Here is a 144,179-nt window from a genome sequence, read left to right as displayed (position 1 = left end):
GTTTCTCGCGGAACCCCACGCGACCTCTTGTGGAACCCTAGGGTTCCGGGGAACCCCGGTTGAGAAACACTGGAGTAGATAGTGACAGAACCAGGAGCTATAGCCTGAGAGTAGAGGAGAGTTGAGTTAAGACGTTAGTTAGTAAGGTAGGGGACTTTCACTCAGAGAGTAGTTAATGCATGGAATGGTCTCCCTGGAAAGGTAGTGGCAGCAGAACCAGCAGATAAGTTTAAATGAGACTGAGATAGGAACCTGGGAGTTATGGAGATAGAGGGGGATGGGGATGTTGATAAGACTTGTTGGTAGTTTGAGTATTGATGGGTCATTGTGCACCGAGTGCTGTTGGTGGGTGTCTTGTTCAGGGGGGTTGTGTGGTTTGAGCGTGTTTTTAACCAAGCCCATGCCCCCTTCCCTGAGGGGAAGAAAAGAATAATAATAATAATAATGATAATAATAATAATAATAATAATACAAAACTACAAAAACCAAAAAAAATACAAAAATGTTTTTTTTCTTTCATTAATTAAAAACATTGCTTTTTTGTATTTTCTTTCTTGGATCTTGTGTTGGTGTGGTGTTCGCGCAGGCATGATGGGCTGAATGGCCTCCACCTGTGTTGGATTACCTTGTTGTTGTGATTGTTGTTGTGTAGCGCTACCCCCAGGTGGTGGAGGGTACAACAAGCATCCACCATTTACAGCACAGTGTTCCTGTCCCTACGTTTTCCTGCACAGTGAGGAGTTTTGAATCTCCATGTTTGCGTAAATGAGCCAAAATAAACGTCCAAAAATTGGTTAAATGTTATTTAATGAATTAAATGGGGGGGGGTGCAGCAGTAGGATGGAGTTTTAATCTGTTTTTCCGACCGTATCTAACATTAGAAACTGTTCGCTCATACTTGTTTAATGTTATATTTTTGGAGATAGCAGGGATAAAGTAGTATGGTTCACCGTGTCATGCCGTGGGAATTGCGTGCCAAAAGCGATTTTATTGTTTTAATGCCATCGATAGGGTGTTAATAAACAGAAAAACTTGGGTGGCAATTTTACTTTTTGGAATTTGGGTTTCTGTGGGGGCTTAAACGGGAGTACCGTCATTTCGCAGTTTATCGCCCGAAATGAAAGCGCTAGTATTGTTATAACTATTTTTATCTTTTAAAATATTAATAGATAAATTATGAAAAAAATCAGGTGTCTTCCTCATATCATCATTCATTTATATACAAAATATTTAGTTGATATCCTGAATAATTATTGATGTATTAACAAATATATTATTTGTACATGCAGAGTATGTGAACCACGATATCCACCTTCTCTGAACCAGGTAAAGATTTTGTCCATTTCAGCACCTTTGATTGTCTCCTACTAGAAAACAATTCTAACTTAATATATGTACAATAAATGAATGCTTGGCCTAATCGATGAGAGTAACGTAGCAATATTTTATGAAGTATGTTCTTCCCAGATAAGTATCCAATGCAGAAATAAGTCATCCGTGACGAGAAGATTTTAACAACCTCAGCACCAGTTAGTGTCAGGAATTGCCTTTCCTTTGCGACATTATTTAGGCATATACTATGATATTTACACGATATGATTGTGTATGTTTATACATATATATATATATATATATATATATATATATATATATATATATGAAAAAAACGACAAATGTATTATATGATAAAACATGTAATATTCATGACATGACTTCATCGCACTGATACAAATAAAGGAAATAAAAATATACTTTCCTGTAACCTTCACACATTCATACCACCTTTAACCACCAGAAATTACTCCACTCAACATCTCGATGAATACGAACAAGAGACTAAATGAATGCAGAATCTCAAATGAATCTTCTTGAGTCATTTGCTGATCTAAATTCATTGGCTAACTGATTGGCTGCATGTCATCTTCGTCACAAATACTGCAGTCATTCACGTTTCCACAGTCGGTGCATTTGCATAATTCTGTGCATGGCAAGCGATTTTTATGGCATGAACAGTTCACTTACTCTTTGCACGCACCTTTGCATCCACATCTAACTCGTTCAAGTACTACACGTGGTGCTGGCTTTTCGAGACATTGTACTGGTATCAGGTTTTTGTTGTCATTTAGTTTCCATCCATTGCCCTCTGGGAGCAGGTTCTTTGGCCTTGGTACTTGGTAGGTTTTGTCTCTTTTGGACATCAGGTTGGCACGCTGTGTGGTCGTCAAAGCTTGTGTTGGCGTTGATGGTGACATCTTCACTGTTACATTGGACAGTGTTGTTGCCTCGATGCCAAGCAAGCATCCAAGAGCGGTCCATTGTGGCGTATCTCTTCAGAAGTCCAGAGTTCGCGTTCACCTTGTAGGTATCAAACTTGGTAGCTTTGGGGATGATCCGTGGGTCTTCAAGGTACACTACATCCTGCCTTACTGGTGTTACTTTGTCCGGTATTATGAGTGGCTGGCTCACCACTTCACCTTCATCTGTGTCTTCTTGATTCATGACGACCACTGTTCCGTGCAATGTATTCTGTCCATCGCACGTGTCTTCCAGGAAGTCGATTTTGTCGATGGCAAAGAAGACGGATTTGCCCTTCTTGACAAATGTCGGTATGCAATAGCCACCAGTGGATTTCATTCTCTCGACCGCTCCACACTCCACTCTCTTCTCGATGTTGAGGACACTGCTGACAAGTCAATGTTCAGCGGTGTCTCTGTGTGTGACACAAATCCAACATCTGACTTCCGCTTATGGCGAACTTACTTGACGCTCTTTACATTTTGCACAAGTACTTGTGATACAATGCTGACGGTGTTCTTTATGGCTCCATCCCGCTTAGCAGAAACAGAGTGTGCGTTTGTGCCAAAGAGTAGCTGCTTCAGAAAGAAAGCTCCCATTGGTGGATTTTCAAACGACATGTTACCAGTGAAGTGCCACTTATCTTTGCAATTCAACAACTCATCACGAAGCAACTTCATAACTCTAACAATGTCGCTAAGTGTTTCCCCCGAATCTTGGGGTACTACTTTACCAACAGCAACTGAAAGGGTTTTACTTTCATTGAGTCGATGGGGCCTGACAAATTCAGCAGAACTGATATTTTCTGTTATCAAACTTTTTAGGTGGGGTTTGAAGTCGGAGCTATGCACACTAACACCATGTTCAGTCAAAGTTGACAGATACTCATAATTAACATCATTCATACTTAGAACAGCACCAGACGAGAGCGAACATTTGACTGCATTTACAATTTCAATGTCACACATATGCTTGGTGATATTATCATCGACCCCAGGACAATCAAATCTGAAAGAATAGCATTTGCGTTCAACATTTCGTAAACAATCTCTGTGACACCACATTTAATTTGCAGCGGCATCACCAACTTCAAGCAACAGTGACAGGTTTGCTCGGACTTTGTCATCACGTGTCTTCGTTTTCATGTCCAGAAAGCGGGTCCCCATCGTATCTGTCAGGACAAGATGAAACTCTCCATCTGTCGGATTATCACAGAGAAACGCACAGGACTTGGTCTTTGGCTCCATTGGGCGACACCTACGAACACGTCTGACAGAATCCTCATCATGTGCCAAGGATGGACGTCCGAGTTTAGCTGGTCGCATTTGTGATTCACCAGATGATGTTTCACAAAATCTCTTTTCGGCTCTCTCCAGCATACCTTTGTGCACTTCGAGTTTGTAACATTCTTTGTGGTAATGGATGTTTTCCGTATCAGATGCAGACAACTTTGACAGATTTTCAGCCAGAGGTGCATCCTGCGTTTCTCCATACTGTGCTCGCTTCTCGGCAAAGTTACCAATTAATCTGATGTAACATTCTGTACAAAGGTGTAGCCCTTCCGCTTGCCTTGATCGCAAATGATGCAGGTGAGTGAGTTCATTGTCACGTACGTCATAGTTGAATATCAACAGGCCTTGCTTGCTTCGAAACGGGTGAACTTCTTCATAAGTGCATATCTGGAAATACATAAACATCAATAATTATTTCACATATCAACTAAATATTTGGTACATAAATTGATGATGATATGAGGAAGACATCTGATTTTTTTCATAATTTTCCTATTGATATTTTAAGAGATAAAAATAGTTATAACAATATTAGCGCTTTCATTTCGGGCGATAATCTGCAAAATGACGGTACCCCCGTTTAAGCCCCCACAAAAACCCAAATTCCAAAAAGTAAAATTGCCACCCAAGTTTTTCTGTCTACTAAGACCCTATAGATGCCATTTAAACAATAAAATCGCTTTTGGCACGCAATTCCCACGGGACCACGTTTCAGGTACACCGTGAACCTGACTAAAGTGTCCATCACACGTGTCTGAATGTCATCTTTGTTGGACACGCCCCCACGCCGAAACCCCTCCCACGTGAGTTTGTTGGACACGCCCCCACGCCGAAACCCCTCCTACGTGAGTTTGTTGGACACGCCCCCATGCCGAAACCCCTCCCACATGAGTTTGTTGGACACGCCCCCACGCCGAAACCCCTCCCACGTGAGTTTGTTTGACACGCCCCCACGCCGAAACCCCTCCCACGTGAGTTTGTTGGACACGCCCCCACGCCGAAACCCCTCCCACGTGAGTTTGTTGGATACGCCCCACGCCGAAACCCCTCCCACGTGAGTTTGTTGGACACGCCCCCACGCCGAAACCCCTCCCACGTGAGTTTGTTGGACACGCCCCCACGCCGAAACCCCTCCTACGTGAGTTTGTTGGACACGCCCCCATGCCGAAACCCCTCCCACGTGAGTTTGTTGGACACGCCCCCACGCTGAAATCCCTCCCACGTGAGTTTGTTTGACACGCCCCCACGCCGAAACCCCTCCCACGTGAGTTTGTTGGACACGCCCCCACGCCGAAACCCCTCCCACGTGAGTTTGTTGGATACGCCCCACGCCGAAACCCCTCCCACGTGAGTTTGTTGGACACGCCCCCACGCCGAAACCCCTCCCACGTGAGTTTGTTGGACACGCCCCCACGCCGAAACCCCTCCCATGTGAGTTTGTTGGACACGCCCCCACGCCGAAACCCCTCCCACGTGAGTTTGTTGGACACGCCCCCACGCCGAAACCCCTCCTACATGAGTTTGTTGGACACGCCCCCATGCCGAAACCCCTCCCACGTGAGTTTGTTGGACACGCCCCCACGCCGAAACCCCTCCCACGTGAGTTTGTTTGACACGCCCCCACGCCGAAACCCCTCCCACGTGAGTTTGTTGGACATGCCCCCACGCCGAAACCCCTCCCACGTGAGTTTGTTGGATACGCCCCACGCCGAAACCCCTCCCACGTGAGTTTGTTGGACACGCCCCCACGCCGAAACCCCTCCCACGTGAGTTTGTTGGACATGCCCCCACGACGAAACCCCTCCCACGTGAGTTTGTTGGATACGCCCCCACGCCGAAACCCCTCCCACGTGAGTTTGTTGGACACGCCCCCACGCCGAAACCCCTCCCACGTGAGTTTGTTGGACACGCCCCCACGCCGAAACCCCTCCCACGTGAGTTTGTTGGACACGCCCCACGCCGAAACCCCTCCCACGTGAGTTTGTTGGACACGCCCCACGCCGAAACCCCTCCCACGTGACGTCAGCTCTCCCCTCTCCACCCACGTGGCCTCCATTATCGGATCGGCAGTGTGAAGCAGCCATGTCCGGAGAGAAGGGAAACCTGCCGTCGTTGGCTGACGAGGAATTCCTCAAGGTTCTTGTCGTTCTCTGTCCCATTCACCTCATCACATCACCTTCGTTCACTTCCATGTCTGTACAGCGCGCCGTGCTTCTGGTTTGCTGCTGCCTAGTCGAGGTTGGGCCTACTAGGCCTGAGGGAGACGATCGGGCCTGGACTAGGCAGTTCGGGGGGGGGGGTGGTGCCTCGTTCCCGGGAATCCTTGTTAACTGATCTTGTTTGCACGTCGTCCATACAGATCCAGGAACGGGCAGACGAGGAAAAGCTGAAGGGGAAATACCCCAACCTTCCTCGTCGAGCTGGTCTCCAGAAAAAGCTGCAGAAAGGCGTGAGTTCCAAACGAGCTCGGCTGTATCGTTCGTTCGCCCCAAGGATGTTCTCACATAACTACAAGCTTCGTTGTGTGGTTGGATACATTTGTTTGTCTATGACGTCACAGCCTGATGCATCCTGGAATGAGAAACGATCTTCCTTCCAAGTAGAAAAGAAACATTTAAACATACCTGGGCATCATTTTCCAACAGGGTAGTGCTGTGCAGGTACCGCACTTATCTTCGAGTTGTTTTGTTCGATTCCCCTACCTGACTACAAACTGTAGTCGGTGCTTCGCGTGCAGGGTGCTGCATCGCGAAGTACACCGTCCCTCCAACGCACCTTAAGACAGGTGTCTGTCCGACGTCCCCTCGCATGAGGTGATGGATGTTATTGATCCCACGGTGTCTCGAGGCGAGTTATTGCCAGCACCCTGAACATCGTCCCAATGTCTACCTGCTCCAGTTCCTGTTGAACGGCAGACCTTTCCAGCCATTTCATGAAAGGCTTCGGACAAAAACGTTCCCCAGCCCACCCCACAAGGTGGGATCAATTAGGACCGTTGAAGTAGTAGTAGTAGTAGTAGTAGTTGTAGTAGTCGTCGTAGTAGTGCTGGAATGATGGCCTAGGCTTTAGAGGTACGCACACTCACCTCTTAGTAGTCTCACCTGGGTTCGAATCCTGACCCAGCTATAAACTGCCATCCTGGTGTTTCACAGACAGGGCGAGGCATCAATGTGTGTGCCGTCCCTCGGATGGACTGTTGAAAAGACCTCAGCTGTTCACTTCACAAAGTTGGCTTCTCCTGACTCAGAGTGTTTTCTTCAGGTACTTGTATTTCTCACAACGTCATATTAAACAATCCAGTCACAGTCTCACCCCGTCGCTCCAGAAGGATCGTGAATGCAAACCCACCTGTCTATTTCCACGGTCAGCCGCTGGAATGCTCAGTCTTTTGAACATCTGGGCCTCACCATCAACCACTACTTCCTCTAAGCACTAAGCCACTAAGCACGAGACTGGGCATCCTCCACCATTCCAAATCTTTCCTTAAAAACCAGAGCTACTCACAGCCTACAAGGCCTTTGTCCAGAGCTTGATTGACTGCTGTTGTCCCCCTATGGGTTGGGTATCTGGCATCAGATCTGTCTCTCCTTGCTCTTATGGAATCTAAAGTTTCAACATCAACATCATCATTTCTTATGACGAGGCCGAAGCACAAGGTCGGTCTGTTGTTCTCACGTCACAGACAGGTCAGTGGCCTCTCTTCTAGTTTAGTTCACCCTACTCTCTCAGCGTTCCGACTCTGCCAAGCTCATCGGAGACACGTGTTGTTCCAGTAACCGATCCTGGTGAATCTCCCAAGATCCAGACTTGCAGATCCACTGTTTTAATCCACTTTGTGGAACTGCCTGCCAAAGACTGTTCAATCCCTCTCTTCGCTCCATGGTTTCAAGTAAGTGGTGCACTGGCATCTCGCGTCATCCCACATCTCCACGCGACTCACAATCTTTTCTACCCCCACCTACCCGACTCTACTCAACCTCAGAGTGTACAAAAAGACCACGATGTCAATATAATCTTAACTGTTCTTCAAGGAGAAGGAATAAGCATCACACCAGGACGACATGCTTTCCCAGGTACTCGTACTTACCTTCACTTTTACCACCCAGGAATATTATCATGCTTGGAAATAGCAATCGAAGCCCCCTCGATGGTGTGTGCTCATATTGATAGAAATTTTTACTATTCGTCCTTGTTACCCCCACCCTCCCTGCCCCCCACACCACAAATAGAGACAGAAATACTTTGATTCTGCAGACTACTTCATGGCTCAATACAAGCTGAAAAAAGAGCAGTCTCAAGGACTTGTTTCAGAGGCGACTGGAGACCACGTCCTGACACCCCAGAACCTTCCTCACGCCAAGTCCTCCACTGGAGAGAACAAGTGTGCCCAATAGAAATGGATACCTGTACCAGCATTCATACACACAATCCTTTGTTCATCGATGCACAAACTGCTGTTGATAATTTGTGTACATTGGTATGCTAATTTATGCGCTTTGATATGCTAATTTATGCACACCTGCAGAAAAGTGAGCAGGCAGGAGGATTAAGACCGATAATGAACCAATAAAACGTTTTATTCCTTCATTGAATAATGAACATGCTTTTCATTTGTCCAACAAGCCTGGTGTTGGCTCCACAATTCACGTGGCCGGCTTCAGATCTTAGGGTCTCGAGGTCGAGCCCCTGTCTTCCAGAAAATGATGCAGCCAAGCAGCCACGGGCTGTTAGTGCGGCTGATTAAAAAAATATATTTTGAAATAAATTATATCACCGAGTGCGGCTGATTGCGGTGAATTCGGGAAGTGGTCGCTTGTTTGAATCCGGCCAAAAAATAAACCAATTAGAGCCAAAAATTGGTTAAATGTTATTTAATGAATTAAATGGGTGTAGCAGTCGAATGGAGTTTTAATCTGTTTTTCCGACCGTATCCAACATCAGAAACTGTTCACTCATACTTGTTTAATGCTATATTTTTGGAGATAGCAGGGACAAAGTGTCCATTTTTGGTGTATGAAAACATGTTTTTTCCACGTTTATGGAAGGACGTGTTAAAAAGGACAATGTCCATCTCCATCGGCTCTTCATGTGGATCACGATTGTCCACATCATTCGGCTCAACATCTATCGGTTGTTCCCTTTTCTTGGTCCACTCCTCATGGAAGTCCCGGTCAACATCCATGGGCTCCACAGTGAAGTCGACATCAACATCCATCCGTTCTTCAACACCGACAGGGATCTGCGTGACAATATCATGATAATTAATTGTTTTTGCTCTTTCGTTGGATTGTGGGAGAAGTTGTTCCTGTATGGGAATAATGGGAGAAATCTGGAAGTTACTTTCTTGTTCCACATCAGAACATGAACAAACTTCAACATTAATATAACAGAGAGACACAATCTTATATCAAGAGGACTTCCTTGGATGTTTTAAAGGAAATTAAAGATTTTTGGACACACTTGTGAATCCTCATCGGTGGGAATCTTGATGCCATCAGCCTGTACTGTGTCAGCAGGTCTTGGGACTTCCCAACATCAGGTTCTGCTTTCTCTGTTACCAGATCTGAAATATAATGTTCATTCAAAGGTTAAAACGTCCTGACCAGGTGTGCTGCATCACTGTTTCATTTATTTATTTATTGCACTGACACGTCTCAACTCCGAAAATGGACTGGCAGGTGAGTTTGGAGGTGAAACCTCCTCAGCTTTGGGCCGTCCGTTGCGGGTTCGATTCCTGACACGAATATAAACTCATCCAGGTCATATCAACGACTACAACGTGGAGGGACATGAACCTGTGGATCATTCGGCAAGCACGAGTCCGTGGACATTGAAGATCACATCCCATTGTGTCTTGAAATAAAGAGGTGAGTCATTGTCATCACCTGATACCCCCCAACAAATTCACAATCCACTCCCTACCCTGACTACATGGAGCACTGCATCAGTGGCACAGCTACCTCATGGAGAAATGATGCAACCAGTAGCCTCGTGCTGCCTCAGCCCCGAAGGTGAGGGAAGCAGGTGTGTGTTTGGAGGGAAGGGTACCTGTTTGCTCCATTTACCTGTGGTTTGTCTCTCCTTGTCATCAATCAGACCCATCCCAGACCTCTGCAATGTGAGGTCTTCAACATCCATGGAGTCAAGATGGTGATTCTGTTCTGCAAGGATCTCTCTGCGATTGGATCTGAAAAATGTTTGTAAACAGGTACATTACCTGTGAGTGCTGTTGTTCGGAGTGCTGCTGTTTCGCTGTGTTATTTAATTAATAAATTTACAATTAGGATGCATCTCAGCACTGGGGATACACAGCACGTCTTGCTTGTACACAGCACGGCTCACTGGTACACAGCACGACTCACTCGTACACCCCATGACTTGTGCACATCACAGCTGACTCGTGCACCGCACGACCCCCTTTTTGCCGGGTTTACCTGCTCGGCGCGGCCATGTCCTCGCGGGGCCCAGCGATGCCTTTGGTGCTCCTGTCGTTATTAAGAAATGTTTATTGAAGCAAACAAACTCGGGCGAGATGCTCGTGTCTACGAACGAAACACGTCCACTGCTGTGGGAACGTGACGTCACAAACGTGTCGCCCTTGACAACAGAGCTTCTTTGGAGTGCGTCCATGGTTACAATGTTTGTTTCTTGTTGCTATGAGAGAACATCGAATATAGAATGACATGAGTGCACGTCGGTTTTTCTCATTAAAAGGAAACTTTCACACTTTGTATTCATTTTAAATCATGAACACGATTTTAACCCAAAAACTCACTTTTAAATATGAAATATTTAATGATTTAAAAACCCATCATGCTTCGAGTTTGTCGTGTCATTTTGACACCTGTGGAGGAGATTACAGGTGTCAGTGTTGGGGTTTCTGTTCAAAGAATAGCTCATGATGGAAACATTTTAATTTTATTCACAGGAATGTTGGAAGTATTCACGTTGGGAGGGGGGGTCATGTGGGCACGATGGGCATGGCTGGCTTTGGTAGTCGTGGCACTAAACAGACGGCACACAGGCCAGTGGTCGTGGCAGGTAAAGCAGGCAGGTGATGGTGGTAGAGACTGTCATCAGCTGGCAGGTCGGTGATGCAGGCCGGCAGGTACATGATACAGGTGGAGACCAGCAAGCAAGCAAGACAGCCGGCTTTCACATGTGCCGTACTTCTTTATTCCAAAAGACACGCCACTCAAGCGTGTAACAAACACTCGGTTACAGGTCCACAGCTCCGTACATCGCAGGTTTAACAAACCCAGAGTTCGTTACTGAAACGTTAAATACTCTTCTTCTCTCCAGCGGCGGCCAATGACGTCACTGAGCCTCGCGCCTTTTAGCCAATGACGTCACTGAGCCTCGCGCCTTTTAGCCAATGACGTCACTGAGCCTCGCGCCTTTTTCAACGGACGTTAATGCGCGAGGAAGAAGAACCGTCGGTGAGAAGCGAAGGCCCGTTCGTGTCGGTGAGGGTTTTCTTGAATCCACTGAACACATCATGGTGAACACAAAACGATTCAGCACAAAAAACCTCGCTCTTCCGCATTAACTCCGCCCACAATCCACTCGGTAATCTCCGCCCACAATCCACCCGGCAATCTCCTCCCACGTGACACCCGGCAATCTCCGCCCACAATCCACCCGGCAATCTCCGCCCACAATCCACCCGGCAATCTCCTCCCACATTACACCCGGCAATCTCCGCCCACAATCCACCCGGCAATCTCCGCCCACAATCCACCCGGCAATCTCCTCCCACATTACACCCGGCAATCTCCGCCCACAATCCACCCGGCAATCTCCTCCCACATTACACCCGGCAATCTCCGCCCACAATCCACCCGGCAATCTCCTCCCACATTACACCCGGCAATCTCCGCCCACAATCCACCCGGCAATCTCCTCCCACAATCCACCCGGCAATCTCTGCCCACAATCCATCCGGCAATCTACGCCCACAATCCATCCGGAAATCTCCGCCCACATTACACCCGGCAATCTCCTCCCACATGACACCCGGCAATCTCCGCCCACAATCCACCCGGCAATCTCCGCCCACAATCCATCCGGCAATCTCCTCCCACATTACACCCGGCAATCTCCGCCCACAATCCACCCGGCAATCTCCTCCCACATTACACCCGGCAATCTCCGCCCACAATCCACCCGGCAATCTCCTCCCACAATCCACCCGGCAATCTCTGCCCACAATCCATCCGGCAATCTACGCCCACAATCCATCCGGAAATCTCCGCCCACATTACACTCGGCAATCTCCTCCCACATGACACCCGGCAATCTCCGCCCACAATCCACCCGGCAATCTCCTCCCACAATCCACCCGGCAATCTCTGCCCACAATCCATCCGGCAATCTACGCCCACAATCCATCCGGAAATCTCCGCCCACATTACACCCGGCAATCTCCTCCCACATGACACCCGGCAATCTCCGCCCACAATCCACCCGGCAATCTCCTCCCACAATCCACCCGGCAATCTCCTCCCACATTACACCCGGCAATCTCCGCCCACAATCCACCCGGCAATCTCCTCCCACATTACACCCGGCAATCTCCGCCCACAATCCACCCGGCAATCTCCTCCCACATTACACCCGGCAATCTCCGCCCACAATCCACCCGGCAATCTCCTCCCACAATCCACCCGGCAATCTCCGCCCACAATCCATCCGGCAATCTATGCCCACAATCCATCCGGAAATCTCCGCCCACATTACACCCGGCAATCTCCTCCCACATGACACCCGGCAATCTCCGCCCACAATCCACCCGGCAATCTCCTCCCACAATCCACCCGGCAATCTCCTCCCACATTACACCCGGCAATCTCCGCCCACAATCCACCCGGCAATCTCCTCCCACATTACACCCGGCAATCTCCGCCCACAATCCACCCGGCAATCTCCTCCCACATTACACCCGGCAATCTCCGCCCACAATCCACCCGGCAATCTCCTCCCACAATCCACCCGGCAATCTCCGCCCACAATCCACCCGGAAATCTCCGCCCACAATCCACCCGGCAATCTCCTCCCACATTACACCCGGCAATCTCCGCCCACAATCCACCCGGCAATCTCCTCACACAAACCACCCGGCAAACTCCGCCCCCAATCCACCCGGCAATCTCCTCCCACAATCCACCCGGCAATCTACGCCCACAATCCACCCGGAAATCTCCACCCACAATCCACCCGGCAATCTCCGCCCACAATCCACCCGGCAATCTCCTCCCACATGACACCCGGCAATCTCTGCCCACAATCCACCCGGCAATCTCCTCCCACATTACACCCGGCAATCTCCTCCCACATTTCACCCGGCAATCTCCGCCCACAATCCACCCGGCAATCTCCTCCCACATTACACCCGGCAATCTCCGCCCACATCCACCCGGCAATCTCCTCCCACAATCCACCCGGCAATCTCCGCCCACAATCCACCCGGAAATCTCCGCCCACAATCCACCCGGCAATCTCCACCCACAATCCACCCGGCAATCTCCGCCCACAATCCACCCGGCAATCTCCACCCACAATCCACCCGGCAATCTCCGCCCACAATCCACCCGGCAATCTCCGCCCACAATCCACCCGGCAATCTCCGCCCACAATCCAGCTGGCAATCTCCTCCCACATTACACCCGGCAATCTCCGCCCACAATCCACCCGGCATTCTCTGTCCACATTACACCCGGCAATCTCCGCCCACAATCCACCCGGCAATCTCCGCCCACAATCCACCCGGCAATCTCCTCCCACATTACACCCGGCAATCTCCGCCCACAATCCACCCGGCAATCTCCTCACACAATCCACCCGGCAATCTCCGCCCACAATCCACCCGGCAATCTCCTCCCACAATCCACCCGGCAATCTCCGCCCACAATCCACCCGGAAATCTCCACCCACAATCCACCCGGCAATCTCCGCCCACAATCCACCCGGCAATCTCCTCCCACATGACACCCGGCAATCTCTGCCCACAATCCACCCGGCAATCTCCTCCCACATTACACCCGGCAATCTCCTCCCACATTTCACCCGGCAATCTCCGCCCACAATCCACCCGGCAATCTCCTCCCACATTACACCCGGCAATCTCCGCCCACATCCACCCGGCAATCTCCTCCCACAATCCACCCGGCAATCTCCGCCCACAATCCACCCGGAAATCTCCGCCCACAATCCACCCGGCAATCTCCACCCACAATCCACCCGGCAATCTCCGCCCACAATCCACCCGGCAATCTCCACCCACAATCCACCCGGCAATCTCCGCCCACAATCCACCCGGCAATCTCCGCCCACAATCCACCCGGCAATCTCCGCCCACAATCCAGCTGGCAATCTCCTCCCACATTACACCCGGCAATCTCCGCCCACAATCCACCCGGCATTCTCTGTCCACATTACACCCGGCAATCTCCGCCCACAATCCACCCGGCAATCTCCACCCACAATCCACCCGGCAATCTCCGCCCACAATCCACCCGGCAATCTCCGCCCACAATCCAGCTGGCAATCTCCGCCCACAATCCACCCGGCAATCTCCTCCCACATTACACCTGGCAATCTCCGCCCACAATCCACCCGCAATCTCTGTCCACATTACACCCAACAATAAGTGTGACAGAAGACACAGGACAATAGCCAATTGTATAACAGCGCGATGTCGCCGCGCTGTAATAATTCTGATTTCAAGATAATTATAATTTGTTTCGGTAAATCATAAAAACAAATGACCTTCACACTTTCACCAGGCGCAGAACATGACCCACAAGTCGGTGTAAATAATCGGGGGTGTTAATGAGGTAGTCGTGGGAGTGGAGAGTGACCGTGGAGAGCATAGGTTCGTTTCTCAGTGGATTTGTCTTCTATGAGGGTTAAATAAAAAATTTAGCCCCCATGTCCCTCGCAAAAACGCGGGCTTACTCCGTGAGAGCCCCAAATCCAAGATGGCCACTGTCGGCCATGTTGGAAATTATCTTTCCAATGGTTTGGCCTACAATGCTGCACAGTATATGTATTCTGGGAGTTTTTGGGTCAAGGAATTAATATTTGATGTTGGTTTGATGATTTGACCTACTTTTGACCTTCAAATCCAAGATGGCTGCTGATTTTCAGCTGGGAAAGGTCAATTTTTCAATGTTGTCCGAGAGCCTTCATAATAGGCTTTAATGAAAGCTCTTTTCATGTTGAGTTGAGGTATGGACAGCAGAACTACAAGTAAATGCACCGAGGTCATCTTTATGGTCAAAAAGGCAAACATTTGTGGTTGATGAGGAACAAACCATTGCTCTCCATAGTCACGGAATTGCTGTAAATGACCCTACTACATGCAAAAGAAGAATATTCCATTTTCCTTTCTCATTGGTGACATTCCCACCTACTAGTTGATCGTGCAGCTCAAGATGGAGAATCAAGAACTGTTCAAGGACATCATCCCGATTCTTGGCGCCTTCCACCAGCAGATGTCCTACATCTATGCTATCTTTAAAAGATTCAAGGGCTCTGGCATGGCAGACACTCTGGTTACAGCAGGTGTAGTAGTGGAGGGGTCTGTTGACCAAGCACGACGAGGGAAGCACTACAGGCGGGGTATGCGCTGCATCCTGCTCTGGAGAGAGGCTCTTATCCATAAACGACTGAGAGAGATTCTTGAGCATGAGGAACTATCAGAGGATATCAAGCAGAATCTTGACACTCTACGCAATGCACTCACCGAGACACAGGAGGCTCTACAGCAGGGGCTCCCAAACCCAGGGTCGTGACCCAAACTTGAACCCCCCCTCAAAATCTCAATTTTCAAGTCAAAAGCATTTTCTCTGACAATTTTTATCATAGGTACACTAGGTACCAGTATCATTTGGGTTGCGAGGCAAATGTGATTTCAAATTTTGGGTCATGGACAAAAAGGTTTGGGAACCACTGCTCTACAGGAAGCTCACAGTCATCTTGAGGATGATGATGACATGAAGGAGCTGATCAACAGAGTTTATGAGAAACCTGGCACAGACATGGGCAACTTCTGGGTCTCATTCATAGAGATGTCAGACCCTCTTGTCCAAAGTATTGATGCATGTCATGCAAGAAATGGCTCAGAGTACCTATCATCAACATACAACATGTTGCCTGGACTGATGGCATATAACAACCATGACTATGGAAGGTGGTTGAACAGATTATTGGGCGATGCTCTCTTCACTGTCAGATGAGAAAATGGCCTTCTTCAACGATCACTTCACCCAGCCCATGACAGGGCTACCATACTCCTGCCAGCCACTGGACCTTTGGATAGAAACGACTATGAATCTGAACTCGAAGCTGAAGCAAGGATGGCTTCAGCTTTTGCAGAATGAGAAGCAACTGTTCTCAATAACAAGGAATGCAAACAATGTCGTAAGGGTGAAGGCAACTGTGAATCGGAACCTCAAGTGCCACCGTTCCCAAAAGGAAACATGTTGAGTGTCAGCTAGCGAGGATGAAGAAGGATGAGCAGGCAGTTCACGACCTGCAGGCATGCATGAAGGATTTTGATGCTGAGCCCTTTGACATCTCACCTACACTGAGGTCACTACAGTCTGGCCTGGTCGCATCACTGGAGTTAGTGTATGACCTCAAGACCGCACTACAAGATAGCCAAGCACAGGTTGAAACAATCCTGCAAGAGCGAGTGTTCACCGAGATGAAGCCTCTCACTGCAACCATCCACAGGAATAAGAGGAAGAATTTTGCTAGTGTACAGATCTGTGCACCATCTGGTGTGCCCATGAAGGTGGCCAAGGTGGAGAGGTCAGGGCTGGCAGCCTTAGTAGAACTTGTGGAGGGATCAGGTATGATACAGCTTGAGTCAGCCCTTGAGGGGAGAGTGACTGAGGAGTGCCTCTCACTCTACAATGTCGATGGATCAATGCGCAAGACTGCGAAGAGCAAGTTGCTATAACTGTTCAACCTAGACCCAGTTGCTGAGAAACCACGGGACCACATCAGCCTCATGGACATGGGGCTGATCTGGCGGCTAGCCACCCAAATGCCCGAGGACCGAGAGGCTAGGAAGCGGGATGGCTCAGAGTACTGCGGGAGTGACTACCTGGATAAGATCTGCGCTATCATCCTCTCACGCCATGCTGATGCACGCCTCATCATCCTCATCAATGACAAGTATGACCTTCCCTTTTGCATCAAGGATGATGAGCATGATCGACGGGCAGCAAAACATCTCCACATCCCAAATAGTTTCCCTAAGCCCGAAGACATGTTCCCAGGAGCCGCTGAGTTCAACAAACTCATGGTCAATTTAGGAAACAAGGTCAGACTGCAAAAGCTTGTGAAGGGACAGTTGAAAAAACAAGTTGGTCGGGTGCAGAGTAGCATCATATACTGTGAGGGTGAGATGTCAACTAACCTGAGCACTGGTGTGGCAAATGGAGACGATGTCTTCAAGCATCCAGAGGCAGATACAATGCTGCTCTCGGCCTATGCCAAGCTGAGGACCGGAAACTACACTGGAGCAGTTGTACGAGACAGCGAGGACACCGACGTGTATGTCCAGGCGGCTTATGTCTCGCAACAACTCCGAGTTAATTCGAGTTAAGAATGTGTTAATCAACTGCCGTGCCATGCTTTCGGAACAGGTTGCAGATATCATCATACCTGTCCATGTCATCAGTGGCAGTGATCACACATCAGGGTTCTATGGGCATGGGAAAAAGCCAGTGTTGGAGAAGGTGATCTCTGGTCCTGAGGCGAGAGAGCTCCTAGGACGAGTGGGTGAGAGTCTGGAGTTAGAGGACGAAGTCAGAGCTGATATGAAGGCTTTTGTCCTCTACAAAGTTTATGCTGAGAATGTTGATGTTACCTGTGGGCAGGCCAGAGCTTCTAAGTGGCACAAACTGAAGAAGAAGAGTATGATCCGCCTCCCACCTGATGATGACTCGTTGGATCACCATGTGGAGAGGACGAACTACATCACATATTGCCAGCTCCATTACAACCTGTTAGAGGATCTGTTCCCCATTGACCATGGCTGGGAAATTCTGAATGGGAAGTGCCGACCAGTGCGCCACACCCTTTCCCCTTTACCCCAGCAGCTCATACCTTGTGACTGTTCAGATGAGAATAGTGATGAGAGTACGAGCAATGATGAGAGGAGTGAGGCCGGAGAATCCACAGATTCGGATGAAGACTAGCGGTCCATTAGTTACATTGGAAAGTTGTAAATTCAGGTTAAAGACATTGACCTTCCCGAAAATAGGGGGATATTGATGTACAAATGCATGCCAATGTATTAGAATATACACATTTCGTTGGTCCACCTCCAGTAATTCCATGACCATGGAGAGCAAAGGTTTGTTCCTCATCAACCACAAATGTTTACCTTTTTGAACATCAAGATGACCTCGGTGCATTTACTTGTAGTTCTACTGTCCATACCTCAACTCAACATGAAAAGAGCTTTCATTAGAGCCTATTATGAAGGCTCTCGGACAACATTGAAAAATTGACCTTTCCCAGCTGAAAATCAGCAGCCATCTTGGATTTGAAGGTCAAAAGTAGGTCAAACCATCAAACCAACATCAAATATGAATTCCTTGATCCAAAAAGTCCCAGAATACATATACTGTGTAGCATTGTAGGCCAAACCATTGGAAAGATAATTTCCAACATGGCCGACAGTGGCCATCTTGGATTTGGGGCTCTCACGGAGTTAGCCCGCATTTTATTGAGAGCATGGGGGCTAAAAATTTTATTTAACCCTCATAGAAGATAAATCCACTGAGAAACGAACCTATGCTCTCCACGGTCACGGAATTGCTGTAAATGACTCAACTATAACCCTCAATTCGTCACGTCAGTCACGATGGATTTGCCCATTTATACACATACACACACACATCACACAAACGCACAGCCAAACACACATACACACATACACACACACACACACACACACTCACACACACTCACACATGCAAACACACATACACACATGTACACATACACTCGTAACGTCAGTCACGATGGATTCGCCCATTTATACACATACACACACATACACACATACACACACATACACACACACACACATATGCACACACACAATTTTTAACACTTTCCTCAATTATAAGAAGTTTTAATTAACTATAAATTATTTAATTAGAGAGGTGCTCATGAGAGTTCAAGTCCCTGACCCTCAGTGATGGGTAATGGTGTGAAACGTGTCCTTCATGATATTTTACCAAAACAGATAAACACAGTCGGTTCAAACACACCGATCACGTGACAATGGTTTCATAACACTTCTTGCAGCAGGTCAAAGGTCGAGGTCACAGCTTCAGGTTAAAATTTCGTGTAAAATAATTTTGGGGTAAAACTTTCACCTTGAACTTGTGACTTCCATCCATCGAGCAGAATTAATTAGTTTCCTGGTAAACTCTCACCAACTCTGCTTTACAAATAGCCGACTGGTTTAGCGGTAACCAAGTTCACCCTTCACACATTTAAATATAATATTGAACATAATTTGGCCTTCAGGTTGTTCCAGGCCGAGCGAAAACTGCCAACCTGGTGATGTACAGGTAAATTGCTGGGACCCCTTACCCACGGGTGAACCGACCATGGACCCTCGATCTGCCGGAGAACCTCCCGGACCGACCACGTTTCCTCCATTGGAGCCTGTCGTGGATCCCGGGGTGTTCTCTCTGAGATCTCGGGTCATGGTGGACCGCACGTCGTGTCAGGTGAAGGACGGTACGCTGTGGTAACCGAGTGAAGAGCGCGAGCTGTTTGGGGAAAAAACAAACCGCGAGATCGCGGTGTCTGATTGGTTCCGCCACATCAGGTGTCCATGATTAAAAATAAACAGGAAGAATGGAAGTTTCGTTTTAACGGATTGTTTGTGTTTCAGATTGTGTTGTGAAAGGTGAAAATCGAGTCCGAGTTCGTCGATGATCATTTCCTCGACACAAAACATCGTTCTTTATTTTCTGTTTTTGTATTTATGGACCATCTTCGATGTATCACGGAGCTCTTTGTGGGTATGTGGGAATGTATTATCTATTCCTCCGGGAGGATTTGCCCGAAAATTATCTTCAGTAAACGTATAGCTTCACCAGAAGGTCCCAAAAGTGAAAACAGAAATCAACTAGAACTTAAGATAGCCTCCTTATATGGCATGGAAACGGATGGAAGCCCATGGAAGCTCCCCTCGCTACAATGCATTCCACACAGACCGAGGATATAAACATTCAATTGTCACAAAACTTGACGCAACCGAGTGTTAATCAATCGGCCATTCGACCAGTCGGTCATTTTGCACTTGATGACCCTCTAACCTTGACCCCGAGGCGAAAATTCGAAAAAGGGCTCAGACGATGTATAGAGAACAACTGGTATTATCATCGTGTCAAGTTAGGAGGAGGAGAGGAGGAGATAGAAAAATAAATACTGTAGACAGACGGACGGACGGACAGACTGACTGACAGACAGACAGACGGACGGATCAGAGGACATCGAACGGTTTTATCCGGTCAGCGAGCTGATCTAATGAGTGACAGGAAACATTCCCCTTCCCTCCACTGTCTTCTCCCCCCTCACGCTGCCTCCCCTCCCTCATGATTTACCAGATCAAGGCAGGATAGCCGAGAGGTTCGCATGCTCGCTCTCAGCTGTCTCGCCTGGGTTTGAATCCCGACCAAGCTATAAACTGTCATCCCGGTGTTTCACAGGCAGGGTGATTCATAAATGTGTGTGTTATCTCCAGGATGGGTGTTAAACTGGGCGTCACATTCTAACACTGACACATCACCATCACTGACACGATGACACGAGAGAGGCATCACATTTACCAGGACCTCCTCTCCATCTCCACACTTTCTCCCCGACCTTCTCTCCCTTTTTCCTCTGTCTCTCTCTTCCCAACCCCTCTCTCTCCTACCCTTCTCCCACTCACCTTCCTCCTCTCTTGCTCGCTCCTCTCCCTCCTCCCTTGAATATTCCCATCAGGGAAGCGAGAGGTTGAATTGGCTTGTAAACAAGTAAACAAACACGAATTAAGTTTTATATATTGTTACGGATTCGCGCCCGCCGGCGTGCTGACGGCCACGTAACTCGAATCGCGGCACGTCGCCCACCGGACGGACAATCCAGTCGTGACCCTCTCGGACTAACGCCGGGAACCAGTCACGGGTGGACCTTTCGGTCTCACCGCGATCGAGCCAATCAGCCCCCGCGTGGGATAGGGTTGCTCGCCAAATTCGACCTACCTAAGTACCCACACGGAGGGTAGACCGGGCGATCGCACCTCGCCGCAGGTCGACTTCGGACACGGGCCACTTAAGCGACCCGTTCCGTACTATCGGGATAACCGAGCGGTGTTATCGTCGACCTCGACGGTTCGATTAATTATCGGGCGTATTCAGCCCACTACCAACCCTTTACGTGAAGCAAGATGAGGATTCAATGAAAGAAATGACGAAGCGAAGCGGGAAACAGTTCAACACAAAAGCACATTTATTCGCGATGAACGGAAAGCACACATATTCAATTCCACCAAAAGCACACAGAAAAGAAAAACACAATTCAATTTACACAAAAAGCAAATATAAAAGAGAAACACAATGCAGAGCTATCCGACTACTGAGCACACGGCAACACTTATACAATTTTACTTCACAGACGGCGCCGACAACACATACCCAAAACCAAGGAAAGAATACCCTCAAGGATGAGGCGGGCCTGAGGCCGAGACCGGGTCGGGCCTACCCGTCTGGTGATGAGACGCGGAGCGGCGATGGTGCCTCAACTCCGCGGGCCTCGCGGACAGTGTCTGGTAGGGGGTGGGAAAGGGGCCCCCTTGGTCACACTATCTCAGCGCGGGGGGAAACAGGAGGGGGTTGCTGATGCTCGGGGTATAGAGGATTCTTATTGTCCCGCGACGAGCGTCTCCACCTCGGCCAGGTCGCGCTGTCGGCCTCCCTGGGTGCAGCTCCCTGCACGACGCGAGCACCCCCTCGTCTGCCCTCGCCGCCTCTCCACAGCTCCGTCCCCTCCGCTCCGACTCCAACGCACACGACGACCAGCTCCTTCTTGCCAACTCCACCGCCCGCGAAGTCTTAACTCTCTGTTCTCTCCCGACTCTCCTACTCACTGGACTGACGAACACGGTCACTTATATCAGCCCCGTGGCTTCGCCCTCTCATCTTTGACCCCCTCCCTTCGACCTTTCACCTCGCTCCCCATTGGCCCGAGAAAAAGTGGGCGTGAATGCTTTTTGATCCATAAATTTGCATATATCGATCGCCCTCCAACGCCCTGGGGGCGGGGCCAATTCGCCCCTCGCTCACCGATTGGACGGCAAAAAGTGGGCGTGTGTCGTTTTTGATCCGTTTTTGAAGCACAAAATCCGTGATTTTGTACACGCTGTTCGGCGCGCGCCCTGCACGAGTCCAACACCGGTACCCCCAAGCGGCGCAAGAACGGTGGCGATGCGACGGTTGCGAGGTGTGACGGGAAGGTCGTGGCGGTTGTGGTGAAGCGGCGTTGTGGTTGGTGGTTGATGTTGTGACTGGTGGTGGTAATCATGGCGGTTGGTCCAAAATAAAGATAGCAAAAGAAAAACGGCTATCCTGAAGAGTCGCAGCACGCATAAATGACATGTATTCCCACTAGACAACGGGTTTGGGCCTAACTACACATGTACTTACCGAGATACCTCACCTAAGGGACCTGAATGGTGGTTTGCGAATTTGGTAACCACAACAATATATATATATATATATATATATTACATTTTCACACTTTCCTCAATTATATGAACTTATAATTAACTATAAATTATTTAATTAGTAAGGTGCTCATGAGAGTTCAAGTCTCTGACCCTTAGTGATGGGTGATGTTGTTAAACGTGTCGTTGATGATCCATCCACGAAGACCACACTCTGTACAGAGAGAGCATGATCAGTGGTCCTTCGGCAATCTCCTGGGTTGTTGGACACAATCCTGGACAGGTGACCACTCTGACACAGCATACTCAAACGGCTCAATCATCTCAGCAAGCTGGTATCCCGCTTCGGTGCAAAGGTCAGTGTCGGATGCTTTGGTTTGAACCTCCGCTTCAAATGAGTGAAATCATTCTCATTCATATTTCAACATCACTGGAATGCACATTATCAAGCTTTTAAACTTTTTTTTAATGTAAGAAGAAGTTGATTTGGAATACGGCTACCACCGGGAGTGCTGTACGATACACATTTCCGGAGGGAAAATTGGAGCCTTCCCCCCACCTTGAACCCCCTCCCCCACATATGCTCCCCTGTCACAAACTACATTTGGGGTCCCCTTTGTCAACATGCAAAATTTGGTTGGGAACATCCACGGGTAGGTGTTTCGGTCTTGTTGGCCCTCACCTTATGAAGGAGGCCTTTTCATATAAAAAAAAAATGTAAACAAAATCAAAACATTTAAACAGCTTGGGACGCATACCGTGACCTCACGGCCAAAGTACCTCTCGGCTATCCTGCCTTGACCTCACGGCCAAAGTCCAACAAGACTGTCCCATGAGCGTGCAAGTGCACCTCAGCACGAAGGCCGCAGTACGTGGTCAAAGCAAACACACACACACACACACACACACACACACACACACACACACACACACACACACACACACACACACACACACACACACACACACACACACACACACACACACACACACACACACACACACACACACACACACACACACTCATCCGCAACATGACAATTTATACCAGCACTCAAAAACATGCAGCAATTGTATAAAAAAGAGGATATTAAGGGTGGATTGGCGTTCAGCATTTCCTACACCAGAAATAACAATGTCATCAATGAAGAAGAATTAAACAATATGAGCATTGTTATCCCTCTGAACAAAGAATAAGCAGAAAACAAAGACATGAACTATGACCTCTTCGGTACCATAGCCCCCCCCCCACCTGCCCACGAGGCCTTCTCCTTGGACGAAGTTCACCGGACATAGATTGGACGAAGGCACATCGAAATTTCACTCCGGAAAATGACGACGACGACAGCGGGGTCCCACTCGTGCTTTCCTAACACCGCAAGACACCTGTACTCCCACAGGGCCATTTTCGTCGTACTCTGGATCTTTAAAACAAATGAAAAACACCTGAAAAAAGGAACTGGACCCACACACCCTAAGTGTGATAAAATCACATATCAGAGGAATACTCGGTTTCAGGTGAACAAGCCATCATCCCCCTTTGCCTTCTGAGCAAATATGCATGAGCACATAATATAGTGAGTGACAGATTCTGGGACCTGGGACTCGACCTGGGACCTTGCATCCCCTCTGCGGACAAATCACTGTGTTTCCCAGGCCATGCGTTAAACTAGCATCACTCGAATGCTTCAGGTCGATTCGCATAACAAGAAGCTTCAACAAACAATAAAAGGATAAGGAGGAAACCAATGATATGGTATGGCCATTACTGCCTGAACTCGAACAAACTCCAACTCCTGTGCTCCATCCCCCATCAACTTCAGATTACGTGCTGCTGAGGCCACTTGAAGCAAAAGGGAAGATCCGGACAAACCCTCCCTCCCATCGCTTCACTCTTACACACCTGTTCCCATTTGGGTTAAAAGAATCACTCTGTCCAAAACAAACCACAAATCAAGCCCCTCAATCCCAAACGACCAAAGATGGAGGAGGTAGCACTTCCACAAGGGTCCTCAAGAAAGGAAAAATCTGCCCGTTGACTGCAAGGGATTTCTCTCTCTCCACGAAAGCTTCCGCTCCTTCCATTCACAAAAACAACTTTTAACATCGGACAACTTTTCACGCCAATTATTTACATTATTGGTCTGGCCTCCCGCTCCACACTGCGCCTGGACTGGATAACGCTCGGACGGCTCGCCCCCCCAGCGTTCCTCTCACCAGCAACCAGCTCACCAGCAGCAAACTCACTGACCAGCGAACACCCTTCTTAACCACCTCAACCAGCGTTGCTATTGAAGCATCTCTGGAGGGGTGAAGCTTGGCGGGGTCAAAGTGGATTCCCCGCCTCTTGGAGGATGCTTGTAACCATGACAACCTGTGACTGATACACTCGAACACTCACAGGTTCTCATCATCACAAGCCAAGACCCCATGAGTGCACCATCGTTAAACAATGAACCAAACGAGAGTAACACGAACACACACTCTTACTTTCTGGGTTGCGGTTGAAATCGAGGCGGCTGGGTGGGCTTGCTTCGTTCAAACATTGGAGTGGTTTTGTCTGTGCATGTTGTGCTTCGTCATTTGTAGTTGTTAAGTCTTCGTGCGTCCATGACGACACCCGTGAGTCCTTCTTTGTGAATCTGCTGTTTTGTTAATCCTTCACCAACTGCATAAGGATGGTATAAACACGTGGGGTGGGTGCTGAGTCTGGGTTCGATTCCAACACCACGGAAGTATAAACACGTGGGGTGGGTGCTGAGTCTGGGTTCGATTCCAATACCACGGAAGTATAATCACGTGGGGTGGGTGCTGAGTCTGGGTTCGATTCCAACACCACGGAAGTATAATCACGTGGGGTGGGTGCTGAGTCTGGGTTCGATTCCAACACCACGGAAGTATAATCACGTGGGGTGGGTGCTGAGTCTGGGTTCGATTCCAACACCACGGAAGTATAATCACGTGGGGTGGGTGCTGAGTCTGGGTTCGATTCCAACACCACGGAAGTATAATCACGTGGGGTGGGTGCTGAGTCTGGGTTCGATTCCAACACCACGGAAGTATAATCACGTGGGGTGGGTGCTGAGTCTGGGTTCGATTCCAACACGACTTGGATCTTCATTCGGAACGTTTCAAACGCGTGACGTCACCAAGCGATCTCCTTCCTTTTTTAAGCCACGCCCATCCGCAAGCTTCACGTATTTAACAATAAAACAATTTTATTCACATTTAATACCACACAACATGAGGTTTACAAAATTGTTTGTGTGTTTAAACCTCCTTCCGAGAACCTAACGGTCCAAAAACAACAACAACAACAACATTCAGAAGAAGAAGAAGAAGAAGAAGATCCGGTTTTTGAATCGAAGAAAGACGTTGAACGAGAGTGACTTGTGCGACGCGTCCAGTCCCTCTTGGTTCGGAGTGCGCGATGTCCGAGGAGGTCACGTGGAAGAAAGCGCGGCATCTGGTGAACACCGGTTATCATTGTGCGGGGGTGAGGTCGGGCCGACATGTCGGGGTTAAAGGCAGGGCCGGATTTAGGGCAGGGCCCACAGGGCCACGGCCCGGGGCCCCGCGCCTCCCAGGGGCCACATGGCCACGGCCCGGGGCCCCGCCCCTCCCAGGGCCCACAGGGCCACGGCCCGGGGCCCCGCGCCTCCCAGGGGCCCCGCGCAAACGCAGAGATTACAAGAAATTCTGCTATTTTCCCCCTTTTGTTTGTTTGTGAAAAAAATCTAGTTCGTTTGTGTAAATGGTCAGTGAATCACGAAACAAATACTCAATATCCCTGTTAATTTGGCATCTGTTTGGTTTTGTTTATCATTTATTTTACATCTTTTAACTTACTTGTTTTCCTTTCCACTGATGTTAAGAGCGCAATCTTAAGGTCGACCACAGAAATAGGTCACACGAAAGAAGTGAGGGTTTTCCCAATCCCAGCAAGCTATGGCCGTCTCGATTTCATTTTTACAAAGTTACACGCCCGCCCTGAATCTATGTTCGCTATGTACCGCACAGGCGTACTGGCGTGGTTATACTATAATGGTGTAATTCAAGTTTACACACCGGATGATATTTTATGATATTTATAAGATGTGTTGTGCCGCCACACTGTGCCGGTTGACTCGTCATGCATGTTGATTGTTGTTGTTTCCCTGTGGCTTCGCCGAGCGTGAGCCAGGAGACGCTGTGTTAAAAATGTCGCCTTGCCATGTGGTTTTTTTCTCGCTGCGATGAAAAATGCGTTTTGTGCCAGACTGTGGCCAACAACAGTGTGAGTGACCAACAACAGTTGGTCGTGCCAACATGGGGTTAAAGGTCGTTGTGCAGACTGTGGCCAACAAAGGTCGTCGTGTGAGGTCGTGCCACCAACAACAGTTGGTCGTGCCAACATGTTGGGGTTAAAGGTCGTGCGGGGGGTGAAGTCGTGCCGACATGTCGGGGTTAAAGGTCGTTGTGCGGGGCGTGAGGTCGTGCCGACATGTCGGGGTTAATGATCGTCGGTTACTGCGAACACTTGATTGGCCAAATCGTCTCCTTCTGTGAAATAGTTCCTTGTGTGTTGTGGAACTGTGAACACACGGGAGGGAGGAGGGAGGGGAGGTTAAATGATGATATAAAAAGAGAGAGTGCTCGGAGGGGAGAGGGGGGTTGGAGAGGTGAGGATAATGTGGGGGGAGGTGTCGATTGGAACGTGGAGGGGGGCGAGGGGAGGGTGAAAGGAGCATTGATAGTCGGGGGATAAGTGGGTAATATAAGGGAGTATCGGGAGTGGGATGGGAGGTGAGAGGAGTATCCCATGGTGGGGGAGATGTTTGAGGAGGGAGGGGAGTTGAAGGAAGGAGAGGAACTCTGTGAAGAGTGGGAGTGGAGAAATGGGGAGGGGGTGATGTGGATGAGTGAGGAGAGGGGGTGGCGTTGTGGAGACATGATGAGGGACGGACAGTTAGTGATGATTCCTTTCGTACAATGAAACTTTTGAACAAGAAAACATCTCAAAATGACCACAACCATCATCACCCATCATGTACCAAAGTGTATCAAAATCTGTCCTCATTAAGAGGGTCTACAGGGGGGTTTGACCCCACAAAATAGGTATTTTCTCTCTTCTCTGAAACGACACACACTATTTCGATGAAACTGGACCACAACCTTCATCAGCATTAAAAAAACCATCAGGGTCTCAGGAGGTCTAGGAGGGGGGGGCAGAGGTTGAGTGACTTTTGCTCCTGATCCAGGTGAGCTTCAGGACGTGTGGTCCTATTTTTGATTCCTCGGGTCCGTAAATAAAATTTGTGTTGTCAAAGAGAGTGACCAATTACAAAGTATAAGTAGGAGGACCATGATGTGTCGTTGTTGTTACCTCCACCACCGAAGGTGAAGCAGATGATGTTTTCATCCCCTTGCTGTCTGTCTGTCTGTCTGTCTGTTTGTCTGTCTGTGTGTGTGTCCAGGATATCTCAAAAAGTCGTGAACGGATTCAGACGAAATTTTGTGGACAGGTTCGTTGTGTGACGAGGAAGAATTGATGAGATTTTGGTGAAGATCCGGATCCGGATCCGGCTACTAGAATTATTTAATTTTGCGAAGTGATTCTTCACCGTTGATCGGGCCAACAACGATATACAGCACGATATCTCAAAAAGTTGCAGACGGATTCGGATGAAACGTGGTGGACTGGTTGGGTGTGTGACAAGGACGAATTGATTCATTTTTGGTGAAAATCCGAATCTGGATCTGGATACGAGAATTATTTAATTTCTCTCAGTGATTCTTCACCGTTGAGAGATCGGCCCAAAAACGATGGACAGCGTGACATTTCAAACATGTCATGGGCTCGTTATGTTCTCGTGGATCAAGCATTGTGTGGCGGAGGTGTGCGCTCCAACGAGTGTCCTCGTGTTTGGTATCATTGCTATGAGAGCCCTTTTGGTACCAATGCCAGATTTTTGGGTCCGATGCCGATACCGATTTTGGAGAGTCCGAGTCCACCGATTCCCGACGGACATTTTGTCAAAATAAAAATAAAAAAATTTCAAATTGATTTTTAAAACTTCTATTTCATGAAACTTTCAATATTTGAGAACATTCAACAGAAATTGTACGATGAACGAGCAAATAAATAAATAAAAATAGACATCAATAACTTTTTAATGGATTCACCATAAAAACATGTGAGAAACGAGAAGGGCACTCGGAAGAGCACGTACCTCCTCCACACAATGCCTGATCCACGAGAACATGACGAGAACATTACATGTTTGAAATGTCATGTGACACAGTAGGAAATCTCTCAATGGGTGAAGAATCACTTAGATAAATTAAATAATTCGCTTATCCAGATCCGGGTTCGGATCTTCACCAAAATCGAATCAATTCGTCCTTGTCACACACCCAACGTGTCCACCGAGTTTCATCTGAATCCGTCCACAACTTTTTGAGATATCCTCTTCACAGACAGACAGACGGGGATGAAAACATGACGTCCATCTCCCTTCGGGTGGTGGAGGGAACAAGTTTCACTGCAATGATTAACAGTGATGAACTCGAGGGGGAGCACTCGGTAGAGTGCAAAAGCTCCGCCGCCAATACTGCTGGGTCACTCAAGTGAACCTGATATCCTATTCATTCAATTTGACGTCAACAGTGCTCACAGAGTTATAGTTTGCAACTTTCCCTTTTACTTTTAACTTTTACATACTCAATTCATTCATCATAACTAGATTCCTTGAGACAGAAATTGATTTTACGTGGGCATATCCACCTGAAGTTCCAAAATCAGCCGCAATTATAATTTTGGCATGTTTTTTGTTGGAAATCACTTATAACATGTAGAAATGCAAAAAAAAAAAAATCGAAATTTTGTTGAAAAAAAAGTTGCAAAATTTTTTTTTCTCTAATAATTATTTTGGGGGGGGGGGGGTTGGAAATCACTTAAAACATGGAGAAATGCAAAAAAAAATTTCAAATATTTTTTCAAAATGGCCGCCGTTAGCGGCCATATATATTGGATTTTGGACGAAGTCCAAAATCTAATGGCATGATCCGTGGACCATACCTAATCCCCCCACCCAGTTTCGTCGAAATCCGTCGAGGAGTTTTTCCGTAATTCTGTTCACAAACAAACAAACAAACAAATAAACTAATGTCACCCGCAGGGTGACCCGTATCTTGCCAAAAGGTGACCACGTGTGACTTCTTTAAGGTCACACTGAGGTGAACAGAGCTGCTATCCACCAGGAGCGAATCCTTGAGGAATTTCTGCCGACGAGAGATTCCGATGAGAATCGTTCTACAGAGGAACCATGAAAAATATGCTTTTGCCACATAATGTCACCAAATGACGTCATAATGTCTCAAGCTTGACATATCTAGAAAGCACTCATCGAGGTGTTCAATTTGAGGTACGACACGATATGGTTCCTAAAACTTGAAAATTTGACCTTGGGGTCAAATATGTTTGACCTGAGGCGCTAACCATGAAGGTCAAGGCCAATCGCCACCAAAAATTAATCAGCTGAGCGCCAGACCATGAACTATATTCCCATGAAGTTTGAAGACGATCCGATCAAAATTACTCAAAAAAATAAGGGTTTCGTCGACTCCCCTGATTTGCGCCAAAGTGACCTTGACCTTCAAAATTTTGTGCACTGAAAGGGACCTCTATCGGCCTCTGATATGCGAAGTTACAAAAATTTCCAATGATAACTGTGCTCTGCAGAATGATTTATACGTGATTACAGACAAACAAACAAAAAAAAACAAAACAAAAAAAAAAACATACAAGCTGACTGACAAACATATCTTGCAAAAACTTCGTTTTGGCAAGAAAACAAACAAACAAACAAATAGAAACGGAAGTCATCAATATACTTACGAAATCTTTAGATTAGACTTTAGATTTCGTAAGTAACAAACAGAAAGGGGTGAAAACAGTAACCTCCGCTCTTCGATGGCGGAGGTTAACAAGATGTCTGTTATGGAAATGCCGACGAACCTTGTGTCTGCACGGAACACCTAGATTGACAGAGATATGGTGTGTGTGTGTGTGTGTGTGTGTGTGTGTGTGTGTGTGTGTGTGTGTGTGTGTGTGTGTGTGTGTGTGTGTGTGTGTGTGTGTGTGTGTGTGTGTGTGTGTGTGTGTGTGTGTGTGTGTGTGTGTGTGTGTGTGTGTGTTAGATCGGTGGCCAAGGAAGTACAGACCAAGCTGCTGACATGGATGATCGAATAATAGAACTTGATCAGCACAAGCTGCGTGAATTGCTGATAAAACAGGAGCAGGACCAGATCCGAGGGAGACTTGAGAGCCAGGTGAGTGCTGCCAGCTGCACACACCAGTGAAGTAGTTGCCGACTATCAACACATATATCATGAAAATTACCCTTTAACTTGGTTCCTTTGTTTTTGCGACCACAAGAGGACACCTGAGGAAGCAGTCAGCGTGACGCCAAATTTATGCAGCAACTGCAGGGAAACCCAACAGATCCCGGACCAAGCTGCTGACATGGATCAAAAAAAGGAACTTGAACAGAGCAATCCCAAGCTGCAAGAATGGATGCTCAAACAGAAACAGGACCGGCTCCGAGGGAGACTTGAGAGCCAGGTGAGTGCTGCCAGCTGCACACATAGGATGAAGTAGATGCCGACTATCAACACATATATCATGATAATTACCCTGTAACTTGGTTCCTTTGTTTTTGCGACCACAAGAGGACACCTGAGGGAGCAGTCAGTGTGACACCATCTTTCTGCAGCAACTGCAGGGAAACCCAAGAGGTCCTGAAATTATCCATGAAGTTTGGCGAGGAACTTCATCACAATGTACGTCCATGCAACTTCTGGTGACCTTGTTTCGCTTTTAAAAGCTTCCAACTGGGTGAACAGTGGGAGAGGGAGACCACTGATTTTATTTATTTATTAACGGTGTCTACAATTGTGCTATCAGCCGAAGTGTGTCAGGGAAGGAGACTGCATTTGTTTATGCCGTTGTCAGAATGATGCAACACAAGGCAAGGGATCACCACATCACTCTATCCTTCCATGCTTTCCTAACCTATGCACAATGCAACGATGGTCGCTCTTCCATCCACTAGATCTTGTGGAGATGTTTTGTTTACTATTGCAGATTACACATGGGACGAAGACCTAAAATGACGTTGATGTCGTCCTTCGGGAATTGCAAGGACAAGAAGACCGGACTAATCGACGCAGTACATGGGATTTGAACCTGGAACCACCAGATTTACATGCAAAGATTCCAAAAAAACTATTAAATAATGAAAATCGTGATGAACAAAGATCTTCGGTCCTGGCAGACAAAGGGGTTGTGGATGGAAAGAGTGTTGCCTATCGTGGGGAGGGTATGTACTGCAGGCTTGTGCGGATGTTGTTACCTTGTGTGGTGTATTGCCTTTCACACAGCTGAACCGAGTCGAGCTGATTCTCCATAAAGAGCAGACTCTTCGAGAGGAAGCTTTGGCGGAGAAAATGAAGCTGATGCGCCGTAACCTGGAATTGGAGTTTGAGCTGGAGTCGCGTCCCATCAAGAAGGATATCCCGCGTCAACAGAAGCAGCTTGAGGTGTGCACGCCCAATGGTCTTGCAACGGTCTCGTACTTTTCATCACGTGGTATTGATTCATTCAATGTAACTGTTCCTTCATTGTTCAAGAACTCAAAGTGCCGTTCGTCCATCTTTCTCACTCAATCCATCTCTTTCCTGTTGAACAAGCAGCAGGTTCCTTTGTTTTTTTTTTCTCACGTTGATGTGGCATGCTTGTTGTTTTGCTCTTGTAGAACCGAATCCTGGAACTGGAGGCCGAGCTCGAGGAAGAACGCAATAATGTTCAAATGCTCACTGCAAACGCTGAGAGAAGGAAAGAACAGGTGAGGAACTTCAGTTTAATTATTAAATATTTTTTTATTTTACACTCAGTGACTCACCTGAGGGAGTTGGAGATCGCATGCTTGCCCAGAGGGGGCATGGGGACCGGAGTGATGGAGTACATGGGGACCGGAGTGAGAGGGTACATGGGGATCGGAGTGAGAGGGTACATGGGGACCGGAGTGATAGAGGCCATGGGAACCAGAGTGAGAGGGTACATGGGGACCGGAGTGAGGGGAGCCATGGGGACCGGAGTGATAGGGTACATGGGGACCAGAGTGATTGGGTACATGGGGACCGGAGTGATAGGGTACATGGGGACCAGAATGATAGGGTATATGGGGACCAGAGTGATTGGGTACATGGGGGCCAGAGTGATAGGGTACATGGGGATCAGAGTGATAGGGTACATGGGGACCAGAGTGATTGGGTACATGGGGACCGGAGTGATAGGGTACATGGGGACCGGAGTGATAGGGTACATGGGGACCGGAGTGATAGGGTACATGGGGACCGGAGTGATAGGGTACATGGGGACCGGAGTGATTGGGTACATGGGGACCGGAGTGATAGGGTACATGGGGACCGGAGTGATAGGGTACATGGGGACCAGAGTGATAGGGTACATGGGGACCGGAGTAATAGGGGCCATGGGGACCGGAGTGATTGGGTACATGGGGACCGGAGTGATAGGGTACATGGGGACCGGAGTGATAGGGTACATGGGGACCGGAGTGATAGGGTACATGGGGACCGGAGTGATAGGGTACATGGGGACCGGAGTGATAGGGTACATGGGGACCGGAGTGATAGGGTACATGGGGACCGGAGTGATAGGGTACATGGGGACTGGAGTGATAGGGTACATGGGGACCGGAGTGATAGGGTACAGGGAAACCAGTATGTCAGGATCCAGAACTTCAAATAAATCATTTTTACACATTTAACAAACTACTTTGTGGACGAACACAGTGAGGTTACATAGTGTTATGAGGAACGACACTGGCTGTGGGACAACACTCGGATGGGAAGGTGATGAATGAATCAGGCGATGAGAGTGAAGAGGGAAGGAAACATAGCAACCTGAAACAATATGGAGAGGGTCGAAAAGATCACGCAATGGGACTGATGATGGCCTGTCAACTCAGAGCCCGAGAGGGAAGGACTTGCGATCTTTTGGTGGACCCCGTTGGTAGGTGAGTTCTAGGTTATCCTGCCAGGCCATAAAATGATGAAGTTATATGTATTAAATTGTACGTCTGCTGGTCAACCGGCTGTGCATGGAGCTCCTGCAAGAAAAAGGTGAGCGGAAGAACCCTGACCGTAACAAGATGTCATTGGAGCAACAGATGAGGGCCTCAATCCGTGTGTGTGTGTGTGTGTGTGTGTGTGTGTGTGTGTGTGTGTGTGTGTGTGTGTGTGTGTGTGTATGCTGGGCCTCGGGGAGATAGCATCTTACTCATGCGGAGTATGATAATGAAGCGTGGTAGAATTTTAATTAATTATTTTTGTATTCACAATTGAAGCTCGTGGAAGAGATCGCAGTGCTCTGAGCAGATCAAGACGCAACAGATAAAACCAGGATGCAAAAAAGCAGGCTTTGGGTGGACAAAATGGATACAGAAGGAAACGCCAACGAGGGAAAACTGGAAATTTGGAATGAGGAGGGATTTGGGTAGAGTTTACGAGGGTAGTTGTAGTTGGCCTTTCCAAACTGTTGCAGTTCTTAAGGTTGAAATTCCTCCACGTGAGGCAGCACAAACATTTGTCTCAACAGGTTGCTGAGTGACCTCAGGCCCGAGTCCCCTTAACCCTCAAAGTTTTCATCACAAATGTCAGTTTGCTAAAACTAATGAGGCTTTGTCAGTAACTACCTCCACATTTGCTGAACAGATGGGTTTTCAGTTCGAAAGCAGTACAGTATAACCAACCAATCAACGAAGAGTTTATATTTGAGAGAACGTTTATTTTAAAATTAATTTATTAATTAAAATAAATAATATTTATTTTACGAAACAATAAATAAATGGAAAATCACTCATGGAGCGACATACACTTGGCTAAAGATAACAAAGTAGAACGACACTCAGTAGAGCGCATACCTCCACCAGGCTGAACAGTTTACGTTCTGTCGCCACTGATGGGCTGGATCTGAACCAAAATCGAATCCGCTTGTTCTTGTCACCAAACCATCTCATCCACCTTGTTTTGTCATTACTTGTCCACAACTTTTTGAGATATAATGATGTATATATATATATAAATTTATATCCATAGTTTTTTGGCCCCATCTATCAGTTTTAGAAATTAGGCCTGTGTTCACAATTGACCTTAAAATAATTGGTGGTTGAATTGATGAACCTGAAATGCAAATCCTGTTCAAATTTCAAGTCAATTGGATGAAAATTGACAATTTTAGAAACTCAGCCAATGTTGACCTTTTCACCGACGTCGGCCTCAAAAATAGTTGGTGCTTGAATTCAATAACCGGATTTGCAAATGGTCTTCAAATTTTAAATCAATCGGATGAAAATTGACAATTCTCAAAACTGTTTTAGGAATTTGTCCTTTGTTGACCTTTTGGCCGACGTTGACCTAAAATTAATTGGTGGTTGAATGCAGTGACCTGATGTGTAAATCTTCTGCAAATTTCAAGTCAATTGGATAAAAATTGACAATTTTAGAAATTTGGCCGATGTTGACCTTTTGGACTCTGATGACCTTTTGACCGACGTTGACCTCAAAAATAATGGTTGAATTCATTGACCTGATATGCAAATAGTCTTCGAATTTTAAATAAATCGAATGAAAATTAAAGATTTTAGAAATTTGAAAAAGTTGTTGACCTTTGGCCTATAATGACCTTTTGACTTAAAAAAAAAAAAAAATATATATATATATATATATATATATATATATATATATATATATATATATATATATATATATATATATATATATATATATATATATTGAATTCTGTCGGACCACCAACTCATCCATTTGGTGAAGTTTTGTGAAGATCGGTTTGAAATTGTGACCTGTAGGCCATTAAAGGTGAGCGGACAAACAAACAAACAAACGGAAGTGATCAACAGACTTGTCAAAAAAAAAAATTGCCAAGGAATTAAAAATATTTATTTATTTATTTGCAAATACAGCGAGAACCGCAGAGTGGGAAATGCAAAAGCACAACCAACCCGAGGTTTGTTTGAAAGGACGTGCCTCATGAGGTCCAACGCTCCGGTCACAGAGGTGTCTGCATGAGGAACCTGTGTGCTCATATTGAGTTGGCGGTAGAGGGCGCAGGGGAAACTCACACAATGAGACACAGACCAACCGTACGTGGCCTCTCAATGCATGAAGAAGAAGAGTAGAGATTTGAACGTGCTATTTTAGATGACCACTACAAATTAAAAATACTAATTTGATCCCGAGTGGGTTTTTTTATTGTAAATCAGCCAATTTTCTGACGTGTTGTTTCATTTTCCTCCCTCCGCCAATACGGACCTGCAGATCAAGAAGATGCGCGTACTGGTGGCGGGGATCGAGGACTTTCGGAGACCCAACTTTGAGGTTGCCCTCGCCCAGCTGCAAGGACAGGCCGACAAACTCGAGCTCCGATTGAAAGCCGATGATTGGTACCTTCGGTACGTGAATGCGACATTTAAACAAAGCTGGAAACCTCACCTGTGTGGAGACACGAAAATGTGGTGGAACTGCCGGGTCTCGGCGGGTCTCGGGGTACCCCATTTCTTTCGCATAAAGATGTGTGGGAACATGCTGTCTCACGCAAACGGGTCTTGTTCCGGTGTCCCTACGATAATTCATGGACCGGTGTTTGTGGGTTTGTTTGTTGGGATATACTCCTGTAGTTCGAGCCCAGTTTCATCCAGACTCGTTCTGGAGGATCAGCATGACCCCAATTAATGTACAGGGGTGTTTTATCTTTGCTGGTGGTCTTGGGGGGATTAAGGAGTGATGCAAATCCTCCATGTAAATGTGTATCATGTTGCGCCGCCTCCAGGTGGGGAAGGGTATTACAAGTCTCCACCAGTTACAGTGATTCCTGTCCCCACGTTTTCCATTGGTCGTCAGGTGTTTTGAATTATAATGAATAATAGGGATGAATTTTCATGACATTTTGATGAATAATAACAAAGTCAAAGCATCGTGTCCATGTTTCCATGCACAGCGAACAAGTGAAGCTGCGAGCAGCGAACCACCGCCTGGCCAAGCAGGTGGAGCAACTTTCAACACAGATTGATAGTGAACGTCAGGAGGTGGACAAACAGAAGGAAAAGGTAAGCACAGTGTCACCTGTAGCTCCTGTGGACAAACTTAACAGCAGGTTCATTGCTGGATGGATGGGCCTCCAGTGGTAGGGTTTATAGTGTGAACAGCAGCAGGTGTGTGCACCACGTGATGCCCTCGATACACAGGTAAATTTGTCTTCCTTTCCTTGTCCTTCTCGCTCAAAATGGAGCGACGGGTAGACTCTGTTAGTAATGAAATAACTATGCTTTACTAAGCATCTACTAACTAGTAGTCATCATTTCCGTAACACTACCCCCCAATTTCCTCCTTCAGACCATCCTTGTTCTCAGAGGACGGAGGGAGGAGGGGCACTGCCGGGAATGATTCCGTTCATTAATTCTTACTGTTTGTCGCGTTCTGACGTTTTTTTTGTTGCCTCCGTGTTTTCTGTGTTTCGTTTTGTTTCAAAACTTGTGCTCTTTGGTGAATTTTCATCGGTTTTGTCATATCAGGTTTCCCTGAGGCCGACCCGTCTTCGCGTCTCAATCACGTGATCGTGTTTATTTGTATTTTCTCCTTCTTACCATCAGTTTCTATTTTCCCCACTTTTTCCTCCACCCTCCTTCTAACCCTCCCAACTATACCCTCTTCCCTGCCAATCCCACTCTGATCGTGAAGGTATTCACCACACACCTTCACAACCTTTTCTTCAAACATTTCCTTTCCTCTTCCCTCTTCTTAAAAGCAACTTCACTCTTTTCCCCCCAAGCTTCCCCCAAACCGTTCTCAAAAGCTCCCCCCACCCACACCTTTCTCCCTCAATTCTCCCCCCTCACGCTTGATCTATTCTTCTTTTCGCTGTTCCTCTCGCTCTTCCACTCTATTCACCCTCTCATTTGCTCAAGGTCATCTTCCATCTGCTTGGAAATCAGCAAACATTACTGCCCTGCATAAAAAAGGTGCGAAAACAGATCCCTGCAACTCCATAACCAATCAGCCTTCTCCGAATCATCAGCAAGGTTACGGAATCCGTCATCGCTTCCTATCAAGGTCTTCTGGTTGAGGTCTTGGGGTTGGAATGGGGGTTGATTTCATGAAGTCACTATTTTTTGCATAATATTGCGAGTTACCATTTGCATAACGAGGAATTTCTGTGGGTACTTGGTAGTTCTAACAATGTCGTTCTTGAGTTTCTCAATATTGTGGAGCACAGTACAGGAAGGACGCCATCTCACTCCAGTCGAAGGTTTCACTCTTGAGAAACGACACACCTTGGTTTCGGAATAGTATCTGTTTCTCCACATTTGATTGTTCGTGGCTCTCCATGACATCTGAGGCTGATTGTTAATGGTTGGGGTTGTGGGGGCTGTTTATGTTTGTGCAGGTGAACCTCACTTTGAAGATGACCAAGCAACAACTGGTGGATTCTGAGCTGGACCTTGATTGGTTGGACATGCAGCTTCAAAATGTTCAAAGAAAGCTGGAAGAGCGAGAAGACACCAACGCTATTTTGCAGACTGGATTGTCAAATGTTCTGAATGAACTTTGGTGAGTCAAGAGGGGGTAGTGGGGGTGTGCGGTGGTGGAGGGAGTCATCCGAGTCAAGTCGAGCAAGGGTCGTACCACTCTCATGGTTGGACTATTTGGTTGTGGTTAAAGGACTCGCTTGACACTGCTCCTAATGGCTTCCTGCGAGGGGAAAGTTTGTTCATCCTCCAAACAAATCCAGCGAACGCTCTTTCGCGATACCTTGATCCCACAATTGATTTGGAGGAAGCGAGAGGCTTTATAATTAGCCCCGCGCCCTTGCAACAAAAAGTGGGGTTAAGCACTCAGTCCCGTGCGTGCGTACGTAGAATGTACGTTCCTGTCTGCGTATTGTTATTCCCTTTTCTCGGCAACCACTTGTCGGATTGACACAAAATTATCACCATGGGAACGACAACTCATGGAGAAGGTTTTAGTTTTAATAATGAGGTCATAGTTCATCGTGATGTGGCAGCCATGTTGAAAAAAAAGAAGAAACGTTGGATCTCTGTATCTCTAAAACTGCTCCGTGGAAAAAATTGAAACTTGGCACATGTCAAGTACTCCCCATGGGGAATAAGGTGATTTTTTTTTGTGATGTCATAGGTGTGTTCGTTATGATGTGTGCATCGCGTTCTACGTATGCATCATTACATACATAGAACGCTACATCCGATAAGTATGAACATCTTTGAGGGTCATCTGAGGATAAACTGGTCCACAGAAAGAAAGAAAAAATTAATGATGTCATGGGTCACGTGGTTCGGCAGCCATTTTGTTTTAAAAAGAAAAACCTTCAAAAATCTTAATCTCTGCAACGGCTGAATAGATAGAAGAGAAACTTCACACAAATGTTCCTCAAGCCTTGGTGATACCAAGGTATTCACGCATAATTGATCGGTCACGTGGTCTGACAGCCATATTGGATTGAGAGGAAAATGTTTAAAAAATATTATTTCTCTTGAACCGCTTCATCGATCGAAGTGAAACTTCACAATTATGATCTCGTCGTGAAGGGGAATACACGTTTTAAATTTCAACTTGATCGGATACAAGGTCTGGCAGTCAGAATTGTTTAATTTTTTTAAATCTGGGTTTATTTATTTATATATTTTTTGAATAAGGTTCACTTGGCTGTTCCTGGTTGGGTTTGAGGGTCGAGGAGCAGCAGCTGTAATGAGAATCATATCCAGGATCCTCCTGATGACTTCTTCTTTGTTTTTTTCCTTGTTTTGGTTCCTTCTGATTCCTCCAATGCAGGACTGTTCCGATTTGGTCTTACATTTGATTTTTGATTTTTGTTTTTTTTAAATCCCATCCTGAATTTTATTGAATAAAGAGGATGTAATGGATCAGGCGTCGCATCAAAGCGGGACGTCTTGGTAACCGGTCATCACTGCCGGCAGTTATGAAGCGGCAGTTCGAATGTGAAGAGCGCACGTCGAAAACCGTTCAACGGAGGAAGTTTAAACTTTACCACATGTCACATGACCATTTGATTATAGCACATATTACTTGGATAACGTCCGCCTCCTCAGACCTGACACGGTGAATTAAAGAAATCCTAATGCCGAGAGACAATGTCACTTCCTCGTATGAGAAATTGGAATCATTGTAATCGATTAAGTCTTTATTGTGCTCGCCTGGTGAAAAAAGTTAAGATGAAGAAGACAGGAGAACAGGGAAGGGCGATGGATGAACAATGAAAATGGGGAAAGAGGGAAAACACCCGGACAACAATGTACGGAGACACCAGACACAAGGAGAGGATCAGCAGGACGTGGGTGGGAGCACAGTGTCAGCAGTCAACAGGTGTAGTGAAGGTCGGTCTTGTAATTGGGGGAGATCACGAGGTGGTGGCAAGCCCGGCTGACCCGAAACCCCGCAGGGAAAACCTCAAGACAGCGGACTCGGAAAGGCGGTTTCACAGGCGGAAGAGACGAGAATTAAATAAATATGCCCAGGTGGAGTCGAGCAAAAGCCTTTTGGGAAATGAACAAGCGCTGGAGTTTTTGTCATGTTTAGTATGTGTTGTTGTTTGTTGTCCTCATCACGTGACCCAATGATTTTGTGTTCGGTTTGCAGGCAACAACCGATGCCCTCCTTGGATTTCCCGCCAACCGAGGATGAGAATGAAGATGAAGATGACCAACTCGAGTCAGCTGGAGCCGAGGAAGTTGCTCAATGGTCGCGCGTGGGGAGCCTCATGTGAGCAGCTGTTGATGTGGAATAGAACTGTGGCCTCAGGATGGGTGTGGTGGTGCGAAGGGGAGGAAGAAGAGGGAGGCGCTCATGCTTTGTTGGTGTTTCTACTGTTTATCGATTTACCTTTGTGTTTGTTTGTCGAAAGGCCCAGGTGGAGGCTTCGGGCAAGCTTGTGCCCTCAGGTGTTTCACGTCCCGTTTTTTTCTCTCCATTTGTCTCGTCACCCTGTAGGAGTGGTGTCTTGTACTCAATAAACAGGGACGAAGACTCTGAAGTGGGAACAATAGGTTTAATCCAGGCACGGGGACAACGCAGCACAGCATCGGAACACGGGCGGGTCACATGACCCTCCTTAACCACCTCATCCCCTCACCCCCGCCCCCTTTATTTATTTATTTTACAAATCAAGATTCTCAGGAGGTTTACAGACACGAGCTGACCTTCTAAGGGCGAGTGGATGTCTGTCCTTGCTTACGACTGCTGTGGGTTTCTCAATAAGGGGTACAGGGTCGGGATGGAGTTCAGGTACATTGATGGGTGAAAAGCTTGCATGAGGAAACACCTCATGGAGTGGACAAGATGGGCACAGAGGGTACATGGAGTGGACAAGATGGGCACAGAGGGTACCTGGAGTGGACAAGATGGGCACAGAGGGTACATGGAGTGGACAAGATGGGCACAGAGGGTACATGGAGTGGACAAGATGGGAACAGAGGGTACATGGAGTGGACAAGATGGACACAGAGGGTACATGGAGTGGACAAGATGGACACAGAGGGTACATGGAGTGGATAAGATATGCAAAGAGGGTACATGGAGTGGATAAGATGGGCACAGACGGTACATGGAGTGGATAAGATGGGCACAGACGGTACATGGAGTGGATAAGATATGCACAGAGGGTACATGGAGTGGACAAGATGGACACAGAGGGTACATGGAGTGGACAAGATGGGCACAGAGGGTACATGGAGAGGACAAGATGGGCACAGAGGGTACATGGAGTGGACAAGATGGGCACAGAGGGTACATGGAGTGGACAAGATGGGCACAGAGGATACATGGAGTGGACAAGATGGGCACAGAGGGTACATGGAGTGGACAAGATGGGCACAGAGGGTACATGGAGTGGATAAGATGGGCACAGCGGGTGCATGCGGTGGACAAGATGGGCACAGAGGGTACATGGAGTGGACAAGATGGGCACAGAGGGTACATGGGATGGGCACAGATGGTACATGGAGTGGACAAGATGGGCACAGAGGGTACATGGAGTGGACAAGATAGGCACAGACGGTACATGGAGTGGATAAGATATGCACAGAGGGTACATGGAGTGGACAAGATGAACACAGAGGGTACATGGAGTGGACAAGATGGACACAGAGGGTACATGGAGTGGATAAGATGGGCACAGAGGGTACATGGAGTGGACAAGATGGACACAGAGGGTGCATGGATTGGAGGTGATTTAATTTACTACTGGGTTTTTTGAAACTATATTTTATCCTCAGTTCAGGTTTAATTTTAAGATAATCCATTATTTTATCTCTGTAATTTCTTGTGTTGATATTTCCCTGAAAATCACATCCATGAATAATATATAACAACAATCCTTTGAACATTTCTCTCATTCGTTCAGTTTCTTCCCTTGTAAGGAAAGGTGTGTTATCACCCTCATACTTTACATTCATTTCTCTAATCAATCTTGTAAAGTAATTCATTTTTGGTGTAAATCTAAAAGAATTATTTTCCTTTTTATACTTTTTATTATCATTAATTCGAAGATAATCACAGAATATACATTGTTTATAGGCTTTTGACTCTGTGTTTAATCCCACTCCATCACACGCAGGACAATTCTCAAATTTGTCATATGGAGAATCAGGGAAGTCTAGCATATTTATAAAGTAAAACTTTAAACGAAAGTTCATCTTCAGAATCATCTATAAAACGATCATAATCTTCAAAATCTTTAGTTGAATATTGACTCATATTTAATAAGTAGAAACAACTAAACATTACCATTGATATCTAGATACTTTTTTTGATTACCAGATTCAACAACAACATTTTTTACATTAAAGGTAATTTTAAAATGATCCTGAACTACTTTTGAACGAAATGTCATTTCACCTGATATATTAACATCCTTTATTAGGTCATCTCTTCGAGCATGACCTAATAATATGGGTGTCGATGTCCTTCGATCCGTCCGTTCACAATGAAGTTGAAGCGGGAGATCTGGTCATGAGTGATCCTGATAGAGGTCGATGAGACGTACACGATGGTATGACTTTCAAGGTCACCGAAGGTCAAGGTCAAGGTCACGAGGCCTTTGAAGTTGTGAAAATGACGATGTTAAAATTCTATCTCCTCCGCCATTTCTCAAGCGTTCTTGAATTTGATTGTAGCAAATGAATCTATGGGACAATATCTAAATTTTGGTCTGGCCGGATTTTCGATATTCGCTTTCGTTTACGTGTCACGTGACTTCAAAGTTGGCAAAAAATGCGAAAATGCCGATTTTCAAAATCTATCTCCTACATTTCTCAAGCGATCTTGAATTCGATTGTGGCATATGAATGTATGGGACAATATCTAAATTTCGTCTTGACGGATTTTCAAATTTCTCTTTCGTTTTCGCGTCAAGTGACTTCAAAATTTGCAAAAACTGCCCTACCTTCAGGAGGCTATATATTCTCCACTGGGCATGGTAAAAGTTAGTGAATGGTGTCACTGCATAGCAGCTGACCTTGTCTTTCATGTCCATTCGAAAGAATACCGATATCTTCGAATACGTACACGTCACGTGACTTTAAATTTTGCGAAAACTGCTTCATGTAGTTGCAAAATGACGATTTTCCGTGTGGGTCACTGGACGTCACCAGTTTTGTGAAGTGTGAGGAGCTGCCCGTGTCGCAGCACCAGGGTCTAAACCCACGACAGACAATCTCGGTGCCCTCCAAGACGTCGACTGGCATTCAACGCTGTTCTCGAGAGGGTGCAAGACTGGGTGCTGGCGACGGATGTGACACGCACGCACACATTTCAGGACGTTTTCACTTCACGGACAACTACTCTCTGGTGAGCGAGACGACTCTTCTCCCCCCCTCCCAAACAGAATGATCTGCTGGGTACCCATGTCTGTGTTTAGCTGTAAGTAAGTCAATCCCCGATAAGCATCTGCTCCCTTTCTCTTTCCTGGCATCCCAACCTGTCCGTATTTGTCTTTTCCTTCCATTAGTCTCGCATTGTCCAAACTTAGATAGACTGGGAGGTAATTACCACAGATTTCACCAAAAATAGGCGGCACATACCAGCGGTTAAAACGCTCGGCCGCCCTAATTAAAATCTAATCGAGATAACATTGGTGCTTTGCCGAGGGCGTGCTCCCCGCTCAGGTAACCACGTGACCTGCAGTTAAACGGCATAATTAGACGGTGGACACTGGAACTCGTGGTTAAGTGGGTGGCGTTAGTGGTTCTAAAACAACCGACTGTACCACAACGTTAATTGTGAACGGTGGTCCCAGGTCTGGCTCCACTGAGGACAACTGGGGATTAATCCCCCTGAGTGACAAGCTGGTGTCTTGGTATCCGTGGCTGCAACAATACCAATGTCTATCCAAGTTGTTTCCCCCTCACTTTGATTTGGGGAATCCATACAAAGGGAAATTTCACTCGAACCAAGCTTGCATTTCCAGGGTTAAAAACAAATAATCCAATTACCTCCACCTTTCGACCCAAGTCTTTCCATGAACCGGCTGACCACTCCGTCCCGTAATGCCTGACTGAATGAACTTAGAAAGGGATTTGTAATCTCTTTATAAAGCCGGCAATAACTCGTGTGCTCTTCACAGAAGACACCACCTTCCATACTCTCTTCAATCTCATTCCTCCCTGTAGGTCTTCGAGACAGCTGTTCACTAACATATCAAGTCATCCCCCATCCAAAACCATGATCTTTTCTCCCCCCATGAAACCACCTCACACCCCTCTCCCAAAATCTTGTTTCTCTCTCCATGTTGTCCACCCTGTGCACTCTCCCCAACCCCTCATCTTGATCTACATCTCTTGTTTGTCCGTCTCCGTCGACCTTCTCCCTCCGTCCTGCTGTTGGTTCCCTTTGTTATGTTTGTCCTCATCTGTTTTGGGCCCGAGCCCTTCCACGAGCCTCGACCGAGTACTGGAGTCTTCAAAAGATAAAATTTCCTTCGATACCGAATGTATTTGTGTTCCCGCCATTTTCTGCTGACAGTCCCTTTCAACTGATTAATATTATTGTAGTTCAGATTGGTTTCTGAGTTTTAATATTAATGACGTCATTATTCAGAATTTTAACGGTTTGGTAGTTTTCCCTGGAACACGATCAATTGATGAGTTTTCCTGTTTCGTCGGTCACGTGACCGGGCGGCGCGAATCTGCCGCTGAGAAACCGTGAATCTATCGTGATCACGTGATTTGTTTTTCCCCGAATACTTCAGGTTCTCCCCTCGTATTGAGAACTAGTAAGGCCGTTCCGGCCGTAAATTGTTCATTTGGTCCGGCGCGGCTTTGGTAACTTCCGCTCGGTTACGCCGGATCTGAGTCGGTAATAGCGACTCTATTCGGTCAAAGTCGGTCGAGGGTGTGGTTTCCCCCGGTGGTTGGACGACGTGGGTATTTAGGTATATTGAAATTAGGCAATTAACCCTACCCCACGCCGTCAAAATATTGGCGACCACGGTCCGCCAAGGGACCCGTGAAGTCTCGGACTTATCTGAGAGTCACGACCTAAATTCCAGGTGCTCGGTGGGAGACGACCCCACTGCTCCACCTCGTGGTCGTTTATTGCCATCGAACCCTGGCCCACAACAGCACTTGCCTTCATGCCGTGTAGATACTCGGAACACCAAGCTCGTTAAGAAACCGAATTTGTCTTGATCGTCGAGACGTTCACGGAGAGCTTGCACATGGCTGACAGGTGTGATGAAATCGATCGGTCACCAACATATACTCCCATCCATGAACATACCGAGTACGAGTACACTGAACCGATCAGAACACAACAGAACAAAAGGAACGGCAGAAAGAGGGGAAAACACCAACAGCAGAGAGAGGAGGAAACACCAACAGCAGAGAGAGGGGGAAACACCAACAGCAGAGAGAGAGGAGGAAACACCAACAGCAGAGAGAGAGGGGGAAACACCAACGGCAGAGCCGAAGGCAAAGACAGAAGGCGGTGGACAAAAAATAGGTGTGGGGAGGAATTGGGTGGACAAGATGGATACAGAAGGAAACTCTCAGGAGGGAAATTTGGAAGGGTGGGGTGGGGTTAATGAGGGCAGAAAAGATCATGGTTTTGGATGGAGGATGATTTGAGATGGTGGGGAACAGCTGTCTTCAACAACTGGAGGGAAGAAGGACATTGAAGAGAAGGTGGAAGTTGGTGACACAGGCAGGGATAAAAGAAAAACAAATGAGTGGAGGTGAGCATCAATCCTGGATTTGGGCAGTTCCACCAGAAGGTCAGGCCGGATTAGATCTGTGACTTGCTGCAGGTACCGTGTAAACCTGAAATAACCTGTTTCATGGTCGGATTGTCAATGACTAAACCGTCTCCCCCACCAGGTTTTCTTGTGAGAGTTCCGTGAAAATATCTGTTCTTCCTCCACTCCAATCGGTTCTTCTAACCACATGCTTGTCAAAGTGGACCTCTCTGGCTGTTATCAGAGAACTACCTCACCGCCGTCGAGTCTGGCATTTCACTCAGGCCGACTGGCAGGGTCTCCAAGCAGCCATCAAACTTATAAACTGGTCTCCCATCTCTTCTTCCTCCAACATCAACTCATCCTGCGAATTCTTTCAAAGAAACTTGCTCTCTCTCATGCACAGATTTATCCCCTCTCGTCTTCAGTTGTCCGACCCTTCCTCCCGCCCATGGTTCACTGAAGCTGGTTGCGAGGCAGTTGTCCTGAAACAACTTGCCTTTGCCTTAAGGAAAGCAAACCCAACTGAGGGGAATCTCAGCTCCCACCATAAAGCTCGGAACAAGTATGTATCTACCCTCAGGAGAGCCAGAAAATAACATCTTTCTCATCTCATGTCTGAACTCTCAAACGTCTCTCTCTCTCTCCCCTCCAAATCCTGGTGGCATATAATCAAATCTGTTTCTGGTGTATGTTCCACCTCCAGCCCCTCCCTTACCTCAAATGGCCGCACTGCTGACACCACACGTGAAAAGGCTGAATGCCTAAACTCGGTGTTTGCATCGAAATATTGTGTCCAAAAGCCATTGCTTTCTGTACCCACCTTACCCAGTCGCACCTAACTGTCCCTGGACTCTGTGTCCTTTTCTCCTGACAAGGTGGAGAGCTTGCTGTCAAACCTCGACTCAGATTCTGCAACCGGTCCAGACGGCATCAGCCCACGTGTCCTAAAACCTGCTCCTCTGCTCTTGCTCTCCCTCTCTCTGTTCTGTTCACCCTCTCCTTTGTGAGCCAACGGCCATCCATGTTCAGTGCCCAACTGTCGGCGGACGTCCTCCTGCAGTTGGGTTACTTTTTTCGGAGGTTTGTGGCAGGATTTGCACTCCGGCCACCGTAAAACCCTTCATTCCGCAAAACCCACAAATGCAAAGGAATGGAGAGCTCCTTCTGTGCTGCTGTCCTTCGCAGGTTTTTTGTGAGCAGGGCAGCTCGCCAGATGACGGGATTGGGGCAAAGCATTTGGGACCCCCACTCCTTGATGACAGGAGGAAAAGCACAGGTGTGTGTGTGTGTGTGTGTGTGTGTGTGTGTGTGTGTGTGTGTGTGTGTGTGTGTGTGTGTGTGTGTGTGTGTGTGTGTGTGTGTGTGGGGTTATCTCTCTCTCTTTACTTGTCTTTCTCACTCTCATTTTACTCTCTTTATCTTCATTCCTTCTTTCCTTCCTTTTTCTTTCTCTCATCTCCTCTCTCTTCCCACCGCTCATAGATTTTGAGACAAGTGGAGTACATTGTGTTTTCTGTGTTAAATGCTTCATTCTAAAAGGGATTTGTTGATCCTCTTTGTGAATTGCCATTACAGAGAAACAAATTAAATAGGATTCTTGTTCCAAGTTTTCCCCGTTGGTCGACACTGAAGTTTCCTTCAATCATCACGTGACACGCACTCTTTGTCAGTATGCTGATAAACTTATTAGTGTGTTCAACAACAACAAGAAGAACAGTTCTCTAAACATCCTGAAAGATAACATCGAAGGAAGTCAGAAACCACACAAGTGTTCTGTGTGTTTGAAAGAATTTAATCGTTCATCAAATTTAATTCAACATCAAAAAATACATACAGGTGTGAAACCCTTCGAGTGTTCAACGTGCAGTCAGGCATTTACTCAATCATCAGATTTACACAAACATCAACAAATACATTCAGGTGTGAAGTCCTTCAAGTGTTCTGTGTGTGTGAAGGCTTTTCCTCAATCATCAACTTTGTATCAACATCAAAAAATACATTCAGGTGTGAAACCCTTCAAGTGTTCTGTGTGTGTGAAGGCCTTTAGTCAATCATCAACTTTATATCAACATCAAAAAATACATTCAGGTGTGAAACCCTACAAGTGTTCTGTGTGTGTGAAGGCCTTTAGTCAATCATCAACTTTATATCAACATCAAAAAATACATTCAGGTGTGAAACCCTACAAGTGTTCTGTGTGTGTGAAGGCCTTTACTCAATCATCAACTTTATATCAACATCAAAAAATACATTCAGGTGTGAAACCCTACAAGTGTTCTGTGTGTGTGAAGGCTTTTCCTCAATCATCAACTTTATATCAACATCAAAAAATACATTCAGGTGTGAAACCCTTCAAGTGTTCTGTGTGTGTGAAGGCCTTTAGTCAATCATCAAATTTACACAAACATCAAAAAATACATTCAGGTGTGAAACCCTACAAGTGTTGAACGTGCAGTAAGGCCATTACTCAATCAAGTTTAAACAAACATCAAAAAATACATTCAGGTGTGAAACCCTACAAGTGTTGAACGTGCAGTAAGGCCATTACTCAATCAAGTTTAAACAAACATCAAAAAATACATTCAGGTGTGAAACCCTACAAGTGTTCAACGTGCAGTAAGGCCTTTAGTCAATCATCAAATTTACACAAACATCAAAAAATACATTCAGGTGTGAAACCCTACAAGTGTTCTGTGTGTGTGAAGGCCTTTACTCAATCATCAGGTTTATATCAACATCAAAAAATACATTCAGGTGTGAAACCCTTCAAGTGTTCTGTGTGTATGAAAGGCCTTTACTCAATCATCAACTTTATATCAACATCAAAAAATACATTCAGGTGTGAAACCCTTCAAGTGTTCTGTGTGTGTGAAGGCCTTTACTCAATCATCAGGTTTATATCAACTTCAAAAAATACATTCAGGTGTGAAACCCTACAAGAGTTCTGTGTGTGTGTGTGAAGGCCTTTACTCAATCATCAACTTTATATCAACATCAAAAAATACATTCAGGTGTGAAACCCTACAAGTGTTCTGTGTATGTGAAGGTCTTTAGTCAATCATCAGATTTACACAAACATGAAAAAATACATTCAGGTGTGAAACCCTACAAGTGTTCTGTGTGTGTGAAGGCCTTTAGTCGATTATCACTGTCAGGTGCGACTATTGATTGGCCACATATGGTCCATATTTGATTCATTTAAACATTCGGTGATTGTATTAAACAGTTGTCCGGATTCAAACCAGTGTCACCAGTGTCCTTGCTGTCTTAAAATGCATTTTACGCAAGCCTACATGGCTTTTGTCCTTTCCATAAACAAACTTGCAGCAGGCAACTGTTATGAATTCCAGCCCTTGAAACCTCAAAGCTGTTTATAAATATGTGCCAGCAATGTCTCGCAGCCCGCTTATAACCGTGAGAAAGATGTTGGCTTGCCAAACTTCCCCCAGGGTGTAGGGAGGGGGTGAAAAAGCCCACTTTCCCATTTGTTTCTTGCTTTTGCTTTGCTTTCTCCGCCTGGGAATAGATTTTATACATGAGTTTTGTAGTGTGACTTTTTCAGTGTGGTGCAGAGTCTGACTGCTGTGGTCGGTCCCTGTGCCACCTCCGCATGCATGCGCTGTGCCGCTTCAATTAACCGCATATTCGAGAATCCTCTGTTATTGGCCGGGATTGAAGGCTCGGGTCATCACAGCTGGCACCCCAGATGGGACCGACTGGTCCTGACGCCGCGGACCGGAGGGATCTCCGTTGAGCGCGGCTTCGGGGTCTGCTCGGGTCACGAACTGGTAACGGTAAACGAGGAAAGTCGAATGCGGTTTGTTTGAAGAGCATAGGGGCTATTAGGCTGTGTTATGGTGACCGGTTTGGGTCAGAGGACAAGGAACGTCCGAGTGAAACAAGGGGAACAGGCCAGAGTCTTGTAAGTGCAGGTTAAATTCCTGTGATTGTAGGTTCGAGTCCTGGGATACTAGTTGGGAGGGTTAGAGTCCCTCAGAGGAAAGAAAAGCTTCAAGGCGATTGAGTAGAGTGGGCTTTGATCCTGCACGATACCATAAAAGGAGAAAAAAGAGCTTTCAGGCGGTAGGCAAGAAAGGGGGATTCTGTTCCCGTGATAAAAGGAGAAAAGACTAAAGCTTTTGGCTGGTGACAAGTTAAGAACATACAATGGGGAATAACTCTCCAAGGAACATGGAGTTACCCAATGGAACAAAGATAAAGAAAGTACAGGGCTGAATAACATGGACAGCGGGAAGACAGGATCCCTTTTCGCTGACCGTGTCCTTAGATCCAAAGATATTGTACACTGTCAGCACGGTGTTGACGGAGGGCAAAGTAGGATGCCCGAGACAGAATGAGAAACACTGGAGGGTGTTAGCAGCGTGGCTAACGGAGTCACAAGCTGAGACAGGACGTAAGCGATTAGGTTCAGAGGGAATCTTGAACCAACGGAAAACACAAGGTTAACGAGACAGGAGAATGGCTAAATGGGAAATAGATAAGTGTTATGAATGTTTGTTGAGTTACCTCTTCGGATTTTCTGTTTGTTCATTGTACTCACTGGAAGTTTGCTTGCTGTGAAACTGTTGCATTGTATTGTGTAGAGGTGTTACGGATTCGTAAATCCTATAGTTTTGTATTGAGGAATTACCTCTTTCTTTGGACGTGTTTTTGAATACAATGTGATTGGAAAGGTTGAGTTTTGTGTTAGACGCAAGTTGAGTGTTCCAACCTGGAACTTCTATGTGTGCAACAACTTGTATGTTTGTATGGAGATAATGATTGGTCGTCATCGTAAATTGTGAAGACTTTGGATGAGGTGAAATGCGCACACCACCCAATCCAGAGGAAAAACGATGATGACTGACTGCATGTGCTGCTAATTTACCGTGCGGGGCAAATGTCATTGTGTGTTAGTTTTACTGGATTGAGAGGTGTGTGTGTGTGTGTGTGTGTGTGTGTGTGTGTGTGTGTGTGTGTGTGTGTGTGTGTGTGTGTGTGTGTGTGTGTGTGTGTGTGTGTGAACTCGATAGGGAATTAGAATCACGCGTGGTTGTCAGGAAAGGAGTCTGTGCAAGCCTGACTTGCTAACCTGTCGGATTATGTAAAGATTGTTCGTGAATGGCTGAGTATTACGGGTTTACGACTGAAAAAAAATAACATTAAATAATTGTGAGAATTACTATGGGGATTTGAGATTTTTGCTTCAATCGACGTTACGGGTTCGTTTTAAAGTCAATTTAAATTCTGTTTTCATTTTTGGAGGTCGTTAAGCATGCTTAATACTTGATTGTCGAAAATCTGGAGAAAAAACCGATATTTTTATGGGGTTTTTGCGAGTCATGTGATGCCGTGGGATTTCGCAGGAACGACAAAAGCCCGAGAATTGGTTGGGCTCCGTGACCCGGAAAAAAAAAACCTCACTTCCGGCCTGACACAACATGGAGTTCCGAGTATCTTACAAAGGCTATTCTGGTATTGATGTGAGTGGAGTGGCGGGCCAGCGGTGGCTCGCTGGCCTGTGTTGGTGGGTGCTTCGTGGGCTGGTTGGCGCCGGAGTGGAGGGATCTGTTGTTGGTGGTGGAACACAGTAGAATGTGGAATGGTCTTGCTTCGGTCGCCATGTTGGTTGGCGAACTGGATGGGTGATGATTGTGGAGCTCCTGGTGTTGGTTGCTGTTGGGAGATTTTGTGGTCATGTCTTTATACATTTTGCGGGCGGAGCTGGTGCTCTTTGAACACGCAGCCATCGCGGGCCTTGTCGAGGGAGCATTCCGATCTGCTGCCTGTCGGGATTGAGCTTTCTGCATGGAAGCGGACGGAAAAGCATGTCTGTTGTCTTTATATGAACCTCTATCTGTCAGGATAAATTCATTGGATTTGGGAAGCTCCAGCGGAGTGAGGTGCGGGGAGTCCTTGGTGAGGGCTTCGATTGGGGCATGAGTGGTGATTAAAGTTGGGTTCGCTTCCGTGTTGGGACGAGCCTTGTTCAGGTAAACAAATAATAAAATACAAATTGCAGACGTAATATATAGATGGACGCAAAACATAGTTTTGTTCATAAATTGTAATATGGCTTCATTTAGGTGTCAATCGCAGCGGAGTTAAAGGTACGAGGAAAAGTCAAAGCAGTTGTGGAAGGTAAAAGTGGAAATGTCGTCCGATAGAACCATCGCTTGTGGAACGACGAAGGCAAGGAGAGATAAAGAACCTACCGAACCTTGACTCCATAGTGAACGTGGCTGCAGGCAGTGACTACAACTACGATGAGGAATTCTTCGACCACGTGAAGGCTTTGTGGGGAGACAGTGGACTGCAAGAATGCTTTTCCCGCTCCAATGAATACCAGCTCATCGACATGCTCGAGGACAAGGTTCTTGCTGGAAAGTAATCAGCACAGCACGTGGAAGCGGGAAGCATCCTTGCTACCCACACTTTACTTGCGTCGTGGATACGGAGAACATTCGTCGGGTGTTTCAGGATTGTCGTGATATCATCCAGAGAACGCACCTTCGTCAGTACGAGCTTCTTTGAAACTGCTTACCAATCCTTACCTTGCTCTATCACATCTTTGTCTTACACCATCAGTCTTCACCTAATTATTGACTTTTGACCCAAATTCTGACCTTTGTGGACCCCATTCTTTTTGTATACCCTTGGACGTAGTCGTATTTGTCTTTCTTTCTCTCTGCCTGACTGGGCATCTTTGTTTAACGTAAAATGTAACAAGATACTGGTACGCAGTGGTCTACACTTTCGAAAGCTGAGATCTTTATCAGAACAGCAATTTAAAGTGTCTGACCACATCCAGAATCAAATCCAGGCTGAAAAGCTCAATGGTGAGCATACTACTGAATGACACTGCAGCCCATATGATTAGTAACTCGTCGTTTAATTGAAGGTTATCGAACATTTTCCTCCTTGTTTTGAAAAGACTAATGAAATTCAATTTTTTTATTGGCTTGCAAATAAATATGACTTCACTCATCGTTCGCAACAGGTACAAAAATGGAATGGTTAATTACTTACAAGTACTTTACCTGACTTGACTAATAAGCTGGCCTTTTATACACCCATACCTAGATGCTTATGCAGAATTGCCGAAGTGATAGTGCTGCAGATGCTCGTGTTTAATTACTCCTGCGAATTAATATAAAATGTGAACCTGTGAATTACTCGGTTGATTAATTACTCCTGTGAACAACCGAGCTTTGAATTATTTGGGAATCTATTTTGTGAATTATGATAACCGAGCACACAGGTGTGTTCTGCACAATGTTTTGCGCACACCGAGACACCAGTGTGTTTTGACCTGTTATGGTAGTGATGGGGATAATCTTAGGGTCAATGGGATCAACAAGTGACACTCATTTTAATGTTTGCACGTGATATTAATCAGAAAAGTGATTTTCACACACTTTTACCGGATTGGTTGTCAAATACATAAAAAATGGAGGTAGTGTATGGTAACTGTGTTAGCTACTTTCAGACTAAGCTCATAAAAATAGAAAAAATTGGGGACGAACCATCATGTTTCTTTTGGTTAAAATTGGTATGAGCTTTTGTTTTGAGATTACAAATTGAGAATCCTTTTACCTTAGGACCTTGTTAATCTGTTAATTGATAATAGGAAATAGTTACTGAGAATTGAATCATGATAATAATATCTTAAAGTTAAGGTACTTACATAATATTGAAAAAGGGTCTCTGTTATTAAATTGATCGACAGATTGGTCAACACTACATATTATAAATCAAGTTATGAGGGAAAACAGCATGGTACTTCCATAACCATAATGCAGAATGACTGAAAAAATGGCGAGACCAACAGCAATCATGAAATCAATTAAATGGAATTCGGAATTGTACCATGTATTGTAACTCTATTGCTCTCACTGATTATTATGCCGAATTATGCTCAATATTATATTTAAATGTGTGAAGGGTGAACTTCGTTACAACTAAACCAGTCGGCTATTTGTAAAGCAGAGTTAGTGAGAGTTTACCAGTAAACTAATTAATTCTGCTCGATGGGTGGAAGTCAAAAGTTCAAGGTCAAAGTTTGACCCCAAAATCATTTTTCACGAAATTTTAACCTGAAGCTGTGACCTCGACCTTTGACCTGCTGTAAGAACTGTTATGGAACCATTGTCACGGGATAGGTGTGTTTGGACTGACTCTGTTTATCTGTTTTGATGAAATATCTTAAAGGTATACCTGGTGTTGGTTTAATGGTTGGGGTGGTGGACTTGGTTTAGTTGGGTCTTGAGTTCAAATGCCACTTGGCTGTTGAATTAATACCAGGTGGGGTTGACTCAGCTTGTCATCCGTCTGAGGTTGGCAAAGTGATACCAGCTTTCTGGGATGATTGAGCCGTTTGAGTATCCTGTGTCAGAGTGGTCACCTGTCCAGGATTGTGTTCAATAACCCAGGAGAATGCTGTAGCAACACTGATGCTCTCTCTGTACAGTGTGGTTGGTCTTCATGGATGGATCATAAAGGACACGTTTAACAACATTACACATCATTAAGGGTCAGGGACTGGAACTCTCATGAGCACCTGACTAATTAAATTATTTGTAGTCAATTATAACTTCATTTAATTGAGGAAAGTGTTAAAATGTAAAATATTCAACTTAATTCGTGTTTGTTTACTTGTTTACCAGCAAATACTACCTGTCCCTTCACTGATGGGAATAACTCGGCTATCCTGCCTTGATCTGGTAAATCATGAGGGGGGAGGCAGTTGAGGAAGGGGAATATTTCATTTCACTCATTGGGTCAGTTCGCTGACCGAATAAAACCGTTCGATGTCCTCTGATCCTCCGTCCGTCCGTCTGGCAACAATATTTATTTTTCAATCTCCTCCACATTTGTAAGTTTACATAACCATAACGACCGGTATTTAAACTGTCGTGAGATTTGTCTCTTAAGGCCTTCCGTACTTTTTTAATTTGACGTCATCGTCGACCTGCCTCTCACCGGCACATCCCGTGACGTCATCGTCGACCTGCCTCTCACCGGCAGGACCCGTGACGTCATCGTCGACCTGCCTCTCACCGGAACGGCCCATGACGTCATCGTCGACCTTCCTCTCACCGGCACATCCCGTGACGTCATCGTCGACCTCCCTCTCACCGGCACATCTTGTGATGTCATCGTCGACCTGCCTCTCACCGGCACGGCCCGTGACGTCATCGTCGACCTGCCTCTCTCTGGCACGACCCGTGACGTCATCGTCGGCCTGCCTCGCACCGCCCTGTGAATATTTATTTAACAAAGGAATATTTACATTGTTCTAATATGATATGCATATGTGGGGAAATTACATGAACTGACATGCCGGGAAGAGGCAGGCCGACGATGACGTCACGGGCCGTGCCGGTGTGAGACAGGTCGACGATGACGTCACGGGCCGTGCCTGTGAGAGGCATGTTCGTTCCTCATTAATCCCTGAAAGTTTCAGCTTCCTCGGTCAAATCCTCCCGGAGGAGTACATGACACATACCCACATACCCATATAATTATAACTCCGTTATGGAGGGAAGATTGTCGATAAATACAAAAACAGAAAATAAAGAACGTTGTTTCGTGTCGAGGAAATAATCATCGACGAACTCGGACTCGATTTTCCACTTTCACAACACAATCTGAAACACAAACAATCCGTTAAAACGAAACGTTCAATCTTTGTATTTATTTTAAATCATGGACACGTGATGTGGCGGGAACCAATCAGACACCGCGATCTCCCTGTTCGCTTTTTCCCCAAACAGCTCGCGCTCTTCACTCGGTTACCACAGCGTACCGTCCTTCACCGACACGACGTGCGGTCCACCATGACCCGAGATCTCAGAGCGAACACCCCGGGATCCACGAGCGGCTCCGATGGAGGATACGTGGTCGGTCCGGGAGGTTCTCCGGAAGACCGCGGGTCCATGGTCGGTTCAATCCGAGGACAAGGGGTCCAGACCCGGTACGTGACGTTCACTCCGTACCGAGAACTTGTGTTTCCCGTGCTGATCCGTGCTGTGTACTAACACAGGAACTCATTGATTTAGTGAATGTCACGATGTCTGGAGCGGAGCCGGAATTGAATTGTGAATGGAAATCCCATCCATGACATGTTACCCTCCCTCTTGTACATGTATGACATCATTTTATACCTCATCACTTCATTCATCATTCGATTCCTCTTTAATCTCGTTTACAACAAATCAGATGAAGATTTACTTGTGATGATGGGCCTCTGCACCGGCACACAATGGCCTGTTCTTGAGGGCTTCAGTGCCATCTTTAACGTCCTCGAGGAATCACTGGATGAGAAGACAAGAGACTTACCTTTGCTTTCAGAGGAAGGTATGCTCACTGATGCAACCTTCCCTGTGCAACACCAGGTTGGGAGTTTATAGCTCGTCATGTAACAACCTTATTTAAGTCCAAATTATGTTCAATACTATATTTAAAGATGTGAAGGGTGAACTTAGTCACAACTGTTTGTAAAGCAGAGTTGGTGAGAGTTTACCAGGAAACTAATTAATTCTGCTCGATGGATAGAAGTCACAAGTTCAAGGTCAAAGTTTGACCCAAAATCATTTTTTACGAAATTTTAACCTGAAGCTGTGACCTCGACCTTTGACCTGTTGTAATAACTGTTATGGAACCATTCTCATGGGATAGGTGTGTTTGTACCGACTCTGTTTATCTGTTTTGGTAAAATATCATAAAAGTATACCTGGTGTTGGTTTAATGGTTAGGGTGGTGGGCTTGGTTTACTTGGGTCCTCAGTTTAAATCTCACTTGGCTGTTGAATTAATACCAGGTGGGGTTGACTCAGCTTGTCATCCTTCTGAGGTTGGCAAAGTGATACCAGATTGCTGGGAGGATTGAGCCGTTTGAGTATCCTGTGTCAGAGTGGTCACCTGTCCAGGATTGTGTCCAATAACCCAGGTAACTGCTGGAGCAGCACTGATGCTCTCTCTGTACAGAGTGTGGTCTTCATGGATGGATCATAAAGGACACGTTTAACAACATCACCCATCACTTCGGGTCAGGGACTTGAATTCTCATGACCACCTGACTAATTAAATAATTTTAGTTAATTATAACCTCTTTTAATTGAGGAAAGTGTGAAAATGTAAAATTTTAAGCTTCATTCGTGTTTGTTTACTTGTTTACCAGCAAATACTACCTGTCGCTTTGCTGATGTGAATATTCAAGGGAAGAGGGAGAGGAGGGAGGGGACGAGGGAAAGGAGGGATGGGAAGGATAGAGGCGAGGAGGGAGGTGAGAGGGGAAGAGGGAGAGAGGGGGGAGGGGAAGGATAGAGGAGGAAGAAGGTTGGAGAGAGAAGGATAGGGGTGGGATAGAGAGGAATAGGGGTGAGAGAGGGAGAAGGGAGGGGGGAGGGGAGGGGGGAAAGTGTGGCGGGGGAGAGGAGGGAATTGACTGAATGCAATGCTAATCCTCATTTTTTCTCCTTCATCAGTTTCTGTATGAATGAAAATTCATAGAAAATAAGAAACATGTCCGCTTGTTGGAGGCTGTAATTCCCACCCATGGGAATGTACCCTCAACCTGTTGAAATATTATCCCACAAATAGATACAAAAGTATTAAATGAAATAAAATTAACAGCATCCTGAAAAGGCGTTCGTCGGGTTAATGAAATCCCACGAAGCTTGGAATCTTGTACAATTTTGTGTGGAGCTGAGACACAAAACTCGGAATCTTTATCACTAATTATGTGAGGGGTGAGGGTGGTTAGTCATCATTAATTAAAGTGGCTTGGTCGTCTGATGAGGAGAGAGTGAGGACGCGGTGAGGCGAGTCATGGAGACGGGACTGCCAGGAAGAAGAAGAGGAATGTAACCAAATGGAAGGATGTTGTGGCGAGAGATTTAGGAGTCCTGGAATTGGAAGAACAATAGTCAACTGACAGGAGGACATGGAGAAGGGTGGAAAAGCGGTTTTGTGTCGACCTGAAGTAAAAAATTGGAGAAGATGAAAGAAGAAGAAGAAGCGGGGTGGGGTGGCTGCGGATGAGCACATGAACAGGTTAATTCGAGCAGAGGAAATTCTTCAAATTCGATTTAATTGCGCGACAAACCGGCTTCAGTTGACTAAAAGTTACAACCTGAGGTAAGTGACCTCTTCGCGACATGGTAGTCGTGGTGTGAAGAGAACGCAGAGCGGCGTTTACAACACGCTCAGTGCCTCAAAATGGACTTCATTTACCAACGTTACACGAAACCTGCATCCGTGTCCCGCCCGACGAGCCTTTCTATTCCCACATATTATAGCGTTGTGTGTGATCCGGCGGCCAACAACTAATCCACCACCACCTTTCTCTTTCCCGAGCAGCCCCGCCCCGCGCTCACCCTCAGAGCCCGCCCTGCGCACGCGCTCTCTGACGTCACCGAGCCGCACGATAGAGAGTCCTCCCCCGCGCGCTCTCTGACGTCACCAAGCCGCACTATCGAGAGTCCTCCCCCCGCGCGCCCTCTGACGTCACCGAGCCGCACGATGAAGAGTCCTCCCCCGCGCGCCCTCTGACGTCACCAAGCCGCACAATAAAGAGTCCGCCCCCCGCGCGCCCTCTGACGTCACCAAGCCGCACAATAAAGAGTCCTCCCCCCCGCGCGCTCTCTGACGTCACCAAGCCGCACTATAAAGAGTCTGCCCCCGTGCGCCCTCTGACGTCACCAAGCCGCACGATAGAGAGTCCGCCCCCCGTGTGCCCTCTGACGTCACCAAGCCGCACTATAGAGAGTACGCCCCTCGCGCGCCCTCTGACGTCACCAAGCCGCACGATAGAGAGTCCGCCCCCCGCGCGCCCTCTGACGTCACCAAGGTTCACTATGGAGTGTGCGGCACGTCCGACGCCCTGTAAGAAGGGTTCGAGTTATGAACATGGCTTGGAAAGGGCCAAACCACCTGGTCCTGACCCTTCGCTTTGTGGTCGCTGTTGTGCTTTTCCCAGTTCAGGCATCTTTCCATCCTCATTCAATCGTGCAGTCTTTTTACTCACTCCGTGCCTGTGCTCCTGTGCACCTTCGGGAATGCGAATATGAATCTTCTTCACACGTCATTGTATTATATATATATATATATATATATATATATATATATATATATATATATATATATATATATATATATATATATATATATATATATATATATATATATATATATATATATATATATTTATATAACTGTGTTCTTCATCCTTGTATCTCTGCTGCTCTGGTTGCCCCGTAGTTTCATCACTACCAGATTAATATAAAAGTGATTTATTTAATTTTCTGGTATCCGCTGCCCACCGTTAAAACCATTAACACCGTCACAGCGCGACCTGCCTCTCCGGACCACGTGACATTCATTGTGGTCGCACGCCATCCCGTTCCAATCGACGCCGCAGCACAAAACGTGCCCTGATCGCAAGGATTCTCTCTCCAAGGCGAAATGACTGCACACCTGACGCGTCCTCTGTTCATGGGCAGGTGTTGAATATTTCATCAATCAATCCTTGACCGGTACGTTCCGTTCGACGTCACGGCCGAGTTACTGTCCAAGGCGGGTTTAATGTGCCTGATGTTATAGTACGTACTGTCAAACAAAGGTCACTTACACAAGGCTGGGTAGTCATTGATACACAACGATGGATCGATGAAGGTGTTTTGGTGAAACACCTGTGTCACGGTGTTGGACATCAACCCCACCCCCCCCGATCAGAACGATCCAGATCCAGAGACGTCTCGGGACAGTTTAATGTCAAGTTGTTCAATAAAAACCATGATACGGGCTCGGTCTGATGGTTAAACACCCCAAGGATCTCCGATTGATTATTATCAATCATGGATTGCTTTTGAGTGCAAGTACGAAGACTTTGGTGCCAATGAATTATTGTGTATAAACCATCCCGTGTTACCAAAAGTTATGGGCCACTGACTTTATCTACTGAGCATCGGGGTGTGGCCACGTGATATTGGAGACCATCATGGAAGATTGTCCCTGGGTTGGCAGGATGGCTGAGAGGGAAGCACACTCGTGTCAGTTCTGCTGTCTGACCTGCTTTTGGATCCTGACCCAGCTATAAACTGCCGTCCTGGTGTTTGACAGGAAGGGTGATTCATCGATGCGTGTGCCGTCCCTTGGATGGACGTTAAACTCGGCGTCCCGTCTGCCGGCATTCGTCGGTGTACTTTATAGATCGAAGAGTATGTGAGCTTTCGCCGACACCGTGGAACAGATTCCTACCCGAACCTTCGTCGAACGTCAAGGTTGGCCAGCCGGTTCGTGAAAGACTTGGGCCAAACTTTCCCCTTGGTAAACCCTCCCATAATAACGTGGGAATAATTGTAGCCCTTAGGAAGAAGAAGAAGAAGAAGAAGAAGAAGAAGAAGAAGAAGAAGAAGAAGAAGAAGAAGAATGAAAACTTGTCCCTCTCCACTCTCAAGTACTGTAGTCTGCATTTCTTGAAAGGTATTGGAGGTAGGATTGTCCATCACGTTATTCTTTCGCAATTTGTGATCATTGCAGGTCATCATGTAATTGACTTCACAACTCACCCAACAGAACCTGCCATAAAATGTGTACCTGGTCGTTTCACTCTAAAAACACCTGTTTATAGCTGCTCCTTTGTGGTATTCCATGGAATGCAAAACTTCACAAACTGCCCTGGTGCCAACCTGACATCCTCATGGCTCCAGAAAATCTTTCATCACGTCGGGCTCGTCTGATGTGATTGGGGAGTCAAATCTGTTCCATGTAACAAAATGTCCCAGAGTTCTTAACCTCTTGAGGTGATTTTCAATGATCTGCCACATTCATGGTCAGGGTAGTCTAACATTTCAAGATTGTTCTCAAGGGTTGATTTAACAATGTTTTGGTCCTTCAAAATCATCCTGATGGAGGTGCCCACCCCATGGCTGATGACTCGTTCCTCATTGTAATCAATTCCCTTAACCTCCTACTCTGCCACACAATCTTTGAAAATGAGCAAGGAATGTTTACCTGACAATTTATACCTTTGATGATCACAGTTACGAAAACTAGAATGGCACTCGGTAGAGTGCATACCATACCTCCGCCACGTAATGCTTGACCCACGAGAACATATCGGGCCCATTACATTTTTGAAATACTGTATCATCCTATGTTTGCGATGTATCATTTTGGCCCCATCTTTCAATGGTGAAAAAAATCACTTAAAAAATTAAATAAAACTCGTACCCAGATCCGGATCCGGATCTTCACCGAAATTGAATCACTTCTTCCTTGTCACACACCAAACCTGCCCACCAAGTTTCATCCGAATCCGTCCACGACTTTTTGAGATATCCGGTACACAGACAAACAAACAGACAAAGGGGGTGAAAACACAACCTCCTTCACCTTCGGTGGTGGAGGGAATTATAGTTGTGTGTCGGCACGTCTCTCATCAACAAGATGGCCTCCCATGACTGTTGTCGGGTAGTGAATTAGACGTCGAATGCTCCGATGAGGTGAAGAAAAGTCACAAGAAATAGCTTGTGGATGTTGTTGAGCAACTGGCTTTGGGGACTGCGTTGGACGTGTAAATGCCACTGTCTGAAAAAGGTTTGTGCAGATTATCTGTGTGACATTGTCTCTCCACACACAAAACACACACACACACACACACACACACACACACACACACACACACACACACACACACACACACACACACACACACACACACACACACACACACACACACACACACACACACACACACACACACACACACAGAAACCTCTGTGCTTACAATCGGGGTCTGCAGGATTTGCAATCATGGTACTGACTGATCCTTTGGATCACAGCTTGTAATGTGACACCCACACCACTGCTTTGAACTTGTGTGAGTCGTGATGTCTGTCTAAGCAGTGGTGTCATGGTGGTGAATGATTCCCAAGAAATATTTATTTACATTCCACATCCATTCAGTTTTTCTGTGTTCTTTAAGCCCCTGCCACACCTTAACGTTTTAGCCAGCGTGTGGCAACGTATCAAAATGTATGTAAAACGCTGGCGTACGCTGAACTATTGATGTTTTTTTTCAGTTTTGGACGTATTCATAACGAGTTGGACGTATGCATAACGTATTAGTAACGTACACAGAACGTTTCAATAACTTATAGATAACTTATACCAACGAATGCTTAGCGTGTTGTCGGCGTTCACAACTTATGCCCAATGATAGGCTAACTTATGCATAGCGTGGCAGCGTATCGCCGACGATCACGTGGTGTAGCCTATTAAAAGGCTGCCGCTCGACGATTCAAATCATAACCGCACTAGACATCGAAGTGTCAACATCACTGTTGAAGTGCCGAAGAAAACTTCGAAGAATGCTGCAAAGAAGTCTCCTGGCCGTGGCTGTGGACGCGGATGCAAGGAGGATCCATCATCACCCACACCTTCCCCATCACGCTCACCTAATATGACCGACATGGACCTACTACTACTACTACTACTACTACTACTACTACTACTACTACTACTACTACTACTACTACTACTACTACTACCTACTACTACTACTACTACTACTGACACGCTCACCAAGTACTACTACTGATACTACTGACATGGGCATTTATTCACCATGGAGTCTGAAACACTGACGGGTTCCTCCTGTGAACCCTATTTTTATATACCGATTCCCCAAAACGCTGCCAATACGCCACTATACGGTAGCTGTAAGTTGGAAACACGTTCAGTAAGTTCTGTGGTCGTCCGGAAGACGTCAAATACGTCTACATACGTCAATATGCGTTGGAGATACGTCACACAAAGGTTCAAAGCACATTACTCATAGGTTAGAAATAAGTTTCGGGTACGCTAGACATTACCTCGACCTATTTCGACTTATGAGTAACTTACAAGTAACGTGTGTCGACGTGTGTCAACGATCGCATCACGTGCCTACAACTTATGGCCAGCATATGCGGAACGTGTGAGTCACACGCTGGCATACGTCGAGAAATTTAATTTTGTGCATGCACAAAATTTGTCGACGAGCTCGGCATACTGCTCGGTATGCCAGCGTGCTTCAGCGTGCTCTTAACGTATACAAAAGTTACCCATAAACGTATTCGACGTGTGCCAGCGTATTCGCCAAAATTTTCATACGTCGGCTTACGCTCACGAAAATATCAAGGTGTGACAGGCCCTTTACAGGAGGAACCCGTCAGTGTTCCAGACTCCATGGTGAGTGGATGTCCATGTCATCCGAGGTCACATCTCTTCATCAAGGTCACACACCCAACATGTCCACCGAGTTTCGTACGAATCTGTCCAACTTTTTGAGATGTGTTATATTGTTACGGATTTTGAAACCTTGTGCACACAAACAGCCAGAGTCCCCGTCGTTCAGTTATTTTGATAAGTATGTGTACAGTTAGAATCCATCTCCGATGTCTAATGGGAATTTTGTGTGTGCTGTGAGTTATTTTATAGTTAGGTTATTTAAATCTCCAGATCTCCTCCACTTCGGCCACAGTGTCTTTCAGCGCTTGCGCCCTCGCCTCGCGGCCGTAGCATACGAGGAAAGGTCCTCGCCTGCTTGATTCGACTTCCTCGAATTGGTCTGCATTCCAACACATCGTCGTTTCTCCAGCAAGAGGGGAACAGACACGCGTAGAGGGGGCGGGGTTTTCCCCGACCCGACCATAACCCCGCCCAGAAAGGGCGGATCCATGGAGGTCCCTGTCCACTCAGCGCGTCAGCTCCACCAAGGCCGCGCCCTACTCAGAGCGGTCGACAAAGGACGACGTGACCCTCAGTGTATGAGTGTGTGGAAAGTTCTTGTGCTCGTTGTTCAGTGTTCAGAAAGTTCTTGCGTGTCCTTGGGAGTTCTTTGAAGTTCTTTGGAGGGAGCAGTTCTTGGAAGGCAGTTTGGGTTGGTTTTGTCACTTAAATTTTTTTATTTGTTAATTTATTTGTTTATTTATTTGTGCAGAGATCTCAGGATCGGAGTGGAACTTGCCTCGCATTCACATACGTGACGAAGATTTAGTGTGTTTTTAAATGAGTGTAACTTTTTATCGAACCAGCTTGCTTTTACATTCGATACAAGAACATAAGACAATGGATGAATCCAAATCATGTGTGCGATTTGAATCTGGGCTCCCCAGATATTGAACAGGAGGTTGAGATGGGGACATAAATCTGGAGGATTTAGCCAATGAGCACATTTCTCAAGAACAAATTCCATTTCGATATTCATGCCTTTTTGATTTTTTAATTGGTTCATGAGCGCCAGCCAGAGTGACCACTATATTCGTTATGTCTGTGTGTCTGTGTGTCTGTGTGTCTGTCTGTGTGTCTGTTTGTCCAGAGCATAACTCCGTGGACTTTGATCCGATCTTGATGAAACTTGGTTATGTGTTCGACATCAATGTCGAGTTGTGTTTTCCTTGATGAGGGCGTGCTACGCCCATTGTGGGTGGAGCCACGCCCAAAAAATAGCCATTTTTAGGGGGTAGTCGGATTATAAAATCTATCTTCTCCGAGGGAATTTCCTGAATGGAATGGGTTCTTCGGTATTTGAATAGCAAAATGAATTATCTAAAACTTGTCGTTGTCCGATTTTTCATTTTTGTCCCAAGGTCAAGGTCACAAGGTCAAAAACTTAGAAAATTGCGAATTTTGACATAAAAATCATACGACCGCCCAAACTTTGAGAGCGAGGATGACAATATTTTTTTTATGCATAATCTTGAGGTCATTCCCCACCTAAAGTCTTGAAACCATTTTGCTCTATCTCGAACACCTTGCCCGTGGCGTCCCCTTCAAGTTTGTTTTTTCGCTGATTAAATCAAAGTATGGATTAATCCGAGGAGTGCGAAATGCCATATCGCCTATATGACATTATATTGTTCCTGGAATGTTCCAGAGGAAATTTTGCACCAAAGGTCACAATCCTTGACCTTTGACCTTTAAAGACCACAAAGGTCAAATTTTCAAAGTCGTTTTTTCAAAATTTTAAAGTTTTCAAAGATCTACAGATCGAACCGGGTTTTCCGTCTTTTTCGACGAGCTAACTCCAATAAGCTATAGCACGTATCCTGTTTCCTTATTTTATTGTCCACAACATTGTTTTGTGACCTTTAAACGTTATGCAAATGTCAAATTTTGAAAGTTGTTGAACGAAACCGGGTTTTCGACATTTTGCAGCTGTTGATTGAAGGCCACTATAATTAATTATAACTTGGTCAAAAATTATGACATTGTCTCATCCTTGACTTCTGAAACAATCTACGTCGTCAAATACCGCTCGTGAACCATCGTCGCCTTCAGACTTGTTTTATCGTGACGTTATTTAAATCTCCAGATCTCCTCCACTTGCGGCCACAGTGTCTTTTAGCGCTTGCGCCCTCGCCTCGCGGCCCTAGCATACGAGGCAAGGTCCTTGTGTGCTTGATTCGACTTCCTCGAATTGGTCTGCATTCCAACACATTCTGACTCAGGTGAAGGTCATTTGCCTCATGACTGAACACCCCTCCCCGTTTTCCCCAGATTACATACCGAAAGGTGTTTACATGGGAGATCTCATGTCATGGTAACGGCAGTTTTGGGCTCAGAGGATAGCTGCAAAGGTAATGTGCTCGTGTTTGAGCTGTCTATTCTGGTATCAGTTCCCTGTTCAACTAAAAATACGGTGCTACCTGTTTTAAAAAAAATACAGGTGTTGCATCAATGAGTATGCCTTTGGAGGTTATGTTCAGCCGGGTGTCCTGTCTGCTTGCCTTTGCTTGTGGATGTTCAAGATTCCTGGGTACCATTCAAAATCTTGCAGGAGGCCAATGTTTGCTGCCATTTCCCAAATTCTTATTTCTTGTCGTGATCTACAGATTGTAGTTGTTGGGACAGCTTATACCATCTATCAGGTAGATTGGAGTTGTAGGTACAGCGAACACCATGTTTCAGGTAATACGCTCACTATTATCGGTCAAGTTTAGTGAATGATTGTTAGCATCGTGGCGTACCTCTTCGCATTGTGTGAACACGTTAATAAACACCTGCTGACATTACAGCTTCATCTCACTTTCACCAGGCTGACAGGTGTATTAACAATAGCAGTTTTGGACTCAGGTTGACAATGATGACTTCCAGTGAGTGCTTGTTGATGCTTTTCTACAGAAGACAATTGGACGTTTATGGGATTCAGGTGCTGTCATTATTGAACTTGGTAAAAACTGGGAGTACGAGGATGAGATGATGTGTTAGTGCAAGTAGTAGGTCCATTTGAAGGTTAAGTTAATTATTGTAGTGTCATGGATTTCAGTGATTATCTCATTGCATCGTTGTATCGGTTTCAACAATGCTGAGGAATGAGCTGCTGCAATGGAACGACGGCCTTGTGTGAAAGCAGAAGGCATGACATGTCATGGTTTGAGATAATGACAAGAGAAAGGATGGCCCAGAGAAAAGAGGGTTGTAATAAGGTGCACAATTGTTTTCTCTTTTCTTTCCTTCAGGGATTTCAAGGAAATACTGAGCCACCTGAACCTCCAGGAGTCATTGGACCTCAGGTAAAGACAAGAGCAAGTTCATCAATAATATATTTTCCTGGAAGCCTTCATGCCACAGACAGTGATGGAATGATTTATTTCGCATTGATAGACGATGATATATGAGTGTGTTCTGTGTGATTTCACAATTGGTGAATCTTCGAGATGTTGGATGCAGCACTCACAACATCCTTCTGAGGACATGGGAAGTCTGCTTCCTTTCACTCTTCACATGTATTATTGTCCTTTTATCCACAAGAGTGGAAGAATTAATGAGTGGCAGGAATTGAATCCTTGGTGTGTGTGTGTGTGTGTGTGTGTGTGTGTGTGTGTGTGTGTGTGTGTGTGTGTGTGTGTGTGTGTGTGTGTGTTTACCCAGTTGTTTCGATGTATGTGTGCACATTAAATGTGTGTAAATTTACAGCTGTGTGTGTGTGCGGGTCATTGTGTATGCATGTGTATAATTGTTGGAGTGAAGTGTTGAAGTGACAATTTAATTGGACTTGATCACAGGTGTGATTTGTGATCAGTGTTATGTTAATTAAATGACAGTTTTAGAGTTGTAATTTAATTTTTTGTAAGTTTTGTTTTTTCTCATTGCTTTTTTAAAAAGCCTTTGACCTCATTCGGGGTTCAACAGGCCAGACGGGACCGATGGGAGAGCAGGGTCACCCTGGCCCTCCTGGCCCACCGGGTGACCTGGGACTGCCAGGTCCAAATGGAAAAGAAGGCATGAAGGTCGGAAATAACAGTTTTATGTGGATTCTGCAATACAATTTTTAGTTAAAGCAACAACAACAACAACCAACAACAACAAACAAGGGGTTGGGAGTAATTAGGGTGTTGAAATGTGTATCGATAAACAGTATAAGTGAAGGTGATAACGGGATTTGGCAATTCTAGATTGTTTGATGAAGGTATAAACTGAATTTTAATCTCACTCTCCCGGGATTGATGTTGTATTAAATGATTTAACACAGGTGTTTAAACTCTGACACAAATTCAGGTAAATTGGTCTCAATGTAAAGTGATGAGAACACACTTGTTCGATAAGAAAAGTATAATTCCTGGATGCTGTCCTTCGAATAACCCAAGTGGTTTTTAATGACCTTTGTTTGACCTCTCACCTCCCAATCACTGCTGTTAATCTTACCGTTCATATTGACCCCCAGGATATCCATGGTAAACGTCATGGCCATGAAAGTTAGAGTTTATAATCTGTCCCTCACCTCTTGATCTCTCAAAATCTTGGAGTTACTCAGTGAGGACTAGAATATGGAATACCCACACTGTTGATGAGAGTGGAAATATCACGACAACACTCTCAAAGTCAAACTACCAGGGTTATCTTATCCATAGACCCATGAATTACCCACCACAAGTGTGTGGATCAGGTGGTTTATTCTCATCACTCCAAGCTCCACTACACACATTCATGGAGCTCCCAAAACCCTCATCATATCACGTCATCAACTTGGGAACAAAACACGAGCTTTGGTAAAGCAAGCTCAAGACACAGCTTCGTCTTCTTCTAATGTCTGTGTGGCATCATTGGCTGGGGGTACAGCTGTGCCACTGATGCAGTGCCCTCTGCTGATTCTCTCAGGAATTTGTAATTTGTTCATGGTGCCAGCGATAGCTCACCGACTCTTCAAGAAGGACACCGTGGGATCTTTAACGTCCAACAACTAATCCCAGTAGATGGGACGTGTATGTTTACGTCCAACCAAGCGACCGAACACACATTTATGAATCACCCTGCCTGTGAAACACTGGGATGACAGCTTATAGCTGGGTTTGGATTCAAAGCTGGGCTGGACAGCTTAAAAGTGACACCCAAGACACCCATTGTCCCCTTTTTAAAAGTTAACCAAACAGGTGTGGTAATCATCATCCTGATGAAGCAGCACTTTATGGACGGAAGGAAGTTAATTAATATAGAGGTCTCATAATAATTCGAGGTCTCAGGACTTTATGTTTTCCTTCTATCTCATCTATAATGCAGTCGATGAAAGACTTCCCTGGAAGGAAATCACATCATATATAAACCAGAGTTCATGACCGGGAAGTTTATCATTGACACTCGGGGTCTCGTGTCCACACTCGGGGTCTCGTCTCCATACCTGGGGTCTTGTGCCCACACTCGGGGTCTCGTGCCCACACTCGGGGTCTCGTCTCCATACCTGGGGTCTTGTGCCCACACTCGGGGTCTTGTGCCCACACTCGGGTCTCATGTCCACATTCGGGGTCACATGCCCACACTCGGGGTCTCGTGTCCACACTCAGGATCTCGTGTCCACACTCTGGGTCTTGTGCCCACACTCGGGGTCTCGTGCCTACACTCGGGGTCTGGTCTCGTGCCCATAATCGGGGTCTCGTGCGCACATCTGGGTCTCGTGTCCACACCTGGGGTCTCGTGCCCACACTCGGGGTCTCCTGCCCACATCGACATTTTAACAACATTTCAATTTACATTTCAAATGGACGTTCGCTCCAGACATCGTGACGTTCCACAAATCAATGAGTTCCAGTGTTTGTACACAGAACCGATCAGAACGGACCCCACACGGGAAGCACAAGTTCTCGGTGCAGGGTGAACGTCATGTACCGCGTCCAGACCCCGAACCTGGACTGAACCGACCATGGACCTGCGGTTCGAGGGAGAACCCCCCTCTCCCCCCCCTCCTGGACCGACCGCGTTTCCTCCATCGGAGCCGTTCGTGGGTTCCATGGTGGTGGTTCTGTGATCTTCACCGGAGAGATCTCGGGTCATCGTGCATGTCGTGACCATTATATGGAAAACTCAAAAGATGATGGGTTTTAAAAATAAATAAATAATCATTTCATATTTCAAAGTGAGTTTTGGGTTCAAAGTCGGGTTCGTGGTTGAAAAGAAACCCGAAGAGTGAAAGTTTCGTTTTAATGGATTGTTTGTGTTTCAGATTCTGTTGTGAAAGTGAAAACTAATTGATTGTGTTCACGGCTGCAGAGGGGACGAGGAAGAGGAAGAGAAAGATCAATAAATGGGAGTTACGAGTTAATATAAGGGGAAAGACCCCCAACAAACTTATCTATGGACCTGATAATGTTCATTTGGGGCTGTTCACGACCATTTAACGTTTGTTTACATCCACGGGGGAGTCAAAGCCACGCCCACTTACAGCCACGCCCTCTTACAGCCACTTAAGCCACGCCCACTTACAGCCACGCCCACTTCAACTGCTTTTCAAATCCGCCAAGTGTGTCTCACTCCCTCGGCTCGTCTCCTATTGTGGCGTACTCTCTGTCTCTGTCTCTCTCTCTGTCTGTCTGTCTCTCTCTCTGTCTCTCTCTGTGTCTGTCTGTCTCTCTCTCTCTCTGTATCTGTTTCTCTGTGTCTGTGTCTCTCTGTGTCTGTCTCTCTCTCTCTGTGTCTCTGCCTCTCTCTGGTCGGTGTGTTGAAGACTTGGTCCGATTTCCCCATGGTGATGTGGACGCCCTTGCTCGCCGTTCTGTGTTCTCTCTGCACCTGTGAAGGTGAGACTCCATTATTGTTGGTGAGAGGTGGGTTCAAACCTCCCGGTGAGGAAGGTGTGTGCGGTGAGTAACGGGTACACAGGAATGTCTCTCCGTCTATAAACCACATCCTTGTTTACCTTCAATGTACATTCGACTCTGGCACACACGAACATGGCAAGTGACCCGGATTTTCGGGGTTTGACCCGATTTGTTTGTGAAAACCCGCAGACCCGTTGTAGTGGGGTCTAAACCCGTATTGGATGGAAACAATTCACTCTCGAACGTCTTGGTGATGTTTATCAGAACTCTGGAACACTTTAAATGGCAGGATTTGATTCGATTCGGATTGGTGGGACACACGATACCGTCGAATCACAAAGAACGAGAGAGAGAGAGAGAGAGAGAGAGAGAGAGAGAGAGAGAGAGAGAGAGAGAGAGAGAGAGAGAGAACGAGAGAGAGAGAACGAGAGAGAGCGCTCCAGGTTCGAGTACAGTGCGGTGTCCCATCCTATTTCTTTGGCTGCATGGCAGTGTCTCATTTCATTAACATTGATTACCGTTAGAATTTGGAATATGGGAACTTATGGCATGAAATATCCTTCATGTTGATGTAAGGTGTGCAACCTGCACCTGCTGGTTGCATCATTTTTCTGTAAGTGCAGTTGTGTCACTGAGGCAGTGCCCCTGTTCCACCTGATGTTATTGATCCACCTGTAATCAACACACCTGGTGTTATTGATCCACCTATAATCAACACACCTGATGTTATCGATCCACCTATGATCAACTCACCTGGTGTTGTTGATCCACCTATGATCAACTCACCTGGTGTTGTTGATCCACCTATGATCAACTCACCTGGTGTTGTTGATCCACCTATGATCAACCCACCGAGTGTTGTTGATCCACCTATGATCAACCCACCGAGTGTTGTTGATCCACCTATGATCAACCCACCTGGTGTTTCTGGTGCAGGGGTAATGTGGAATGTCATGTTAAGCATGTTCAGTTTGTCGTTTTAATGGTTAACTGGAGTATCACGTGACACTGTGGTCGCTGCAGGTGGATCACACAGAGGACGGTGAAGACACGTCGAATTACGCCATTTCCCTTTGAGATATCACGATGCACAGTACTTACTGTACATCGTTTTGGCCCCACCTTTCAATGGTGAAGAATTACTTGAAAATTAAAAAAAAATTCTCGGATCTGGATGCGGATCTTCACCAAAATCGGATCAGTTAGTACTTGTTGCACACCCAACCTGTCCACACCAGGTTTCATCGGAATCCATGCACACCGTTTTAAGATCTGCTTACAGACAAAAAGACAAACAAACAGGTGAATACCGAACGCACGTCCACCTTCGGTGGCACAGGTAACGAGAAATTCCCTGACTTTGATCTCGTGCCCACACTCGAGGTCTCATGTCCACACTCAGGGTCTCATGCCCACACTCGGGGTCTCATGTAAACACTCGGGGTCTCATGTCCACACTCAGGGTCTCATGTCCACACTCAGGGTCTCATGCCCACACTCGAGTTCTCGTGTAAACACTCGGGGTCTCATGTGCAGACTCAGGGTCTCGTGTAAACACTCGGGGTCTCATACCCACACTCAGGGTCTCGTGCCCACACTCGAGGTCTCGTGCCCACACTCGGGGTCTCATGTCCACACTCAGGGTCTCATGCCCACACTCGGGTTCTCGTGTAAACACTCGGGGTCTTATGTCCACACTCGGGGTCTCATGTCCACACTCCGGATCCGGATCCGGATCGACACCATAATTGAATTGATTCGTCCTTATCACACACCCAACCTGTCCACCAAGTTCCGGCTTCATTCGTCCATACCCTTTTGAGATATCCTGCTGTATATCGATTTCGGCCCGATCTCTCAATGGTAAAGAATCACATAAACATTCAAGTATCTTGATCCCGATCTTCACCAAAATCGAATCATTTCATCCTTGTCACACATCCAACCTCTCCACCAAATTTTCTCCAAATCTGTCCACAACCTTTGAGATATCCTGTTCACAGACAGACAAACTGACAAAAACACAGACAGTGGTGAAAACATAACCTCCATTCACCTTCGGTGGCGGAGGTAATAGGAGCACAACAGAGCTGGAGAAATATTTCAAGACCACCAATGCCTCTGGTATAGAGAGAAGGTTTTAATGGTTTAAAGAAGGGGAATCTTGGAAGTGACAGCAGGTGTGTGAAGTTAGGAGCTCTTTTCATGACAGATCATTTCAAGCCTTTCATACCATGATACTTGACAAAGGACCTCCCCTTTCTCAGAATCACAAGGCAGCAGTGGGCTTTGGAGGCCAAATCGCAGATATCATCTGTCCAATTAGACAGGATGTAGTGTATTTTGAGATTTGGGAGTTTGAGAAAGTGCTCATCTTCAAGAGAAATGTATGAGGACGAGGAGTGTGTGTTGGGGTTGAGATAGGGTGGGAAGGGAGGTGGGGGGGGTCGTATTGTCCTATCGGAAAAAATAACCTTCTCGTGAGTGGAGAGGGCTACTACGAAGAAAACAGGACCCTTATAATTCAGCCTTATAAGAGATTGTGGTTGATCCCATGGAGTATCGAAATATTTCGAATTCAACCATTCTCCATGTGGCTGATGTTCAGTGGGATTGCTGTCGCAATGGTGTGGCACATGCGTCATGGACCAAAAGGCTTTTTCCTCCTGTTTTGATTTCCAAATGTTACAATATAAACTCAATATGTCTTGTACAATATGAACTTGTACAATATGAACTTGTACAATATGAACTTCCTTTCCTCCAAAATAAGTTTCTGCTCACACTAAGTGACCCAAAAACCAAAAGATTTCCACTGTAAGGCTAACCACCTGCCCGATGAAGAAGTCAAGCTGTGATTCTCCATGATTACATGGTCAAAGTATTCAGTTTGATCTGGAGAGAAGGGCTATTATTAATCAGTTAGAAGTCAGTCAAATTTCTATCTGCATCTTTAAATTCGAAGCAAAGGTTGGGAGGATACTCGAGAAGTATGCACACTTCCCTCCAAGCTGTTTCGCTTTTCGTGCTTGCCCGGCATTTCGAGCTCGTCCACCATATCAAACTCGTCCGTCATTTCATTTCGAGCTCGTCCGCCATTTCGAGCTTGTCCGCCATTTCGAGCTTGTCCGCCATTTCGTGCCCGTCCGCCATTTCGTGCTTGTCCGCCATTTCGAGCTTGTCCGCCATTTCGAGCTCGTCCGCCATAACAGAGACAGGTGATCATCCTCTCTTATGGAAAGGACATTCCAGGCACTCACCCGACGGGACAGCCTCAGGTTAACCCAAGGAGACCGTCGTCTGGTGTACGAAACCTGAGCACCACTCGGACACACACGTGACCGTAATTTGACCAGGGAAGGTTTCCCCGTGGTTTTCCTCCAATCATCATGAATGGGGGTCCCGAAGGGTCCTAAATTAACTTTTTCCTCCAAACTTGATGGAATAAATCGAAACTTGCACAGACACAATGTAAGGGTTCCCTCATTAATCCCTGAAAGTTTCAGCTTCCTCGGTCAAATCCTCCCGGAGGAGTAGATGATACATACCCACCTACATACCCACATACCCATATGTAACTCCGTTATGGAGGGAAGATTGTCGATAAATACAAAAACAGAAAATAAAGAACGTTGTTTCATGTCGAGGAATTAATCATCGACGAACTCGGACTCGATTTTCCACTTTCACAACACAATCTGAAACACAAACAATCCGTTAAAACGAAACGTTCAATCTTTGTATTTATTTTAAATCATGGACACGTGATGTGGCGGGAACCAATCAGACACCGCGATCTCGCGGTTCGCTTTTTCCCCAAACAGCTCGCGCTCTTCACTCGGTTACCACAGCGTACCGTCCTTCACCGACACGACGTGCGGTCCACCATGACCCGAGATCTCAGAGCGAACACCTCGGGATCCACAAGCGGCTCCGATGGAGGATACGTGGTCGGTCCGGGAGGTTCTCCAGAAGACCGCGGGTCCATGGGCGGTTCACCCGAGGACAAGGGGTCCAGACCCGGTACGTGACGTTCATTCAGTACCGAGAACTTGTGTTTCCCGTGCTGATCCGTGCTGTGTACGAACACAGGAACTCATTCATTTTGTGAATGTCACGATGTCTGGAGCGGAGCCGGAATTGAATTGTGAATGGAAATCCCATCCATGACGTGTTCCCCTCCCTCCTTCTTGTACATGTATGACATCATTTTATACCTCATCACTTCATTCATCATTCGGTTCCTCTTTAATCTCGTTTACAACAAATCAGATGAAGATTTACTTGTTTTGATGGGCCTCTGCACCGGCACACAATGGCCTGTTCTTGAGGACTGCAGTGGCATCTTTAACGTCCTCGATGAATCACTGGATGAGAAGACAAGAGACTGACCTTTGCTTTCAGAGGAAGGTATGCTCACTGATGCAACACCTTCCCTGTGCAACACCAGGTTGGGACTTTATAGCTCGTCCTGTACCAACCTTATTTGAGGCCAAATTATGTTCAATATGATATTTAAAGATGTGAAGGGTGAACTTAGTTACCACTAAACCAGTCGGCTGTTTGTAAAGCAGAGTTAGTGAGAGTTTACCAGGAAACTAATTAATTCTGCTCGATGGATGGAAGTCACAAGTTCAAGGTCAAAGTTTGACCCCAAAATCATTTTTCACGAAATTTTAACCTGAAGCTGTGACCTCGACCTTTGACCTGCTGTAAGAATTGTTATGGAACCATTGTCACGGGAGAGGTGTGTTTGGACTGACTCTGTTTATCTGTTTTGATGAAATATCTTAAAGGTATACCTGGTGTTGGTTTAATGGTTGGGGTGGTGGACTTGGTTTAGTTGGGTCTTGAGTTCAAATGCCACTTGTCTGTTGAATTAATACCAGGTGGGGTTGACTCAGCTTGTCATCCGTCTGAGGTTGGCAAAGTGATACCAGCTTTCTGGGATGATTGAGCCGTTTGAGTATCCTGTGTCAGAGTGGTCACCTGTCCAGGATTGTGTCCAATAACCCAGGAGAATGCTGTAGCAACACTGATGCTCTCTCTGTGCAGAGTGGTCTTCATGGATGGATCATAAAGGACACGTTTAACCACATTACACATCATTAAGGGTCAGGGACTGGAACTCTCATGAGCACCAGACTAATTAAATTATTTATAGTCAATTATAACTTAATTTAATTGAGGAAAGTGTTAAAATGTAAAATATATAACTTAATTCGTGTTTGTTTACTTGTTTACCAGCAAATACTACCTGTCCCTTCACTGATGGGAATAACTCGGCTATCCTGCCTTGATCTGGTAAATCATGAGGGGGGAAGGCAGCGTGAGGAGGGGGGGGAGGCAGTTGAGGAAGGGGAATATTTCATTTCACTCATTGGGTCAGTTCGCTCACCGAATAAAACCGTTCGATGTCCTCTGATCCTCCGTCCGTCCGTCTGGCAACAATATTTATTTTTCAATCTCCTCCACATTTGTAAGTTTACATAACCATAACGACCGGTATTTAAACTGTCGTGAGATTTGTCTCTTAAGGCCTTCCGTACTTTTTAAATTTGACGTCATCGTCGACCTGCCTCTCACCGGCACATCCCGTGACGTCATCGTCGACCTGCCTCTGACCGGCAGGACCCGTGACGTCATCGTCGACCTGCCTCTCACCGGAACGGCCCATGACGTCATCGTCGACCTTCCTCTCACCGGCACATCCCGTGACGTCATCGTCGACCTCCCTCTCACCGGCACATCCCGTGATGTCATCGTCGACCTGACTCTCACCGGCACGGCCCGTGACGTCATCGTCGATCTGCCTCTCACTGGCACGGCCCGTGACGTCATCGTCGACCCGCCTCTCACTGGCACGACCCGTGACGTCATCGTCGGCCTGCCTCGCACCGCCCTGTGAATATTTATTTAATAAAAGAATATTTACATTGTTCGAATATGATATGCATATGTGGGGAAATTACATGAACTGACATGCCGGGGAGAGGTAGGCCGACGATGACGTCACGGGCCGTGCCGGTGAGAGGCATGTTCGTCCCTCATTAATCCCTGAAAGGTTCAGCTTCCTCGGTCAAACCCTCCCGGAGGAGTAGATGATACATACTCATATAATTATAACTCCGTTATGGAGGGAAGATTGTCGATAAATACAAAAACAGAAAATAAAGAACGTTGTTTCGTATCGAGGAAATAATCATCGACGAACTCGGACTCGATTTTCCACTTTCCCAACACAATGTGAAACACAAACAATCCGTTAAAACGAAACGGTCAATCTTTGTATTCATTTTAAATCATGGACACGTGATGTGGCGGGAACCAATCAGACACCGCGATCTCCCTGTTCGTTTTTTCCCCAAACAGCTCGCGCTCTTCACTCGGTTACCACAGCGTACCGTCCTTCACCGACACGACGTGCGGTCCACCATGACCCGAGATCTCAGAGAGAACACCTCGGGATCCACAAGCGGCTCCGATGGAGGATACGTGGTCGGTCCGGGAGGTTCTCCGGAAGATCGCGGGTCCATGGTCGGTTCACCCGAGGACAAGGAGTCCAGACCCGGTACGTGACGTTCACTCCGTACCGAGAACTTGTGTTTCCCGTGCTTATCCGTGCTGTGTACTAACACAGGAACTCATTGATTTAGTGAATGTCACGATGTCTGGAGCGAAGCGGGAATTGAATTGTTAATGGAAATCCCATCCATGACATGTTACCCTCCCTCTTGTACATGTATGACATCATTTTATACCTCATCACTTCATTCATCATTCGGTTCCTCTTTAATCTCGTTTACAACAAATCAGATGAAGATTTACTTGTTTTGATGGGCCTCTGCACCGGCACACAATGGCCTGTTCTTGAGGGCTTGAGTGGCATCTTTAACGTCCTTGAGGAATCACTGGATGAGAAGACAAGAGACTGACCTTTGCTTTCAGAGGAAGGTATGCTCACTGATGCAACCTTCCCTGTGCAACACCAGGTTGGGAGTTTATAGCTCGTCATGTAACAACCTTATTTAAGGCCAAATTATGTTCAATATTATATTTAAAGATGTGAATAGTGAACTTAGTTACCACCAAACCTGTTTGGAAAGCAGAATTGGTGAGAGTTTACCAGGAAACTAATTAATTTTGCTCGATGGATTGAAGTCACAAGTTCAAGGTCAAAGTTTGACCCAAAATCATTTTTCACGAAATTTTAACCTGAAGCTGTGACCTCGACCTTTGACCTGTTGTAAGAACTGTTATGGAACCATTCTCACTGGATAGGTGTGTTTGTACCGACTCTGTTAATCTGTTTTGGTAAAATATTATAAAGGTATACCTGGTGTTGGTTTAATGGTTGGGGTGGTGGGCTTGGTTTACTTGGGTCCTCAATTTAAATCCCACTTGGCTGTTGAATTAATACCAGGTGGGGTTGACTCAGCTTGTCATCCTTCTGAGGTTGGCAAAGTGATACCAGCTTGCTGGGATGATTGAGCCATTTGAGTATCCTGTGTCAGAGTGGTTACCTGTCCAGGATTGTGTCCAATAACCCAGGTAACTGCTGTAGCAGCACTGATGCTCTCTCTGTGTACAGAGTGTGGTCTTCATGGATGGATCATAAAGGACACGTTTAACAACATCACCCATCACTGAGGGTCAGGGACTTGAATTCTCATGACCACCTGACTAATTAAATAATTTATAGTTAATTATAACCTCTTTTAATTGAGGAAAGTGTGAAAATGTAAAATTTTAATCTTCATTCATGTTTGTTTACTTGTTTACCAGCAAATACTACCTGTCGCTTCGCTGATGTGAATATTCAAGGGAAGAGGGAGAGGAGGGAGGGGACGAGGGAAAGGAGGGATGGGAAGGATAGAGGCGAGGAGGGAGGTGAGAGGGGAAGAGGGAGAGAGGGGGAGGGGAAGGATAGAGGAGGAAGAAGGTTGGAGAGAGAAGGATATGGGTGGGATAGAGAGGGATAGGGGTGAGAGATGGAGAAGGGAGGGGGGAGGGGAGGGGGGAAAGTGTGGCGGGGGAGAGGAGGGAATTGACTGAATGCAATGCTCATCCTCATTTTTTCTCCATCAGTTTCTGTATGAATGAAAATTCATAGAAAATAAGAAACATGTCCGCTTGTTGGAGGCTGTAATTCCCACCCATGGGAATGTACCCTCAACCTGTTGAAATATTATCCCACAAACAGATACAAAAGTATTAAATGAAATAAAATTAACAGCATCCTGAAAAGCCGTTCGTCGGGTTAATGAAATCCCACTAAGCTTGGAATCTTGTACAATTTTGTGTGGAGCTGAGACACAAAACTCGGAATCTTTATCACTAATTGTGGGAGGGGGTGAGGGTGGTTAGTCATCATTAATTAAAGTGGCTTGGTCGTCTGATGAGGAGAGAGTGAGGACGCGGTGAGGAGAGTCATGGAGACGGGACTGCCAGGAAGAAGAAGAGGAATGTAACCAAATGGAAGGATGTTGTGGCGAGAGATTTAGGAGTCCTGGAATTGGAAGAACAATAGTCAACTGACAGGAGGACATGGAGAAGGGTGGAAAAGCGGTTTTGTGTCGACCTGAAGTAAAAAATTGGAGAAGATGAAAGAAGAAGAAGAAGCGGGGTGGGGTGGCTGCGGATGAGCACATGAACAGGTTAATTCGAGCAGAGGAAATTCTTCAAATTCGATTTAATTGCGCGACAAACCGGCTTCAGTTGACTAAAAGTTACAACCTGAGGTAAGTGACCTCTTCGCGACATGGTAGTCGTGGTGTGAAGAGAACGCAGAGCGGCGTTTACAACACGCTCAGTGCCTCAAAATGGACTTCATTTACCAACGTTACACGAAACCTGCATCCGTGCCCCGCCCGACGAGCCTTTCTATTCCCACATATTATAGCGTTGTGTGTGATCCGGCGGCCAACAACTAATCCACCACCACCTTTCTCTTTCCCGAGCAGCCCCGCCCCGCGCTCACCCTCAGAGCCCGCCCTGCGCACGCGCTCTCTGACGTCACCGAGCCGCACTATCGAGAGTCCTCCCCCCGCGCGCCCTCTGACGTCACCGAGCCGCACGATTGAGAGTCCTCCCCCCGCGCGCCCTCTGACGTCACCAAGCCGCACTTTTGAGAGTCCTCCCCCGCGCGCCCTCTGACGTCACCAAGCCGCACTATAGAGAGTCCGCCCCCCGCGCTCCCTCTGACGTCACCGAGCCGCACAATAGAGAGTCCGCCCCCGTGCGCCCTCTGACGTCACCGAGCCGCAATATAGAGAGTCCGCCCCCCGCGCGCCCTCTGACGTCACCAAGCCGCACAATAAAGAGTCCGCCCCCCGCGCGCCCTCTGACGTCACCAAGCCGCACTATAGAGAGTCCGCCCCCGCGCGCCCTCTGACGTCACCAAATCTGCACAATAAAGAGTCCGCCCCCGCGTGCCCTCTGACGTCACCAAGGTTCACTCTGGAGTGTGCGGCACGTCCGACGCCCTGTACGAAGGGTTCGAGTTATGAACATGGCTTGGAAAGGGCCAAACCACCTGGTCCTGACCCTTCGCTTTGTGGTCGCTGTCGTGCTTTTCCCAGTTCAGGCATCTTTCCATCCTCATTCAATCGTGCAGTCTTTTTACTCACTCCGTGCCTGTGCTCCTGTGCACCTTCGGGAATGCGAATATGAATCTTCTTCACACGTCATTGTATTATTTATATATATATATTTATAGAACTGTGTTCTTCATCCTTGTATCTCTGCTGCTCTGGTTGCCCCGTAGTTTCATCACTACCAGATTAATATAAAAGTGATTTATTTAATTTTCTGGTATCCGCTGCCCACCGTTAAAACCATTAACACCGTCACAGCGCGACCTGCCTCTCCGGACCACGTGACATTCATTGTGGTCGCACGCCATCCCGTTCCAATCGACGCCGCAGCACAAAACGTGCCCTGATCGCAAGGATTCTCTCTCTCAGGGCGAAATGACTGCACACCTGACGCGTCCTCTGTTCATGGGCAGGTGTTGAATATTTAATCAATCAATCCTTGACCGGTACGTTCCGTTCGACGTCACGGCCGAGTTACTGTCCAAGGCGGGTTTAATGTGCCTGATGTTATAGTACGTACTGTCAAACAAAGGTCACTTACACAAGGCTGGGTAGTCATTGATACACAACGATGGATCGATGAAGGTGTTTTGGTGAAACACCTGTGTCACGGTGTTGGACATCAACCCCGCCCCCCCCCCGATCAGAACGATCCAGATCTAGAGACGTCTCGGGACAGTTTAATGTGAAGTTGTTCAATAAAAACCATGATACGGGCTCGGTCTGATGGTTAAACACCCCAAGGATCTCCGATTGATTATTATCAATCATGGATTGCTTTTGAGTGCAAGTCGGAAGACTTTGGTGCCAATGAATTATTGTGTATAAACCATCCCGTGTTACCAAAAGTTATGGGTCACTGACTTTATCTACTGAGTATCGGGGTGTGGCCACGTGATATTGGAGACCATCATGGAAGATTGTCCCTGGGTTGGCAGGATGGCTGAGAGGGAAGCACACTCGTGTCAGTTCTGCTGTCTGACCTGCTTTTGGATCCTGACCCAGCTATAAACTGCCGTCCTGGTGTTTGACAGGAAGGGTGATTCATCGATGCGTGTGCCGTCCCTTGGATGGACGTTAAACTCGGCGTCCCGTCTGCCGGCATTCGTCGGTGTACTTTATAGATCGAAGAGTATGTGAGCTTTCGCCGACACCGTGGAACAGATTCCTACCCGAACCTTCGTCGAACGTCAAGGTTGGCCAGCCGGTTCGTGAAAGACTTGGGCCAAACTTTCCCCTTGGTAAACCCTCCCATAATAACGTGGGAATAATTGTAGCCCTTAGGAAGAAGAAGAAGAAGAAGAAGAAGAAGAAGAAGAAGAAGAAGAAGAAGAAGAAGAATGAAAACTTGTCCCTCTCCACTCTCAAGTACTGTAGTCTGCATTTCTTGAAAGGTATTGGAGGTAGGATTGTCCATCACGTTATTCTTTCGCAATTTGTGATCATTGCAGGTCATCATGTAATTGACTTCACAACTCACCCAACAGAACCTGCCATAAAATGTGTACCTGGTCGTTTCACTCTAAAAACACCTGTTTATAGCTGCTCCTTTGTGGTATTCCATGGAATGCAAAACTTTACAAACTGTGCTGGTGCCAACCTGACATCCTCATGGCTCCAGAAAATCTTTCATCACGTCGGGCTCGTCTGATGTGATTGGGGAGTCAAATCTGTTCCATGTAACAAAATGTCCCAGAGTTCTTAACCTCTTGAGGTCATTTTCAATGATCTGCCACATTCATGGTCAGGGTAGTCTAACATTTCAAGATTGTTCTCAAGGGTTGATTTAAAAATGTTTTGGTCCTTCAAAATCATCCTGATGGAGGTGCCCACCCCATGGCTGATGACTCGTTCCTCATTGTAATCAATTCCCTTAACCTCCTATTCTGCCACACAATCTTTGAAAATGAGCAAGGAATGTTTACCTGACAATTTATACCTTTGATGATCACAGTTACGAAAACTAGAATGGCACTCGGTAGAGTGCATACCATACCTCCGCCACGTAATGCTTGACCCCCGAGAACATATCGGGCCCATTACATTTTTGAAATACTGTATCATCCTATGTTTGCGATGTATCATTTTGGCCCCATCTTTCAATGGTGAAAAAAATCACTTAAAAAATTAAATAAAACTCGTACCCAGATCCGGATCCGGATCTTCACCGAAATTGAATCACTTCTTCCTTGTCACACACCAAACCTGCCCACCAAGTTTCATCCGAATCCGTCCACGACTTTTTGAGATATCCGGTACACAGACAAACAAACAGACAAAGGGGTGAAAACACAACCTCCTTCACCTTCGGTGGTGGAGGGAATTATAGCTGTGTGTCGGCACGTCTCTCATCAACAAGATGGCCTCCCATGACTGTTGGCGGGTAGTGAATTCTACGTCGAATGCTCCGATGAGGTGAAGAAAAGTCACAAGAAATAGCTTGTGGATGTTGTTGAGCAACTTGCTTAGGGGACTGCGTTGGACGTGTAAATGCCACTGTCTGAAAAAGGTTTGCGCAGATTATCTGTGTGACATTGTCTCTCCACACACAAAACACACACACACACACACACACACACACACACACACACACACACACACACACACACACACACACACACACACACACACACACACACACACACACACACACACACACACACACACACACACAGAAACCTCTGTGCTTACAATCGGGGTCTGCAGGATTTGCAATCATGGTACTGACTGATCCTTTGGATCACAGCTTGTAGTGTGACACCCACACCACTGCTTTGAACTTGTGTGAGTCGTGATGTCTGTCTCAGCAGTGGTGTCATGGTGGTGAATGATTCCCAAGAAATATTTATTTACATTCCACATCCATTCAGTTTTTCTGTGTTCTTTAAGCCCCTGTCACACCTTAACGTTTTCGCCAGCGTGTGGCAACGTATCAAAATGTATGTAAAACGCTGGCGTACGCTGAACTATTGATGTTTTTTTTTCAGTTTTGGACGTATTCATAACGAGTTGGACGTATGCATAACGTATTAGTAACGTACACAGAACGTTTCAATAACTTATAGATAACTTATACCAACGAATGCTTAGCGTGTTGGTGGCGTTCACAACTTATGCCCAATGATAGGCTAACTTATGCATAGCGTGGCAGCGTATCGCCGACGATCACGTGGTGTAGCCTATTAAAAGGCTGCCGCTCGACGATTCAAATCATAACCGCACTAGACATCAAAGTGTCAACATCACTGTTGAAGTGCCGAAGAAAACTTCGAAGAATGCTGCAAAGAAGTCTCCTGGCCGTGGCTGTGGACGCGGATGCAAGGAGGATCCATCATCACCCACACCCTCCCCATCACGCTCACCGAATACGACCGACATGGACCTACTACTACTACTACTACTACTACTACTACTACTCCTACTACTACTACTACTACCTACTACTACTACTGACATGCTCACCTAGTACTACTACTGATACTACTGACATGGGCATTTATTCACCATGGAGTCTTTAACACTGACGGGTTGCTCCTGTGAACCCTATTTTTATATACCGATTCCCCAAAACGCTGCCAATACGCCACTATACGGTAGCTGTAAGTTGGAAACACGTTCAGTAAGTTCTGTGGTCCGGAAGACGTCAAATACGTCTACATACGTCAATATGCGTTGGAGATACGTCACACAAAGGTTCAAAGCACATGACTCATAGGTTAGAAATAAGTTTCGGGTACGCTAGACATTACCTCGACCTATTTCGACTTATGAGTAACTTACAAGTAACGTGTGTCGACGTGTGTCAACGATCGCATCACGTGCCTACAACTTATGGCCAGCATATGCGGAACGTGTGAGTCACACGCTGGCATACGTCGAGAAATTTAATTTTGTGCATGCACAAAATTTGTCGACGAGCTCGGCATACTGCTCGGTATGCCAGCGTGCTTCAGCGTGCTCTTAACGTATACAAAAGTTACCCATAAACGTATTCGACGTGTGCCAGCGTATTCGCCAAAATTTTCATACGTCGGCTTACGCTCACGAAAATATCAAGGTGTGACAGGCCCTTTACAGGAGGAACCCGTCAGTGTTCCAGACTCCATGGTGAGTGGATGTCCATGTCATCCGAGGTCACATCTCTTCATCAAGGTCACACACCCAACATGTCCACCGAGTTTCGTACGAATCTGTCCAACTTTTTGAGATGTGTTATATTGTTTCGGATTTTGAAACCTTGTGCACACAAACAGCCAGAGTCCCCGTCGTTCAGTTATTTTGATAAGTATGTGTACAGTTAGAATCCATCTCCGATGTCTAATGGGAATTTTGTGTGTGCTGTGAGTTATTTTATAGTTAGGTTATTTAAATCTCCAGATCTCCTCCACTTCGGCCACAGTGTCTTTCAGCGCTTGCGCCCTCGCCTCGCGGCCGTAGCATACGAGGAAAGGTCATCGCCTGCTTGATTCGACTTCCTCGAATTGGTCTGCATTCCAACACATCGTCGTTTCTCCAGCAAGAGGGGAACAGACACGCGTAGAGGGGGCGCGGTTTTCCGCGACTCGACCATAACCCCGCCCAGAAAGGGCGGATCCATGGAGTTCCCTGTCCACTCAGCGCGTCAGCTCCACCAAGGCCGCGCCATACTCAGAGCGGTCGATAAAGGACGACGTGACCCTCAGTGTGTGAGTGTGTGGAAAGTTCTTGTGCTCATTGTTCAGAGAGTTCAGAAAGTTCTTGCGTGTCCTTGGGAGTTCTTTGAAGTTCTTTGGAGGGAGCAGTTCTTGGAAGGCAGTTTGGGTTGGTTTTGTTACTTAAATTTTTTTATTTGTTAATTTATTTGTTTATTTATTTGTGCAGAGATCTCAGGATCGGAGTGGAACTTGCCTCGCATTCACATACGTGACGAAGATTTAGTGTGTTTTTAAATGAGTGTAACTTTTTATCGAACCAGCTTGCTTTTACATTCGATACAAGAACATAAGACAATGGATGAATCCAAATCATGTGTGCGATTTGAATCTGGGCTCCCCAGATATTGAACAGGAGGTTGAGATGGGGACATAAATCTGGAGGATTTAGCCAATGAGCACATTTCTCAAGAACAAATTCCATTTCGATATTCATGCCTTTTTGATTTTTTAATTGGTTCATGAGCGCCAGCCAGAGTGACCACTATATTCGTTATGTCTGTGTGTCTGTGTGTCTGTGTGTCTGTCTGTGTGTCTGTTTGTCCAGAGCATAACTCCGTGGACTTTGATCCGATCTTGATGAAACTTGGTTATGTGTTCGACATCAATGTCGAGTTGTGTTTTCCTTGATGAGGGCGTGCTACGCCCATTGTGGGTGGAGCCACGCCCAAAAAATAGCCATTTTAGGGGGTAGTCGGATTATAAAATCTATGTTCTCCGAGGGAATTTCCTGAATGGAATGGGTTCTTCGGTATTTGAATAGCAAAATGAATTATATAAAACTTGTCGTTGTCCGATTTTTCATTTTCGTCCCAAGGTCAAGGTCACAAGGTCAAAAACTTGGAAAATTGCGAATTTTGACATAAAAATCATACGACCGCCCAAACTTTGAGAGCGAGGATGACAATATTTTTTTATGCATAATCTTGAGGTCATTCCCCACCTAAAGTCTTGAAACCATTTTGCTCTATCTCGAACACCTTGCCCGTGGCGTCCCCTTCAAGTTTGTTTTTTCGCTGATTAAATCAAAGTATGGATTAATCCGAGGAGTGCGAAATGCCATATCGCCTATATGACATTATATTGTTCCTGGAATGTTCCAGAGGAAATTTTGCACCAAAGGTCACAACCCTTGACCTTTGACCTTTAAAGACCACAAAGGTCAAATTTTCAAAGTGTTTTTTTCAAAATTTTAAAGTTTTCAAAGATCTACAGATCGAACCGGGTTTTCCGTCTTCTTCGACGAGCTAACTCCAATAAGCTATAGCACGTATCCTGTTTCCTTATTTTATTGTCCACAACATTGTTTCGTGACCTTTAAACGTTATGCAAATGTCAAATTTTGAAAGTTGTTGAACGAAACCGGGTTTTCGACATTTTGCAGCTGTTGATTGAAGGCCACTATAATTAATTATAACTTGGTCAAAAATTATGACATTGTCTCATCCTTGACTTCTGAAACAATCTACATCGTCAAATCCGGCTCGTGAACCATCGTCGCCTTCAGACTTGTTTTATAGTGAGGTTATTTAAATCTCCAGATCTCCTCCACTTGCGGCCACAGTGTCTATTAGCACTTGCGCCCTTGCCTCGCGGCCCTAGCATACGAGGCAAGGTCCTTGTGTGCTTGATTCGACTTCCTCGAATTGGTCTGCATTCCAACACATTCTGACTCAGGTGAAGGTCATTTGCCTCATGACTGAACACCCCTCCCCGTTTTCCCCAGATTACATACCGAAAGGTGTTTACATGGGAGATCTCATGTCATGGTAACGGCAGTTTTGGGCTCAGAGGATAGCTGCAAAGGTAACGTGCTCGTGTTTGAGCTGTCTATTCTGGTATCAGTTCCCTGTTCAACTAAAAATACGATGCTACCTGTTTTAAAAAAAATACAGGTGTTGTATCAATGAGTATGCCTTTGGAGGTTATGTTCAGCCGGGTGTCCTGTCTGCTTGCCTTTGCTTGTGGATGTTCAAGATTTCTGGGTACCATTCAAAATCTTGCAGGAAGCCAATGTTTGCTGCCATTTCCCAAATTTTTATTTCTTGTCGTGATCTACAGATTGTAGTTGTTGGGACAGCTTATATCATCTATCAGGGAGATTGGAGTTGTAGGTACAGCGAACACCATGTTTCAGGTAATACGCTCACTATTATCGGTCAAGTTTAGTGAATGATTGTTAGCATCGTGGCGTACCTCTTCGCATTGTGTGAACACGTTAATAAACACCTGCTGACATTACAGCTCCATCTCCCTTTCACCAGGCTGACAGGTGTATTAACAATAGCAGTTTTGGACTCAGGTTGACAATGATGACTTCCAGTGAGTGCTTGTTGATGCTTTTCTACAGAAGCCAATTGGACGTTTATGGGATTCAGGTACTGTCATTATTGAACTTGATAAAAACTGGGAGTACGAGGATTAGATGATGTGTTAGTGCAAGTAGTAGGTCCATTTGAAGGTTAAGTTAATTATTGTAGTGTCATGGATTTCAGTGATTATCTCATTGCATCGTTGTATCGGTTTCAACAATGCTGAGGAATGAGCTGCTGCAATGGAACGACGGCCTTGTGTGAAAGCAGAAGGCATGACATGTCATGGTTTGAGATAATGACAAGAGAAAGGATGGCCCAGAGAAAAGAGGGTTGTAATAAGGTGCACAATTGTTTTCTCTTTTCTTTCCTTCAGGGATTTCAAGGAAATACTGAGCCACCTGAACCTCCAGGAGTCATTGGACCTCAGGTAAAGACAAGAGCAAGTTCATCAATAATATATTTTCCTGGAAGCCTTCATGCCACAGACAGTGATGGAATGATTTATTTCGCATTGATAGACGATGATATATGAGTGTGTTCTGTGTGATTTCACAATTGGTGAATCTTCGAGATGTTGGATGCAGCACTCACAACATCCTTCTGAGGACATGGGAAGTCTGCTTCCTTTCACTCTTCACATGTATTATTGTCCTTTTATCCACAAGAGTGGAAGAATTAATGAGTGGCAGGAATCGAATCCTTGGTGTGTGTGTGTGTGTGTGTGTGTGTGTGTGTGTGTGTGTGTGTGTGTGTGTGTGTGTGTGTGTGTGTGTGTGTGTGTGTGTGTGTTTACACAGTTGTTTCGATGTATGTGTGCACATTAAATGTGTGTAAATTTACAGCTGTGTGTGTGTGCGGGTCATTGTGTACGCATGTGTATAATTGTTGGAGTGAAGTGTTGAAGTGACAATTTAATTGGACTTGATCACAGGTGTGATTTGTGATCAGTGTTATGTTAATTAAATGACAGTTTTAGAGTTGTAATTTTATTTTTTGTAAGTTTTGTTTTTTCTCATTGCTTTTTTAAAAAGCCTTTGACCTCATTCGGGGTTCAACAGGCCAGACGGGACCGATGGGAGAGCAGGGTCACCCTGGCCCTCCTGGCCCACCGGGTGACCTGGGACTGCCAGGTCCAAATGGAAAAGAAGGCATGAAGGTCAGAAATAAGAGTTTTATGTGGATTCTGCAATACAATTTTTAGTTAAAGCAACAACAACAACAACCAACAACAACAAACAAGGGGTTGGGAGTAATTAGGGTGTTGAAATGTGTATCGATAAACAGTATAAGTGAAGGTGATAACGGGATTTGGCAATTCTAGATTGTTTGATGAAGGTATAAACTGAATTTTAATCTCACTCTCCCGGGATTGATGTTGTATTAAATTATTTAACACAGGTGTTTAAACTCTGACACAAATTCAGGTAAATTGGTCTCAATGTAAAGTTATGAGAACACACTTGTTCGATAAGAAAAGTATAATTCCTGGATGCTGTCCTTCGAATAACCCAAGTGGTTTTTAATGACCTTTGTTTGACCTCTCACCTCCCAATCACTGCTGCTCATCTTCCCGTTCATGTTGACCCCCAGGATATCCATGGTAAACGTCATGGCCATGAAAGTTAGAGTTTATAATCTGTCCCTCACCTCTTGATCTCTCAAAATCTTGGAGTTACTCAGTGAGGACTAGAATATGGAATACCCACACTGTTGATGAGAGTGGAAATATCACGACAACACTCTCAAAGTCAAACTACCAGGGTTATCTTATCCATAGACCCATGAATTACCCACCACAAGTGTGTGGATCAGGTGGTTTATTCTCATCACTCCAAGCTCCACTACACACATTCATGGAGCTCCCAAAACCCTCATCATATCACGTCATCAACTTGGGAACAAAACACGAGCTTTGGTAAAGCAAGCTCAAGACACAGCTTCGTCTTCTTCTAATGTCTGTGTGGCATCATTGGCTGGGGGTACAGCTGTGCCACTGATGCAGTGCCCTCTGCTGATTCTCTCAGGAATTTGTAATTTGTTCATGGTGCCAGCGATAGCTCACCGACTCTTCAAGAAGGACACCGTGGGATCTTTAACGTCCAACAACTAATCCCAGTAGATGGGACGTGTATGTTTACGTCCAACCAAGCGACCGAACACACATTTATGAATCACCCTGCCTGTGAAACACTGGGATGACAGCTTATAGCTGGGTTTGGATTCAAAGCTGGGCTGGACAGCTTAAAAGTGACACCCAAGACACCCATTGTCCCCTTTTTAAAAGTTAACCAAACAGGTGTGGTAATCATCATCCTGATGAAGCAGCACTTTATGGACGGAAGGAAGTTAATTAATATAGAGGTCTCATAATAATTCGAGGTCTCAGGACTTTATGTTTTCCTTCTATCTCATCTATAATGCAGTCGATGAAAGACTTCCCTGGAAAGAAATCACATCATATATAAACCAGAGTTCATGACCGGGAAGTTTATCATTGACACTCGGGGTCTCGTGTCCACACTCGGGGTCTCGTCTCCATACCTGGGGTCTTGTGCCCACACTCGGGGTCTCGTGCCCACACTCGGGGTCTCATGTCTACATTCGGGGTCACATGCCCACACTCGGGGTCTCGTGTCCACACTCAGGATCTCGTGTCCACACTCTGGGTCTTGTGCCCACACTCGGGGTCTCGTGCCTACACTCGGGGTCTGGTCTCGTGCCCATAATCGGGGTCTCGTGCGCATATCTGGGTCTCGTGTCCACACCTGGGGTCTCGTGCCCACACTCGGGGTCTCCTGCCCACATCGACATTTTAACAACATTTCAATTTACAATTCAAATGGACGTTCGCTCCAGACATCGTGACGTTCCCCAAATCAATGAGTTCCAGTGTTTGTACACAGAACCGATCAGAACGGACCCCACACGGGAAGCACAAGTTCTCGGTACGGGGTGAACGTCATGTACCGCGTCCAGACCCCGAACCCCGACTGAACCGACCATGGACCTGCGGTTCGAGGGAGAACCCCCCTCTCCCCCCCCCTCCTGGACCGACCGCGTTTCCTCCATCGGAGCCGTTCGTGGGTTCCATGGTGGTGGTTCTGTGATCTTCACCGGAGAGATCTCGGGTCATCGTGCATGTCGTGACCATTATATGGAAAACTCAAAAGATGATGGGTTTTAAAAATAAATAAATAATCATTTCATATTTCAAAGTGAGTTTTGGGTTCAAAGTCGGGTTCGTGGTTGAAAAGAAACCCGAAGAGTGAAAGTTTCGTTTTAATGGATTGTTTGTGTTTCAGATTCTGTTGTGAAAGTGAAAACTAATTGATTGTGTTCACGGCTGCAGAGGGGACGAGGAAGAGGAAGAGAAAGATCAATAAATGGGAGTTACGAGTTAATATAAGGGGAAAGACCCCCAGCAAACTTATCTATGGACCTGATAATGTTCATTTGGGGCTGTTCACGACCATTTAACGTTTGTTTACATCCACGGGGGAGTCAAAGCCACGCCCACTTACAGCCACGCCCTCTTACAGCCACTTAAGCCACGCCCACTTACAGCCACGCCCACTTCAACTGCTTTTCAAATCCGCCAAGTGTGTCTTACTCCCTCGGCTCGTCTCCCATTGTGGTGTACTCTCTGTCTCTCTCTCTCTCTGTCTCTCTCTGGTCGGTGTGTTGAAGACTTGGTCCGATTTCCCCCTGGTGATGTGGACGCCCTTGCTCGCCGTTCTGTGTTCTCTCTGCACCTGTGAAGGTGAGACTCCATTTTTGTTGCTGAGAGGTGGGTTCAAACCTCCCGGTGAGGAAGGTGTGTGCAATGAGTAACGGGTACACAGGAATGTCTCTCCGTCTGTAAACCACATCCTTGTTTACCTTCAATGTACATTCGACTCTGGCACACACGAACATGGCAAGTGACCCGGATTTTCGGGGTTTGACCCGATTTGTTTGTGAAAACCCGCAGACCCGTTGTAGTGGGGTCTAAATCCTTATTGGATGGAAACAATTCACTCTCGAACGTCTTGGTGTTGTTTATCAGAACTCTGGAACACTTTAAATGGCAGGATTTCATTCGTTTGTTGGGACACACGACACCGTCGAATCACAAAGAACGAGAAAGAGAGAGAGAACGAGAGAGAGGCAGAGAGAGAGAGAGAGAGAGAGAGAGAGAGAGAGAGAGAGAGAGAGAGGAGTGGGAGAGGGAGGGAGAGGGGGAGAGAGAGAGAGAGAGAGAGAGAGAGAGAGAGAGAGAGAGAGAGAGAGAGAGAGAGAGAGAGAGAGAGAGAGGGAGAGAGAGAGAGAGAGAGAGAGAGAGAGAGAGAGAGAGAGAGAGAGAGAGAGAGAGAGAGAGAGAGAGACAGAGAGAGACAGAGACAGAGAGAGAGAGAGAGAGAGAGAGAGAGAGAGAGAGAGAGAGAGAGAGAGAGAGAGAGAGAGAGAGAGAGAGAGAGAGAGAGAGAGAGAGAGAGAGAGAGAGAGAGAGAGAGAGAGAGAGAGAGAGAGAGAGAGAGAGAGAGAGAGAGAGAGAGAGAGAGAGAAAGGGGGAGAGAGAGGGAGGGAGAGAGAGAGAGAGAGAGAGAGAGAGAGAGAGAGAGAGAGAGAGAGAGAGAGAGAGAGAGAGAGAGAGAGAGAGAGAGAGAGAGAGAGAGATAGAGAGAGAGAGAGAGAGAGAGAGAGAGAGAGAGAGAGAGAGAGAGAGAGAGAGAGAGAGAGAGAGAGAGAGAGAGAGAGAGAGAGAGAGAGAGAGAGAGAGAGAGAGAGAGAGAGAGAGAGAGAGAGAGAGAGAGAGAGAGAGAGAGAGAGAGAGAGAGAGAGAGAGAGAGAGAGAGAGAGAGAGAGAGAGAGAGAGAGAGAGAGAGAGAGAGAGAGAGAGAGAGAGAGAGAGAGAGAGAGAGAGAGAGAGAGAGAGAGAGAGAGAGAGAGAGAGAGAGAGAGAGAGAGAGAGAGAGAGAGAGAGAGAGAGAGAGAGAGAGAGAGAGAGAGAGAGAGAGAGAGAGAGAGAGAGAGAGAGAGAGAGAGAGAGAGAGAGAGAGAGAGAGAGAGAGAGAGAGAGAGAGAGAGAGAGAGAGAGAGAGAGAGAGAGAGAGAGAGAGAGAGAGAGAGAGAGAGAGAGAGAGAGAGAGAGAGAGAGAGAGAGAGAGAGAGAGAGAGAGAGAGAGAGAGAGAGAGAGAGAGAGAGAGAGAGAGAGAGAGAGAGACAGAGAGAGACAGAGACAGAGAGAGAGAGAGAGAGAGAGAGAGAGAGAGAGAGAGAGAGAGAGAGAGAGAGAGAGAGAGAGAGAGAGAGAGAGAGAGAGAGAGAGCGCTCCAGGTTCGAGTACAGTGTGGTGTCCCATCCTATTTCTTTGGCTGCATGGCAGTGTCTCATTTCATTAATATTGATTACCGTTAGAATTTGGAATATGGTGACTTATGGCATGGAATAGCCTTCATGTTGATGTAAGGTGTGCAACCTGTACCTGCTGGTTGCATCATTTTTCTGTAAGTGCAGTTGTGTCACTGAGGCAGTGCCCCTGTTCCACCTGATATTATTGATCCACCTATAATCAACACACCTGGTGTTATTGATCCAACCATAATCAACACACCTGATGTTATTGATCCACCTATGATCAACTCACCTGGTGTTGTTGATCCACCTATGATCAACTCACCTGGTGTTGTTGATCCACCTATGATCAACTCACCTGGTGTTGTTGATCCACCTATGATCAACCCACCTGGTGTTTCTGGTGCAGGGGTAATGTGGAATGTCATGTTAAGCATGTTCAGTTTGTCGTTTTAATGTTTAACTGGAGTATCATGTGACACTGTGGTCCCTGCAGGTGGATCACACAGAGGACGGTGAAAACACGCCGAATTACGCCATTTCCCTTTGAGATATCACGATGTACAGGACTTACTGTACATCGTTTTGGCCCCACCTTTCAATGGTGAAAAATTACTTGAAAATTAAAAAAAAATTCTCGGATCCGGATCCGGATCTTCACCAAAATCGGATCAGTTAGTACTTGTCGCACACCCAACCTGTCCACACCAGGTTTCATCGGAATCCATGCACACCGTTTTAAGATCTCCTGCTCACAGACAAAAAGACAAACAAACAGGTGAATACTGAACGCACGTCCACCTTCGGTGGCACAGGCAATGAGAAATTCCCTGACTTAGATCTCGTGCCCACACTCGAGGTCTGATGTCCACACTCAGGGTCTCGTGCCCACACTCAGGGTCTCGTGCCCACACTCGAGGTCTCGTGCCCACACTCAGGGTCTCATGTCCACACTCGGGGTCTCATGTCCACACTCCGGACAAGGAGTGTGAGTTGGGGTTGAGATAGGGTGGGAGGGGAGGTGGGGGGGGGTCGTATTGTCCTATCGGAAAAAATAACCTTCTGGTGAGTGGAGAGGGCTACTAGGAAGAAAACAGGACCATTCAGCCTTAGAAGAGATTGTGGTTGATCCCATGGAGTATCGAAATATTTCGAATTCAACCATTCTCCATGTGGCTGATGTTCAGTGAGATTGCTGTCACAGTGGTGTGGCACATGCATCATGGACCAAAAGGCTTTTTCCTCTTGTCTTGATTTCCTAATGTTACAATATAAACTCAATATGTCTTGTACAATATGAACTTGTACAATATGAACTTGTACAATATGAACTGCCTTTCCTCCAAAATAAGTTTCTGCTCACACTAAGTGACCCAAAAACCAAAGGATTTCCACTGTAAGGCTAACCACCTGCTCGATGAAGAAGTCAAGCTGTGATTCTCCATGATTACATGGTCAAAGTATTCAGTTTGATCTGGAGAGAAGGGCTATTATTAATCAGTTAGCAGTCAGTCAAATTTCTATCTGCATCTTTAAATTCGAAGCAAAGGTTGGGAGGATACTCGAGAAGTATGCACACTTCCCTCCAAGCTGTTTCGCTTTTCGTGCTCGCCCGGCATTTCGAGCTCGTCCACCATATCAAACTCGTCCGTCATTTCATTTCGAGCTCGTCCGCCATTTCGAGCTTGTCCGCCATTTCGAGCTCGTCCGCCATTTCGAGCTTGTCCGCCATTTCGTGCCCGTCCGCCATTTCGTGCCCGTCCGCCATTTCGAGCTTGTCCGCCATTTCGAGCTTGTCCGCCATTTCGAGCTTGTCCGCCATTTCGAGCTTGTCCACCATAACAGAGACAGGTGATCATCCTCTCTTATGGAAAGGACATTCCAGGCACTCACCCGAAGTGACAGCCTCAGGTTAACCCAAGGAGACCGTCGTTTGGTGCACGAAACCTGAGCACCACTCGGACACACACGTGACCGTAATTTGACCCGGGAAGGTTATACCCCATGGTTTTCCCCCTATCATCATGAATGGGGGTCCCGAAGGGTTCTGAATTAACTTTTTCCTCCAAACTTGATGGAATAAATCGGACTTGCACAGACACAATGTAAGGGTTCCCTCATTAATCCCTGAAAGTTTCAGATTCCTCGGTCAAACCCTCCCGGAGGAGTAGATGATACATACCCACCTACATACCCACATACCCATATGTAACTCCGTTATGTAGGGAAGATTGTCGATAAATACAAAAACAGAAAATAAAGAACGTTGTTTCATGTCGAGGAAATAATCATCGACGAACTCGGACTCGATTTTCCACTTTCACAACACAATCTGAAACACAAACAATCCGTGAAAACGAAACGTTCAATCTTTGTATTTATTTTAAATCATGGACACGTGATGTGGCGGGAACCAATCAGACACCGCGATCTCCCTGTTCGTTTTTTCCCCAAACAGCTCGCGCTCTTCACTCGGTTACCACAGCGTACCGTCCTTCACCCGACACGACGTGCGGTCCACCATGACCCGAGATCTCAGAGGGAACACCTCGGGATCCACAAGCGGCTCCGATGGAGGAGACGTGGTCGGTCCGGGAGGTTCTCCGGAAGACCGCGGGTCCATGGTCGGTTTACCCGAGGACAAGGGGTCCAGACCCGGTACGTGACGTTCATTCAGTTCCGAGAACTTGTGTTTCCCGTGCTGATCCGTGCTGTGTACTAACACAGGAACTCATTGATTTAGTGAATGTCACGATGTCTGGAGCGAAGCGGGAATTGAATTGTGAATGGAAATCCCATCCATGACATGTTACCCTCCCTCTTGTACATGTATCACATCATTTTATACCTCATCACTTCATTCATCATTCGGTTCCTCTTTAATCTCGTTTACAACAAATCAGATGAAGATTTACTTGTTTTGATGGGCCTCTGCACCGGCACACAATGGCCTGTTCTTGAGGACTGCAGTGGCATCTTTAACGTCCTCGAGGAATCACTGGATGAAGAAGACAAGAGACTTACCTTTGCTTTCAGAGGAAGGTATGCTCACTGATGCAACACCTTCCCTGTGCAACACCATGTTGGGAGTTTATAGCTCGTCCTGTAACAACCTTATTTAAGGCCAAATTGTGTTCAATATGATATTTAAAGCTGTGAAGGGTGAACTTAGTTTCCACTAAAGCAGTCGGTTGTTTGTAAAGCAGAGTTGGTGAGAGTTTACCAGGAAACTAATTAATTCTGCTCGATGGATGGAAGTCACAAGTTCAAGGTCAAAGTTTGACCCAAAACCATTTTTCACAAAATTTTAACCTGAACTGTGACCTCGACCTTTGACCTGCTGGAAGAACTGTTATGGAACCATTGTCACGGGATAGGTGTGTTTGTACCGACTCTGTTTATCTGTTTTGGTGAAATATCATAAAAGTATACCTGGTGTTGGTTTAATGGTTGGGGTGGTGGGCTTGGTTTACTTGAGTCCTGAGTTCAAATCCCACTTGGCTGTTGAATTAATACCAGGTGGGGTTGACTCAGCTTGTCATCCTTCTGCGGTTGGCAAAGTGATATCAGCTTGTGGGATGATTGAGCCGTTTGAGTATCCTGTGTCAGAGTGGTCACCTGTCCAGGATTGGTTCCAATAACCCAAGAGACTGCTGTGGCAACACCGATGCTCTCTCTGTGCAGAGTGTGGTCTTCATGGATGGATCATAAAGGACACTTTTAACAACATCACCCATCACTAAGGGTCAGGGACTGGAACTCTCATGAGCACCTTACTTATATAATTTATAGTTAATAATAAGTTCATTGAATTGAGGAAAGTGTTAAAATGTAAAATATAAAACTTAATTCGTGTTTGTTTACTGTTTACCAGCAAATACTCCCTGTCGCTTCACTGATGGGAGTATTCAAGGGGAGGGGAAGTGGGAGAGGAGGGAGGGGAAGGACAGAAGAGAGGAGGGAATTAGGGAGGAGGGAGATGAGAGGGAGAGGGGTAGGAGAAAGAGGGATAGATGTGTGAGAGGCAGAGGGAGAAGGGAGAGAGGGAGGGGAAAAAGTGTGGACAGGGAGAGGAGGGGGGGATCCTGGTAAATGTGACGCCCAGTTTAACACCCATCCGGGAGACAACACACATATTTATGAATCACCCTGCCTGTGAAATACCAGGATGACAGTTTATAGCTTGGTCGGGATTCAAACCCAGGCGAGACAGCTGAGAGCGAGCATGCGAACCTCTCGGCTGTCCTGCCTTCATCTGGTAAATCATGAGGATGGAAGGCAGTGTGAGTGGAGGAAGGCAGTTGAGGGAAGGGGAATGTTTCCTGTCACTCATTAGATCAGCGAGCTGACCTAATAAAACCGTTCGATGTCCTCTGATCCGCCCGTCTGTCTGTCAGACATCTGTCCGTCCGTCCATCTGGCAACAATATTTATTTTTCTATCTCCTCCACATTTGTAAGTTTACATAACCATTACGACCGGTATTTAAACTGTCGTGAGATTTGTCTCTTTAGGCCTTCCGTACTTTTTTTAATTTGACGTAACCATTACAACTGATATTAAAAATGTCATCACATTTGTTTTATAAGGCCTTCTGTACTTTTAAAATTTGACATTAAACCGGTCGATCTTGTATCCCAGAGTCAAGGGTTACGGACGGGCAGAACACATGTGCTCGCGTGGGGAACCCCTCGAAACGCGAGACTTGCTTGGGATGCGCAGGGTGAGGTCGTGGCTGCACGAATGGTTGGAATCCGGCAGAAGGGAATCCCTGCGGGATGTTACCGTCCGAGAAGGATGGGGAGCGCGAAGCTCGAACAGCTGCCATGACGTCACGGGAAAAGAGCACGGTTTGTGAATTGCCGTGCTGGTGCGCATAAAAAAAAGAAAGAAAGAAAGAGAAAAGCAAGCCTCACCACTTCGAGGAAACAGGATTCCCTGGGCAGAGGGGAGGAGACCCCTTGCTAGGGGGCACATGAAGACTACTAGTTAGGGGGATGGGTTAGCGATAGTTCCACCAACTTTGTGGGGACGTGAATTGTTCCTCATGGAGCCTGTGGAATGGATTAGTCAGAGGGATTTCAGTTTAGATTTAGGAAATGGGAATTGTTGGATTTTTGGAGACACGGACAGACTGGAAATGTGTCGTGGAGACTTAGCTTAGCTACGTAGAGTAAATGGAACGTGCATGAGTTTTAAGGGATGACGAGGGAGCAAGAGTTAGTCAGGGGATTTAATTAGGAAGGATGACAGTATAGACTATAGAGTGTTGGTGTGAGTTGTGAAATAGAAAGTGTGTGAGGATTGAGGATGGGACAGCGGGCCTAAGTGTGTGAGTGGAGCGAATGTGGTATGCATGGTGCTGTTGTGGATTTTTTTAAACCCACCTTGTTGTGATTGTTGAAGGCTTCTTCCTGGCCGATTGTGGAATCCTATTTGACTTCAGACAGAGTTTAACGTTTGTCCGATTTGGTTATAAAATCCTGCATAAAACACATTAACACTGAAAACCGATGTCCACACAAGTCCTTCCTTGAGTAACAATTTATTTTCTAATTATACACCATACACTTTTCACCCTCATACAATGAACTTAAGAATCCCCATTGATTGCAATATTTTTTATCTTCTATTTCATTGATTCTTACTTTAGTTAACAGTTAGACCAACCCGATTCAATTCACTTCCACATTACATCAGAGAGTTCTATTCTAACTTGGCACTTGGTCAGTTCCAAGGAGCACAAGCCACTGAGATTCTAATACTTTCTCAGGTACTTGCCCTGAAACAATTTTACATTTCAAAGCATTTTATACTTTCATGAGAGAGTGGTGGGGGCTATTCAACCCAGACTGCAGACGTGTCCTTCAGACGAGAAGCCACTTCGTACATTTCTAGGCAAAGGTTCGTTTGTTATCAGCTCGGTCACTCTGCTCCAGAACAACACATTTCTTAACATTTAGGGCAAAAGTCTTTTGGCCAGAAATGACAGCCAATTCAACTTGAAGCATCAAAGTTACATTTCTAAAACTCCATTTGTTACAATTTAGAATACATTAATATAAATTTTTCCCCCACAGTGCGATGACTGATTGGGGGGAGGAGTGATTCCCACCCAAGAGACCCCGGGGTCAGTTTAATGTTAGTTCGTGGGTTATTCAAATTTACTAACAGGAGGTCGTTTTGTTGGTGTCGAGAGAAGGCATGAAACCCGTTTGGAGGGGTGCAGGTTTTCATGGACCGGCTGGGAGCATGGCTGTGGAAAGGTGAGTTTTGCTTAGTGGGCACCCCAGGCACCGGACTCGTCGGCCAGAGTAGGCCAAGGGCCCAAGGCTGGCCGGGATAGTGTAGTGGGCACGGGTGACCCGTCGGAAACGGGACCCTCAGCGCCAGAATGCCACGGGGGCAGTGCAGTGGGCACGGGCGACCCTCGGAAAGGGACCCGGGGCATCAACACGCCACGTGGGCATCAGAGGAGGGCAATGCCAGGGAGGGCAACCCCCCGCATTCATAGGGAGCAGCTAGGCTCGGAGGCAGGCTGCGGGCCTGGGGGTGCCATGGTTAGAGTTCGGCAGAGGGGGAGTTCCTGCCAGTTGAGCCACGCTGCCCAGCCAGGAAATTGTGCGAGGGCACAAATGAAAATTTGAGGGCAAGGCCCAGATTTATAATGGACACCAACACAGGCGACGGGAATCATGGTTTTTAGAACCGATAGTTTTAAAGTGTGAGGCGTTTTTGGAAAGCTCCGGGTAGTTTTAGGTAAATTAATGTTCGGGTAGTTCGGAGATGTACCCCTTCGCACCATCCATCCCTTCGCTCTTAGGCCGCTGGACCCACCTTGGTAGATCGCTGAACTCTGAGGAGGCCATTCTGAGGCTTCGTTGGGCCTCGAGACAGAACGCTAGTCTCTCCCTATTCTCCTCCAGAGAGGGAACGTAGGGGCTGGGAGTAGGCTAGGATGACTATAGGTAAGCCGGACAGAGACAATAAAGGGGGTTAGGGAGACGAAATTATAAAGAGAGTGAATAAATAAGATGGGGCTAAATTTGGTTTTGCAAACGAAGGGAGTGGGTATGGACAGAGACAGGCAAAGGCGATAGGTTGGGAGGGAGACAGTAGGGAAGGTCCGAGCCCGCCTTCAGAGCGGCCGGCACCACCGCACTCCCTCCAGACCTGATGCAACCACACCAGAGGCCGGCCAGCTTCACCTGCCGGCCTGTTGTGTTACAGCCGCCTGTTCTGCATGGACTTGCCTTGCCATGCTTCGTTTGCCTGCCTCTGCCATGACCCCATGCCTGCTCGCCCTTGTTTGCGTTTTCCCCGTGTCCATCCATCACCATGTGCGCCAGGATCATCCAGTTTTGCAAGGACTGCCCTGCAGGGAGCCCGTGCATCCATCATGTTCAAATGTTTTTGCTCCCATCTCCATCCATTCCCCTGCACCAATGACTTCGCAATGACTTTTGCCTTTCCCCTTTCACAGATCACCGGTCCTGGGCCATGGTTAGTGTGATGTAATGGATAAGTTAAATGGAAATTGTTGATAAGTTGAACCCCACCTGCATGTTTGTTTTAGCGCCGGCAATTTTAGTAAAGTTGTCCGAATGAGTCTGAGAGTTTTTTTAGTTAGTTACGCAGCGCATTAGGTTATTTATTTTGGGACACGTATAAAGAAATGTCGCACTCAGAGATCCGAAGGTAAAACGTACTTTTGGAAAACTTACACATGCTTGTCACACAAAATTTGATGACTCGGGACGAGTCTGTAAAAAGGGGTGGGGGTAGTGTTACGAATTTGGGAATTCGATTGCACACAACATTCAGGTTCCTTTAGTCAGTTATGTCGATAAGTGCTTGTACCCAAGATAGCTCACCTTCCATTGTTTAATGGGCAGAAATCGATTAAGTGTGCTGCGCGATTCAATTTAATAGTTAGGGACTGATCATAACACAATGGAGATGCCCCTTCCCCTCTTCTGCGAAGAGGAAGAAGAGCCCTTCCGTCCCGTGATTCATGACGTCAACAACTCCCTCCCACCCGTGGTTGAGCGGGGGATGGATCACGAGGGCATGAGTCACGCCCGGAGCGGGGGAGGGGCGGATAGGAATAAAAAAGGGATACTCTGCTTTGTTCACGCTGGCCTTCAGTGGAGCTTCGGCTTCTGCTTTGGCTTGGCTTGGGTTAGGGAGGCTTTTTGAAGGCTTTATGAAGGCTTTCTGCTTTGCTTGTTCAGCAGGCCTTCGGGTCCTGCTTGGTTCGAGTGGGTTGGTGGCTCAGAGAGCTTCGGCCTCGGCTTGGCTCGGGTGGAGACTTTTTGGAGAGCTGCTTTGTTTGGAAGAGAGTTGAGCCGGTTGTTCGGCTCGAGCTGCTGGTGGTGGTTCTTCTTCTTCTTGGTTCGTGGAGCTCTTTGTTCTCCGTTTTGGTTCCCGGCTTGGTGCGACTCATCCGCCTCATCTTGGAGGTGGTTCCTCGGGGAAGCGGCGCATCGATGGGAAGGATCAGCGCCTCGTCTCACCAGCACGTGTTGAGAAGCGCGGGAGGATTCGCTAGAGCTCGGGAAGGATCGCGGCTCACGGCGATTGGGTCCAGCTCGATCTCGCTGGAGCCCGGGTCCGAACAACTTGAAGACCACACGAGGTGGAGAGGTTCGAGATAGGTCCTGGGTTTCAGCTCACCTGTCCTCCAAGCTGGAGCCCGTTATTAAAGGCCTCAGCCACCATTTCTTGTGTGTGTGTGTGTGTGTGTGTGTGTGTGTGTGTGTGTGTGTGTGTGTGTGTGCGTGCGCGCGCGTACGTGTGTCCGTGGGCCCGTCTAATAAGTAGGAAATTGTAAAGTGCTTTGTGTGCTGTAAATGATTGCATTGCATTTCGTATTGTCGGTATAGTTCTGCTCTTACGTGCTTCCCTAGTTCCCCATTATCTCTTATATCTATAATTCCAGCAATCTCTGTGTGTGTGTGTGTGTGTGTGTGTGTGTGTGTGTGTGTGTGTGTGTGTGTGTGTGTGTGTTTCTGTGACCGCCGTATCTCGACAACCGCTAGTCCGATCGAATTGAAACTTGCCAGGCATATTGCTGGGGACCCGAGGATGTGCCTTTTCAAGGTTTGATATTAATCGGACAAGTGCTTCCCAAGTTATGGCCATTTATTTACCAAACCAATGATAGACACGTTGTTGCGTGGGCGTGGCCGATGGGAAAGGGAAGCTCAGCCGCGTTGGCCATTACGGGTTACAACGTACGGGCTTCCGGATCCATTACGGGTTACAACGTACGGACTTCCGGATAATGATGACTTCGTGTATTCTAATAATTTCTCGATTTCTTATGCACATTTATAGATAAACACAATGCTCCAAGTTATGATCGTTTTCATATTAGCCGGTGTATAAATTTCGGTAACATCAGAGTGCTGGTATGCTCCGAACCAGGAACTAAATTTTTTTCTCTCTCTTCTCTTCTCTTTTTGTTTTTCCTTGCCACAACATTGCGAAAAGGTAAAATACGTTGGCGCGAATTGAATAATTGGGTATTAAAACTAAATTGCGAATAATCGTAACTGCGAATAATATTCGAACTTCTGGGCCACGCACGTACGGGCACTCGAGAGCGAAGAAACGGCCTGCGTGGTTGTTGTTTGTTGCTCGCGGTTTGAATATTTATTTATTTATTTATTTTTTTTTTACGGGCACGTACTTGTTATTAATAAATACCCCAATTGTTAAATGCTTTCAGCTCGTCGCGTCGATTCTTTCATTGACAGCATTTCGTGTGTTGGTTGTTAGAAAGCCGTTGGTTTGCCGTAAAAGGGGGACATTTGGACTGACGGTTCTCGGCGATTAAGCCGCTCGGAATCGCGCACGGGATAGGCTCGCTTAAGCGGCTTGTTCCGCACGAGTTCCGTCGAGGGTAGTTGGATCACGTGGGTATTTAGGTAAATTGAAGATTGGGAATCGACCCTACCCCACGTGGTCTGCCCATTGGCGTATTTCTGTTCTTGCACAAGGACCCGTCGACTCGGAGTTATCCGGGCGGCGATCTATATTCCGGGCGATCAGTCGGGCCGACTCGACTTGCGGCTCCGTCAGAGCGGTCGGCTCGCGGCCGACGCACCGGACCGTAACAATCTATCTATAATTCCAGCAATCTCTGTGTGTTTGTGTGTCTGTGTGTGTGTGTGTGTGTGTGTGTGTGTGTGTGTGTGTGTGTCTGTGACTGCTGTTTCTCGACAACCACTGGTCCGATCTAATTGAAACTTGCCAGATATATTGCTGGGGAACCGAGGATGTGCCTTTTCAAGGTTTGATATTAATCGGACAAGTGCTTCCAAAGTTATGGCCATTTATTTCCCAAACCAATGACAAGACACGTTGTTGCGTGGGCGTGGCCGATGGGGAAGGGAAGCTCAGCTGTGTTCCCCATTACGGGTTACAACGTACAGACTTTCGGATAGTGATGACTTCGTGTATTCTAATAATTTCTCGACTTCTTATGCGCATTTATAGATAAACACAATGCCCCAAGTTATGATCGTTTTCATATTAGCCGGTGTATAAATTTCGGTAACATCAGAGTATGCTCCGAAGTATGCTGGTATGCTCCGAACCAGGAAGTAAATTTTTTTCTCTCTCTTCTCTTCTCTTTTTGTTTTTCCTTGCCACGACATTGCGAAAAGGTAAAATACGTTGGCGCTAATTGAATAATTGGGTATTAAAACTAAATTGCGAATGATCGTAACTGCGAATAATATGCGAACATCCGGGCCACGCACGTACGGGCACGTGAGAACGAAGAAACGGCCTGTGTGGTTGTTGTTTGTTGCTCGAGGTTTGAATATTCATTTATGATTTTTTTTTTTTACGTGCATGTACTGGTATCATATAATATTGGGTTGGTTTGAGGATCTGGAATTTCTGCGCACACAATCGAATCAATGTCATCTGGTTCACGTGGTTTGTCTTCATCCGTGAGTATCGCCAGGATATGGCAGTGGGGAAGACCACGCTTCTGATCCTCCTTCATACCGAAATGACCCTGAATTCTTCCGAGCATTCCACTTTTCAGGTCGTTAATCAAGTCCTGCAGTTTCAGGTGAAAAACTCTCGCACATATATCCGGCCGGTCACTTGGTTGCTCCCCTGGGAACAACGAAGCGGTTATTTCAGGCCACTGCGGATTGGTAGTAAAAGTAATGAAAAGGTCCGGCTTTCCCAGTGAAAGAAAGAATAGCTATAGCATCCTGGAACGCTTGGGCGTACCATCAGGGAGAACCGTAAATAGACGGTGGTAAGATGATCTTCGTTCCAGCATTGAGTTCGTCATGATGGTCCACTGCATCCAAAAGTCCCCGATATTTTTCAGCTCGAATAGTTCTCTTATTTAGGCGTGCCCATCTTAATCGAGCTATTTCCGCTTTGGCATATTGATCACATGCATTTGCTGAGTGAGTCGGCGACACTTTAATACCCGATTGAAGTCGTCATATCTCACTTGCAAACGGTATCGAGCAAATTCAGTTGGTGAGACACTACCACGACCGGTCCGATGTGGGATATTGAGCTTGTATCCTTCTTCTCCATAAGGAAACATCAAAACATAATGAAGAGGATCATAGCTTCTGTGTAGTTCCGTAATGGCCTGTAGTGTACCATGATGCTGATGAAGAAGGGCAATGACGTGATCCATATGTTCGCCAGGTAATATTGTTACGAATCTGGAAACCTTTTGCACACAGACAGACAGCAGTCCCTAAGCTTAGTTATTTCGATAAGTATGTGTTTATAGTTAGAATCCTTCCTTCTGTCTAATGGGAATTTGGTATGTGCGCTTCGAGTTACTTTGGTAGTCAGGTTTTTTTTTATATCTTTAAATCTTCATCCTTCGCTTTCGCACCATCGCCATCCATCGCCCACGTGCAGCTTGGCACGTACAGGGGTGAGGTTCCCTCCACCCACCGTGAGCTCGTCCAATCAACGGCGGCTACGAGTCGCCCGACGGCCCCTCATCCAATCTGGAGGCGAGTACCTCTGCGATTCTCTCGATCCGTGGGGGAGGGGAAGTACAAGAGTGATCGTGGCGATTGCAGAGTGGTGGTCGACGAGGTGGCGAGCAGTCCTAAAAAGCAAGAAAGCAATAAGGTTTGCCCGGTCGTGATTGGGAGACGGAGAAGTAGAAGCCTCGTCGGGTGCTCGTCTGGTTCGTTCCCGTGCTGGCTGTGCTCGTCTGCCTCGCCTGGTGTGGCTTGATCAAGGAAGCTGTATCGGGCTTGATCGCCGGTCGGCTCGTCGTCTCTCACTCGTCCGCCTTCGTGCTGGCTGGCGTCCGACGCTCTTTCCCTCGTCCCTGGTGCTTGGTGCTGCGTTGTTGGCGATGGGTTCGAGTTTCGCCACCGGACAAGCTCGACCAGACCGCACGAGGCGGGCAGGTGCAAATAAAGGCCGCGGCCACCATCTCTTTGGGTGTGTGTGTGGGTGTGTGGGTGTGTGTGTGTATGGCACCAGTCTTGTCAATATAACTGTATAAGTGTTTTCCTTTCATTGAAAATTGCCTGCTAATTCGTGATAACTCTGCTCTGTGTCCCCCTCCCCGATTACCATAATAAATAAACCCCTGTTAAATGTACCAGCTCGTTTTCTGTGCTTTCCTTCATTGGCCAAACAAGGTGCGTATTGAGAACGAGTAAGGCCGTTCGGGCCTGCGTCGTCGTTGCTTTTGTTTTGGTTGCTATATGTGCATTTTGACTGTTTGGCTGTATATGTGTGCTTTCCGTGTGTCGCGTAATAAATGTGCTTTGTGTGAACTGTTTTCCCGTTTCGCTTCGTCTTTTCTTTATTGACCCTCCATCCTGCTTCACGTAAAGGGTTCGTAGTGGGCTTAATACGTCCGGCAATTAATCGGAACCTTCGAGGCCGACGATAACACCGCTCGGTTGTCACTGTAGCACGGAACGGACCGCTGAAGCGGTTCGTGTCCGGAGTCGGCCTGTGGCGTGGTACAATTGCCCGGTCGACCATCCGCGCAGGTACTTAGGTGGATCGAATTTGGCGAGCAACCCTATCCTGCGCGGGTGGGCAATTGGCACTGTCGTGGTGGGGTTAAACCCCCACCCGTGACTAGCTCCCGGCGTTGTTCCGAGAGAGTGATGACTGAATTGTCCGTCCGGTGGGCCACGCGGTCACGATTCGAGTGATGCGGCCGTCCGCACGCCGGCGGGCGCGAATTCGCAACAATATCTTGCAAAAACTTCGTTTTGGCAAGATAAAAAAACCAAAAAACATACAAGCTGACGAACATATCTTGCAAAAACTTCGTTTTGGAAAGATAAAAATGAAATGGCGGATTGTTTTTTTTTTTGGTCAATCATAAAACACGTATAAATGGGATATAAGAAGACAACAAGAAAGAGGTTTCATAATACGTCTGTAATATGCACAGGTCGTGTAAGAATAGCTGTACATCAACACCGTGTTGACCCGTTCAGCCGTTTCGGAGTCTATAGCGGACATAATGGGTGAATTATAGTATGTGTGTGAGATGATGATGAGATGAGATGATGATGATGGTGGTGATAAACATGGTGATGATGATAAAATGTTTCTTGTTACATTTTTTTGTGTCAAATGCACCTTCTGAGGTCGTTCAGCATGTGCAGAAGAGGGTTTTACATTGCAGACACTGTTTTCTCGGAGTGGCATTACGCCTCTCAGTGGTGACGGTCTGTCGACGACAGACGTAATGACGTTAGCGAATCACCGATGATGGCATGACGTCATGACGCCTCAGTGGTGACGTCACACGTCGCCGTGCAAACGAATGTAAAAATGAGAAAATCGACAAAAATTCCCAAACCTGTCCATCTGGCGCGATCTCACATTGCCTATGATGTACATTAGACTATAGAGCAACCGCATGCCGAAAGTGGTGACAATCCGTTCAGCCGTTTCGGAGTCTATAGTGGACATAATCGGTGAATTATAGTATGATGATGATGATTAAATCAGACTTTTTACACCTTTATTTACACATCGTAACCCACAACTTCCATGTGAAAAACAAATTACACAATTTTCAAAAAATTGATCAAAAACACAAAACTCGAATATCTTGGTTGGATAAGTGTTCACCCCCCCCCCATTATAACGGCAATTGTAAGTGAGCTCAGGTGGAACCAATCACCTTCAAAATCTCACACCAGGTTAATTGACCTCCACCTGTTTAAATTGTATTGGTTCTGATGATTTCAGAATAAAATCAGCCGTACCTGTGGGTTTCCACTGCTGGGTCGTGAATTTCACAGCAAATGCTCAATCATGAGTACAAAGGAGCTTTCAAAATACCTCTGGGATAAAGTACCTCTGGGATATTTCGTGCTCGTCCGCCATTTCGTGCTCGTCTGTCATTTCGAGCACGTCCGCCATTTAGAGCTTGTCTGCCATTTCAAGCTCGTCCACCATTTCGAGCTTGCCCTCTATTTCGTGCTCGACCGCCATTTTGAGCTCTCTTGCCATTTCGAGCTTGTCCGCCATTTCAAACTCGTCCGTCATTTCATTTCGTGCCCATCTTCCATTTCGTGCCCTTCTGCCATTTTGTGCCCGTCCGCCATTTCGTGCTCGTCCGCCATTTTGAGCTCGTCCGCCATTTAGAGCTCGTCCGCCATTTCGAGCACGCCCGCCATTTCGAGCTCGTCCGCAATTTCGAGCTCGCCCGCCATTTCGATCTCGTCCACCATTTTGTGCCCCTCCACCATTTCGAGCTCATCCGCCATTTTGAGTTCATCCACCATTTCAAGTTCGCATGCCATTTCGTGGCCGTCCACCATTTCGTGCCCGTCCGCAATTTCGAGCTCGTCCGCCATTTCGTGCCCGTCCGCCATTTCGTGCCCCTCCGCCATTTCATGCTCGCCCGCCATTTCGATCTCGTCCGCCATTTTGTGCCCCTCCGCCATTTCGAACTCATCCGCCATTTTGAGTTCATCCACCATTTCAAGTTCGCATGCCATTTCGTGGCCGTCCGCCATTTCGTGCCCGTCCGCAATTTCGAGCTCGTCCGCCATTTCGTGCCCGTCCGCCATTTCGTGCCCCTCCGCCATTTCGTGCTCGCCCGCCATTTCGTGCCCCTCCGCTATTTCGTGCTCGCCCGCCATTTTGAGCTCTCTTGCCATTTCGAGCTTGTCCGCCATTTCAAACTCGTCCGTCATTTCATTTCGTGCCCATCTTCCATTTCGTGTCCTTCTGCCATTTTGTGCCCGTCCGCCATTTCGTGCTCGTCCGCCATTTTGAGCTCGTCCGCCATTTAGAGCTCGTCCGCCATTTCGAGCACGCCCGCCATTTCGAGCTCGTCCGCAATTTCGAGCTCGCCCGCCATTTCAATCTCGTCCACCATTTTGTGCCCCTCCGCCATTTCGAGCTCATCCACCATTTTGAGTTCATCCACCATTTCAAGTTCGCATGCCATTTCGTGGCCGTTCACCATTTCGTGCCCGTCCGCAATTTCGAGCTCGTCCGCCATTTCGTGCCCGTCCGCCATTTCGTGCCCCTCCGCCATTTCGTGCTCGCCCGCCATTTCGTGCCCCTCCGCTATTTCGTGCTCGCCCGCCATTTTGAGCTCTCTTGCCATTTCGAGCTTGTCCGCCATTTCAAACTTGTCCGTCATTTCATTTCGTGCCCATCTTCCATTTCGTGTCCTTCTGCCATTTTGTGCCCGTCCGCCATTTCGTGCTCGTCCGCCATTTTGAGCTCGTCCGCCATTTAGAGCTCGACCGCCATTTCGAGCACGCCCGCCATTTCGAGCTCGTCCGCAATTTCGAGCTCGCCCGCCATTTCAATCTCGTCCACCATTTTGTGCCCCTCCGCCATTTCGAGCTCATCCACCATTTTGAGTTCATCCACCATTTCAAGTTCGCATGCCATTTTGTGGCCGTCCACCATTTCGTGCCCGTCCGCAATTTCGAGCTCGTCCGCCATTTCGTGCCCGTCCGCCATTTCGTGCCCCTCCGCCATTTCGTGCTCGCCCTCCATTTCGATCTCGTCCACCATTTTGTGCCCCTCCGCCATTTCGAGCTCATCCACCATTTTGAGTTCATCCACCATTTCAAGTTCGCATGCCATTTCGTGGCCGTCCACCATTTCGTGCCCGTCCGCAATTTCGAGCTCGTCCGCCATTTCGTGCCCGTCCGCCATTTCGTGCCCCTCCGCCATTTCGTGCTCGCCCGCCATTTCGATCTCGTCCGCCATTTTGTGCCCCTCCGCCATTTCGAGCTCGTCCACAATTTCAAGCTCGTACGCCATTTCGTTTTGAAAATCGTCATTTTCGCATTTTTTGCCAACTTTGAAGTCACGTGACACGAAACCGAATTTAGATTTATTTTGATATTGTCCTATAGATTCATATGCCACAATCAAATTCAAGATCGCTTGAGAAATGTAGGAGGAGATAGAATTTGAAAATTGTCATTTTCGCAACAGACGGACGGACGGACGGACGGACGGATCGTCACCTCTCCTCTCAACACCAGTATTATTAGGTCATGCTCAAAGAGTTGAGCGAAAAAGGGAAAGTTGCAAACTACAACTCTGTCTTCGTACACATCTTCTTCTTCAAGAGGGTGTTTTCAATTCGACCTTTCCTTCATCCCGTTTCTAAAACGTCCCAATCTTACAAAACGTTTTTTTTTTCCAATCTCTTAATCCTCCTTTTTTACATCCTTCACGTAATGTCTAAAAAATCCCAGTTTACAAAGTGTGTTCGTGTCGCAACAATCCTCCTTTCTTTATACCAACTTCAGTGCCAATTCACTCCACTTCCTGAAAATCTACCTCCTCCGAATCCCTCACCCGTTATCCCCTCTCCTGACGTCTCCCATCCTGCCCCTCATCCTACCTCTGCTCTTGGCGCCTCCTCACTGTCTTCTACCTCAGTACCAGCTCCTCCTCCGTTGTCCCAAACTGTGTGGTGTTCTAACATCTGTGGACTCCATTCGAACCTCACAGATATCTCACTCTCTCAATCGGTACACTCATCATCACAAAAATGCTCCTTCCTTCCTCTCAGAACACCTCCCCCTCTTCCCAACCCCTCAAATCTTGTACCTCCCCCCCCAGCGCTCCCTTCCTCACCATACCTCGACAAAGTGTCTCCCCACCTCTCCCATCGCCCTCCTCCACCTTGGCCGTGCCTGCTCTTGTATTCCCTCCCTCTCAATGCAACCTTCACACCCTTCTCCCTCCAATCTTGCCCCAAAATCCCCTTGCTGAAGTTTCCCCCCTGAACATCCACAAGACTTCCTCTTTCCCCCTCCCTCTCTCTTCCATATCATCACCCCACCTCCTCCAATCTTCAACTGCCCTCTGCCCCCTATCTTGTTGCTCCCCACTGTACCTCACCCATCACTATCGAGCCTTTTCTCCTCACCCGTCCCTCTCCCCTCACTCTTCTGCAATCCACCACACACTTTCAATAACTCTCCTGACCTCCCCACCCCCTCCTCCCACCCTCCAAAATAACCTCCTCCCTCCCTTTTCCTTCACAGTGTGGACCTCAAACATCTGGGGCCTTCACTCAAACCTGATAGATCTTTCCATGCAGGTTGTGACTGACGAACCAGACATAATCTGCTTCACAGAAACTTTCCTCCTCCAAGATATCTCTGACTCCCAAGTATCTCTCTCTGGTTACTCCCTCCTCCGGTATGACAGTCCTGATCCTCATCCTGGTGGTGGAGTTGCTCTTCATCAAAGACGATTCCTCACTCACCATGCACTGCATTTTCTCCCACACACCCCCAAGAATACCTCTGGCTACGGGTTCCCCTTCACTCCCACCTCATGTTTATGTGTGTGTTGTGCCGTCCACCAAACAGCGATGACTCCATTTGCCCCTCACTATCCAAAAACATGGACCAACTAACATCTTCTCATCCCAACTCTCTCTTCCTCACATGTGATGACTTCAATTGTCATCATGCCAGTTGGCTAGGTGTGGATACCTCTCTCACCGGTAATGGCACTTCAGCAAAAGACTTCTGTGACTCATTGGGACTGACTCAATTGGTCCACTTCCCGACCCGGATCTCAACCAATGGTACTCTATCTCTTCTGGATCTGACTTTGACAAATTGTCCTGAAAATATCTGCTGTTCTTCCTTCGCTCCAATCGGTTCTTCTGACCACGTCCTTGTCAAAGTGGACATCTCTCTGGCTGTTATCAGAGAACTACCTCACCGCCGTCAAGTCTGGCATTTCACTCAGGCTGACTGGCAGGGTCTCCAAGCAGCCATCAAACTTATAGAATGGTCTCCCATCTCTTCTTCCTCCAACATCAACTCATCCTGCGAATTCTTTCAAAGAAACATTCTCTCTGTAATGCACAGACTTATCACATCTCGTATTCAGTTGTCCCCTTCCCCCCACCCTTGGTTCACTGAAGCTTGTGGTGAGGCAATTGTCCTGAAACAACTTACCTTCACTTCATGGAAAGCAAACCCAACTGAGGGTAATCTCAGTTCCTTCCATAAAGCTCGGAACAAGTGTGTATCTTCCCTCAGGAGAGCCAGAAAACAACATCTTTATAATCTCAAGTATGAACTCTCAAACCTCTCTCCCTCCTCCAAATCCTCGTGGCGTATAATCAAATCTTTTTCTCGTGCATGTTCCCCCTCCATCCCTCCCTGACGACAAATCGCCGCACTGCTGATACTGTTGCAGGCCGGGTGTCGGCTGCGAGCACGACAGCTAGGTGGATCAGGAGGGTCGACTCTACCGAACACCCGGATTTAGATCGGACCTTTCGGAAAACTCCGAGGGTACGGGGTCCCTTACCGGACCGTGAATCGTCAATAATTCCACCGCGTGGTACAGGGTTATTTGCCAAACTTCAAAATACCAAGAGACCACGTGGCGAGCTACCGAGTTTTCAGACCCTCGACGGAACTCGTACGGGACGATCCGTATGCGCGTTCGACCCGTGTGTGACTAGAGCGGATGGTCACCGAGTTTCCGTCAGTCCCAAATGCACACCACTACGGCAACAACGGCCTTTCTAATTCCCCAACACGACCCATGTTAAACCAATAAAAGAAACACAAAAACGAGCTGATACATTTTGATTTCACAAATAGGGTATTTACTAACAGTAGGTGGGGAAGGAGGGAAGCACGTAAGGGCAGAGTGATCACGACTAATAAGAGATATAAGGCAAACAATGTACAGCGAATGCACTTAACAATTTACTACTCAAATACGCGCCCACCGACAGACACACACACAGATACCCAGTAGGACATGGACCTGTCCACCTCGTGTAGTTTGGCTGACACGAGCGAACCAGCCACCAGCGAGAGGTCATGATAGAACCAGCCACCAGCGAGAGGTCATGATAGAACCAGGCACCAGTGAGAGGCGATGATAGAACCAGGCACCAGCGAGAGGCGATGATAGAACCAGGCCCAGCGAGAGGTCATGATAGAACCAGCCACCAGCGAGAGGTCATGATAGAACCAGGCACCAGTGAGAGGCGATGACAGAACCAGGCACCAGCGAGAGGCAATGATAGAGCCAGGCACCAGAAAGCCGCAATCAGCCTCCAGAGCTCCGCTCAGCGCTCGTCCCGACAACCAAACTCTCCTCTGTATCCCAAACTGTGAAGAAGGCAGGAGGTTTCTCTGCCACTTCTCCAAGTCTTCGAGTTGAACGTTAAAGCGAGGGCTGATAACTCCACACTTGTCCAACCTGCCCGTCAGATTGACCACAACCTTGCCTGCTCGATGATCATCAACTATCTCAAACTGTTCGATATTCAGGCATCCCTGTTCGATATGCAGGTGTCTGTTCGATCTGCAGGTGTCTCTGTTCGATCTGCAGGTGTCTCTGTTCGATATTCAGGTGTCTCTGTTCGATATGCAGGTATCTCTGTTCGATCTGCAGGTATCTCTGTTCGATATTCAGGTATCTCTGTTCGATATTCAGGTAGCTCTGTTCGATATTCAGGTATCTCTGTTCGATATTCAGGTGTCTCTGTTCGATATGCAGGTATCTCTGTTCGATCTGCAGGTATCTCTGTTCGATATTCAGGTATCTCTGTTCGATATTCAGGTATCTCTGTTCGATATTCAGGGAGCTCTGTTCGATATTCAGGTATCTCTGTTCGATCTGCAGGTATCTCTGTTCGATATTCAGGTATCTCTGTTCGATATTCAGGGAGCTCTGTTCGATATTCAGGTATCTCTGTTCGATATTCAGGTAGCTCTGTTCGATATTCAGGTATCTCTGTTCGATATTCAGGTATCTCTGTTCGATATTCAGGTAGCTCTGTTCGATATTCAGGTATCTCTGTTCGATTTGCAGTTGTCTCTTTTCGACATGCGGACGTCTCTGTTTGATATTCATACATCTCGATTTCCTGGTGTTTCCCTTCCCTTTGCTGGAGTTTGACTTCCTGGTTTCTTTGTTAAGCTGAGACTAAAACTTGATCGTGTTTTCCTTGGTTTCACTGTCTATGATGGTGATGGTAATGTTGACCGTTGAGCTTGCGGGAGTATCTGATCAGCCTGAGGATGTCTCCTCTCAATTTGTTTGTGTTGTTCGCCGATCGTTTCAGTCTATCGTACAAATTGCTGTTGTTTCATAACATGTTGGATAACTGGGACTTGGTTTTGTTGAGATGTACTCGAGTTGCAGAGTCATCTTGGTCCGATTCCTGCTGACTCCATCACCTATCCTGAAGGTCGAAGCATTTAAAAGAAGTGTCAGGTGAGTAAACAGTAAAACATCAAAAACAAACTTCTCATCTTGATAATTAACTGTTTTCTGTTTCCTCTTGTTAAAAAGGTATTTGTTTTGATTCGCACTTCCTCCACACATCACCCACTCTCCCCCTCCACCAACCTCGTTTACTTTTTAGATTCTTCCTCTTCTTATTCTTTTCGTCCTCTTCCCCTTTTTATGTCAATATATATATTTGACTTCCTGGGTAGAAACTGGTGATGGTTTCGGTGAGAGTGATTCTATCGGTGGTGAACTTGGAGAGGTTGATCCTTTTACGTCTGGTTGAGAGGGAAGAGAGAATTTGGGGTTTACACCCAATGAGACACCGCGTCCTGATTCCAAGGTGACTCGGCACTCGGATCCTCCCTTGAAGAACAAGACCCCACTGCAGTCCCAGCGCCTCCTTCGATGACTTCATATCTTGTTTTCACGAAGATGTTGTGTTGGATTCCTTGTCCAATTTGCAGGCAATTTTGTTCCATCTGCTTGGATGTGTGATCGATTTTCTCTTGTCTCCGTTCGTCTCTCCATAGAGATTCATGAAAGCTCATTTCACCTCCGAATTCAGGTCGCTGGTGTTCCAGAACAGGTAGTGAAAGTGGGGATGTGTTTGCCCGAGACGTACCTGCTCGAGGAGTACCTGGATTGACCCCGTATTCTGAACGCAACATTGAGGTTTTCTGTTTCATTGCCTGTTCAACTCGCCGGCGTTTTTCAATGGACGACAGTGATCTCTGTTCGGTTTCCTGAAATATCTGTTCCATTCTGCATTGAGATTCCTGTTGTCTCTCTTCATGAGGGAGTTTGAACACCTGGTGTTCCAGCACAGATGGTGTAAATAGAGATTTATTTTCCTGAGACGAACCTGGTGGAGCGGTACTTGGATTGACTTCATACACGGTTGGCAAGACGAAGGTTTTGTCTTGAATTGCCTGTTCAATTTGCAGACATTTCTGTTGGATCTGTGTTTGTCTGTTGATGTCTTTTTGTAAATCTTCCTGACGTCTCACTTCATCTTGGAGTTTGCACAGTTGATTTTCCAGAACAAAAAGTTCAACTTCGCTTGTGTTTTGCTGAGACGGACCTGGTGGGGAAATACTTGGATTGACTCCGTATTTTGTTTGCAAGATGAAGGTTGCTTGGTTGATTGCTCGTTTCACTCCAAGATATTGTTTTTCGATCTCCGTTAGTGTTCTTTTGTCTGCCTGGAAACCTTGCTGATGTTGCTCTTCGTCTTGGAGTTTGCACAGTTGATCTTGCAGAACAGAAAGATAATCTTGTCTTGTGTTTTGCTGAGACGGACCTGGTGGAGGAAAACTTGGATTGACTCCATATGTTGTTTGCAAGATGTCGGTTGCTTGGTTGATTGCTTCTTCAACTCCAAGACATTTCTGTTCGATCTCCATTTGTCTGTTTATGTGTGCCTGTAAATCTTCCTGACGTCTCACTTCATCTTGGAGTTTGCACAGTTGATCTTCAAGAACAGAAATGTTAACTTGTCTTGTGTTTTGCTGAGACGGACCTGGGAAGGAAACACTTGGATTGACTCCATATGTTGTTTTCAAGATGAAGGTTGCTTGGGTGATTGCTTGTTCAACTGCAAGACATTTTTTTGCGATCTCCATTTGTCTTCTTTTGTGTGCCTGCAAAGCTTGCTGATGTTTCTCGTCATCTTGGAGTTTACACAGTTGATCTTGCAGAGCAGAAAAATTAACTTGGCTTGTGTTTTGCTGAGACGGACCTGGTGGAGGAATACTTGGGTTGACTCCATATTTTGTTTGCAAGGTGAAGTTTGCCTCTTGGACTGCATGTTCTAATTGAAGGAGTATTTTTTCTTGATTCTGTTTGATTTTCTCTTTTCTCAGTTCCTCTCTCTGTGGAAGTTCATGATGTCTCTTTTCACCTTCGAGTTTGGGCAGCTGTTGTTTCAAAGCAGATATTGTAAGTGGGGATGTCTTTGCGTGAGATGTACCTGGTATAGAAGGACTTAGATTGACTCCGTGTTGTGTTCGCAACATTGAGGCTTTTTGTTGGATTACTTGTTCAATTTGCCGGCGTTTTTCATCGATCATCTGTCGTCTCTGTTCGGTTTTCTTGCTTATCTCTTCCATCCTGTGTTGAGATTCCTGTTGTATCTCTTGCCATCGGAGTTGGGATTGCTGGTGATTCAGAGCAGGTAGTGTATCTGGCGATATATTTGGATGAGAGGCACCTGGTAGAGAAAGAGTTGTTGCAAAGTCTGTGGCTTTTTGAGAGATTACCTGTTCAACTCGCAGGTGTTTTTGTCCGGTTCCCTGATGTCTCTGTTCCCTTTGCTGGAGTTTGACTTCCTGGTTTCTTTGTTCGGATTGTTCGTATTTCCATTCCATTTTCTGGCTGTGATGTTGAGCTTGTGAGAGTATCCGTTCAGCTTGTGGATGTGTCCCCTCAATTTGTTCGCGTTGTTCGTGGTTTTGTTGAGATGTACTCGGGTTGTCGGGTCATCTTGGACCTGTTGGCTCCATCACCTACCCTGAAGGACCAAGCAATAAAAGGAATCCAAGTGTCAGATGAGTAAACAGAATAAGATCAGAAACAAATTTCTCATCCAGATAAGAATTTTTTTCTGGTTTCTCTTGTTCAAAAAAGGTAGTTAGAGGATTATAAAGGGATAAAAAGGAATTCTGCCAAACCACGGAAAACCATGAAAAACAGAAAGGAAGGGAAATGAGAAATGAGGCAAAAATCTTTTTGTCAGGAAGACGAGTCACTCGCCAGACAACGTCAACACTGCCTTGTCACATATATTTATTACGTACACTCATGCTGAACATACACGACGAAATAACTATTATTAACTGAACACATTTTACCCTTTAAACAGATCCATACCACGATCAATATTAATTGATGGTTTTTGTGTCTCTCAAGGTTGTTCATGAGTTGTGACAAAACTTGGTGGATGACTTGGTTATGTGACAAGAACAAGTCAATTCGATTTGGGTTCAGGACCGAATTCAGATCCGGCCGATCAGTGGGAAACAGAACGGAACCTGTTCAGCCTGGTGGAGGTGTACCCTCTCCCGAGTGTCATGAAACCTTGTTTGTTGTTGTTTTCTTTCTGTTCCTCCATCCTATTCAAGGAAACAGAGAAATTAGATGTCAGTGGATTCCATTCGGTCCATCATGCCTGTGTCACACCAACACCGGATTAAAAGTGACGGTGGTTGTTCCTTTTCAGGATCTCTGCCCAATTTCTCAAATATGTTTTCCGGTCGTTTTTCTCGTATTTTTACTGTCATTTTGTTATCTCTGTGTTTACTGTGTGTTTCTTGTTCGGTCTTGTGTTAAAACTTGTGATAATTGTTGAGTTTTCATCTCGTGTTTCCTTGAGGCCTTCCCTTCTCCCCGTTTGTGGACCTGATGGTGTTTGTTGTATTTTCTCCCTTCTCCCTGTTTGTGGACCTGATGGTGTTTGTTGTGTTTTCTCCCTTCTCCCCGTTCGTGGACCTGATGGTGTTTGTTGTATTTTCTCCCTTCTCCCTGTTTGTGGACCTGATGGTGTTTGTTGTATTTTCTCCCTTCTCCCCGTTTGTGGACCTGATGGTGTTTGTTGTATTTTCTCCCTTCTCCCTGTTTGTGGACCTGATGGTGTTTGTTGTATTTTCTCCCTTCTCCCTGTTTGTGGACCTGATGGTGTCTGTTGTATTTTTCTCCTTTCTCCCCGTTCGTGGACCTGATGGTGTTTGTTGTATTTTCTCCTGATTAACATCAGTTGATATTTTCTCCACTTCTCCCTCCACCCTCCTGTCCCCCTGAACTACTCCCTCTCTTTCATCCAACAAACAAACAAATCCAACAAAAACAATTTTTCTCACATTATTCCCGACGTGGCCACGTGACTTCCTGCCCCGACTCTTCTTCCTCTTCGTTCTGACGATCTTCCATCAACTTCTGCCGACCCACATTCACCAAACACCTTCACGATTTTTTCTTCAACCTTCCATTACCTCATGTTACCTTATCTGAAAAAAAATCTTTGTTCTTTTAACCTCTCACGTTTCACCTCCCGAAACCACGTGTTTCACTGCACCCTCTTCTTCTTCCCTTCTTCTTCTTCTTCATTTTTTTTCAATTCGACCTTTCCTTCATCCCGTGTCCAAACCGTCCCACTGTTATGTTCCTTTTCTCCATTCTCTTCATCACATCCCTCATGGAATGTCCTTAATTACATCTCTGACTTTAAAAGTTTTAAAATCCCAGTTTGTAATTCATGTTCGTGTTTCATCAATCCTTTTTTTTTAAAACTTCAGTGCCAATTCACTCCACCTCCTTAAATCTACCTCCTCCTAACCCCTCACCTGTTATCCCCTCTCCTTACATCTCCCATCCTGCCCCTCATCCTACCTCAGTTCTTCGCACCTCCTCACTGTCTTCCACCTCAGTATCAGCTCCTCCTCCGGTGTCCCAAAATGTGTGGTGTTCTAACATCTGTGGGTTCCATTCTAACCTCACAGATATCTCACTCTCTCAGTCAATACACTCATCATCACTAACATGATCCTTCCTTCCTCTCAGAACACCTCCCCCTCTTCCCAACCCCTCAAATCTTGAACCTCCCCCCGCCGCTCCCTTCCTCACCAAACCTCGACAAAGTCTCATCCCACCTCTCCCATCGCCCTCCTGCACCTTGGACTTGCCTGCTCTCGTCTCCCTCCCTCTCAGTGCAACCCTCTCACCCTTCTCCCTCCAATCTTGCCCCAAATTCCCCTTCCTAAAGATGCACCCCCCCTGAACATCCACAAAACTACCTCTTTTCCCCACCCTCTCTCTTCCATATCATCACCCCACCTCCTCCAATCTTCAACTGCCCTCTGCCCCCTATTTTGTTGCTCCCCACTGCACCTCAATCCATCACCACCGAACCTTTTCTCGTCATCCGTCCCTCTCTCCTCGCTCTTCTGCAATCCACCGCACTTTCAATAACTCTTCTGACCTCCCCGCCCCTCCTCGCATCCTCCAAAAAAACTTCCTCCCTTCCTTTTCCTTTACAGTGTGGACCTCAAACATCTGGGGCCTTCGCTCAAACCTGACAGATCTTTACATACAAGTTGCCACTGACAAACCAGACATAATCTGCTTCACAGAAACTTTCCTCCTCCAAGATATCTCTGACTCCCGAGTATCTCTTTCGTGTTACTCCCTCCTCCGGTATGACAGACCTGAGCCTCATCCTGGTGGTGGAGTTGCTCTTCATCAAAGACGATTCCTCACTCACCATGCACTGCATTTTCTCCCCACACCCCCAAGAATACCTCTGGCTACGGGTTCCCCTTCACTCCCACCTCGTGTTTATATGTGTGTTGTGCCGTCCACCAAACAGCGATGACTCCATTTGCCCCTCACTATCCGAAAACATGGACCAACTAACATCTTCTCATCCGAACTCTCTCTTCCTCACATGTGATGACTTCAGTTGTCATCATGCCAGTTGGCTCGGTGTGGATACCTCTCTCACCTGTAATGGCACCTCAGCAAAAGACTTCTGTGACTCATTGGGACTGACTCAATTGGTCCACTTCCCGACACGGATCTCAACCAATGGTACTCTATCTCTTCTGGATCTGACTTTGACAAATTGTCCTGAAAATATCTGCTGTTCTTCCTTCGCTCCAATCGGTTCTTCTGACCAGGTCCTTGTCAAAGTGGACATCTCGCTGGCTGTTATCAGAGAACCACCTCACCGCCGTCGAGTCTGGCATTTCACTCAAGCCGACTGGCAGGGTCTCCAAGCAGCCATCAAACTTATAGACTGGTCTCCCATCTCTTCTTCCTCCAACATCAACTCATCCTGCGAATTCTTTCAAAGAAACTTTCTCTCTGTAATGCACAGACTTATCACATCTCGTATTCAGTTGTCCCCTTCCCCCCGCCCTTGGTTCACTGAAGCTTGTGGTGAGGCAGTTGTCCTGAAACAAGTTACCTTCACCTCATGGAAAGCAAACCCAACTGAGGGTAATCTCAGTTCCTTCCATAAAGCTTGGAACAAGTGTGTATCTACCCTCAGGAGAGCCAGAAAACACCATCTTTATAATCTCAAGTATGAACTCTCAAACCTCTCTCCCTCCTCCAAATCCTCGTGGCGTATAATCAAATCTTTTTCTCGTGCATGTTCCCCCTCCATCCCTCCCTGACGACAAATCGCCGCACTGCTGATACTGTCGCAGGCCGGGTGTCGGCTGCGAGCACGACAGCTAGGTGGATCAGGAGGGTCGACTCTACCGAACACCCGGAATTTAGATCGTACCTTTCGGAAAACTCCGAGGGTACGGGTCCCTTACCGGACCGTGAAGCGTCAATAATTCCACCGCGTGGTACAGGGTTATTTGCCAAACTTCAAAATACCAAGAGACCACGTGGCGAGCTACCGAGTATTCAGACCCTCGACGGAACTCGTACGGGACGATCCGTATGTGCGCTCGACCCGTGCGTGACCCGAGCGGATGGTCACCAAGCTTCCGTCGGTCCCAAATGCACACCACTACGGCAACAACGGCCTTTCTAATTCCCCAACACGACCCGTGTTAAACCAATAACAGAAACACAAAAGCGGGCTGATACATTTCACAAATAGGGTATTTACTAACAGTAGGTGGGGAAGGAGGGAAGCACGTAAGGGCAGAGTTATCACGACTAATAAGAGATGTAAGGCAAATAATGTACAGCGAAGGCACTGAACAATTTACTACTTAAAGACGGGCCCACCGACAGACACAGACACACACAGATACCCAGTCGGACATGGACCTGTCCACCTCGTGTGGTTTGGCTGACACGAGCGAACCAGGCACCAGCGAGAGGCGATGATAGAACCAGGCACCAGCGAGAGGCGATGATAGAACCAGGCACCAGCGAGAGGCGATGATAGAACCAGGCCCAGCGAGAGGCGATGATAGAACCAGGCACCAGCGAGAGGCGATGATAGAACCAGGCACCAGCGAGAGGCAATGATAGAACCAGGCACCAGTGAGAGGCAATGATAGAACCAGGCAATAGCGAGAGGCGGTGATAGAACCAGGCACCAGCGAGAGGCGATGATAGAACCAGGCCCAGCGAGCCCTAATCAGCCTCCAGAGCTCCGCTCAGCACTCGTCCCGACAACCAAACTCTCCTCTGTATCCCAAACTGTTGAGAATGCAGGAGGTTTTTCTGCCACTTCTCCAAGTCTTTGAGTTGAACGTTAAAGCGAGGGCTGATAACTCCACACTTGTCCAACCTACCCGTCAGATTGACCACAACCTTGCCTGCTCGATGGTCATCAACTATCTCAAACTGTTCGATATTCAGGCATCCCTGTTCGACTTGTGGGCGTCTCTGTTCGATAAGCAGGTGTCTCTGTTCAATATGTGGGCATGTCTGTTTGATATGCAGGCGTCTCTGTTCGACATGCAGGTGTCTCTTCGATATGTGGGCGTGTCTGTTCGACATGCAGGTGTCTCTGTTCGATATGCAGGTGTCTCTGTTCGATTTTCTCTTGTCTCTCTCTGTTCGTCTCTCCGTGGAGATTCATGGAAGGTCATTTCACCTCCGAGTTCAGGGAGCTGGTGTTTCACACCAAATTGTGAAAGTGAAGAGGTGTTTGCCTGAGACGTACCTGGTGGAGGAGAACTTGGAATGAGCCCGTATTTTGTGAGCAAGAATGAGGTTTTCTCTTGGATTTCCTGTTCAATTTCCCGGCGTTTTCCATCGGAGTTCCGTGATCTCTGGTTGGTTTTCTTGATTATCAGTTCCATTCTGTGTTGATATTTCTGATGTCTCTTTTCATCGTTGAGTTTGGACACCTGGTATTGCAGCAGATATTGTGAAAGTGGTGATGTATTTGTTTGAGATGTACCTGGTGGAGGAGTACCTGGAATGGCCCCGTATTTTTTCAGCAAGATTTCGGTTTTCTCTTGGATTTCCAGTTCAATTTGCCGGCGTTTTTCATCGGAGGACTGTGGTCTCTGTTCGGTTTCCATTGGATATATCTTCCATTTTGCGTTGAGATTCTTGTTCTCTCTCTTCACAAGGGAAGTTGGACTCCTGGTGTTTCAGAACAGGTTGTTAAAGTGAGGAGCTGTTTTCCTGAGACGTATCTGGTAGAGGAGGACTTGGATTGATCCCGTATTCTGTACGCAAGTTTGAGTTTTTCTGTTTCATTACCTGTTCAATTCGCCGGCGTTTTTCATCGGACCTCTGTCGTCTCTGTTCGGTTTTCTTGCTTTTCTCTTCCATTCTTCCATTCCAGTTGTCTTTCTTCCCCTTGGAGTTTGGATTGCTGGTTATTCAGAGCAGGTCGTGTACCTGGCGATTTATTTGGCTGAGAGGCACCTGGTAGAGAAAGAGTTGTTGGCAAGTCTGAGGCTTTTTGAGAGATTACCTGTTCAACTTGCAGGTGTTTTGTCCGGTTCCCTGATGTCTCTGTTCGATTTCTTTGTGTCTGTTCCCTTTGATGGAGTTTAACTTCCTGGTTTCTTTGTTCGGATTGTTCGTGTTTCCGTTCCATTTTCTGGCTGTGATGTTGAGCTTGTGAGAGTATCCGTTCAGCTTGTGGATGTTTCCCCTCAATTTGTTCGCGTTGTTCGTGGTTTTATTGAGATGTACTTGGGTTGCAGGGTAATCTTGGACCGATTCCTGCTGGCTCCATCACCTACCCTGAAGGACCAAGCAATAAAAGGAATCCAAGTGTCAGGTGAGTAAACAAAATAACATCAAAAACAAATTTCTCATTGAGATAAGAACTGTTTTGTCGTTCCTGTTTTAAAAAAAGTATTAAGAGGGTTATAAGGGGATAAAAAGGTATTTTGCCACACCACGGAAAACCACGTAAAAAACAGAAAGGAAGGGAAATGATAAATTAGACAAAAATATTGTTGCGGATTCCGGAACCACATCCCTTCAAAGCGATGGCATCAACCATACAGTGGTCCCCAGACAGTTATTTCATGAATGTACGGACAGGAATATACGAACTTCCCTCTTGTCTCATGGGACAAACGGGGCAATGTGCGTTGTGTGGATCTCATCAATTGGCCTGATTATATCTTCACTTTATTCCTACTCTTTTTCTCTATTCCTGATGTTAATCCAAGCCATGGCCGCCTGTAAAAGCCACAGCCACGTCCTTCACTGCAAGAATGTGTCTTCGCAAGATTTAGCACAATCATCGATAACATGCCGTGCCCGGGGTAGAGAAAAACAGACCACCACACACCACCGCCTTTCTCCACCCACATTATTAATATTCATGACCGAATAACCCAATTGGATGCAATGTTCCACGTCACATGACCACTCAAGTCAGTTGGGCATAAATCTAAATCTTGTGAACATGAGTTGTCCCTTTAACTCCGCACAGCTAAAACCATGGAGGCGATCACATTTTATGTCTTTTTCTCCTTGTTCAGTGAAGATTCAGTTTGGGGATGTTGAAAAGAAGGAACAGGGAAATTAGTGACTGAGCACTGAGATAAGAGTTTGGATTATTTTCCTGATGTTGTTGTTGTTGGTTTTTTTTCTGAGTAAAGATGGAGAGATATGTTCATGTTGTTTGTATTTTTGAGGGAGGATGGGAAATGGATTGAGCTGAGGGATCAAAAGGAACAATACCTGGGATAAAAGGAGTGAAAACGAGGCAAAAAAACAACAGAGGGAAATCACACTCCAACTATCACCAGTAGGCCTGACTTAACTCGGGACACTAATTAAACGATTCAACACAGCAGTATATGGTTTGTGACAAAAAACTGATGAAAAACAAATTGACGAAAAACATGGAGAAAAACAGGAACAACTCAAGAGGGAGCACTCGGTAGAGTGCAAAACCTCCGCCGCCAATACTGCTGGGTCACTCAAGTGAACCTGATATCCTATTCATTGTCGGTCAAAACGGATCAGACTCTACTGAACCACGATTGATAAACTAAACTAGATCGACGCGCATGCAGAAATGCCAAAAAAAAAAATCGAAATTTTTTTGAAAAAAAAGGTGTAAAATTTCTTTCTTTTTTTTTCCTGCAACAAATTTTTTTTTTTTGGTTTGGATAGAGGTTTTTTTGGTTTTGGTTTGGTTTTTTTGGTTTGGATTGGTTTGGCCGTGGATTTTTCTACACTTAAAACATGTAGAAATGCAAAAAAAAAACTTCAAATATTTTACAAATAAAATCGAAATTTTTTTGAAAAAAAGTTGCAAATTTTTTTTTTCTCCAACAAATTTATTTATTTTTGGTTGGAAATCACTGAAAACATGAAGAAATGCAAAAACAAAAATTCAAATATTTTTTTCAAAATGGCCGCCATAGCGGCCATATTGGACTTTGGACCAAGTCCAAAATCTAATGGCATGATCCTTGGACCATACCTAATCCCCCCACCAAGTTTCGTCGAAATCCGTCCAGGAGTTTTTCCGTAATACTGTTCACAAACAAACAAACAGACAGGGGTGAAAACAGTAACCTCCGTCCATCTTCGATGGCGGAGGATAAAAATAAATAAATAAATAAATAAATACCTACGACCCATCACAAAACATTCAAGATTACCACAGCTACAACTAGAGGGGGAGCACTCGGGAGAATGCAAAACCTCCGCCGCCAATACTGCTGGGTCACTCAAGTGAACCTTATATCTTATTCATTAAATATGATGTCAACAGTGCTGACAGAGTTATAGTTCTTTTCTCCATTTTTTTGGGGTGGGGGCGTGGGGGGGGGTTGGAAATCATTTAAAACATGGAGAAATGCAAAAAAAAGAAATCTAAATTTTGTTGAAAAAAAAGTTGCAAATTTTTTTTTTCTCCAACAATTTTTTTTTTGGGGGGGGACCAAGTCCAAAATTTAATGGCATGATCCTTGGACCATACCTAACCCCCCCACCAAGTTTCGTCGAAATCCGTCGAGGAGTTTTTCCGTAATACTGTTCACAAACAAATAGACCAATGTCACCCGCAGGGTGACCCGTATCTTGCCAAAAGGTGACCACGTGTGACTTCGTTAAGGTCACACTGAGGTGAACAGAGCTGCTACCCACCAGGAGCGACTCCTTGAGGAATATTTGCGATTTGCGGAAAAAACGAGAGATTCCGATGAGAATCGTTCTACAGAGTAACCATGAAAAATATGCGTTTGCCTCATAACGTCACCAAATGACGTCATAATGTCGCAAGCTTGACATATCCAGAAAGCACTCATTGAGGTGTTCAATTTGAAGTACGACACGATATGGTTCCTAAAACTTGAAAATTTGACCTTGGGGTCAAATATGTTTGACCTCAGGCACTAACCATGAAGGTCAAGGCCAATCGCCACCAAAAATTAATCAGCTGAGCGCCAGACCATGAACTATATTCCCATGAAGTTTGCAGACGATCCGATCAAAATTACTCAAAAAATAAGGGTTTGGTCGACTCCCCTGATTTGCGACAAAGTGACCTTGACCTTTGACCTTGACCTTCAAAATTTTATGTGCTGAAAGGGACCTCTATAGGCTTCTGATATGCGAAGTTACAAAAATTTCCAATGATAACTGTGCTCTGCAGAATTTTTTATACGTGATTACAGACAAACAAAAAAAAACATACAAGCTGACTAACATATCTTGCAAAAACTTCGTTTTGGCAAGATAACAAACAGAAAGGGGTGAAAACAGAAACCTCCATCCATCTTCGAAAATGGCGGAGGTTAACTTGAGGGGGAGCACTCAGGAGAGTGCAAAACCATCACCAATTTTTTTCAGCACAAGTTCACTCAAGTGAACCTGATATCCTATTCATTAAATATGATGTCAACAGTGCTGACAGTTCGTTCTTTTCTCCAACATTTTTTTTTTTGGGGGGGGGGTTGGAAATCACTTAAACCATGTAGAAATGCAAATTTTTTTTTTTTTCTCTCAACTCTTTTGGGGGTGGGGGTTGGAAATCACTTAAAACATGTGGAAATGCAAAAAAAAAACATTTTTTTTCTCTAACAATTTGGGGGGGGGTTGGAAATCACTTAAAACATGTAGAAATGCAAAAAAAAAACATTTTTTGCTCTACATTTTTTGGGGGGGTTGGAAATCACTTAAAACATGTAGAAATGCAAAAAAAATTTTTTTTCTCTAACAATTTCTTTTTTGGGGGGGGGGGACCAAGTCCAAAATCTAATGGCATGATCCTTGGACCATACCTAACCCCCCCTACCAAGTTTCGTCGAAATCCGTCGAGGAGTTTTTCCGTAATACTGTTCACAAACAAACAAACAAACAAACACAGAAAGGGGTGAAAACAGTAACCTCCGTCCATCTTGGATGGCGGAGGTTAACTCGAAGGGAACTCGTAAGAGCGTCTTCCTGGTCCTGGTGTTGTGTGCAGTGAGCTTCCAAATTCGTAACAATATAACTGTTCGTTCACACTTCCATTGTTCTCATCATTCCACAAGCACATTGAACGATCTCCATTTGTAATTGTACTTGCTTTGCTCTACTCACACAAATATCTTCAACATATTGACAGAAGAAGTCGATTTCTTGAAGAAGCCAAGGAACGAAAAATTAAAACAAATTAATTATATTTGTTTGATTGTACCAATAATCCGCTGTTTGATTCCACGTCATTCTCGCTGTTTATCGTCGTGTTTGCTGTTCACGGCACATCGTGATCATCCGTCTCCATGGCGACAATCCCCGTCATTTAAACCGGAAGTGCTGACGTCGAACTCCACCGACGATAAAAAAAATGACGTCAAAAGATAATTCAGTGAAATCGCACAGATAGTGTTAAAACGATGGACACGTTCAACGTGAAATCCATTGCGAAGTCGGTGAATAAAAAGCTTTATCAGCGAATTAACGATTAAAAATGAGGAAGAAGAAGTATCACGTGGTTCGCGCATGCGCACTGATCGCCTCGTTTGAATCGAGGACACAACGGTTTCTCCACCCGCGTTGATGGATCGAGTGAGTTCGTTGGTTTAAAATTTAAACTTCGTGTTTAAAAACCGTTGAGTTGCTTGATCCTGACGGGTGTGATGTCGATGTTTGAAGTGTTTAACGGTGGAGACATAATAAGTGCAGAAGAGTTTTTAGTGGAACCGGCAATGATCGGGCAAGTCTGCGTTTTTGCGGGAATCCAAGAAATCGGGCCAGTCTGCGTTTTGGCGGGAATCCGAGAAATCGGGCCAGTCTGCGTTTTGGCGGGAATCCGAGAAATCGGGCCAGTCTGCGTTTTGGCGGGAATCCGAGAAATCGGGCCAGTCTGCGTTTTGGCGGGAATGCGAGAAATCGGGCCTAATCAATGCAAGTTCATTGTGTGCATCCTTGTGTGAGTGAAAATAAAAGGAGAGTGATGATGGCGGGACACAAGGATTGGAAGGGACTTTTATGAAGGAAGAGAACATTTGGCCCATCGAGCCTGTGTTACAGGTTATGTTTTCACCCCTCTCTGGTTGTCCATGAGCATGATATCTCAAAACGTTGTGAACAGATTCCTACGAAATGTAGTGAACAGGTTGTGTGTCTGACGAGGACGAATTGATCCAATTTTGGTTCAGATCGGGATCCAGGTATGGCCTACCTGTGTGATATAAAAGGTGAACTATTCAGCCTGGCGGAGGTGTGCGCTCCACCGAGTGTCCGTTCATTGTTCGGTGTGAGAATGTCCTTTTCATGATCCCAAGCGTCTAATTATCCTTGAGAATGGATTTTGAGATATCCTGATGAAAGTTAAGTCCGTCATCAATCACAACACCAAGGTTTTTCTCTGTTTGGACATCCTGAATAGTGACTTCACTCGTGTGGTACCCACTCTTACTGTTTTTCCTTCCAACATGCAGGACCTTGTGTTTGGTTTCATTGAAGGGGAGTTTCCAGGTGCTGGACCATTCCTGCGTCTTGTTTAATTCACCTTGAGGCGCGTCTGCTTGATCCTGATCGTTAACTGGACCCATCATTTTCGTGTCATCAGGAAAAATGTACACAAAGTTCTTGATCAATTGTGGTCGATCGTTAATGGTGATTAGAAACAAAAGGGGTCCGTGGAGGTTCTGTGGAGGAAAATCATCAGTGGAGGGTCTGCAATGACATGAGCTCTCTCTCTCTTTCAACCATCTTGGATGAATACAGTCCGTCCTGCAAACTTTGAGCTCTTTTGGGCCAGAAACCTTTTTCTAACCGTCTCCGTGAAGTTTGAGACGGCACCCAACTCACGTCCTTGAAAGTGCTGACTCCATTAAGGGTACATGACACAGGTCCTCATGTGTGAATACACTGCTGAAGAAGCCGTTCAATATGTCTGCTTTCTCACCATCTGTTTCAGATAACTTTCCACAGGGGTCGACACCGTTGCGATTTGAACTCAGATTCCGAGCTTCGCTTGATTCGTACTCTTGGCAGTTTTGTCGAGTCAGGCGCCATGATTTGTTTCCTTCCTCGGTGTATCTTTCAGAGTGTAACACACCGTCAGTAGTCGTGTACCTTCTGCATGCTTTGTGTCTCTTTGCGTCACTGTGCCACGGCTTACCTGGAGATGTCGGGGTTTCTCCAGATACCCTTCTGAGACGAGGCCGCGGGATTTGGAATGCATCCTTCCACACTCTGTTCGAAATGCCGCCTGAAAAAGCTCCAACATTCACGACAACTCACGTAAGCAAGGTGATCCACACATTGGATCTCCTCAAGCATTTGATTCACAAGATCAAAATTTCCCTTATTCGGTTTAAGTTTGGGTGATGTTGCTGACTCATGTGCCTCGGTAAGTACACTTCGCTCCACAACTAGGCAGCAGTGGTCGTAACTAGGTATTCTGTGTAATTAACCATCTCCTGTCTGTTTGTAAGTAGATCCATGATGACGCAGCAGAGGTCGCAACTCATCCCCATGAGTGTTCATCTTCTGGTTTGGGGTTCGGTGTACACGGACGACGGATCGGCAAGAGGATAAAAACCCGTCAAAAATATCAGGTTGGAATTATTTTATTCGAAATCTTCAAGGAGACTGGAAGACATTATGTATCAGTTTATTTGAACACACCACGTTATTTTAAAACACCACATGAACAAATGTGATCGGATTTTTTATTTTTAAATCTTCTGGGATGTTTCGTTTTGACCTCACAGCCTCTTGAGCATGCCAGAATCTGAAGCCTTGGCCTAGTGTCAGGTGTGCTTCCATCTTCTTCATTTATAAGACGCCCTGCTGATGTAATTGAGCGCTCGTTTTACTCTGTGTGTGTTTACACATTACGTGGACTGAGTTTCACCTCCTTGTGCGTTGTGTTTATTTATTTATTTTAGAGTTTCTGCACTTCGCCCACGAGGCCCCGTTTGCAAGTCATCTCTCTATAATTCCAGCAATCTCTGTGTGTGTGTCTGTGTGTGTGTGTGTGTGTGTGTGTGTGTGTGTGTGTGTGTGTGTGTGTGTGTGTGTGTGTGTGACCGCTGTTTCTCGACAACCTCTGGTCCGATCTAATTGAAACTTGCCAGGTATATTGCTGGGGACCTGAGGATGTGCTTTTTCAAGGTTTGATATGCATCGGACAAGTGCTTCGCGAATTATGGCCATTTATTTACCAACCAATGGCAAGACACGTTGTTGCGTGGGCGTGACCGTTGGTGAAGGGAAGCACAGCCACGTTCCCCATTACGGGTTACAACATACGGGCTTCCGGAGAGTGATGACTTCGTGTATTCTAATGATTTCTCGATTTCTTATGCGCATTTATAGATAAACACAATGGGCCAAGTTATGATCGTTTTCATATTAGACGGTGTATAAATTTCGGGAACATCAGAGTGCTGGTATGCTCCGAACCAGGAAGTAAATTTTTTCTCTCTCTTCTCTTCTCTTTTTGTTTTTCCTTGCCACGACATTGCGAAAAGGTAAAATACGTTGGCGCTAATTGAATAATTGGGAATTAAAAATAAATTGCGAATAATCGTTACTGCGAATAATATCGAACTTCCGGGTCACGCACGTATGGGCACGTGAGAGCGAAGAAACGGCCTGTGTGGTTTATTTATTATTATTATTATTATTTTTTTCTTTTTTACGGGCACGTACTAGTTGTCTACAATTCCAAAAGAAGAGACGTAATTCCTCTTTTATGAAAAATGATTTTCAAGTTTTGTTTGTCCTGAAAAATAGACGTGAGAGAACACACAGCTGTGCGAAAAAAATTGTCCTTTAAATTCCTTCGAAAATGGTCCTCATGGAGGTGGTCAGACAAATACACCCTGTGTTTTACATCGGTAGATTCTTACCTCCAGAGAGATCGGGTTAAACTAATATATCGCACCATATCTCAAAGAGTTGTGGACGGATTCGGATGAAACTTGGTGGACAGGTTGGGTGTGTGAATTCAAAAGGAAGAATTGATTTCACCTTACTCCGCACCTCTCACCAAATCTCACCACTTTGACCACAAACACCTCCCGCACACGGGATAAATATTCCCTCATCCCCTCGTACCTCTGCATTGCTACAATTCACCACTCTATTTTGAGGAGCACCGCGCGGCGTAATATTGTCCTCGTCGCCGCGCGATGCTCGACCACGCAACGGACGCTAATAGCTCCACCGCATCTCACTGGGAACGTCCCGGGTGAGCGTCCGGAATTGATGCAGCCCTCATCCAGTCGTCTGACCACGGCAAGACCAGGGGTAACGAGGAGGGTCGCGAGAAGGGCAATCCGAGAGTTTGGTTCGAGTCCTGGGTGTCCATTTTGGCTCATGAAGAAGCCTGTGGGTGGCGGAGAAAGTCCGCTGCCATCCGACATTCAGACTGCACTCGGTGTTACTGACTCGCAATTCCATTTTCCTCACTCCTACACCGTAGACACCGGTATCTTTCCCACTACCCCTCCAAAAGCGTCCTTGGCCACGTTTGTCAGCCGACCATGCCAGGTATTTTGAGGATGCTCATCCTCACCTTTTTCTTTCTTTCTTGGCTCTCTAACTTTCCTCAGGTGTGTGTGGGTGTGTGATTGTGCCTGTTCTCGAGTAAGTAAGATTGCAGAAGATCGGCGGGATAATCCTGCTCTGTGTCTTCTTTTGTAATGTACCTTTTGTCGCACCCCACAAATTCCTTGCTGTCCCCTGCTGTACATAAAAAATACCTCCATTCAATGTGCCACATACGTTTCCTCGCTTGATTGTAAATCAATGTGTCGTGTAGAAATGTTCCCAGCTCGTTTTCTTGTTTTCTTCATTGGTCTAGCATGGCCCCCACCCAAGTTTAGCCAGGACGTTGTTCCCCAACGATCTGATTCCAAGCCGGTACGTGCTTGGCAGGTCCGCTCGGCTGCATCTGATCTGGTAAGGTGATCAGGTTTGACCAAGTGCGTACCGAGGGCGTGTTCCCCGGTAATTAGATCACCTTTTGGTAAACTATTTATTAGACGGAGGACCCGAAGCCACATGGTTGAGTTATTGGTGTTCGCGGTCGATTAGCGACCCGCCACGTCACGAAGGTATTCGTGTGCGACGGCCTGCGATTCCGGAGAGTCTGGTGGGAACCCGAGGTAGTTCACCCCTTGTGGTCTTCACCCCCGACCCCAGGTCCGCAACAAAAGCACGATATCTCAAAAAGTTGTGGACAGATTCAGATGAAACTTGGTGTGTTCTTGTGGATGAAAGTTGTGGACTGGTTGTGTGTGTGGCAACGACAAATTGATTCGATTTTGGTGAAGATCCGGATCCATATCTGGATACGATAATTATTTAATTTTTTAAGTGATTCTTGACCATTGAGAGACAGGATCAAAATCGATACAGCACTGTATAGCATGATATTTCAAAAATGTAATGGGTCCGATATGTTCTCATGGATCAGGCATTGCGTGGCGGAGGTATACGCTCTGCCGAGTTCCCTTCTAGTTATTCCTGTTTTGCTCTTCTTGTTTTTCGTCAATTGGTTTTTCATCATTTTTTCTGTCCCAAACCATATCCTGCTGCGTTGAATCGTTTAATTTGTGTCCCGAGTGAAGTCGGGCCTACTGGTGATAGTTGGAGTGTGATTTCCCTCTGTTGTTTTTTTGCCTCGTTTTAACTCCTTTTATCCCAGGTATTGTTCCTTTTGATCCCTCAGCTCAATCCATTTCCCATCCTCCCTCAAAAATACAAACAACATATCTCTCCATCTTTAGTCAGAAAAAAACCCAACAACCAACAAGAACAACATCAGGAAAATAATCCAAACTCTTATCTCAGTGCTCAGTTACTCATTTCCTTGTACCTTCTTCTTTTCAACATCCCCAAACTGAATCTTCACTGAGCAAGGAGAAAAAAAACATAAAATGTGATCGCCTCCATGGTTTGAGCTGTACAGGGTTAAAGGGTCAACTCGTGGACACAAGATTTAGATTTATGTCCAACTGACTTGAGTGGTCATGTGACATGCAAGATCGCGTACTATTGGGTGATTCCGTCATGAATATTAATGATGTGGGTTACGTAGTCATATTGTGGAAGATTGTTGGTCATGTGACACGTGATGTTTTCCATTGGGAATGAAAATTTCACACAGAATGGATTCAATGTTCGTATATTTTTTGCATCTACAAACTGAATCACACAAACAATGTAACATTTTGCAATATTTATTGATCTCAAAAAGAAATTCTATAACTGCGGACAACAACAACAAATTCTATAACTGTTCAAGGCCGGGTTTTTTTATTACTTGGAACTAAAATGGCCGCCAGTTGGCCATCTTTGATGAGATTGCAAAATGAATTGAGATGCACGTTTGTGTACCACCATCATGTACTGTGCTTGTGCCAAGTTTGAACAGAATCGGACTGTACGTGTCCCAGAAATGGCTGCCAGTCAACCATCTTGGATCTGATATCGAAAAAAATGACATTTATATGTAAGCCATCATTCCTTATCAGTGCGACAAGTTCGAACAAGATTGGTAAAGGCATGTCTGAGAGATGGTTGAGGACCTTGAGCGCCCTGCGGAAATATGGTGGGGACATCTCAGACGGAGCAGGGGGACGAGCACTGAGAGGAGATGACAGAAGACAGAAAGACCACCGACCTGTCTGCGGTGAGAGAGTGAGAGACCCAAAGCCCAAAGACCCGACCTCATCGCGGGAGATTCCAATGATCCGAAATGCCTTGGTTTCCACGGCGTGAAACCGAGAAAGGTGAGAGGCAGGAGCACCAGCCCAGAGGGGAGAGCAATCCTCCATCAGGTTGCAGATGAAAGCTTTGTGTGTCGTCAGGAGCTCAGGTGGGCCGAGGAAGGACTTTGCATGACGGAGGATTCCCAGTCTGCAACTGGCTTTGGAGGCCAGCTTCGAAATGTGGCTTCCCCGGGAAAGATCATGACAGATGGTGAGACCCAGATGCTTGAATGAGCGCACTTCATCAAGAGGATTGTTGAGAAAGTATATGGGGGGGGGGAGTCCAGACTGTCCTTTCGGAGAGACATAGTGAGAGTGTGAGATTTGTCAGGAGTAAAAGACATGGTTCACGTGTTGGACCAGCTTGTGATTTTATTCAGATCAGCAGAGAGTGAAAAAACTGCTGCTTGCCGATCTGAAGGATGACCGATGGTACAGCAGATGGTGAAGTCATCAACAAGGAGATAAAGAGAATTTTCCAGAGTCAGAGGGATCATTGATGAAAACCATAAAATGAACAGGGCCCAGAACGCCACCTTGAGGAATTCCAGCCTGGACAAGAAGAGAGGATGAAAGAACTCCATTTCGGGTCACATGTTGGCTGCGACAGAAGAGGAAGTTTGTGAGCCATGTGTGGAGATGGCCTTGGATACCATCGGAAGAGAGTTGGGTGAGCAGGGCAGGGTGCCAGACCATGTCGAAAGGACATGATATATTTCAGGATGTGGCTCTGATTTCTTATCTGACATTGAGGATCTCCATCCATTGTTGGGAAAGCAAGAGCAGCAAGTCCAGGGTATAGTGACCAAGTCTGAATCCAAATTGATGATCGGAAATCAGGCCATTGGAGAAAAGGAAGGATTTAATGTCTGAAGCAATGATGGATTCCATAACCTTGCTGATGATTGGGAGAAGGCTGATTGGTGTGTCGTTGCAGGGATCTGTTTTTGCACCTTTTTATACAGAGCGGTAATGTTTGCTGATTTCCAAGCAGATGGCAGATGACCTTGAGCAAATGAGAGGGTGAATAGAACAGAGAGAGGGTGAGCAATAGCAGAGGAGCAGGTTTATCGGGCACGTGGGATGATGCCGTTTGGACCGGTTGCAGAATCTGAGTCGAGGTTATACAGCAATTTCTCCACCTTGTCAGGAGAAAAGGACACAGAGTCCAGAGACAGTTGGGTGCGACTGGGTAAGGTGGGTACAGAAAGCGATGGGTTTCATACACAAGATTTCGATGCAAACACCAAGTTTAGGCATTCAGCCTTTTCACGTGCAATCTCAGCAATGTGGCCATTTGAGGTAAGGCAGGGGATGGAGGGGGAACATCCACCAGAAACAGATTTGATTCGACACCGCCAGGATTTGGAGGAGGGAGAGAGGTTTGAGAGTTCAGACTTGAGATTAGAAAGATGTTGTTTTCTGGCTCTCCTGGGGGTAGTCACACACTTGTTCCGAGCTTTATGGAAGGAACAGAGGTTACATTCAGTTGGATTTGCCTTCCATGAGGTGAGGGCAAGTTGTTTCAGGACAACTGCCTCACCACAAGCTTCAGTGAACCATTGGCGGGAGGAAGGGTAGGACAACTGAAGACGAGAGGGGATAAATCTGTGGGTGAGAGAGAGCAAGTTTCTTCGAAATAATTCTCAGGATGAGTTGATGTCAGAGGAAGTAGAGACGGGAGACCAGACTAGAAGTTTGATGGCTGCTTGAAGTCCCTGCCAGTCGGCTTGAGTGAAATGCCAGACTCGACGGCGGTGAGGTGGTTCTCTGAGAACAGCCAGAGATGTCCACTTTGACAAGGACGTGGTCAGAAGAACCGATTGGAGCGGAGGAAGAGCAGAAGATATTTTCAGGGAAATTGGTCAAAATCAGATCCAGAAAAGATGGAGTACAGTCGGTTGAGACCCGGGTTGGGAAGTTGACCGATTGTGTCAGTTAGAGTCCAGGGACAGTTTGGGTTTGAAAAAGATTGGATATAATTATTAGATGGAGACTTGGACGAACATAGAAATCAGTATTAAATGGAGATGAAGATAGATTTAATTATTAGACTCAGAAATGGGTTGAAAAGAGAGCGCCACGTGCATACTGTACGTCATTGGCATTTGGTGTGTTCTTCCAATATCCCCCCCGCCCTTATCCCCCCCGGGCACGGCAGCGGCGCCATCGTGTTGGTCATGCTTCTGGTCTCCTGAACAGTAGGTGGGGGTTGTCGCTGTGCTGCACACGTTCCGTGCTGTCTTGTGGTAGTGGTGGTCTGTTTTTCTCTACCCCAGGCACGGCACTGCATGGGTATCGATGCTTGTGCTGACTTTTGTGAAGACTCATTCTTGCAGTGAAGGACGTGGCCGTCGCTTTTGCAGGCAGTCGTGGCTTGGATTAACCTCAGGAATAGAGAAAAAGAGGAGGAATAAAGTTAGAGATATAATCAGGCCAATCGATGAGATCCACACAACGCACTTTGCCTTGTTTGTCCCATGAGACAAGAGGGAAGGGACGATCTGTACGTATATTAATAAAATAACTGTCTGGAGACCACTGTGTGGTTGATGCCATCGCTTTGGAGGGATGCGGTTCTCAGAACCGCAACAATATTTTTGTCTAATTTATCATTTCCCTTCCTTTCTGTTTCACGTGGTTTTCCATGGTTTGGCAGAATTCCTTTTTATCCCTTTATAAACCTCTTCAGGTCAGGTCAGGTATGGGAGCATGTGCCAGAACAGCACGTTGCTGCGTCCACTTTCCGCCGGTACTCCAGGGGCCTCCGTCTGGCCATCCCCCAGGCAGATGCCAGGCCCATCCCCATCTCCTTGAGATGATGGTCAACCTGTTGCAACCATGAGGCATGTGGTCGACCCACTGGCCTCCTCCACTCATGAGACTCCCTCGCTGAGAGAATCTGGTGAGCAGGATCAGAGTCAGGAAAACGAGCCACATGTCCATACAGCCGCAACTGACGCTCACGGACTATGCAGGTAACAAATCTCATCCGAGTCTCTCTCAGCAACCGCTCGTTGGACACAAAATCCGACCAGCGATAGCCAAGGATTCTCCGAAGAGACCTGGTATCAAAGGAATTAAGTCTCCGTCTCAGATCCTTGGTCAGAGTCCAAGTCTCGCACCCATAGAGCAAGACTGGAAGTACCAAGGACCTGAAGACTCGGACTTTCGTCCTCCCGCACAGGTACCGGCAACGCCACACCCCATGATCCAGTGAATCCATGACTCCCCAGGCCCGACCCAGACGTCTATTGACCTCTGACTCGCAGCCAGCAGAGACATGAATATCACTGCCAAGGTAAGTGAATCTCTCCACAACCTCAACATCCTCACCACAAACAGACACAGACAGGACAGCAGCATCCAAGATGTCACCGAAAGCCTGGATCTTAGTTTTGACCCAAGAAACCCGTAATCCCAACGGCTCCGACTCCTCATTCAGCACCTCGAGGGCCCCCAAGAGGATGTCTAAAGTATCCGCAAAGATGACTGCATCATCTGCAAAGTCAAGGTCCGAGATCTTGACATTCCCAAACGATGCACCGCAACTTGATCTCTCCGACATCCTCCCTAGAATCCAGTCCATACAAGTGCTGAAAAGTGTGGGGGCAAGTACACATCCCTGACGAACTCCAGTAACAACTGGAAATAAGTCAGAGATGGTACCACCACACTTCACAGCACTCTCAGATCGATCAGTTTTGGTGGCACCCCACGAAGACCAAGAATCCTCCAGAGGACATCCCGATTCACTGAATCGAACGCTTTACAGAGATCAACATAAGCTGCAAGCAGCCCCTGCCGAAACTCTCGTCTGCGTTCGGTGAGGACACGAAGTGCAAGGATACGGTCAATCGTTGACCTCTTTGGTGTAAAGCCTGACTGCTCTGGACGTTGGTGCTCAAGCAGATGGTGGCGAACCCTATCGAGAATTATCCAAGCAAAGACCTTGCCCGGCACTGAGAGCAGCGTCACCCCTCGGTAGTTGTTGCAGTCTTGGCGATCACCCTTCCCTTTCCAGAGAGGGACAACAAGGCCCCTCTTCCAGTCAGTTGGGATGATGCCTGTGTTCCAGGCAGAGCACAAAACTGCATGCAACGACACGAGTGCAGCATTTCCACCAGCCTTGAGAAGTTCGGCATGGATGCCACAGATCCCTGGAGCTTTGCCCCGTTTCAACTGGTTCACCGCAGCCCGTGTTTCCACAAGCGTAGGTGGACCACAGTTGATTGGAGGGTCAGCAACAGGGATTGTAACACCCTTGACGTCCAACTCGACAGTTGGGGGATCAGCCTGGTACAACCACTCAAAGTAACCGGCCCAGCGGGCCTTCACTTCAGACTCCTATGTCAAGAGCCTACCACTCTCTGCTCGAACTGTAGTGCTCCGAGGGATGGGCTTGGATGAACGTAATGCGCGAATTCCCCTGTAAGCGGGACGAGAATCACCTGTCCACAGGTGATGCTCTACCCCCTCACAGATTCCTCGCACATAGGCCTCCTTGTCCACCCTCAGTGCACGTACAGTTTTACGCCTCAGCTCCCTGAACAGCTCAGCTCTGCCATTCAGCCTGGCCCTGCGACTCTGGTCAATGGTATCCAGTGTCCCTTGAGAGACAAAATTCTTCTTTGCCCTGCGGTGAGCTCCAAGGCATCCACCGGCAACATCAAGGACGGTGGTCTTGAAGGTGCTCCACAACTCTTCAGGACCCCCCAAAGCACCCAGACCCCCTAAGTGTCCACTCAGCCTGTTCGCAAACTCCTCAGCTACTCTCATCCCTGAGCTTGGCAACATCCAGCCTCGGCTGGGATGGTACCATTCTCCAGGATTTAAGGTGCAGCTTTAGAGTTGCTACAACAAGCCTGTGGTCAGTATTGAGGAACTGAGCACTCTGGTAGACCCTGCAGTTCTGGATCATCCTCCAACGACCGTCAATGAGGACATGGTCAATCTCCTTTGCCACACCGCCAGCATTGGAATACCAAGTCCAGCGATGAGCTTGTGGGCGCTGAAACCATGAACCAGCCACCCTAAGTCCATGACTTCTTGCAAAGTCAAGGAACTTAGTGCCATTCTGGTTCATAGTTCCTGACCCATGGGGACCAACACACACCTCATAACCATCCCTATCAGTTCCAGTCGATGCATTGAAATCCCCCAAGACTAGAAGTGTATCTCGTCTGGGGCACTGATCAACCACAGACTCGAGCGTGGCGTAGAATGCATCCTTCACGGTGAGATCACTCGCCTCAGTCGGAGCATAAACAGAGACCAGGGAAATGACACCTAAGGAGTGACGAATCCTTAATCTCATAATACGCTCGTTGACCGGTGTTACCTCAATTATCATTGGGGTCAGCTTATTGGACACAGCTACAGCAACTCCTTGGGTATGGTAACCATCAGAGCGACCAGACCAATAGTAGGTGTAACCACCCACCATTATCTCGCCGCAATCCGGTCTCCGAACCTCAGAGAGAGCTGCAATCCCGATGTCCAAACGCTTGAGCTCAGATGATAACAGAGACAGGTGATCATCCTCTCTTAGGGATAGGACATTCCAGGCACCCACCCGAAGGGACCGCCTCAGGTTAACCCAAGGAGACCGCCGTCTGGTGGACGACACCTCAGCACCACTCCGACACACTCTCCCGCAATCTGACCCAGGGATGTTACCCCGTGGTTTCCCTCCTATCAAAGATTGGGGGTCCCGAAGGCTTTGCCCCAATCCTGTCATCCGGTGAGCTGCCCTGCGAAGGGAAGCTGCACAGGAGGTACTCCCACGGAGTGGGTTTTCAGATTTTTTTGCGTTTTTGCGTTTTGCGGAATGAAGCGTTTTACGGTGGCCGGAATGCAAATCCTGCCACCAACCTCCTAATAAGAAGTGACCCAACTGCAGGAGGACGTCCGCAGACACAGTTGGGCACTAGATATGGATGGCCGTTGGCTCACAAGGAGCTCCTCCGCCCTTTGACAGGTTTTGTTTTTAATCCTGCTGGGTGTCCATATCCAAACACCCTCCTCACCAGAAAACCTGGTGGGGGAGACGGTTTAGTCGCCGACAACCCGACCATGGAACAGGTTAGTACAGGTTTACATGGTACCTGTAGCAGGTCACAGATCGAACCTGACCTGACAGAACCTCTTGCTACCTTTTTTAAACAAGAGGAACCAGAAAACAGTTCTTATCTGGATGAGACATTTGTTTTTTATTTTATTCTGTTGACTCATCTGACACTTGGATTCCTTTCATTGCTTGGTCCTTCAGGATAGGTGATGGAGCCAGCAGGAATCGGTCCAAGATTACCCAGCAACCCAAGTACATCTCAACAAAACCAAGTCTCAGTTGTCCAACATGTCCTGAAACCCCAGGAATCTGAACTACGGACTGAACCGAAAGGTGAACAACACGAACAGAAACGCAAACAAATTGAGGGGAAACATCCACAAGCTGAACGGATACTCTCACAATCTCAACATCACAGCCAGAAAATCAAACGGAAACACGATGAATCCGAACAAAGAAACCAGGAAGTCAAACTCCAGCAAAGGGAACAGAGACACAAATAAATCGAACAGAGACATCAGGGAACTGGACAAAAACACCAACAGGTTGAACAGGTCATCTCTCAAAAAGCCTCATACTTTGAAACAACTCTTTCTCCACCAGGTGCCTCTCAGCCAAATATATCGCCAGGTACATTACCTGCTCTGAATCACCAGCAATTTAAACTCTTAGGGGAAGAGACACAACAGAAATCTCAATGCAGAATGGAAGAGAAAGCAAGAAAACCGAACAGAGACGACAGAGGTCCGATGAAACACGCCGGCAAATTGAACAGGCAATCCAAAAGAAAGCCTCAATTTTGCGAACACAATACGGAGTCAATCCAAGTATTCCTCTACCAGGAACGTCTCAGGCAAACACAGCCCCACTTACAGCAACTATTTTGAAACGACAGCTGTCCAAACTCGAAAGTGAAAGGACATATCATGAACTTCTACGGAGAGACGAACTGAGAAAAAAGAAAAAAAATGCAGTGGAATTGAACTAGCAATCCGACATGTAACCTTCACCTTGCAAACAAAATACGGAGTCAATCCAAGAATTCCTCAACCAGGTCCGTCTCAGAAAAACACAAGCTTAGTTAAGGTTTTTGCTCTGGAAGATCAACTGTGCACACTGCAAGATGAAGAGAGACGTCAGGAAGAATTACAGAAAGACAAAAACAGACAAACACAGATTCAACAGAAATGTCTGCAAATTCAACAGGCAATTAAAGACAAAACCTTCATCTTGCCAACCGTGTATGAAGTCAATCCAAGTACCTCTCCACCAGGTACGTCTCAGGAAAATAAATCCCCACTTACACCATCTGTGCTGGAACACCAGGTGTCCAAACTCCCTCATGAAGAGAGACAACAGGAATCTCAATGTCGAATGGGACAGACATGCCAAGAAATCGAACAGAGATCACACTCCTCCGATGAAAAGCGCCGGCGAATTGAACAGGTAATGCAACAGAAAACCTCAAACTTGCCCACAAAATTCGGGGTCAGTCCAAGTCCTCCTCTTCCAGGTACGTCTCGGGCAAACACTTCCCCACTTTCACTACCTGTTCTGAAACACCAGCTACCTGAATTCGGAGTTGAAATGAGCTTTCATGAATCTCTACGGAGAGACGAACAGAGACAAGAGAAAATCGAACAGACATCCAAGAAGATGGAACAAAAATGCCTGCAAATTGGACAAGGAATCCAACACATCTGCGTGTTGCAAACAAAATATGAAGTCATCGAAGGAAGCGCTGGGACTACAGCAAGGTCTTGTTCTTCAAGGGAGGATCCGAGTACCGAGTCACCTTTAAATCAGGATGCGGTGTCTCATTGGGTGTAAACCCCAAATGTTCTCTCTTCCCTCCCAAGCGGATGTAAAAGGATCACCCTCTCCAAGTTCACCACCGAAAGAATCACCGTCACCGAAACCACCACCAATATCTTCCCAGGAAGTCATAAATAATATAAATAGGGGAAGAGGTGGAATAGAATAAGGAGAAGAGGAAGAATCTAAAAGGAAAACGAGGTTGGGGGAGGGGGCGAGTTGGTGAGGTGTGGAGGAAGTGCGAATAAATACAAATACTTTGCTTTTTTTTACAAGAGGAAACAGAAAACAGTTCTTATGAAGATGAGAAGTTTGTTTTTGATGTTATACTGTTTACTCACCTGACACTTGGATTCCTTCAATTGCTTGGTCTATCATGACAATTGATGGAGTCAGCAGGAATTGGTCCAAGATGACCCCACAACCCGAGTACATCTCAACAAAACCAAGTCCCAGTTATCCAACATGTTCTGAAACCCCTGCAATCTGGACAACGGACTGAACTGGTGAACAACACGAACAGAAACACGAACAAATTGAGAGGAGACATCCTCTGCCTGAACAGATACTCCCGCAAGCTCAACAGTCAACACCACCATAGACAGTGGAACCAGCGAAAACACGATCAAGTTTTACTCTGAGCTGAACAAAGAAACCAGGAAGTCAAACTCCATCAAAGGGAAGGGAGACACCAGGAAATCGAGATGTAGGAATATCAAACAGAGACTCCTGCGATTTGGACCGGAGATCCATCAGCAAGCCTTCGATTTGTGTAAAACATGCAGGGTCAATCAAACTGCTCCTCCACCATCAGGTACATCTCAGCCAAATGACCTGAACCAAAATCGAATCGGCTTTTCTTATCACCTCAACTCATCCATCTGGTTTTTTTGTCTGAATCCGTCCACAACTTTCTGAAATATCGTGCAAGTTTTGTTTTTGGATGCTTGGTGTTGGCTTCATGGTAAAGGTGTTGGGTTTGGGATCCCTGGGTCCTGAGTTCAAATCCCTCTTGCCATTTAATTTATACCAGGTGGGCCTGTCATCCTTGTGAGGAGGTAAAATGATTACCAGCTTGCTGGGATGATTGAGGCATTTCAGTATCCTGTGTCAGAGTTGTGACCCCTCCAGGAATGTTCCCAATCCCCCAGGAGACTGCTGTGGAACCTCTGATTCTCTTTCCAGAGTGTGGTCCTGATGGATGTTTTTGACCCGATCTCTCAATGGTGAAGATTGAAATATTGTTACGAATCTCGAAGCCTTGTGCACACAGACAGACGTCCCCTACAGCTCAGTTATTTCGAGAAGTAAATGTGGATAGATAGCTCCCTTTCCCTTGTGTAATGGGTAATGAAATGTTCATGCACTGTGGAGTTATTTTGATAGTCAGGGTTTTATTTTATTTTAAATCAACGACAACACCAGCATCACCCTCACCTTCACCTCGCTCTGACCGACGCCATGGCCTTGGTGCGTGTTGGCACGTGGATGTGTACGTGGGTGGGCCAGGCGGGGTTTCTTTGGAGTTTGGCATCTTGGATTTCACTCCAAATACGGGCATGGCGCACCTCTCAGCCAATCGAAGGGATGCGAGCGAGATTGCCGTCGGGCAGCCAATGAGAGAGGGCAACGCCTGAACTGACGGGCAGGAGATAAACAAATGAAAGGAGATCTGAGGATAAGTGCGGCAGATCTGCTGGAAAACAGGGAGAGTTTTGGTTGTCGGGACGAGCGCTGAGGGAGAGAGTTTTGGTTCTTGGGACGAGCGCTGAGGGGGAGAGTTTTGGTTGTCGGGACGAGCGCTGAGGGAGAGAGTTTTGGTTGTCGGGACGAGCGCTGAGGGAGAGAGTTTTGGTTGTCGGGACGAGCGCTGAGGGAGAGAGTTTTGGTTGTCGGGACGAGCGCTGAGGGAGAGAGTTTTGGTTGTCGGGACGAGCGCTGAGGGAGAGAGTTTTGGTTGTCGGGACGAGCGCTGAGGGGGAGAGTTTTGGTTGTCGGGACGAGCGCTGAGGGAGAGAGTTTTGGTTGTCGGGACGAGCGCTGAGGGAGAGTTTTGGTTGTTGGGACGAGCACTGAGGGAGAGAGTTTTGGTTGTTGGGACGAGCGCTGAGGGGGAGAGTTTTGGTTGTCGGGACGAGCACTGAGGGAGAGAGTTTTGGTTGTCGGCACGAGCGCTGAGGGGGAGAGTTTTGGTTGTCGGGACGAGCGCTGAGGGAGAGAGTTTTGGTTGTTGGGACGAGCGCTGAGGGGGAGAGTTTTGGTTGTCGGGACGAGCGCTGAGGGAGAGAGTTTTGGTTGTCGGGACGAGCGCTGAGGGAGAGAGTTTTGGTTGTCGGGACGAGCGCTGAGGGAGAGAGTTTTGGTTGTCGGGACGAGCGCTGAGGGGGAGAGTTTTGGTTGTCGGGACGAGCGCTGAGGGGGAGAGTTTTGGTTCTTGGGACGAGCGCTGAGGGGGAGAGTTTTGGTTGTTGGGACGAGCGCTGAGGGAGAGTGTTGGTTGTCGGGACGAGCGCTGAGGGGGAGAGTTTTGGTTGTCGGGACGAGCGCTGAGGGAGAGAGTTTTGGTTGTCGGGACGAGCGCTGAGGGGGCGAGTTTTGGTTGTCGGGACGAGCGCTGAGGGGGAGAGTTTTGGTTGTTGGGACGAGCGCTGAGGGGGCGAGTTTTGGTTGTCGGGACGAACGCTGAGGGGGCGAGTTTTGGTTGTCGGGACGAGCGCTGAGGGGAGAGTTTTGGTTGTTGGGACGAGCGCTGATGGAGAGAGTTTTGGTTGTCGGGACGAGCGCTGAGGGGGAGAGTTTTGGTTGTCGGGACGAGCGCTGAGGGAGAGAGTTTTGGTTGTCGGGACGAGCGCTGAGGGGGCGAGTTTTGGTTGTCGGGACGAGCGCTGAGGGGGAGAGTTTTGGTTGTCGGGACGAGTGCTGAGGGAGAGAGTTTTGGTTGTCGGGACGAGTGCTGAGGGAGATTGTTTTGGTTGTCGGGACGAGCGCTGAGGGGGAGAGTTTTGGTTGTCGGGACGAGCGCTGAGGGGGAGGGTTTTGGTTGTCGGGACGAGTGCTGAGGGAGAGAGTTTTGGTTGGCGGAACGAGCGCTGAGGGGGAGAGTTTTGGTTGTCGGGACGAGCGCTGAGGGAGAGAGTTTTGGTTGTCGGGACGAGCGCTGAGGGAGAGAGTTTTGGTTGTCGGGACGAGCGCTGAGGGGGAGAGTTTTGGTTGTCGGGACGAGCGCTGAGGGGGCGAGTTTTGGTTGTCGGGACGAGCACTGAGGGAGAGAGTTTTGGTTGTCGGGACGAGCGCTGAGGGGCGAGTATTGGTTGTCGGGACGAGCACTGAGGGAGAGAGTTTTGGTTGTCGGGACGAGCGCTGAGGGGGAGAGTTTTGGTTGGTGTTGGGACGAGCGCTGAGGGGCGAGTTTTGATTGTCGGGACGAGCGCTGAGGGGCGAGTTTTGGTTGTCGGGACGAGCGCTGAGGAGGCGAGTTTTGGTTGTCGGGACGAGCGCTGAGGGGGAGAGTTTTGGTTGTCGGGACGAGAGCTGTGGGGGAGAGTTTTGGTTGTTGGGACGAGGGCTGAGGGGAGAGTTTTGGTTGTCGGGACGAGCGCTGAGGGGGAGAGTTTTGGTTGTCGGGACGAGCGCTGAGGGGAGAGTTTTGGTTGTTGGGACGAGCGCTGAGGGGGAGAGTTTTGGTTGTTGGGACGAGCGCTGAGGGGGCGAGTTTTGGTTGTCGGGACGAACGCTGAGGGGCGAGTTTTGGTTGTCGGGACGAGTGCTGAGGGAGAGAGTTTTGGTTGTCGGGACGAGTGCTGAGGGGGAGAGTTTTGGTTGGTGTTGGGACGAGCACTGAGGGAGAGAGTTTTGGTTGTCGGGACGAGCGCTGAGGGGCGAGTTTTGGTTGTCGGGACGAGCGCTGAGGGAGCGAGTTTTGGTTGTCGGGACGAGCGCTGAGGGAGAGAGTTTTGGTTGGTGTTGGGACGAGCACTGAGGGGGAGAGTTTTGGTTGTCGGGACGAGCGCTGAGGGAGAGTGTTTTGGTTGTCGGGACGAGCGCTGAGGGGGAGAGTTTTGGTTGTCGGGACGAGCGCTGAGGGGCGAGTTTTGGTTGTCGGGACGAGCGCTGAGCGAGAGAGTTTTGGTTGTCGGGACGAGCGCTGAGGGGGAGAGTTTTGGTTGTCGGGACGAGCGCTGAGGGGGAGAGTTTTGGTTGTCGGGACGAGCGCTGAGGGGGAGAGTTTTGGTTGTCGGGACGAGCGCTGAGGGGGCGAGTTTTGGTTGTCGGGACGAGCGTTGAGGGAGAGAGTTTTGGTTGTCGGGAAGAGCGCTGAGGGGGCGAGTTTTGGTTGTCGGCACGAGCGCTGAGGGGAGAGTTTTGGTTGTCGGGACGAGCACTGAGGGAGTGTTTTGGTTGTCGGGACGAGCGCTGAGGGGGAGAGTTTTGGTTGTCGGGACGAGCGCTGAGGGGGAGAGTTTTGGTTGTCGGGACGAGCGCTGAGGGAGAGAGTTTTGGTTGTCGGGACGAGCACTGAGGGGGAGAGTTTTGGTTGTCGGGACGAGCGTTGAGGGAGAGAGTTTTGGTTGTCGGGACGAGCGTTGAGGGAGAGAGTTTTGGTTGTCGGGACGAGCGTTGAGGGAGAGAGTTTTGGTTGTCGGGACGAGCACTGAGGGAGAGAGTTTTGGTTGTCGGGACGAGCACTGAGGGGCGAGTATTGGTTGTCGGGACGAGCACTG

General features: G+C 46.7%; 4 protein-coding genes across 30 annotated transcripts; 3 read left to right on the top strand and 1 right to left on the bottom strand.

Annotated features, from left to right (window-relative positions):
* Window positions 1-5,564: 5,564 nt before the first annotated feature.
* Window positions 5,565-8,182, top strand: LOC147006315 (alpha-endosulfine-like). Its single transcript, XM_085869082.1, has 3 exons — window positions 5,565-5,723; window positions 5,947-6,036; window positions 7,817-8,182. The coding sequence occupies exons 1-3, from the start codon at window positions 5,670-5,672 to the stop codon at window positions 7,979-7,981; spliced, it is 309 nt and encodes a 102-aa protein (XP_085725208.1). The 5' UTR covers window positions 5,565-5,669; the 3' UTR covers window positions 7,982-8,182.
* Window positions 8,183-25,653: 17,471 nt separating this feature from the next.
* LOC147006314 (uncharacterized) lies at window positions 25,654-40,483 on the top strand. Of its 3 annotated transcripts, none has more exons than XM_085869081.1 (10): window positions 25,654-25,804; window positions 30,517-30,648; window positions 30,755-30,940; window positions 31,048-31,158; window positions 31,759-31,917; window positions 32,133-32,222; window positions 35,737-35,870; window positions 36,416-36,524; window positions 37,862-38,025; window positions 40,090-40,483. In XM_085869081.1, the coding sequence occupies exons 1-10, from the start codon at window positions 25,766-25,768 to the stop codon at window positions 40,214-40,216; spliced, it is 1,251 nt and encodes a 416-aa protein (XP_085725207.1). In that variant the 5' UTR covers window positions 25,654-25,765; the 3' UTR covers window positions 40,217-40,483. The 3 variants fall into 3 exon arrangements, with proteins under 3 accessions (XP_085725207.1, XP_085725206.1, XP_085725205.1); XM_085869080.1 differs by having other exon boundaries at window positions 25,668-25,831; window positions 35,737-35,861; XM_085869079.1 differs by having other exon boundaries at window positions 25,670-25,831.
* Window positions 40,484-54,463: 13,980 nt separating this feature from the next.
* Window positions 54,464-142,400, top strand: LOC147006312 (uncharacterized). Of its 22 annotated transcripts, none has more exons than XR_015054924.1 (16): window positions 54,464-54,557; window positions 55,459-55,658; window positions 55,904-56,041; window positions 66,192-66,245; window positions 66,865-66,962; window positions 73,586-73,784; window positions 74,034-74,171; window positions 76,134-76,332; window positions 76,578-76,715; window positions 86,737-86,790; window positions 87,422-87,519; window positions 94,157-94,356; window positions 94,602-94,740; window positions 126,992-127,098; window positions 127,287-127,406; window positions 137,845-142,400. XR_015054924.1 is itself a non-coding variant. In XM_085869094.1 (15 exons), the coding sequence occupies exons 12-14, from the start codon at window positions 94,221-94,223 to the stop codon at window positions 127,059-127,061; spliced, it is 345 nt and encodes a 114-aa protein (XP_085725220.1). In that variant the 5' UTR covers window positions 54,464-54,557; window positions 55,459-55,658; window positions 55,904-56,041; window positions 66,192-66,245; window positions 66,865-66,962; window positions 73,586-73,784; window positions 74,034-74,171; window positions 76,134-76,332; window positions 76,578-76,715; window positions 86,737-86,790; window positions 87,422-87,519; window positions 94,157-94,220; the 3' UTR covers window positions 127,062-127,089; window positions 127,287-127,699. The 22 variants fall into 20 exon arrangements, 17 of the variants coding, with proteins under 17 accessions (XP_085725220.1, XP_085725221.1, XP_085725216.1 ...); XR_015054925.1 differs by lacking the exon at window positions 137,845-142,400 and adding an exon at window positions 127,563-127,699; XM_085869090.1 differs by lacking the exon at window positions 137,845-142,400 and having other exon boundaries at window positions 127,287-127,699.
* LOC147006313 (uncharacterized) lies at window positions 112,080-125,185 on the bottom strand. Of its 4 annotated transcripts, none has more exons than XM_085869083.1 (3): window positions 125,036-125,185; window positions 119,226-121,128; window positions 112,080-114,967 (listed from the first exon to the last, which is right to left on the bottom strand). In XM_085869083.1, exon 3 carries the CDS (start codon window positions 114,822-114,824, stop codon window positions 112,764-112,766), a length of 2,061 nt encoding a protein of 686 aa, XP_085725209.1. In that variant the 5' UTR covers window positions 114,825-114,967; window positions 119,226-121,128; window positions 125,036-125,185; the 3' UTR covers window positions 112,080-112,763. The 4 variants fall into 4 exon arrangements, with proteins under 4 accessions (XP_085725209.1, XP_085725210.1, XP_085725211.1 ...); XM_085869084.1 differs by having other exon boundaries at window positions 124,939-125,120; XM_085869085.1 differs by lacking the exons at window positions 119,226-121,128; window positions 125,036-125,185 and adding an exon at window positions 116,313-116,773.
* Window positions 142,401-144,179: the final 1,779 nt, after the last annotated feature.

The sequence above is a fragment of the Eptatretus burgeri genome, unplaced genomic scaffold, assembly GCF_056783735.1.
Source record: "Eptatretus burgeri isolate ZD-2024b unplaced genomic scaffold, Ebu_testis_v1 Ebu_testis_scaffold_3191, whole genome shotgun sequence".
Lineage (NCBI taxonomy): Eukaryota > Metazoa > Chordata > Myxini > Myxiniformes > Myxinidae > Eptatretus > Eptatretus burgeri.
The sequence above is the reverse complement of the archived record's forward strand: the minus strand, read 5'-3'. Positions and strand labels throughout refer to the sequence as shown.

Bases quoted from the DNA above. Each gene is read 5' to 3' on its own strand.
- LOC147006315 (XM_085869082.1), top strand. From the start codon at position 5,670: ATGTCCGGAGAGAAGGGAAACCTGCCGTCGTTGGCTGACGAGGAATTC. The intron at 5,724-5,946 runs GTTCTTGTCGTT...TCGTCCATACAG, and splicing joins CTGACGAGGAATTCCTCAAG to ATCCAGGAACGGGCAGACGA. The intron at 6,037-7,816 runs GTGAGTTCCAAA...CACCACAAATAG, and splicing joins AGAAAAAGCTGCAGAAAGGC to AGACAGAAATACTTTGATTC.
- LOC147006314 (XM_085869079.1), top strand. From the start codon at position 25,766: ATGTCCGAGGAGGTCACGTGGAAGAAAGCGCGGCATCTGGTGAACACC. The intron at 30,649-30,754 runs GTGAGTGCTGCC...TGCGACCACAAG, and splicing joins GAGGGAGACTTGAGAGCCAG to AGGACACCTGAGGAAGCAGT. The intron at 35,871-36,415 runs GTACGTGAATGC...TTCCATGCACAG, and splicing joins GCCGATGATTGGTACCTTCG to CGAACAAGTGAAGCTGCGAG.
- LOC147006312 (XM_085869088.1), top strand. From the start codon at position 56,003: ATGAGAAGACAAGAGACTTACCTTTGCTTTCAGAGGAAG. The intron at 56,042-66,191 runs GTATGCTCACTG...TCTTTCCTTCAG, and splicing joins ACCTTTGCTTTCAGAGGAAG to GGATTTCAAGGAAATACTGA. The intron at 66,246-73,585 runs GTAAAGACAAGA...TTCCCCAAACAG, and splicing joins CAGGAGTCATTGGACCTCAG to CTCGCGCTCTTCACTCGGTT.
- LOC147006313 (XM_085869083.1), bottom strand. From the start codon at position 114,824: ATGGAATGGAAATACGAACAATCCGAACAAAGAAACCAGGAAGTCAAA.